Raw genomic sequence first — 121,896 nt, forward strand, 5'->3', positions numbered from 1 at the left:
GTGCTTGTCCCACAATGCGCCTATTAGGGTTGATCCGCTTTCGAAAAGGGATTATAAATCCAGAACCTTATGATTAAGCTCATCAATTTTGGAATGCGAATCATTTCCAATGACACACAATGATCACGTTGTCACATTAAGTTCGGAATGTTAATAAATAGTTTTATAGCCTATTTATTGATGCAGAATGATGGATATCCTGGATTCACCAGTATACTGACGCTCCTCTTCTGCTGCTCTTCCTCTTAGGCATAGCGCTGCCGCAGGCATCTGCTAATGATCCTGAAAGTTACTTCGCTGCTCCCTCCGGGGAGAATGATGAGGCCCAGTCCAGCGTTAAAGAGTTGCCCAGAGTGCTTCTCGATCCAAACGCGTGTCCTTTCATTTTAGTCCTGTCACCTTGGGAATCCGTTTTCTACTTACCTCTCTAAGGGTGAAGTGTATGGCATGGTAGTCGCTGAATGTAAAAGCATCACTGACCTTCCAGTTGCACCTTCTTATTAGTGCGCTGCTTACGAAGGTCATTTATTTTTTCCACCATTTATTTTAGCCCGGACGGAACCTTCGCTGGATGTCTTAATGTCCTGAGGAGCCATCTCCGTCGACCACAGAGCCGCTTCCTTAAAGCAACTTGCCAGCCGTCCGTTTCCTGACATACTCGTATACGGTTCCTGTATCTGCTCGTTTCTGACCGCCTGCCTAAGCAGCGACTGTGCCGCCTCGCAATGGTTAAGGTTGAGCTGGATGCATATCATCAGTTTTCCTTTGTGAGAGGGCGCTCCAAAATATCGGACATTTCCCACTTCCAGCTATGTACGTGTCCCGCTTCCTACCCGGCGTTGCTACAGAACGCGAACTTTGGTTCCTCTGCGCAGTTTTTTCCTCTGCGCAGCTTACTGCTGGGTGGTCTTATTATTGCGCAGCTTTTCGCGAAAGCCGCCTCTCCATCTGAATTGTGAGTTGTTAAATTGCTCATTTTAATGCCCAACTCAGGAGTTGTCCTCAGGTGTCGCTTTCTTGTTTTTTTGAAGGGGATGACTTTCGGGTTGTAAAGAAAGGTTGCAATTAGCTATTTCCCTGCTTTCCCGCAGAGATATCCCCCAGCCCTGTCAGTCGCCCCTTACAACAAACCAGAGCTTGTCCCGGTAGTATTCTAGGCTCCCGCTACCGTGCGGGACTTGTATAAGGGGTTAGGGGTCTAGGATTTTTGGGATGCTTAGTGGAAGTTTTCCTGGAAGTCGTCGTGGTTGGTGAGCTGTTTCTACCTGTATGAGGAAATAAAAGGAAATAAGGGCGCTTTTGGTAGCGCAGTGGTCCTGACTTGACCAAAAACAAACTTCCATCTTCGTTGCCTCACACTGTCAGGGCTGCATTAACCAACAGCTGGCAGTGCAGTGCACTTTTTGTGGGTGGCCACGCTCGTGTCTGTTCCTGAGAAAATATCTCGCGGAAGCCAAAAGAGCTGCAAAGAAAGTGACTGATAGAAAATGTTTTCTCTTCGACTTTTGCCTTTATTTTCCAAAAAGATTGGAAAATCTATTTCCAAGATTTTTTATCCAAAAAGCCACATTAATTGCAGTTTTCGTACGTATACAATTTTTCATGGTATATTAGCTTTTTATTATAGTTCTTCGCTTAGAATAAAAAATAAAGTACATTTGTAATATATGTTTTGGACAGATTAGTACTATGTTACGAAAAAAAATATTAGAACATTTTGAGAACCCCTATATAAGCGATCCGTCTTCCGTATTTAATACCAGTATTCATCCCAAGCTTATGTAGCTCATATATCTGCCACAATATTTTATTTAAAACCTGTTAATTTTTTTCTTCTAGAGTCTATTTTTTATAAAAAATTAATACACGCATTGTCGTCAAAACCTAACTGGCAGTTTATTTTTTCGCATTGAAACGCTTGGGATTTGATGTAAATAATACTTTGCATATATAAATTAAAACTAGAATGCCCTTTGTGGACATTCGATAAAATACCTTAAGTTTGAAAATAAAATCAATAAATTTGTCCCAAACCTCTAATATGGACGAAAATTGCGGTTTAATTAAACAGCGGTTACAAATAAGAAGATTTGAGATTACAAAACTAGAATATATTAATAGTTTTAGAAATAGTATAATCAGCTTAATGGATTATTATACTTTTTGCCAAAAAATGTGAATATTTTTTACAAAAGTCATGTGAATTAGGTGCCCTTTTCTGTATGGAACACAAATTTTAAACAGCATATACCGGCTATATATATTCAGATAAAATAAGAAAGCCAGTAAAATTTAGCTTAGAACAAAATGTATTACAGTTTCGGGAAAAGAATGCAATACCATTTGCAAATCGCGCTAATTCAATATCTAAAAAGTGTTATCATATTCTTAGTTACATGCGATATCAAGCCAAAGCTCAGTGAAGCATGGAAGAAGCGAATTCAAAAAGACAAGAGCCCTCCGATAAAAATATGCGCGGAATAAAATATAAGCCAGTCCAAGACCCTCCAATTAATAAATATCCCGACGCTGAAGTTTCTACTGCGATTCCTATCTATGAAAATATATCAGGCAATTTTAATTGGCACATTTATAAGTTATGTTAGGGATATTTAGGGATAGATGCCCGATACCAGACAAAGCAGACAGCCACAGCAGAAATCTCAACTTCCTGCTGGGGCTGACGGCAGGACCAGGTATGTCGAAAAATTCTAAAGTATATATTTATACCAATCCGGGAAAATTGTGTTTAGTGGAGGGTTAACTTATGCGATCCTACCACTTGGGCGGAGGCAAGGGCATTTCCTTCTCGGCGTGGTACAGGGTTCGGTGAGACTCCACATACTCACTCCTCATCTGAGTCTGGGCGAGCACATGTTCTCCTTGCCTCGGCGAGGTGACTTCCAATTGCGTAGGAGCACGTGCCTGTAAAGAAAAGGCTATATAATATATTTCTCTTAAAAGTATATGTGAGGAGACTATACCTGTAAAGCACGGCGGGCACGAGGAGTGCCCTCACGCGAGGACACCTCCAGGACGTCGGGGGCGGTCCAGTGCTCGGTGAACTCGCTGGCGGAACGTGCCAGAGAAGGGTGGCTGAGCGAGCGGTGGAAGGAGCGCCGGTCCTCATCATCATAGTACGGCATGGGGTAATAGGAGCTTGCATCGCTCACGTTGTCCGGATGGTCCACATTCGGACGGCCAAAATCCACAGTCACCTCTGACATAGAACGGAAGTCATTGTGATCGGTCTGGTAAGAAGTGCGTGAGCTGCGTCGCGAGCGCTGCAAATTGAAAGCTCCCTGGATGCCTGGTCCGGCTGTAAATCCCATACTTGGGTCGTTTCGAATGGTTCGCACACTGGAACCGCCATCGCTGTCGTATTCGTAGAGCGTGGGTAGAGAGCTTCGACGGGAGCGCGTGTCCCACGGTTGTGGCTGGGACTTTTTGCCGCGCCGCGGAGCTCTCATTTCCACATCGGGATCGTCGTCTCCGGGAGGGGCGAGAATGCGGATGATTACGTCCCAAGTCTGCGGCTCGAAAATGCGCTCGTATCGCGTATCTTGTCGAATGCGTTCGAAGTCCTCGCGAACCACCGCCTCTGTGAGCATTGTACGCAAGGACGACTGGGTTGTGATGATCTCCTTCCACTTCGCACGGTCATCGTAGCTGAGGTTCCGCACTGAACTAGCATCGTCAGTGTCCTCTACCAGCTCTGGCTCCTCTAATATGCGAATAAGAACGTCCCAGTTGGGTACATCCTTGTCTTGTGGCGGCACCTCGATCGGCTTCATGTTACCTACCAGCTCTGGACTAGTCAGTTTCACTTTGTTATCATAAATCTGAACTGGAGGCTCCATTTCCGGCACAGTCAGCTCGCTGCGCTCCATTTTAGGTGTAAGGGTCATTCCAGAGGCACTGGAGATGTCTGAAAAGTTCTCCCATTGCTGCTGCTCGCGCTCAGTAGGATACTTCCTCACACGGACATCGAATTTGGGGTCCACTGGTGGGGGCGGTAAAGGAGCCCTGGGTTTGTTCTTGTACTCAGTCACGCGTCGCTTGTGGCTCTCTATGTCTTCAATTGTCTTCTTCTCGGTGACCGTTCGCAAGTAGACGTCGTCCACGGTGTGAGAGGTAACTGGTGCCGCTACAGGACCAGCAGGCACGTACTCGTCCTCGTAGTAGTGCATCTGGTCAATGGCCACATCGGGTGCCTCAGAAGACATGTTGGTGACCTCGCTGGGTGCGGGACCATCGGTAAAGTCCGACCAAGTCTCCGGACGACCGTCGACCACTTCATGGTGTGTGCGTGTGTAAACAGAGAACTTAGGTTCGGCGACGACCAAAGGAGGTGCTTGTGGAGCAGGGTGCAATTCAGGCACATATGAGAACTGCGAGTGCATTGAATCAACTTGGGGTGGCAGTGAGTCCATGGTCAAAACACTCTCTCGATCCTCATAGGCCTCCATTATGGTTGACAGGTTGTTTCGATCCGGCAACATGGTTGCAACGCTCTCCGTATCCGAAGTAACTGGCGAGGGTGGAGGTGGCGACTTTTTAACACGCACCAGAACATCGAATTTGGGCGAAGCAGTGGCGACTGCCTCCAGAACTGGTGCGGCATACCGAGTGGTCGATGTCGTGGTAATCAAAGCGTTAGCAGCCGGCATTTCCTGGGCAGGTGCATAGTGGTCGCTGTAAATGCTGGAGGTCTCCTGGACAAAAGCACGATTCTCGAAGCTACCGGCTGAGCTAAAGGGCAGGGAACGGGTGTCGATCTCTTCAATCTCCGAATGAGACTCGCTGGGGTAGTCCGACGGGATGAGTGCCCCTTCGCTACCAGAAGAGCTGTACACCGCTTGCAAGGCAGCATGAGCGCGAGGAATTTTCACGCCCTCGAAGGCGCTGATATTGCCGAAGCTGCTGCCGCTTAGTTTGGTGATTTCGGAACCACTTCCCATGCTCATGGGCAAGCGACGCACTATGGGAATGGGTCGAGTGCGCAGGCAGTAGTAGGAGACAGCCAAACCCAGAAGCAGCAATGTAAGGAACATAATGGCGCAGATGATCATCAGGATCTGGATACTTTTAAGCGGAGGCTGTAGTACCGACCCGGTGGCAATGGGATTAAGGCTGTGGGTGAGATTTGGGTGAAAACAATAGATCTATTCCTAAAGATAATACCACATACATGGGCGCTGGGAGCGCTGGTGGCAGTGATGGCACTGGCGGGGGGTATCGGCACACGATCGTTATAATTTCATCTCCGTCCATCTCCAAGTTTGCATGAAAGCGCACGATAATATTGTTTGTAAACACACGGGTGGGGTTCTACGAAACTTGGAATTATGGATCAGGATGCTATGATGGAGGAAATTGATACTCACCTGAATAGTGCCGCACCCTTTTAGCGGCAGTTCGAGGCGATAGCTAAGGGCTCCTTTCCCGCTCACTCGACAAGCACTGCTGCGATCGTAGTCAGCCTGTATGATGCCATGAAACGCATCGTTGAACTTCAGATCAACCTGGGAAAACCCGTATGTTATTGTTGTGGTCGACGGAACGGAGAAGTGACTTACCTGCATGGAGCCGGCGGCACAGTTGAGAGCGGCCTTGGTGCGGTTGAGGAAAATGAGAGGGCTGATGTCGTCTAGCTTGGTCACCTGAAAAGGATGAAGACATGAAACAAATTGCTTATTGCTCGTGCGCTCCCAGATTCCCACCCACATTTATATTTCTACTGTGGCATTGTATCTTGTTCCCATCAGCCATTTGTATATTAACATATTATCTGAGCTACTCGGTTTCTTCACGGGTGCACTTCCGAATGCTTTCCGTGCTTTTTGTTACCCAGAGCCACAGAGATGTTACAATCCCATAAAAAATGTGTCCCACGGTATTGTTTAAACGCAACTAAAGCAAGATTTTGACATGAATAGCTACCTATTTCGTAGAGAAAAGCATTGCATGACCAGGGATTGTCTTTTGAGCTTCTCTAATGCTAGTACTTGTGAATTTTTAATAAAAAATAGGATAAAACCATTGAATACTGGAAGACCACAATATCCATATGAAGTACGTTGCATTATATACTCGTTTCATCTTTATGGATTTGCTTTACCTTGCCGTCCAGTGTGGCCTCCTCTGGCAAGCCATTAGAGGTATAGTTGCCGCTGTCACCATGCTGCACGTAATTGGACTGACCCATCGCCAGGCCACTGAAAATCAGCAGCAGGAACCCGGAAACCATGACCCGCTGGCCACTACCGGCCAAAAAAAGCTTCGAGTCCGTGTTCATTTCGCAACGTGGGGGGCTGTAATAGATGTGTAGATATTTTTACTTTTTATTTATTAACGTTATTTGTTTAACACTTAATGCAACTCACTATTTTTGATAATCTGAAAATTCGAATAAAGAATCATAAAGGCCCCTTTAACTAAACCAAAAAAAATTGCACCATGACATCATGGAATAGGATTTCATAACTTAATATACATATTAAGATATTTTGTCTATAACGAGGGTTGGGTCCCAATTCTTCCCTATATTGTTACTTTTCCCTATATTGTTTTAATTATAGAAACAGACGTTTGCATTGGCTTTGCCTAAGGTTGGAAGTGATCAATGCTGAAATGGTTCAGCTGCCGTTTCACCTGTGCGACTGCGTTATTCAGGTAATAGCAATACCAAACAGAGTTAAACTGATCCATTGGGCCTGCGAAATCGATTTTCTGCTGACATTGCAGCTGGTTTATTGGCCATATATATAGATGTATATAAAACAATTGTGAGAACAATGTTATGAGTACAAAATAAAAGTTTGTTTTGCTCTATTTTATTAAAGAAACAATTTTTTATCATAACATAACTATAGATAATCATAATTATAATTGAAAGGTATTATCATTTCGATCGGGTCATTTTCGATCGTTCAGTTGTATGACAGCTATAAGATATAGTCGGCTGATCCTTATGAAATTTGGAATGTCGTATTATTTTATCAAAAGTAGCTCTCATATAAAATTTGACTTTCTTACTCTAAAAACATCAAAGTTATACCATTTCCGATCAATCAGTTATATGGCAGCTATAGGATATAGTTGGCCGATCCGTTCCGACTTATATACTGCGTGCAAAGGAATGAAGGGTGTGTGCAAAGTTTCAAGACGATAGCTTCAAAACTGAGAGACTAGTTCGCGTAGAAACGGACAGACAGACGGACAGACGGACATGCTCATATCAACTCATGAGGTGATCCTGATCAAGAATATATATAATATAATATTTAATAGAAAGAATATTCGAGAAATTCGGTTTATCCGTATAATAAATATATATTATTATTCATATTCGCTAAAAACTGTGTAAGTTATTTGATTTGTAACTATATAATAGCTTTCCTATAACTTAACAAAAATAAATTGATAAAAAGAGGATCAATATTTTTGTTTATTTTTTTTTTTTTTTTTTTTTTTTTACGTTATATTTTGTAGAAATTATTAATGGCTATCTGGCAAAAACCTGACATCTGAACAAAATAGCTCCAAGGCTATGAAAACAGATCTCTCTCTACCCAATGACTATTACAACTGTCGTCATCTGCCCTGTAAGGTTTATTGATAAATACATTTCAAATAAAACGGGTATTGCAAATTTATTAAATAATTGCGCATGTATCCATCCGAATCCAGGTATGGATGCATTTTCCAAAGTCGTCTTTGCATAAGCAATCCAAATCCACAATCAAACTTCGGCAGTATCGATTTTCGCAGATCAATTAAGTCGAGACTCCTACGTATGTTTGCCATATTTGTCAGACGATCGCCTTGAAACGAATCCCCCGGATTTACTGTTTGGCGACTACACAAAGCCAACTCAACTTAAGCAAAAGCCAAGTCACCAGTGAAGGCTTTGCTGGCTTTGTGGTTAAAATTCTGCTCGACCTAAGTTTACCATTTTTCGACAAACAAGTTTTTGCCAAGCCAACGCCAACGGCAGATACATTACCTACACAGCTTAAGATACAGATACAGGCACAGATACAAATACATATACAGATGGTGATGCAAAATCACAACGCACGTAGGAAAGCCGTTTAGACACGGCCGCGAAAAGGTAACTGGCAGCTGAGCTCGCTTAAGAATTCTGGCTTTTATTCAATTTTTATACATATGTACATATAGAAGCCCATTTGCGGTATCAGTCTTATGAGTCACGTATCAGGCTAACATAAGGTTTGTTGGCGAAAAATTTCCATCAACGCCAAATGAAAAAAATTAGTTTCTTTTGATTAAAACTTAGTCTACTCATAGTCACTTAACAATAATCATAGTCTAATAATAAATACATATGAAGCAAAAAACATTTATCTAAAGTCAAATTGAATCTGACTACCATTGTTTATATATTGTTTTCTGAATCTGAAGCTAGCGGATTGGAACATCACCTACACCCTTTCTTTTATTTTAGATTATTTTATCACAAGTATTGTAAAATATAATGATGATTTTAAACTAACATTTAATAGTTTTATTCTAAAGAGTCTAATTCTAATTCGATAAAATTCTAAAGAGTCTGGAATACATCAAATGCAGATTTGGTTCCTCAGTTAAAAAAAAATCGTACCAAGTCCTAACCAATATATTGAACTAATAGTTTATGGTTATGTCAACGGTTTACATCAAGAGTTTAAAACAAGACTTATTTCAAAGGAAAACGTTTTTTGTCTGAGTAATATGGCTGTTTTAATCGTTATCAGATATATTTGATTAGCTTGTATGTTGTACTATTTTTGATTGACTTTTACTTAAAAAAATTTTAAGAATTTTTTTAAATTCAAAACATGTTAAATAACTATTTTTGTAAGAATATTTATTAAGCTATATTCTTATTTTTATATATATACCCTTGCAGAGGGTATTATAATTTTGGTCAAAGGTGTGCAACGCAGTGAAGGAGACATTTCCGACCCTACAAAGTATATATATTCTTGATCAGGATCACCTCCTGAGTTGATATAAGCATGTCCGTCTGTCTGTTTCTACGCAAACTAGTCTCTCAGTTTTAAGGCTATCGCCTTGAAACTTTGCACACTTTCCTTCTTTCCTTTGCACGCAGTATATAAGTCGGAACGGCCCGGATTGGTCGACTATATCCTATAGCTGCCATATAACTGATTGATCGGAAATGGTATAACTTTGGTGTTTTTAAAGTTAGAGAGCTAAAATTTTACAAGAAAGCTATTTTTGGCAAAATAATACGACATGCCAAATTTCATTAGGATCCGAATCCTATAGCTGCCATATAACTGAACGATCGAAAATGACCCAACATCGTGTTTTTGAAGATAGAAACTTAGATAGCTGAAACTTAGTACATATTCAATTTTTGGTCAGTTGATCCAACCTACAAATTTTCATTAGGATCGGCCGACTGTATCCTATAGATGCCATATAACTGAACGATCGGAAATGGTATTTGGTAGAAATACCAACTTTGGTATTTTTGAAGATAAAAGCTTGGGACTTTTTTTTAGATATTTCATTATAATTAATTGGTTTTATTATGATATTCTCATAAGGATCGGCCGACTATATCCGATGTTTGCGATATATATCCGGTTTTAACTGCAAGGGTATATCAACTTCGGCTCCGCCCGAAGTTAGCTTTCCTTTCTTTTTTTATTTGAGTTTGGGAAGTCATTTTGGATTATTTAAGATTAAAAATCTTGTTTTTTCAATATTTTTCTTTTGGAGCGCGACTACTTTTACATAAGAAATAACAGCTAAAATAATAATAATAAAAATTTATTGATCATTACAGAAGGTTATAAGTATTATAATCGGAATGCAAAAAGCCAGATGGCAAAGCCTTGTTTATACGCATATGGCACATGAACCCATTAATATGGTTTGTAATTCCTGAAGTATAGAAAAAATATTCAAGTTTTTTTCATATTTCATTAAGGGACACCTCATCAGTTCGTGGTTGGCTGTCGAATTAATCCATAATTCTGCCAATAAAACTAAAAAAAAGATTCCATATCGAAAGCTTTATAGATATTTTAATGTGTAATCCTTTTACACTTTAGATAAAATCAAAATTTGAGCCGGCATTATCTTTTGCGGGAAAAACAAACACCATTCGAGTTGTAAGAGTAACATGGGCCATGCCAATTAACGCAAGAGTATAAAATATTTGGCTTTATTTAAGAGAGCTCGTCTCACAGGTTATGTCTATATAAATTCCTAAATGTACATTAATACCTACAAACATATGTACATACATAGATGCATGTATATATTCGAGTAATTGCCCACACAGACCCACACAACAAAGTTTGTTTTCAGTAGATGAGCATGTGTTGTCGCTCAGCTTGGTTGAAGCAAAACTGGTATTTTACCTTGTTGCTCATTTTTTTCGCTTCCCCGAACGACCGGACCACTGAGCGAGCGACCTCCGCCCACTCCCGTCGCGTCTCAATGCCCACCACTTCACTTGAAACCACACCACTCCATTCCGGAGAGCTAAGCTTTGTGAAGTGATTACGCGATGCCAATGCATCTATTAGTTGACGAAAAAGAGCCCTCTTTGTGACTCACACACAGACATTGCCAGCTCTAGTGCGCAGGTTACGAGAACTCGGGCTACGCATGCGCTGAAAAGCGGTTTTAATCGCTTTTTTTTTTTTTGGGAAGCTGGTGTGCGTCAGCTAGAAAGAGGCGGAGCGACATTCCACCTCGACAGCCAACGCCTTTACTACTTTATCCACTTGTATCTGCTCTATAGGAAGCTTATTAACTAAATAGAATAAGCTCTGAGACCGTAAATTCTATACGAACACCGTCTCATAATATATTGGGATATTTAAAGAGGAAATAACCCAATATTTTTTAAATAACCCAAGAGTTAAAGACAATATCCCGCTTCAAAGTTTTGCATACTTACATATAATCCCGTAATTCCATATCTACACATTAAATACCTTTATATTAAAATGAAGATTTTTTTTCGTCATTTAGAACGACTTTTGACATTTATCAATCTTATCTTAAAAATCGAATGGAAAAGTACAAAAACGTAGAAAATTAGGGTATATTCATTTGTATATATATACTATATCTGTATTATACAAACATGTAAATATTACATATTGGAAAATAAAACCATTTTCACTTTTTATACCCTTGCAGAGGGTATTATAATTTTGTCCAAAAGTGTGCAACGCAGTGAAGGAGACATCTCCGACCCTATAAAGTATATATATTCTTGATCAGGATCACCTGCTGAGTTGATATGAGCATGTCCGTCTGTCCGTCTGTCTGTCTGTCTGTTTCTACGCGAACTAGTCTCTCATTTTTAAAGCTATCGACTTGAAACTTTGCACACACCCTTCTTTCCTTTGCACGCAGTATATAAGTCGGACCGGAATCGGCCGACTATATCCTATAGCTGCCATATATGTTTGATCTGATTGAACTGATTGATCGGAAATGGTATAACTTCGGTGTTTTCAAATTTGACAAATTTCAAATTCAAATTTGAGTTCAAATTTGACATGAGCGCTATTTTTGGCAAAATAATACGACATGCCAAAATGTGTTATTGATATATTTGAATACATTTTATAAAATATATATTTTATATATTTTATACATGTACAGCCGATGATTAGGAGACTTAAATCTAAACTCAATTACATGGAAACATCTACTCACTTAAGGAAACTAAAGTCATTTGAGAAATATAAAATATTTAGATATACAGCTGTAGACAATTTAAATATTTCCGATATTATTAAATTCTGTGTTCAATTTATTAAATTTTCAACAATAGTGGTTTTGGGAATAATTTTTAATAGATATACATATGTATGTAAGTTACATATATATGTATGTAAGTTAAATATGTATATACATGATGATATTTGGTATGATATTTAGTGCTATTATTTTCTAAACCACCATGAAACCAGTAATGCTTGTGTGTTTTTGAAGCCGGATTGCACCCTCTGAAAACATCTACATCTTTTTTTAATAATATCAGGTCAATGGGGTATTAAATTATGACCTAATACTTTGCAAGGTATTGTTATTATCAGCAGAAACTTTCAATAAAATTGGAAATGTACATACAGTCAGCACAGAAATTATTCGGACACCCGTTAACATACATTTTTTTAAATTAATAATTCGAAAGCAAAAGTAAAGCATAGCATAAAAAACGCACGTATTTTTCTAGATCGAAGTATTTCTAAGTAAATTTCCAAAAAAAAAACGCCGATTACCTTTGTATTCACAAAGAAAACAGATAATCTTGAAGACGTACGAATAATTTTTTTGCCGAATTTTAAGCTCTTGTTTTGCTTTTCTTTTTTTATTTATATACACAACAAAAATAATTAAATTTTTATTTAATAATATGTTATTAATAATTAGTTTTTAACAGAAAAAAATAAAAACAGTGCCAAAAATTTCATTTTTTCCCAGAAATAAGCCTTTATATAAGTATATTTCGGTGTCCGAATAATTTCTTTGCTGACTGTATGTCACATCAAAATTCATCAAAAAATTTTTAAAATCCAAGATAAATATAGTGACTATGCATTTGAGCATTAATTAGGTAACTTTGTGGTAATTTATTTTTGAGTGCATAAAGGCCAACCCAAAAAACGCGGCCACCAAAAAATGATGAGATCACTCTGGGATCAGACTTATTGAGACACTCGGCGCAACTTAAACTTCCTCGAAATCAATCGAATGCCACTTTCTCAGGCAAGAATCAGATCATTATTGCCTGATGTCGCGAGAAAGCGATTCTATTGTGTGGGACCATCTATTCTCTTACAGAGGGTCGGCAGTCGGATCTATTGAAGATACACCTCCCCTCGGAAACAAGTCATCAAGAAACAAGTCATCAGTATTTATACCACGTAGAATGTATGTCTCAGAGTATTTCAGAAGTCTTGCGAATTCCAGGAAGATAAATTCGATCTTTGGCGATGATTAATGGTATCCAAAAACGTTAAAAAGCTGGAAGTGCCACATGCAAGCTAATTAGATTCATCACGTTGTTTAGTTTTCTTTCGTCACTACTTTATTATTTTATATTTTGTAGCACACAAAAAAAAAACAGTTTAAATAGCAAACAAAAACAACATCCATTTATGAAGGTTGCTCCACTTTTCGTCGATAAATACGCTATGGGGCAATAACAACAAAACAAAAACTTAAAAAAAGTAAGACTTATCTTAAAAAGCCTTAATTCTTGTGAGGTTCTTTTGGTTCAAATTCTCAAAATCCGAGTTGAAAGTATTCCACAGTTATTGTAAAAAAAAACCATTAAAATATACATATGCATTTATGCTAAAACGTAAATAATCTTTTATACTCTTTTTAAAGTCCCACTCCGATGTTTTTTGTATTTAGTTGAAGATGTAATTTTCCGAATATTTACGAAACTTTACTGGACTCGCGTTGCCAACACTCTGTGCCCGGGCGCGTTTTTGAGTATTACCAGCTATCGACTGAGGAGACGACCCCGATGTTGCTAGCCTCAGACCTGGCTTGGCCAAGTCCCCCGATCCCACCGACCTGGCAACACAGCTTTTGGCCAAGTCCCAGCTGAGTACATGCACTTATCAAGCCACTCTCTCCGCTGGATAAATCGCTCTCGCGATGCAGAGTTGTCGAGCTGGCCATTTCTGTTATGAATTATCTAATTTTAACAATAACACACTAACGTAAATCTAATATTTGCATTATTTCGGTGTTATTAATGACATAATATTACATATGTTTATATAGTAAACTTTACGTACCTCATAATCCTCAACTCCTTGATATATACTTATTATACTTCTTGATATCAATGTATTTATACGTAGTGTATACAGTATAAAGTGCGGTATTCTGAATTAGTTTGAATAATAATATGTTGGAAAAAAAATGTTAATTTAAAAAGTGAAAAATATAAAATGTATTTGTTTATGAACCGAGATTAATTTTCCCAATTCGTACAAGTCAAGGTTATTTTGGTTACAAATGTTCGTAGATATGTTTTGTGTTGGGCTTATATCTTATTTTTATGAAATAATCGCGGACATTAATAATCCCGAAAACTATTATTATACTAAAGATTTATTAATAGTGTGTCCTACTAATGTTTTTAGTTCTATAGGAGCTTAGGAATCGCCCACAAGTGTAAATGCAATAAAAACTCAAAATTGCGACTTGAAGGTCAGTGAGAAATAATTTGCAAAAAACCGCAATGTAGTTGAACAAAATTATGTAAATTAAAAGGCCAACAAGTTAGAAAAAAAATAGAAGCATTTATAAAAATTTGGTGGAAGTAAAATTTTTAACATAAAGAGGGTGGCAACTCAGCTCCCATTTCCATCATCCCAACCCCTTCTTTGTATATCTATATTATTTCTGGGTTCTCGCTCTTTATTTTGTGCCCCTCTCTTATTCTCTTTATCCATCCCCATGATGCAGGCCCAGCGATGCGCGACGAATTCACTAAGGCGGAGAACAGGCGGTGGCTTAAGCCGCGCTGACCCTCAAGTATGTACGTAGAAGCATGTACATATTTATGTATATATATATATGTATATGCATGTATGTATATGTAATCGTGCATATGGTTTAAGCCAAGTTAAGCGAAGAGAAGAACAAGCCGCACGATCGGTATCTGCCACCTCTCGCACTGTTGGCAAACCTGTTATGTGGGTTGTTGCTTGCTTAATTGTTTTTGGGCAAGCTTGTATTTTTTTAGCCAAGTCAAAAGAGCAGGAGAGCAGAAAGCTGGGAAGAGCTTACATAAATCATTTAAACAAGAGGTTGACCCTTGGCCGAAAGAGATTTTTGCACAGCCTTGCACAGGGCATCGTGATTTGGCCCAAAATTGTGAAGCTCAGCTAAGGACACACTTAAACTTTGTCACTTTCAATAATATGTATACATGTACATGTATGTATGTATGTATACATATATAAAGTATACTTTCAACCATCCGCCCGCTATTCCTAATAAATCACGTACATATACATACATTTTATTTTTATTTATAAACATACATTTTATTTATTCGGAAGCTATAAATTAAGAAAATTTTTGCTCGAATGTTTCGTTCAAACTTTGTGAAATAATTCTATTCCAAGTGAAAACCTTAAAGTGGAATTGTCATAAGAACATTATTAGATGGCGCCCGAAAAAAAACTCGACCTGTTTAAACTTTAAAGGAACGAAAACAATTATAATTTTCAATTACTTTGTTTTTAGTTATTTCCTAACACCGTTATTAAATGAAAACCGTAATAAAAACAACAAAAAGTAAAATGGGAGTCTTTCTAGCTTATTACATCTTGATTTTAGAAGTCGAGTCTGAAGTTTGTGGAAAAATTGTGGCCGTCGATTATAAATACATAGTTTTTACCTCATTATTTCCATTCAACCATAAGACTTAGGAAAATATTATAGAAGTCTTTGAGAAATTAAAAAAAAAACAAGAAAGCAAAGCTAACTTCGGGCGGAGCCGAAGTTGATATACCCTTGCAGTTAAAACCGTATAAATATCGCAAACATCGGATATAGTTTGCCGATCCTTATGATTACATCATAATAAAACCAATTTATTACAATAAAAAATCTAAAAAAAAGTTCCAAGCTTCTATCTTCAAAAATACGAAAGTTGATATTTCTACCAAGTACCATTTACGATCGTTCAGTTATATGGCAGCTATAGGATATAGTTGGCCGATCCTAATGAAATTTGGTAGGTTGGATCAACTGGCCAAAAATAGAATCTGTATTAAGCTTTCTATCTTCAAAAACACGAAAGTTGGGTCTTTTCCGATCGTTCAGTTATATGGCAGCTATAAGATATAGTCGGCCGATCCTTTTGAAATTTGGCATGTCGTAATGTTTTGCCAAAAATAGCTCTAGTGTCAAATTTAAACTCTCTAACTCTAAAAACACCAAAGTTATACCTTTTCCGATCAATCAGTTATATGGCAGCTATAGGATATAGTCGGCCGATCCGGGCCGTTCCGACTTATATACTGTGTGCAAAGGGAAGAAGGGTGTGTGCAAAGTTTCAAGTCGATAGCTTCAAAACTGAGAGACTAGTTTGCGTAGAAACAGACAGACGGACAGACGGTCAGACGGACAGACGGACAGACGGACATGCTCATATCAACTCAGGAGGTGATCCTGATCAAGAATATATATACTTTATAGGGTCGGAAATGTCTCCTTCACTGCGTTGCACACTTTTGGACAAAATTATAATACCCTCTGCAAGGGTATAAAAAAACAAATTGTAATAGTAGATATAGGATATAATTGATATATGTACATACGTGTGTATTTGTACATGTAAAATGTACATACATAAATAAAGAGTTAAATAATCGAAATCGATTTTCCTGCCGAATTTTCTTATAGAGTCATGTGTAGTAATGCTGATCATGAATTTATATACCTTGGGGTCCATTTTACCGCGTTGCACACTATAAGTAGATATAATTTTTATATCTACCTATTTAATGTGTCTAAATCGTATAATATTATCTAATGTACCTAATGTATAATATTGAAAACTGCTGCATTGTGTTTTAAAATTCATAACTACCTCCAAAAGTTTGAATTTAAATCGATTTAGACTCCAAAACTTCACGGAGCTTTCATTTTTGCTTGAATAGCGTTTTTTTTTATATACGTAGAACTTAACCCTTGTGAGCTCCATCTGTATGTAAAGTGATGTGAGATGTGGCGCCATTTGTTGAATGGGATGCAACCGATATGTTTATTATTAAAGTTTTAAAATTATGTTTGAACACGTTAGTGGAGAAATTTAATTCATGGCAATATTTTTTTAAAGCTCTCGACATGAAACTTTGCACACACCCTTCTTTCCTTTGCACGCAGTATATAAGTCAGAACGACCGGGATCGGCCGACTATATCCTATAGCTGTCATATAACTGATTGATCGGAAATGGAATAACTTTGACATGAGAGCTATTTTTGGCAAAACATTACGACATACCAAATTTTATAAGGATCGGCCGACTATATCCTATAGCTGCCATTTAACTGAACGATCGGAAATGACCCAACTTTCGTGTTTTTTTCGTGAAGATAGAAAGCTGGAACTTTCTACAGATTATATTTTTGGTCAGTTAATCCGACCTACCAAATTTTATAACGACCGGCTGACTATATCTTATAGCTGCCATTTAACTGAACGATCGGAAATGGGTTTTGGTAGATATATCAACTTTGGTATTTTTGAAGATAGAAGTTTTGGACTTTTTTTTAGATTTTATATTATAATAAATTTGGTTATATTATCATATTCTCATAAGGATCGGCCAACTATATCCGATTTTTGCGATATATATCCGGTTTTAGCTGCAAGGGTATATAAACTTCGGCTCCCCCCAAAGTTAGCTTTTCTTTCTTGTTTTTTTTTAATTTTTTATACAAATTAAGCAAAAAAGCATGAGATAAGTCTTACAAAATAGGCTAGTTTACTATAAAAGCCATTGAGAATCGATATAGTGCTTAAGATTACAGAGATCGGTCTTTCACTAATCTTACAGAAAACAGATTCACAATAAAGGTTTCGATGTTTCCTCCTTAAAATATGAATTTCTTCAAAAGCGCATAAAAGTGCACTTTCTAATTTCACTCATATGAATAAAATCAAAATCAATTTATTTTAAAAATTTTTATTTTGTTCATTAATCTTTCACTTTTATCGTTTTTAAAACAGCACTCAAAAACTAAAATTGCAAGCTCAAGTATGTAAGCGTCAACATCAACAATGTTTTCAACAGCACTAAAAGTGCACTGATCTAAAGCAGTGGTCGGCAGGGCCCTATTCCAGGGGCAAAGGAAATTTCTCTGCCCGAGCTCTGCAGTACATACAGTTTAACTAAAATTTGATTTCATAACTTATATGTAATATATATAATATAATAAACAATATATGACGGCTTATGGCTTGCCAGGTTCTCACGAACTCTTAGAACGTAAGCATTCCCACCCTCGCAAGCTTGAGTAAGATATAAACAAATTTCCCCTATCTGACCGCCAACTGCAAAAACAATAAACATCCAAATTGATCACGCCACCGAGGCTCCCCGTTTTGGGAGAGTCGGAATGAGGACGAAGAAAATGAATGTATTAGCTTATAACTCCAACATTTAATAAAGTTACGTTTCTTATATCGCAACTGGTACTGTGTTGTTAATTTACACAGTATAAATGTACGAAACGTCATTCTCGCAGCCTACTTTCTGCTGTTCGTTACTAATCCTTATGCATTAAAATCATATCAATGTATTGATCAGTGCCGACCACTGATCTAAAGTTTTTATTTATATTTTTTTATACTTTTTTTTAAATAATTTCTTTTTAATTACATTTGTTCTTTGATAAAAAAAGTATAAATGGCACGATTTATTTATAAGAAGTAATAAATTTTTAAATATACATTAGCTAAGCCGGGTAAGCTTTGGAAACCTGCCAAAGTGATTTTAAAATAATATTTGCTACTTGGAAGGGTGACAAAAAAAGCGGTAGCACAAACTACGCAATGCGGGATAATAAGGGATGTAAAAGGCATTTCAACAAAAATTACTCATACATAGTGAGTGAATCATGGCAGATGCATATGTTTCAATATATCAAAAACCATAAAAAAGGTCCTTTTTCTATTCCATCCTTTTACTTCCTGATGCTCTTATTTTTAACCTCTGACATTCGCATCTAATACATCTCATTTTCATGCACCACATTTTCTTTAAGCCTCTAATTTTGTACATTTTAAAAACCACTGCCATATTATATATTATAATTAATTTTAACCGTCAAAATATTGGAAACACTGGGTAAACCCATAAGTATGATTTTTGATTTGTAAAGTAGTAAAATAGTAAAGTAATATAAGGAACGAAAACAAATGCAAAGCAATATATAAAGATTAAAAAAAATTCATTCTATCAGACTCATTTCAGGTGATCTTGCAATAGATAGTATGGGAGACATCGGCTGGCATGTAGAAAATGAGCCACCCTTCTCGTTAATATGCCTATACCTATGCGTAAAATGCATATTCGAAACTATTTTAAATCACTAAGGACTTCTTCCAGGCTTACCGAGCTTAGCCCTTTTAAGCAAATAGGGAGACCAAGATTGACTCGGTAATGAGAGTTCCCTTAGTGAAGATAACAAAATTGGTTTTGATGGGTGTCTGGAGGATACCGGCTCTGCTACCAATCGTCGTCGACGTCATTGGAGATATGAAGTAGAAAGGAAGTCTGGAAACCCTGTAGCTTGCGTCGGCAGTTCCTACTCAGCGGATTGTTGCGCAAGTCTACGGAAACCAAACTGTCACTAGCTATACCATCGTCGGTGTCGATCTCTGCATGGAAAAGAATTGTTAAATTACTAAAATGCACACGAACTAGCGACTCCTACCCAGGATGGCGTTATTCTTGGCATCCAGACTAGTAAGGCTCGGCAGCTTCCAAACCACCTGCGGCAAAACAATAAACGAGTTGTGGGATATGTTGAGCCTAGCTAGTGCGCTCAGGCTGGCAAATTCATCCGGTAATCTCGTCAGCTTATTTTCTGAGAGGTTGAGATCTGGACATATAATTTAAAATTAATAGATCACACTGACTTTGGATACAAAGAAACCAACCTGTGATGGCGCTAAACTTCATAGAGAACTTGGGCATGACACTCTTGAGAACATTGCCACTCAGGTCGCAGGTTTTTAATTGTGTATTTCTCATCAGGTGGTACACTGCATCTGGTATTTGCACTAGCTCGCATTTGGACAAATCTGGATTGAAATCGGAAAATACAATTTTTTTAAGCCACTAATTCAACTAAAATACTTTTTTTATAATATACATACATACATACATATGTCAGAATTAATTTAGTGTAATTTCTCATACGCATAAATTGAAAAATATAGGATTTCTATGTTGAACATAAGAGACATTTCTCCTGGTCAATAAATTCGAATATTTTTGTAGTACTTGACTTTTAGTTTGGTGAAATAAATCCCAAAAAATTGAAGTAAAAAAAAAAAATATTTTTAAAATTAAGCTTTAAGTTTTCTGAATTTTACCTTAACATTATAAGTTAGTTTAACCAAGCCAAATCTTAAGTATGTGCACCTAATTTTGTTTTTAAGTACACCGTGTAGTCACTATTACGAGGTGAAAAATCATATATGTATTTCTGCGAAAATGTACAATACCATACATGTACATATGTATAAATATACTATACATATAAATGTATTTTTTATATACATATATAGTATGTATGTAAATATGTTCAAACGTTTCGATTAACAATTTCCATTTTTTTTTACTATGGAAATAAAAGCAACTTGATACATATTACATATTTGTTTAATTATTTTGGTTCTATGTGTAATATTTACCCAAGTTGCCCTCTTCTGCAGCATTTTCGCACCTCTGAATAACCTTTACCACCAAGTGCGCCATCGAGTTTCTCTAATCCTAAATTTCGCACAGCTGATCGCAAAAGATTTTGCCAACCTCCTCTTCCTAACACATCTAACAGTTGGTCAACACTAGGGTTGCTGACAATATATGAAAATATCTACATACATATACATCGATATTCAAAACTGAGCACGTAACCAAACCGGACTATACATCAGTATGTATTTCCAAAATTTCTCAACAAAGGGAGAACAAGGTTTCACCTCACACGCCGTTTATGCAGTGCCAAAACCCGAATTGTTTAAAAATTTTTCGAAGTCCATTAAATCATTTTTTTTTCAAACTGTAATTGTTGCTATTTAGGTTCGTCGATATTTGTGATAAAAAAAATCACAATCTTTTTAGCATAAACCATTTTAGCATCGGTCACAGTTGCGGTAATAAAATCATTTTTTTTTAAATAAAAATTTAAATACTACATATCCATGTCGGTAATAAAATAATTTTTTTTTAATAAAAATTTAAATGATACATATCCATTATAATATCACTGTCATAATATATGTTATAGTTTCCTTTAATAAGTCCCTATTCTTTTTATAAATTATAGTCTACAACTAAAAACAATACATTTTTCGATAGCTTTTCTTGTAATCGATAAATAAATATAGAGTGCGCGAAATTAAAACTTTTCTTTTCGATTTGAAAAAGTACCATGAATAAACAAATATGAATATGTTATACATACATAGATTGAAGAGCACAGATTCACAGATACAATTTTTCAGCGTTAAAAACTCGGAAATTTTGTGTGACGCAATAACTTATATATTTTTTTTTGTTGAACATTGTCGAAATAAATACGTAAATAACTGTTTCTCAAATTGGTTACAACTTATATAAAATAAAATGATCTCGCTGTTTGGCAATATGTGATATATAAACTTGAAATCATGAAAGTTATCTTTCTTTGTTCGAATTGAAAGCGACGCACTGGCAATGCAATTCCGCGACGCATTATGAATGAGGGGGTGGTCAACAGAGAAAGAGAGAGAAAGCGAGGCGTGGGGTGGCGGATAATCAAATCATAGGGCAGTACGCAATAGCCAAAATGGGTTCTTCCCATACTACGTACTACGACTTGGCTATGAGATTTGTTTGAGAAACTGATTCGTTGGCAATGATGGGGTGATGGAATGCTTACCCAAATTGTGGTTTTCCTTAGCGTCCTCGCATCTCTGTACCACACGGATGACCCCTTGACCTGCTATAGGGGGAAAGGTGTATGTGCCGCCGATACGGGCAATGTGCGCCGGAATGGGCCGGTCGTTTGTGTTTCCCTCATCTGTGTCGGACCTGGCACCGTCTGGCCCCCCGGAGCTGGCGTTGTTTCTGTTACCATTATTATCATTGGGATCGTTGTTGCCGCCGCCACTGTCGCCGTTTGTGTTAGGCGGGATGTTTGTGATATCATTGCCAAAAGGCCGCATTTCTGATTTCTTGGTTTTCTTTCCGCGCACTGCTTTTCCAGATTCAAATTAACCACGGAGCTCACTGATAGAATCACTCAAAAAAATATCGATAACTATTGCTTGCGTAAGCCTTTCCAGTTAAGTTCGAACTACGGTATAATATTTTCCGTTACTCCACAACCAACTGATCGTGGCTCTCCTGCGGATTGTAATATTAAAAATGCTTTTTACTTTCGGTTTTTATAGCACGGAAGAAGAAAGAAAAACTGCGCATAACAAAACAAATGAAAAATAAAATGGCACGAAAAACAAAAATATAATACACAAATTGGCAGTACGCGCGAAATGCCAGAAGACCGATACTCTACTCTATGTTTAGCTTGAATATTGATAGTTTTAAATAAATCTAAGTTTAATGACTTCTTTTTAAATTGAGACTTTTATAAATGGAGAATATACGGCGGATAGAGTTTATATTGCAATAAAAAAATTCACTTAGGTGAAAAAATTGTATGAAAAGTGATAACAATTTTTTAGTTTTTATTCGGGACGATTAACTCGATTTGAAAACCAATTATTGAATACCGTTTTTTTATATTTCATACTATCCTCAGTAATAAGACAGAATAAGTATGAATAAGTGACATGTTATAAAAAAAATTTTTAAATAAATATATTAAAGTATCAAATCGTTGACTTCTATTTCAAAAATCACCGTAGTTTCTACTATGTACAAAAGCTTTTTGATAAGAACGGCAAGGATTGCTTTCCTCTGACAGAAATTCTAGGCATTGGGCGTACCGAGTATTGGATCGTGGAAACGGCACTCGTAGAGTATCACTGAACGAACCAAAACGTCTTGTCATCGGAAGAGCAATAGCCTCCGATATAAACAGTCTATCTTTCTCTTGCCATTCTGTCTACGTATTCTGTCAAAATGTAAAAGTTCAATGCAAAAAGAGAGCCCCCAAGAGAGAGCTGGAGACTTATCACTCGGAATCGGTCTATACAATCGAAGGTCCAATACAAGAAATATCTGTTTGGAAACGTACACATGTATGTACATATATATGTGCATTATCGACTTTTACGCATCTCCCATTCGGATACCGGAATCTCTATTGTTTTCAGTGGAAACAAATAAAAATAATTTTATTATTTTGGGGACATTGGAGGCGCCAATACCATGGTTTTACGTAATATTTAACCTCTGGATATATAGAAATTACAATACGTTTTTGAAATTATAACCAATATACGCTTTTTATGTTTTTATTTTTACATTTCAGTAACAATCAATGGGTATTAGAATTTTAACATTTTTAATTAGGCTAGATATTGTCTTTTAAAAGACGAAGCCTCAAATAGATAAGCCAAACTTTAAGTTTTTAATTAGTCTTTTTGCAAAATTTTAATATAATTCGATGTCCGTGAATTTTTGTTTTCCAGCAGGCGTAGAAGATGTATAAATTTGTTAATATGGCTCTAAAAGTCCAAAATATTTGGGAAAAAAAGTTTTAATTGGGGAAACTCCCGATTTTTATATAGAAAAGAACAAACCTGAACAAATATGGTAAAATAATCTTCTAACAAGAATAATCAAAAATGGAATTTTTGTTTTGTATGGGAACGGACTCAAAACTGATTTATGGCGCTATTTCCGATTAAATTAAGTGAAATGTATATACATATGTATAAGACAAAAGAAAGAAAATACATACATATGTATATGCTTGTAAGTAAAAATTTTCCACCAATTAATGAAAAATAGGTACGATTTCAATATAAAAAAATGACACCTTTAAAGGTAATTATCATTCTGCTTTAAAGCTTTTCATTTAACTTTGCAAGTTCGATCGAAGCTTTTTACATGGCTTGATGTTCGGCCTTATAAGAAGTACGTTATCTACATTTCAAGTAAAGATACACAGCCATGAGCATTTACTGTAAGAAATATCTTTCTTTATGTATGTAAGTTACGAATAATAACCCGGGAATATTATACATATGTATGTATGTACATAAAATCAATTTTATAATTTTTTTAAATTTTTAAATATAGATATATATGTTTTGTATTCATTTTTGATAACAATAAACAAGTTTTAAGAATATTTCTCGGCTTATTGCAAAACCTTTTAAAAATAGTTTTATAAAGTCAAATGTTTGAAATAGTGTAGTGTAAATACTGCGCTTTTAGGTGAACATATTCACTTGTTCTTTTTTTCAAAAGTATTAAATTTTTATGTCCTTACTAACTCTTCCTAGCTTAATATATTACAATTAGCTTAATATTTACTAATTATTCGTTTCTCGAGCGCCCCTCGGTCGTCTGGGCCTCCGAGCTTTATGATGAATACAGAAATGCTAGATGATGATCTAGTTGATGCACAAGCCATTTCAAATTCTGAAAGACCACGAAAAAAAAAAAAAGAGTCAACTTACTCATATTGCTCACTTGCTCATTGCTCAGATGTTCACTGGTTGTTCAGTGCATTACCAAGCCAATAAGCACTGCATCTCAACGACTTTTCAAAAATAGATTATGTTACATATTTAATTTTCAAACTTACCGATATTTCTACATTTTAATTTGTCGCATCACTTTTGCTCCCTCATTGGGCATTTAAAAATAGTTAAATAAAATGAAGGCATGGATAATTGAATTTTCAAAAAAATTTAATATGCTACAACCAATGAAATCATTATTATTATTAAAATTTAACATGGTGCACAAAAAGAGTATCTAAGCACAAATGAACAAGGGAGCAAGTGAACAAAAATGAGCAAGTGAACAATATAGAACAAAAAGGAAGGAACATATTCGCTCGCTCAGTTGAGTGAACAACTCTTTTTTGTTCACTCACTCATAAGCTACCAAACACTAGTTAGAAAGGCTCCTGAAAACTTTGACTTTTGTTAAATGATTCAAATGATTTACTGAATGATTTTAAATGATTTTGAAATTGATATAGACATGTTTGAGATTTAACGCTTTTATTGGTCAAAACGATTTTAAAAGACTATGTAAATATAGATTTGTAATGTACCCCGTATCTTATATGTACATTTTTTCAACTGACAAAGCGTTTACTTTGATAGGAACAAACGAGTAAATATTTAAATAAGTAAAAACCGCTAAAGTCGAGTGTTTCGACTGTTATGTACGCGGTACTCGAGGATAGTGTGCCAAATTCGCTTTCTTCCGCGTTCTAATGGTTGTCTTCTTTGGAACTTATAAACTAAAATTATTTCTGACACATAAGCAGATACTTTTCTTAAAACAGATAGACGGACATATGTATTTTAAATATGACTGATAATTTAAAAGTACTTAGTTTCTCAGTACTTAGTTTCACCCAGGAATATTACCTAAGAATACTTGGCTAAAAAATACTTTTGCGTGAGTATTCCACAACACGGATTTAAAATGGCCATAAATTTACATTTCCAGTCTACAGTCTACTTAAAAATAATAAAAATGTGAATACACCTAGTTCGTCAGTGCCTGTGGATAAGCCTATGGCGGGACCCCATCCTGGGCACGTTGCAGCCCCGTACACAGGTATAGCATAATAATACTGAGTGCCTGGACTCTGTCATCAGAACTTTTCTCTATATTGGGCGCGGACTTCCATGGCGACGTCTCTGTGGTCTTTTCCGCATTATTCATCATGGTGAAACCCTCAGTCTCCGTGTCCAGCGCTACCCTTATTTTGCTCAGCTGGAAAAAATGCATCTAAACTTTATCCAACAAAAATGTAGAATTTTTTTTACCAGTTCGTTGATCTTGGCTACACGTTCATCTGATGGGGAGGTCGCATACAATTGCTTGCTAGATGTCTTGGCTAAGTTCATTAGATCCTCGTTTTGAGTGTGTCGGATGATCGGTTCTGTAATGTCCATGACTTGATCAAAGTTTAAGAGAGTACATTCAGATGGAAGAGCCTCTAGGTACTGGGTAACCCTCTCAAAAGGGTTCTGGTCCTCAACCATCGATGATTTCCTAAATTTTTAAGTGAAATCGCGTTAAGAATTGGTCAGGCTAATTGAAAAAAAAAATTACCGCGAGGGCGTATGTTGGGGACTCGGGGGGAGGCTCCTTGAGTTAATTTGAAGGCCTCCACTGCCCGTCAGTGAAGACACTATGCCTGGAATGTCAAGGTTGCTTGCCTGCCTTTTGATTCCCTGCGCCAGCATCCCCGTCAGACTCGACCTATGCAAGTCCATGCGTGTCGCACATTGGACCTGTGCTTGTTCTCCGGCCGCCCCTTCTACGGCTGTATCGTCTATGACGGAACTGGATCGATCATCGAGAACTTCTAAGTTATCCGCTTGAGTGATGGTAAACTCCGGCTTGGTAACAACAGATGGAGCTACAGCTGGCATCGAAGCTGGTACCGATCCAGAGCAGTCCACCGGGCCACAGACTGTGGCGTTCTGGCACTTCGCTATGCACTTTTTGTGGCAGCACATGGAACACTCTTGGCACTGCATCGCGTCCTTTAGCCAGATCTTCTTGCCACAAAAGTCACATTGGGTGGCTCGATGGAAATGAGTTCTCACAAAGTTGTGTGCTCGAGGGATAACCATAGCAGAAGTCGACCCCCAGACAGCTGTTGTGTCGGACATGGAACTAGCTGATTTCATGCTCATGGTTTCCGATAAGTGGATTTCTAGCCCGCCCTGGTCTCCGCTTGTCGATATGTTTCTAAAAAAGTAAGGAATTTGGAAACAATTTATAGTTTGTTTATGATTTTATGCCTTACCTAGTCGGGGAGGGAGATTTGGATCCGCCCACTATAACGTTGGGGTTCCCTATCCAAGAGAAACCGAAAAGAATGTCCCCAAAACAAAGGTTTGGGTTGAATCCGGACTGATTGGATAGAGTATGCATTTTGCTGTTAAAGATCAAATTTATTAACCGTCTAGGAAAAGGTTCTAGACCAGTGGTGGGCAAAACTAACACATGTTTAAAATTTGAGTGTGTGCGTAGCAGAGAAAAACAATGAGAGCAAAGAATTCACTGAGCGAAAAAAACGTTTTTTTTTATTTCATTTTTCGTTAATTCAAAAGTTTAAATGGGCACTAAAATTGAGTATTATATTTTAAAAACAGCTTTGCTAGCAACATTTCTTAAACAAATGAAAAACTACGCTTCCCTATTTATATTCTCTATTTCTATTTATTCTATATTTATATTCATGAAGAAAACTTTTTCCAACCCAATTTCTGAAAAAATTTTTCTAAGTGGAAAAATTTTGATTTTTAGTTTGGGCTGTCAAAAGAATCAAAATGAGAGCAAGTGAGAGAGCTTCTAAAAAAAATTTGAGAGTGCTCACACTGTCAGTGTGCCGGCAGCGCTGCGGCAGAATTTCCTACCCTATACTCGCTATGTAAAATGAGAGTTTGCCCACCACTGTTCTAGACTAATGTATATTAAAGATAATATTATCCTCCATAACTTACGCAGCCTGCAGAGTAGCTGGGTTGAGAGCTATTTGTCGGAGGCACTGGTTTAGGCTCGTTTCCGAGCACTCTACAAGGACCTGGCTAATCGGGACATTGTTGTAGCCCAACAATATGCTTTCACCGGCGCACTTGGAAAATACACAGACGTTGAGGAAACGGCTATTATTATCCAACTGGAAGCTGCACGTGTCGTCCATCTGGATCAATGGACTAAAGGGGCAGTCAATAGTCGAATGCTGATAAAAGTAATTGACTTCCTCGCCTATTTGTTCCGGCTCCTCCGCTTTGTTTCTTTCCCTATCTTTCTCCTTTTCTTTATCCCTTTCTCTATCCTTTTCTTTGTCGCCACTTTCACGGCTCATGGTTTTCTTAATGGCTTTGGCAATGAGGTTAGACTTCTTCGGAGAGCTCGTAGGAGTACTACCAAGTCCGGATTTAAATGTCAAGCACCTGGGAACCAGCTCAGTAGATCCGAGTTCGATGGTGTCGGACTTCGGAGGGTTGGGGAGGGGTAAATCACACAGATCGTCGTATCTGTCCAGGTCCTCAAGCACTGCATCATTACGGATAATGCCTGAAATAATCCGTTCTATGCGCAGACTGAAGACGGTAGCCTGTAAGGTCTTGACCACCTTGGCAATCTGTTGGATCGTCGTCACGGGCTTTCCCTCGATGGCTACTAGGACGTCCCCAGCCTGCAGGTTGGATTTGCAGGCAGGTGTGTTTGGTAATACCGATTCAATGTGTATTGCCTGGCTTGCGTTCTGTTTAAAGACAATGCCAATCTGCTGATTTTTCGCCTTATGTATAAACACATCCATCGAAATGAGAACGTGACGACTGTCGTGCTGGTTAGCCTCAATCAAGGGCACTGGGGCCAAGGTCAGGGTGCAGTATGTGTCGCCCATCTCGGGGCAGGATATAAGGCGCGATAGCTCAACCACCCGGACGGTCAGCAGCCCGTTTGGCTGGATGTCGCAGTCACTGGACTCGTCCTCGGCGGTCCAGTGAAAGAACGGCTTGTACCGCAGCTTATAGTTTGGCAGAGTGTGTTTCCTGCGCACCGCTTTTCGAATCTGATTGGAGATAAGGTTGGTGATGTTCGACTGCATCTGCCGTCCCTGGTATTTGGACTCAATATCGAGGATCAGTTCTGGGTCACCCAAGAAGCTTAAGGACCAATGCGTGTAAGGTTTCCTTGTGAACTGCAGACGCGCCATGCCGGACAGTTGTTTAACTAGAAAAATAAATCATTTTCATACAACTCTGTTTAATGTAACAGATAGTAAAATATAAAAAAATATAGAAATATGTAAAATAAAGAAATATATACAACCAAAGTGTTAACAAACACGTCATAAAATAGGTTAAAACATAATATTTACGTCACACACACGTCTAATAAATCTTTAAATAGTTGATATTCTGACTAGATTATTTTATAAATAAATTTATAAAATAAACAAAAAATGAAAAGGTCGTTTCAAAACATTGCACACCCTTCTTTTCTTTGCACGCAGTATGTAAGTCTAAACGGCCGGGATCGGCCGACTATATCCTATAACAGCCACATACCTGGTCGGAAATTTAGAGAATTCATATTTTGTACGACTGCTATTTTTAAATACGCAAAATAATACGACTACCTTAATATAAAAAGGATCGGCCAACTATATCCTATAGCTGCCATATAACTGAACGATTGGAAATGACCCAACTCTTGTGTTAAAGATAGAATGATCCGACCTATAAAATTTCATAACGATCAGCCGACTATATCTTATAGCTGCCATATAACAGAACGATCGGAAATGGTATTTGGTAAAAATACCAACATTTTTATTTTTGAAGATAGAAGCTTGGGAATTCGTCTATTATTATGATATTCTCGGCCATGATATAGGATCGGCCAACTATATCCGATTTTTTTGATACATTTCCGGTTTTAACTGTACATATATCAACTTCGGCTCAGCCCAAAGTTAGCTTTCCTTTCTTGTTATCTATACTTTTTTGTAGCTAGTTTTAGGAATAAGAATGAATTGAATAATTTCATTTAAACGTTTAAAATGCGAATTGTCCCAATACACAAAATTTAAAGTTATTTGGTTTCCAAACTAAACTCCTATGACCTACCTTTCAACATAATAGAACCCTTTTTGCCCAGGACCATGTCGGCATCGATGGAAGTGGAAAAGTTTCCCACATAATTTATATCCAATAGCAGGTCTAAGTTCTCAATACGATTCTCCCCTTTGTCCAGCTCAACGTTCTGAACAGAAAGGGATTTGATGTCTGGAAACTGGTCTCCCAACTCGAGCTCCTTGATCTAAAAGGACACAGGTTTTTAGATCCTGGCTTTAACATTTGAGACTTTAATTACTGTAAGCTTGTCAAGAAGCTTTCCCGTAGTCGTTTTTGTTATTAACTCGTCCAGTTCGATCGACAGTTTCCGGTAGAACCACTTGCGCACCCGGTTAGAGTTTCTGAACTCATGAAAGAGGAACTGCATTACAAAGTTAAGCGATATGAGGGCCGAAGCTCCTTCCAGAGTGTTCTGCCGATTTTCGCACCCATTGCCGGGCCCAGGGCTGATATTGGGCAGTCCCTTCAGCTTTCGTGCTGTTTGCTTAATGTTCTTCAAGAACAAAAAATTAGATACTGAAAGTTTAAGTAAAGGAGTGTGTACCTACCAGTGGCAACGAGTATTTGGCATTCATCTGCTTCTGCTCCTCGGTTTCGTCGGGAAGGTTAGAGAATTTAATGAAAAGCAAGTACTGCAGAAGAATCATTAGTACCCCGCCAATAAGCAGGAAGGTCAAGCACAGCAGTAGTATATTCGAAATTGGTATCTCCATTATGGATAGCTAGTGCATAAGGCAATTTTAATCTCCTAATTGTGTGGGACTCTGTGGGGAATGGTGCAAGTCGCCTTATGCCCAGTGGTACCGGGGACTAGACGCTGATGTCAGCTTTCTCAATTACGTACATAGCTAATGTTGCAATTATCGGGATAAAAGAGCTATTTTCTAGTGCTAACTTATCATCGAGATGGAGTGTCCCTTAATGCTGCAGTTCTGGATCTAGAAAGCCGACATTGCCAACGACAATTGTTGCAGCTACTGAACAAACGCCCTAAAATCAATATGTACTCACAGTGCCAGTTGTTTCTCACATGCCAGTCATCCATCATTGCGCATGTCCCCCAGTCAGCTGGCTTCTTTTCAGGGGTTGAACTATTGTCGTGAACTGTAGGGCTACACTACCATCCCTGCTACCATCCCTGCCCCTTCTGGCCTTGCTAGGGCTCCCCGTCGAAAAACACACCACCAATACCCAGTCCAGTTCTCTTAATAGGTCACTCCTGTGGTACTACCCCGAGTGGTACTACTTACGAGTGGTACTACCCCCCCTCTGGGCATTGAACAGTACCTTTAATATTCTCTGTTTATAGAGACATACATATGTATATGCGTTATTATATTTATGCGACTGACATTAAAATCTATGAAATTAAATTAAGTAATTTATTTGCATTTCTACTCAACTTATTTGGGGTGTTGTGGACAATCTTTCAAACTTGTAATGCCAAGTTATTTGTCATAAACTATTATTGTAAATGCCACTCTAATTTGAAGTTTAGGTTTTCAGGCCGACATCAAGGTATTAAAATTTAATGAAAAATTTAAATTAAATTATTGACAAATTAATTATTGTCAGAAAATATTTTAAAGAAAAGTTTTTGAAGATTTTGTCACGCGCTCAATAAATGAAAGTTCTCTTTATTAAAATAAAATGCATTTCCAAAAAGAAAAATGTATTGTTTATGTGCCTTGTGGCACACTGGATTACTTTTAGTAATCCAAAACATCCAAAAACCAAAATCCAAAAACGCATCGGGGTATAATATAGTAAAATTATTTTTCATTAAAGAAAAATAGTTATTTACAAATAAAAAAAGATGTTAAATATGGTACAATCTTTGAGGGCTTTAAGATTAAAGGTATACGGTTTTTAAAAAATAAATATTAATTCGGAAGTGAAACAAATGTATTTAATTTTTCTGTCTTTCAATGTTTTTTTATTATTATGTAATTCCTTTACTTTACGTAAAATAAGAAAGTATTAATAGTTTTATTAACAAATTTGTTGAAGGCAGGTATTTATGTTATTATATATGTGTGTATGTATGTATTTCTTGTACATAAATTACAAGTCATCTTTATAGTTACATACATATATAGTTTAATTAACTCTAGCGTCTCTTAATAATTAATTAAACTGTGTACATTACCTCGTATATCTAGATTAAGATACAATATTAATATTAATATTTACTTATAGGTCCTATCATGTATATATATATATATATATATATTTATGTCTACGCATTATTATTACACTTTAGCTGTACCTGTTAGTTTTTATTCATTATGTCACCTTGAATCTAGACGATTTGTAAAAAAAAGTATAGCTACTTAAGTATCTTTAGCGACCATTCAAGCCAGACAGTAAGCAGGAAAAATAGCTAACTTATGGCTCAAGTTCAGACCAATTTCAAGTTTATAAGCCACATGTAACACGTGAGAATGAACACTGGGAAGAGGACCTTCTGAAGCCAGTCCCGACTTTCCTGAACCTCGAGTGATTGCGGATCATCAACACGGGTCCCACCTCTACCCCTCGGACCTTGCTGGGACTAGGAGTAGGAGCATCTGGAGGATTGGGAAATTGGTTTGGTGTGAGAAAGTAACGCAGAACCTGGAAGAACAATCGAAGTCGAACAATCGACGCAGCATTGTCATATAAATATTTGTGTATAGGATACTTTGTTTTTGGCATCTAGTCTGGTAGATGGAGGGACGTGGTTTACAATTTGAACAGCCTATTGCCTTCTGGCCCGACTTTTTCTTCCTGAAGCACAAGGACCTCATCCCGACGATGCTTCTGTTCCTATTGAAGTCGAGACCTCTGCAATTTTGCCCAAAAAATTTGGTAAATCGGTTAGGGGCAAAGTATAATATCTTCAAATTTTCCATTTTCTAACTAAATATATATATTACCCTCTACTTTGATGACGATTTCACTAAAACTTTTGATAATGATATATTAGTAAAGTATAACGGGGGTCAATTATCCCTTTTTGATGAGCTACTTTGTATTAAGTGGACTTATTACATAAACAATAAACTAACTAAACGATTCCCATAAAGGCATCAGTAGCAATTAGCCTCGTAATTAGCAATTAACCTGCTCCCATTGGGAATTTTTAGTGATATTTTTGAGGATTTGGACTTGAATAAAAATAGCCCAATAGTTTTTCGTCAAGTACAACTTTAGAAAAAAAAAACCACACGACTTTTTCTATTCCATCATGAAAATAATTTGTCATAATCCGTAAGATATTAGCATACAGTCAGAAAGAGAGCTGGCTTTGGCAGATTCTAGAGTTTGTATACCCTTGCATCTAATTTTTATGAAATACGTACTTATCTTATTAAAGCTGTTGGATATTTGATGAATAACATCGCTTTTTAAGAAGCTGTAAATTGTGAAAATTTGAAAACACTAGAAGTAAATTTTTGAAGATTAATTAATAGATTAATTTAATAAAAAAATTTATAAGAAGTGTAAAAGTAGCCCTTGAACCATTGTCTAGGGAGCTATGTACATATAATCTAATATACATAGTTTTCCGATTAACATAATGGGAAGTAATAATAAGAAGTTACGAATAAAAAATGTATTGGGGCCATCGAAATTACCGATAAGGCTGAATGTACAAACTCCATTGGAACCCGAAGCTAACTTTCCTCTCCTCTCTTGTTCAAATGTGTTCTTTCCCACTCTAAAATGCTATTCACATGTGGAATCTTAAATAAATTCCGAGTTTAAATTTACGTAACTTAGCCGTATTTAGTTCACTTAACTTATGGATTCATTTGTTTAAATTACAATATTTGTGCGCTCTTCGATATCCCCATTAAAGATGTACGATTTGTCTATTTATAGCCTAATTGGTTTTGATTCGGGATGTGACTAAACATTTCTCTGGTTTCGTTTATTTTGGGTGCCTGATCCTGCGTACATGTATGATTTGAAAATGTTATTATCTATTTTGATACCCACTCACATCCACTGGACCCTCGCAATTGTATATCCTTCCAGGCATTTGTAGTATGAATAGATGCCAAATCAGTCGCAGGTCTAATTGATTTGGGATAAAATTATTTCAGATCGGACCACTTTATCCCAAAGCCGCAAAAAACTTGATCAGAACAAAGCAAATATATTTAACTTATTGGAAAAATTGCAAGGCTATAAAGCTTCGGTTCCGTCCGAAGGACAAACCTTCCCCACTGGCTCTGTGTGATCTAGTTAAGGCATTCGTAAAATTCAAGAAGTACAAAAACTAGCTTAAAGCGTAATTTTTACAACACTTTTACTTTGATAAAGCATTTAAAGATCAAAGAAGTGGATATAGCACTTTGAATTCGATTTATGATGATTCATGGATTCACTGCTTTTTATCACTATGGCCTGTACAGTCATATGGAGTGGATGAGGCAAATATTTAACTATGTTTTGTACACTTTACACAGATGGGTATGCGGGTTGCAGTAAGGAATGCTATTTAAATTTATGAGAGTAATATAAAGTTGTATATCTTATTAATTTTGGAGTTGTATTAATCAAATTAGTCCATCCGGTCTGTTCGGACGTACACGAATTAATTATAACCCTTATGGGATCAAAATGCGCTCACTTGCTAATCAATAAATATTTGGTATCGGGTTCGTTTGGTAGAAGGTATATATAAGTATATTCATAGTTGTAAGTAAATACATTTCTTCCAAAAATTTGATTCCTACATAAAGGTGGTATGTACACAGAATGAATATATAATTTTCCTTTTACATGTACATAATTGAATTACCAACTTTAAATACAAACAAGACAAAAACTCTTGCAGGTTAAAGATAAATCGAGCTATACTCTAGATATCTTAAAATTTATGCGTGTACCTACAATATTTTTCTCTCGTTTATACTTCGAAGAGTTGTTTATCGTTATCCGTCATGTAATGACAATGTGTACTCTACCCCTATTCCTATTTATAGTCCTTATCCATATCCATGCTTTTCAATAGCCCACACTCTCAGACCCCATTCACTTAATATTAGGCTAGGCTAGGACATGTGGGAGATCTATTGGTATCTGGTTCCCCTAAAGCGTATGGTACGAACACTGCAGGTAGTGCGGTTCTACTCGCTGCTTTGGGATAGTATGATCCGGTTGGTGATACTTATGAAGTGCTCCCTTTTCTAGTCTAACATTGTCTATCTCGTAATTATAAGTAATTTCTGTATCTGAATAAATCTTTTTAATAGCTACAGGGGACGTTATGTTAATGGGTACGCCTAATATCATTGCTTCATTTTCGTTCGTGTTATTCATTGGTTTTGCTGTGTTTAATTTATTTCTGCCTTTTCCTATTAACTTTTTATTGAATTCGATATCAATATCAGAATGAGGCGATGCTACTCTTGTTTCTGGCAACGAGTATGCCATTGCTAAGGGTTCGAGTCCATTCCATTCAAATTTCTGTGGTATTTCGTGGTGCTGAAGCTTCTGGTGCAGCTGTATTAGCTGATTTTTCGATTTCTGTTGTTGCGATTGCGGTTGTCGATTCGGGTTAAATGCCTGTACGTTTTTTCTAGCCAATATCCTTTTTGAAGAAGATATTGCAGGTGCTGATGTCGTTGCGTTTAAGTTTGTATTGGCGTGACGCAAATGCATGGGATGCTGGTAAATTTGAGGTGCGGGACGCGGACTGTGATGTCTGTATCCGTGCTTTATCGTATCAAAATTGTGATCTAAATTCGGTGCTGAAATTGATGAGCAAATGGCCTGATGCTATACCCAGATCTGATCCTTTCGATAACGCGATCGCAATCAAAGCCTTTGCTAGCACCAATCCTCCTCATCCGAATCGGAGTGTCGAGTATTTAGTCCGGTCTTTGGCTTAAAACCATTAAGGACTGGAGATGGCAGTACACGACCTGTTCGGCCCATAGCCAGTGCCTGTTCAAACGACAGCGGGGCTATGTATTCCAGTCTAATGAGAGGAACGCATTAGGACTTTTTTTTGAACCTTTTATATTTATCATGTCACTTACCTTTCTCTTTCTACTTCCCGTTCGCGATCCCTCTCGCGCTCGTACAACTCGCGCTCCCGATCCCGGTACTCGTAGCGCAGGTCGTACTCGTGGATCCGGTCTCTGTCCCGGTCCCTGTCTCTGTCCCTAAGGCGCTCTCGGTCACGCTCACGGTCTCTACTGCTATAGTACACGTCTCTTGGATCCCTTAGAAGATCGCGGTGGTGCGGCAACGAATGAACACTGTGGGGTGTCGAGTGGTGCGTCTGGAAGCAAAAATAGAGGATTATAGAGGGTCCTTGCTGGTTCAAGCCTACCATGACGGTACTTACATGCGTGGGACTTGCATTCAGCTTTGGGAAGTTAATATTGGTTGGCTTGAGCTGTAAAGTAGATGGCTTGCTCGGAGTAGGTGGTAGCCGCCGTCCGATGCCGGCTCGACGGGATGCCAGTGTGGGATAGCTGTGCTGCACGTGGGTTCCACCTGTGGGAACACAAAGTATTGGGTTAGGACTGGGTCACTGCCTCTAAACTGAATAGGAAGTGGCGCAATGTTTCAACAATTTTAAGTAGTATACGAAACAAACTTCTGGCCAAGAATCGGGTTTTATCCACCGAACAAACATTATAGATTGCAAATTGACCAAGGAAGTTTTTTGATTCGGTTACTTGAACAGGATTCTTAGCCTCTTTATACACAGCACTGCTTCTAATGGGACATGCATTATTATATGTACATGGCCGTAACATGTCCCATTTAAAACCCATTAGCCTATGACGTAATGGAACCGAAAAACATTTAATCTATCTACCTTTAGCAACGTGACATTTCAAATGCATTGAATCGGCAAAATACTGAATAGTAACAATAGTGATTGCATTTATAAGGTACTGTGTATATTAATAATTTATCCGGTGATTGAAAGAGTGTTTGTTTATATTTAACTAGTAAGTGACATGCATGACTGTTTAGTTTTAATATATATATCTATAACACGACTGTGAACCTTCGGAAACATAATATTTAGATTTGGATAGACTTCGATATTTTTTTAAAGAAAGTTTTATTCACAGCCGTGGTATAGTGAGTTTATGGGATAACAAAACGAATAAAACCAGGATGAACGAAAGGTGCTAATGTCAAGACGCACGTACATGGAAGGAGAGGTCATGTCAATTTGGAAAAATATCAAACCGCGGAAACCCAGAACTGCATCTCAAATTATTTTTCAAAGTAATTGCACCACTTAAACCGTATAGAAACCTACAACAAATGTATTAAACAAATTTGTCGGTTTATTTCGAGTATTACAGGCAGGCTACAGTGCTTTACTATTACTGAGTTTTAATAACCCAAATTCACTGTGAATTCAACCGAGTTTCACACCTTTTTTGTTTGCGGCCGAATGGTAGAGTGTTGCGCTAAAGGTTTCACACACATCGATTCCTTTAGATTCCCCTCCTCGCATAAACAGCTTTTTACTTCAATTAATAAACAAAAATCACATTTTTTGAAACCTTTTTCAATTCAATCGATTAAAATTGAAATCTGTCACACACGAAACACCAACTAAAAACAAAAATAAGGCATTTCCAGGAAAAAATGCCTTTTTACATAACCAAAAGCTTAATTGGCAAACTAATAATGCTCTTCAATAGTCATACCTTAATGCGTAATCTATATTTACACCCTACAAGTTTTTCAAAAAACCTTCCTGTACTGGCGGTACAGAGTTTCGCGATTTGTGGAAGTGGAAGGAAGCGTGGCAATTTTTAAAAAAACTTGAACTGCGCGGGCTTTGTAGGAATCTCCATGCTATAGCTCTATCTCTTAACATATAATCTCTGAGATCGACGTCTTCATACGGACAAACGGACATGGCTATATCGACTCGGCTGTTGATGCTGATCAATAATATACATATATACTTTATGATTCATACTTTTTGAATAGATGTACTTTATGGGGTCGAAGATGATTCCTTCTCTATGTTACTTACATTCACACGGGTATAATATACCCATGAGCTCTACGTTTTTTTCGCTCAGTAAATGCTCTGCTCTCATTGTTTTTTTGCTGTGCATACACTCAAATTTTAAACATGTGTGCGTTTTGCCACTTTTTTAGAGATGGAGTGTTGGGATTTTTTGCTAAATAATACGGCATTCCAAAATTTCACTAGGATCGGTCGACTACATCCAGCCGGAGCCAACGTTAGCTTTACTTTCTTGTTATACCCTTGCAGAGGGTATTATAATTTTGTCCAAAAGTGTGCAACGCAGTGAAGGAGACATTTCCGACCCTATAAAGTATATATATTCTTGATCAGGATCACCTCCTGAGTTGATATAAGCATGTCCGTCTGTCCTTCTGTCTGTTTCTACACAAACTAGTCTCTCAGTTTTAAAGCTATCGACTTGAAACTTTGCACCTACCCTTCTTTTCTGTGCACGCAGTATATAAGTCGGAACGGCCGGGACCGGCCGACTATATGCTATAGCTGCCATATAACTGATTGATCGGAAATGCTGTAACTTTGTTGTTTTTGAATTAGAGAGTTTGGATTGCATGAGTGCTATTTTTGGCATAATATATGTACGATAACAATACGACCTACCAAATTTCATAAGGTTCGGTTAACTATATACTATAGCTGTCATATAACTGAACGATCGGAAATGACCCAACTTTTGTGTTTTTGAAGATAGAAAGCTGGAACTTAGTACAGATTATATTTTTGGTCATTTAATCCGACCTACTAAATTTATCAACAATCGGCCGACTATATCTTATACATGCCATATAACTGAACGATCGGAAATGGTTTTTGGTAGAAGTACCATCTTTGGTATTTTTGAAGATAGAGCTTGGGTTTTATTACTATTAGATTTTAAATGAGGATGGGTAATATGAAATCGAACATGGGAGCACGTTACTGCCTGGAGCCTGCCTGGCTGATTTCCTGTACAAATTAAGTTTGAAATAAAGATTCTTGGTCAGTAGTTTAGACTATGATGGTCAAAGGTCCTTAAAGGTTAATCTTATATACTCTATGTATGTATGTACAATAGTAGTTTATGTACCATAGTAGCAGTTCTCATCATTTTGAACAGTACAATTTATATATTTTAAGGATTAATTTTATTGATTCTTGAGCTTGACCTATTGATTATTATTATATTTCATAAACGTATCTTGCATACATTGTATTCTGTTGATAGATAATACTTAATGTGAAAGAGTTTTATAAACTTTTAAATTTTTTTACAGTATTGTTATAAAATTCATATTAGTTAAAGTATTAGTATTAGTATTAATATTAGGTTAAGCGGCTCTGTCACTCTGGAAAAATTACTTAACTCGGTATCTGAAGAATACTGATCAAAAAATCAGGGACTGTAACGGTTATAATTAAAAAAGCAAAAAATTACAAAATAAAAGTTATTTCTAAATTTTTACAAAAAAAATTGATTTTTAATAATTAAAATTAATTTTAATAATAAAAAATTAGTAATAATTTTTATGTATCAATTTTTATATAAAAATTACGCAATAACTTTTATTTTCAATTTTTATTGGATAAATTGGAAAATAAAAATTATTCGATAACTTTTATTTTAACAAGAAAGGAAAGCTAACTTAGGGCGGAGCCGAAGTTTATATACCCTTGCAGTTAAAACCGTATATATATCGCAAACATCGGATATAGTTGGCTGATCCTTATGGGAATAGGAATATATAATCCAATTTATTACAATACAAAATCTAAAAAAAGTCCCAAACTTCAATCTTCAAAAATACGAAAGTTAATATTTCTACCAAATACCATTTCCGATCGTTCAGTTATATGGCAGCTATAGGATATAGTCGGCCGATCCTAATGAAATTTGGTAGGTTGGACCAACTGACCAAAAATAGAATCTGTTTTAAATTCCAGCTTTCTTTCTTCAAAAACACGAAGCATTTCCGATCGTTCAGTTACATGGCAGCTATAGGATATAGTCGGTCGATTCTTATAAAATTTGGCATGACGTAATGTTTTGCCAAAAATAGCTCTCATGTCAAATTTAAACTCTCTAACTCTAAAAACACCAAAGTTATACCATTTCCGATCTATCAGTTATATGGCAGCTATAGGATATAGTCGGCCAATCCTTATGAAATTTGGTAGGTTGGATCAACTGACCAAAAATAGAATCTGTATTAAATTCCAGCTTTCTATTTTAAAAAACACGAAAGTTGGATCATTTCCGATCGTTCAGTTATATGGCAGCTATAGGATATAGTCGGTCAATCCTTATGAAATTTGGCACGTCGTATTATTTTGCCTAAAATAGCTTTCATGTCAAATTTGAACTCTCTAACTCTAAAAACACCAAAGTTATACCATTTCCGATCAATCAGTTATATGGCAGCTATAGGATATAGTCGACCGATCCCGGTCGTTCCGACTTATATACTGCGTGCAAAGGAAAGAAGGGTGTGTGCAAAGTTTCAAGTCGATAGCTTTAAGACTGAGAGACTAGTTCGCGTAGAAACAGACAGACAGACAGACGGACAAACGGACAGAAGGACAGACGGACATGCTCATATCAACTCAGGAGGTGATCCTGATCAAGAATATGTATACTTTATAGGGTCGGAGATGTCTCTGCGTTGCACACTTTTGGACAAAATTATAATACCCTCTGCAAGGGTATAAAAATAAAGTGTCCCAATATTTATTTCGACCAGGTATTGTTGCGACGATTGAGAAAGAGTAGTTCATTAAATTATTAATCATTCAAATGAATTGAAATATTACTAATTTTTTATTATTAAAATTAATTTTAATAATTAAAAATCCTTTTTTTTTCATAAGAATTGAAAAAAAAATTAATTGTGTTTTTGAATTCGCCATGAAAATTTAACTTATGACAATTTTTTCCAATTTTTTTGGAGATTGTTTTGGGATTTAATTTTTTTAAACTCATAATCATTATTTACGGTCCCTGCAAAAAATTATAAAGGATATATGGTTAAAGCTTTGATATTTTTAATATACACAAACACAGAATATATATTAAAAAAAAATTAAAAACCTGATAAGTTACGCTCCCCAAGAGAATTACTCGTCAAAAGACTCAGGCGCTCTAAGCTGTTTTGTTTCTTTTTGTTTGGATAAAAAGCAATCCAGTGTAGAATATCCCTTTTGGTAAATCCCTCGCCAAAACCTTGACTGTATTAGTATTCTATCTACCATTACGAAAATCATTTAATTTTACAGAGACTCCGTTTCGGTGTATTTGTCAAAGTATGAGGATGAATGTCTGTACATACTAGTACAAGATGTGATTATAATATAAGTAGGTGGAACGAGAATAGCATCTAGAGAAATGAAAATAATGAACGCTGCTAGATTAACAGAGTACGACTACAGATAATTGAATATTTATTTCGATGTGACGATCGGAGATCTGAATGATTTGAACAGCTGTGTGAGATGTATGAGAAACTATTCAATTATTTGAAGCTTATGATGGACTGATAACTGATTGATTGATTGATTGATAACTGATTGAACGTCGGGCATGACAATACATAAACATATTCGGCAACTTGGTGCGAATACGAAATTGATGCGAGTAAGCATGTCTGATCTGATGTCTGTATTTAGAAGTTGAAATGGTTGAATAAATTTGTGTAGAAAGAAGTACTAGCATATATAGAAAACAATTTGAGTTTAATTTGAGTTGATTTGATTTTAAGAGTTTTTGCGTTGATCTTTTTGGGCTTTAGATAAAAAAAATGCTAAAAATGTACCCATATTAATCCCATAACCAAGTCTGTCTCGTTCACGCATCTCCTGAAGTCGAGCGGGACTCGGCGATCGTGACCTTTGACATAGACTGGTTGTCCCATATGTGGGATAAGGCAGTTGAGTGCGTTTACTGCGAGACAAATGACCACCGTAACGAGAAGGCGACGGCGAACGGGCTGGACTTGTCGATGCTGACCATGAACCTAAATCGTACATACAACAACAATAATAAAAAAGTAATAATTAAGGATGTCGGGGCAAAACAGTTTACATATTTTATGTTTGCAATATTGTATATAGAATTCGTTTTCTCTTGGCTTTGCGGTTGAGTTGGAAATAAATCAAAAGAATCGAACTCAAAAACCAAACTAATTATTATTGGAATATATATTAATACTGAAATAGTTCATTTATGACTATGGGTTTTTAGACATAAATATCTGAATCTCACTAGAACTACAAAATAGATTAAAAAACCCCTGGCACTGCCAAGTTCCTGGTTATGACGTGCTCATCGATAATCCGAAAAATTCAAAATGACATGGAATGCGGACAAACTAATTTGGATAAGACATGAAAGGGTTGAGGGTTCGGCACAACCAGCACACATAAAAGGAATGTTTTTTTATTCAAATTATTTTAATCCAAGAAATACCTCTGGGATACCGCGGATGGCTGTTGCCATGCCTAGGATGACGAGTCTCCTTGACCATCTCTACGACATTAGATACGGTATCGGAGAACCCGATATCATGATGTATGTATTGATGGCCACGCCTTCGAGGGCTCGGCGATCTGGCGAGCGGAGAGCCGTTATGCCTGTAAGTAATTTTTGAAATGAGCCTGAGCCCGGGGCTAGAATCATTGGCATTACCTTAAACTCGGCGATTGTCGATGACCATTCATGTAGGAATGTCCAGGGTGTAAATGGCTAGCATCGGCACCTGTGAGCGATTCCTGCGAGGGATGCCGCGACGCGTCTTGGAGCTCCAGCATCTAGTCAAAAAAGTTTGAAAAACCAATTTCTATATAAATTTTTTCAACATGAATGCTACCATTCGAAATCAGTCCAAACATTTTTGGTTTAATTATTGGTTGGGTTGACAGGTAGCGGATCAAAAAGGTGATTTTTAATTTGAAATTCCTCTTGACCGATTTCTCATGGATTCATTCATTGAACTATTTCTTATAGGTATATCTTCTCACATATGTGTTTAATAGGTACTACAAATGGCCCATACCCCATACAGGAGCGAGTATAAATGAATGTGGCTAGGTATACAAAGCTACAAAATAAATATACATTGAGACATGTATGTTTACTTTGCGATAAGATTTGTTGTACGGGAGGGGTTATACGGTATATTAATCAAATAAAAGCAAATTTTACTGCACTGCAACAAAATAAATATTCAAATGCGAACTTAATTATACTAGATTGAAGAATTAAAAGGTTCTCAATGCATGATTATATTGTATAAAATATTGTTTAAGCCTATTATGGGTCATATAACATTTAAACAATTCCAAACACTACTTTGGCGTACATATATACTATAAATATTTACTGTTAAGTAGCTTAGCTTTTGGATATTTGTTTTTCGTGTGTTTCATATTTTTTTTTTAAATATATATTCACTTCAGACTTTTGTTTTTACTTGTAAACTCTTTTTGAATTTCAAGAAGTGCCAATTGTTCGATACCCTTTGGAATTTTGTCCTATATTTGTATACAAAAAAAACCAAATGGATAACTTAAAGTACATCAAAATAAATATTACGCGATCATTGGTGTATAAATAGGTGAAGATGGTGCTACTTTCTACAAAAATTACAATGGTACAAAGTTAAGCAGGCGGTTTATTAATAAAGCACTAGGTTCTTAAAGCAAAACAATAGTATGGTTACAATTTCTATGCTAGGCATATTTTCAATGAATTTTATTTATTTACAGACATGCAAGACGTGAGCAATCGTATTCTGATAAAAGTATGGTGTATTCTTGGGTGGAAGTCAGGTCCTGTATCACTGTTCAATTGATTTGGAACTTACCTACTACGAAAAAGTGACTAAATACCCAATGTCCACGCAGTTCAAGTTTGTTTCAAAAGTTTGCCACGCCACCTCCCACACCCAAAAATCTCGAATTTCTGTAGCGCCAGTACAAAAAGGTTTTTTTGAAAACTTTTTTATGCCAAACTATTTCTACGTAAGGACGATAATAAATAAACTGGATCGCTTGCATAGTCGGGTTAGAAGAGTGATGGTATGGGGTGCCATACCCCATTACGGCAACTGAAAACTCCAGTGTTTAACCATAAACCTGAATGCAGACAATTACAATTGCGTTTTAAATAGCGCAATTACGTTTTTAAAAACTTTTTTGGGAATCCGAAATGGCATTTCCAACACGACAATGCTTAAATTCATACAGTCCGGTCCATGAAACTTTGGGTTCAGAAGGAAATCGTCAGTGTCCTGCAGTGGACGCGAAGTGTATTTCCAGCAAAGATCACAATTTTCGTAACTCCATGTAGTTCGATTAAGTCGAGTCATAGTGGAAATATGTTGCAGGAGTGTTTGTCTATGAAAACATAGCGCTTGAAATCAAAAGTCAAACTTAATTCAGTTAAGATTTTTGAGCAGTAATCTGCGTAATATTTTTGCCAAAATAGAGTTTTTATTTAATTCTATGGAAAGAAACTCTAGTTAAGCTACTGTTGGTGTTGGTAAAACTTATAACTCCGTTGAAGTTCAAGATTTCCTATATTTACTTGTGTTACTGTACACATTTGTGAAGGTAAAAAGAGTTAGAACCGCCAACTGAGTAAGCTGGTATGAACTCGGGTAACGATAGAAATGATCGGCTTTTTAGGGACGTATTTATGAGTCTCTGTGATCTGTGAATGAAGGATTGAGTCCGAGCGGACCCAACCATGAATGAATGAATTGATATGTGCCGGTCGAAGATGCGGGATTGTGAGTGCTAACCATACACCGCTGTTGAGATGTGGGTTCAAAAATTACGAGTTTTCATTACTAGTTTTACGTTAGTTTTTGCAAGTGAGGGCCTGACCAACTAATTTGTGTTGAGTATCGCAAGCTCAAGGGTTCCCAAGAGACAAACACTACAAGGCATGTAGCCGCTTAAAGGTCGAGGAAGTTGGGATCCCGAAGGAAATAGGAAATCGGTTAAAAGCCACAGTTGCCTTCTAAGTCAGCAAAGAGCCTGTTGAATCCGACAGAATGGTTTGAGAATCGCTTGGAAAGGATCAGGATCAGGAAGGCCGGACCGGTACATACTTGTATATCGGACCTCTTTTCTTTTTGTCGACAGTTTGTTACGACTCTAAGAGTTTGCTCACCAAACAACCGCCTCTACGTACATAGGAGTACATGTACATGTGTGTGGAGAACGATCAACGATCAAATTACAACATTAAGTACGAGTACTAAGGCAAGATTGGCGTTTCTAACGCTTTCAAAAATTGCTATGCAACATTTAGGTACGAGTATATATTGAACAATTAAGTTAACGCAAAGTGGAGACTTATAGTAGGCTTGATTCGAAGTACGTCCTGGACTCTCTTAATCTACGATTATAATATCTGTGTGTATCTACGCAAAGTGTACTTCCAGATACTTATCTAGAACTTTCAAGAAGATGGCCAGCACGTACTCCCATCATATACTTATAGTGAGTATATATTCAAAAGTACTAGTGTTTTACTTCATTAATTGGTTTGCGAACAACATTTATATCGGAAACGGATTATGGACACAAAGAGTATTCACATATATTTATATAATACATGATTAATTATTCTGATGTATTGGAGTCTTCGATAATTTAATTTTGGTTTACCGCTTGGAGTTTATCAAACTTATTCACCTTTTTGTTTCTGAAATATTTGAAAATTAGAAGAAAAACAATTTACTTATGTCAATGTTGAATGTACAAAAGCTGAAAATTCTGTTAGTATTGATAATTGATTGTTTTTGTGTCAGGTAAAATTTTAATTGTTTCTTTTTTTCTGTGTTTTTTGTGTATATTGTAATGCTTAAACAAAAACTTTCTAATCTTTTAAGACCTACGTACATTTATGAATTTATGTATGTATGAATGTAATGTTCAAATGGAGAAATAGACGAATATTTTTTTTTATGGGATCGCAAAAGATCAACACATATTTACCATGCTAATAAAAAACAGGAAAAGAAAGCCAACTTCGGGCGGAGCCGAAGTTGATATACCCTTGCAGTTAAAACCGGATATATTTCGAAAAAATCGGATATAGTTGTCCGATCCTTATGAGAATATCATAATATAACCAATTTATAAAAAATAATGGTCAAACAGAGTATCAAGCTTCTACCTTCAAAAATACAAAAGTTGTTATTTTTACCAAAAACCATTTCCGGTCGATCAGTTATATGGCAGCAATAGGATATAGTCAGCCGATCCTTATAAAATTTAGTATGTTGGGTTAACTGACAAAAAATTTAATCTGTACTAAGTTTCAGCTTTCTTTCTTCAAAAACACGAAAGTTGGGTCATTTCCGTTCATTCAGTTATATGGCAGCTATAGAATATAGTCGGCCGATCCTTACGAAATTTAGCATGCCAATTTAGCATTATTTTGCCAAAAATAGCTCTCATGTTAAATTTGAACTCTCTAACTTTAAAAACACTGAAGTTATACCATTTCCAATCAATGAGTTATATGGCAGCTATAGGATATAGTCGGGTGATCCCGGTCGCTCTGACTTATATACTGCGTGCAAAGGAAAGAAGGGTGTGTGCAAAGTTTGAAGACGATAACTTTAAAACTGAGAGACTAGTTTGCGGAGAAACAGACAGACGGACAGACGGACATGCTTATATCAACTCAGGAGGTGATCCTGATCAAAAATATATATACTGTATAGGGTCGGAGATGTCTCCTTCACTGCGTTGCACACTTTTGGACAAAATTATTATACCCTCTGCAAGGGTATAAAAAGGGGTTAAGCTCTGAAAGTAAGACGGAATATGCATTCAAATCGAATATAATTCTGTTTATTTGTAATATTAGGTAAGACCCTATTTCAACGTAATAAATAGGGATTTGGTGTGGGAGTTTTCGGAGAAATCGATATCATTGAATTTTTGAGTTATATATGTAGCTATAACTTTAATTGTAGCTATTAGCTTATATTGCTTATAATATTGATTTAGTATATAAATCCAAACTGAGGGAAGCTCTTGCCTATTCGCCATCGAATTCCTGAAATTAGTAATGAGCGATAGTCGATATGCGATGGACGATTACTGATTGTCTGATTAATGATAATAATGAGTGAAGGCGAATGCGATGCGATAAGAGTGCTGATGGTTTTTTGTTTGTGAATATAGTACTCTGGCAATAGTACTTGGCACTTTACGGAATATAGTTTAGAGGAAGCAGTTTAAATTACCTAACTGATCGCTTTCTGATCGTACTCCGCCGTGCTAGTGTTGCCAAACTGTTGTGTTCTGCATCACCATTTAGGTGGTGGTGGTGCGTGCTGGCTAACAAATGTGTCTGTGAGTTGGCGGCTCCTTCCCCATTCGGCTCGAAACTTATGGAACCCTGACGCGATCCTCCTTTGTCAAGGGCGGCCATGTCGAGGAGGCAGTTAAAAAATGACTGTTTCTACGGATTGCACGGATTCGGCGTTGATAGTAGACAGTTGAAAAGTGCATTGGATTTGATTTGCATTGATATTGAAGTGCCATTGAAGTTCCGTTCCGTTTAGTTCCGTTTTTGATGTCGTTTGGTTTGTTTCGTTTTTGTGTTCGTTTTCATGAATATTAATTTTGTTTTTTTTGTTTCGTTGTAATATATTTTTAGTTTTATTGTAGAATGCAGTTTTTTGTTCAGATATTTTGTTCAATTCAATTGGTTTGTTTAATTGGGTGAAAAGTGAATATTCATGTGGTAACATTGCAACGCATTATGATTGGTTATTAATTTTATTTTTCATAAGCATTAAATATGAAATGTAAGAATTGATAAAGAATTAGAAATCAAAAGAAGATTCAAATAATAATCAAAAGTATTTAAGATATTACATATATGTACATATGCATAATATTGGGTATATACATATGTACGCACAAATTTATTTATAATAGGGAAAGTAGCATTTGCTTAATTCCTTAATATGCTTTTATATATATTAGAGAATATATAGTATGGTAGATTATAGCAATTTCGTATGTGTTAAGCTCTACGCGGAACGTGTCTGTATTATATAAGTATTACATAAGAGGTAGAAAATGTATTGGATGCTTTCGCATTAGATGTAAAAAATAGCTTAAAAGAGATTCTTGCTTGATATGGTTAGCATGCGCAAACAATTTACAACTCACTATGGTTTGGAGAAAATCTAATAATTAGCGCTATAAGAATTATTTATTAAAGTTATTTGTATTGTTATTACTAGTACGTGTGCCAATTTATAGAAATGTGGACAAAACATGTGATTTTGAATCGGATCGAATTGTACTGACCACAAAATAAATGAAATCAAATCTTTAAAAGTACGGAAGATAAAATAACGTCACCTAATTTAAATGATGGAATTGTACTAATATTTAATAACTCCTAGTAGATATGCTATATGTTTTTCCCAAATTTTTTCTCTACATGCGCTTGCTTTCCTTTTTTAAGCATGCCGAATCAGCTGGCAGTTTAATTTAAGTTTTAAAAACTAAATTGCAAATTATAATTAGTTAAAAAAATAAATATAGGACATGTGCCTAATCATACTACATCCGTCTGGACTTTTCCAAAAATTGTATTTAGGAGGTTTATTTCACGTCCATCTTATAGCTAAACGACTCTAAGAGTTTTTCATATACAAAAAAGGACTCATTTAAGGTTTTTAGATTATATTTTGGTGCAACAGTCGTTCCAAAAATCAGTGCTGTGTAAAAAAATACTAAAAATGTCAGGTTTTAGAAAGCGTAATACGAGAAATATGAGCTAACTCTGGGCATTTGAAATTGCTGGAGTCTTTCTTTCATGCATAAACTATAAGATATATTTCATGAACTAGACTTTTTTCATAACACGTTATCCTATTGTATATTAAGATTGATCTATCCTGAAAAATGTAAAAGTTACAAAGTTCTAAAAGTTGTAACAGTTCTTTTCCAAATTTCTTAATAGTACATATCTGACAATCAATTTTAGTTTCTTTTTTAATATGCATAGCTCGAACCGTGTTAGTATTTAGCTAACAATATTAAATTAATTGTACAATATCAAATGGGTTATAATTATCTGTATTATCTATTGTAATAAAAATTTTGTTTATGCCAAAAGTTAACTTTTAGTTATCGACCTTTATTAGATTTAATTAGATTTTTAAGGTTACTAGATTGTGTCCATGTATCGATTCATTGTACTAAATTTTAATTTAGCATTGCTCGATGAGATGAAGAAGCCTAGCTAAGATCGTGTTTTAAGACATTATCTGGTAACCACACCGATACAAATTAATTAAGGTTTATAGGGATTACGGTACCGCTTATTTTTCGATTTTTTTTAGCATAAGCAGTGTTAAGTGTAAATAGGCAAATTATTAAACTAGGGAAAAAATATTTTTATCGCTAACATCACACCAGTTGTTATAGTCTTCCAGTTACCACGTAAAGGATTGGTTTAACATTGTATGGTAATTTGACATATAACATTTGTGTGAGTTAAAGGTCAGTGATCTGTTGTGAGTTGTGATACACGCAATGTTGTCTAGGCTTGAATGTTAAGAATCGACGATAGAAGCAAGGCAAATTGGAGACGATATTTCATGATCAGCATACTCGCAAGTGGTGGGCTAGTGGGTGTTTTGTAGAAACATGGCAAAGGCACTGTTTTAGGTGTTCGTCTACGAATTTTATTATATAGATATGCGTATATTAAGATTATAGAGGGCTGCACTTGTGGGTGTCAGGCTTATGCTGGATTCCTATCACGGAATTCCTAGGGGAGTATGTACACATGCCTCTAGCCGAGATGGTGGTAACTTATACAAGAGTAGTGTACGGCAAAACATTTGAAAAACCAGGAGCTTCAAAAGGCGAAAGCAAAATAAAGCGAAAGAGATAAATGGGTATATACATATTTAAGAATATTATATACCGGCTCCTCGATTGCGGTCGGGCTATAAATTCGCTCGTCATCGTCTTCCTGCTTCTTCCGCTACCATTGGCAATTTATGTAAGTATTGTGTTTATATGTATATTTATTAATTTGATTAATTGTTTTTAATAGTAAAATACGAATTGTTAATGGCCAGTTTGTGTATTGTGCACAGAAACAAGATGACAGATAAAAACTATGATTAATCGTTGTGCACATAATCAGATTGACAGGTAATATTTTTACCCATCTGGATGTGTTTGGTTTGAAGCCTTTGGTTTGAATGCTTTATTAAGGCTGCAGTTCGTTGTAGTAGATCAAACAATCTATATTGTGCAAACTCAAATGGCAAACTTCAATACTTTGAACAATGTTTGTGTATATTTCGATTTTTTGATTTGTTTATATTGTATGTTTATCTTTTTTCAAATCTACTTATAACGAAATGAATCGTTAACTCGAGAATCAAACATATAATTAGTCAAAGCTAAGTATTACTAATAAACACTCGACTTCTACGGTACTGTACGTTACTGCACTGGACAACTTTGTAAATTACTGGACGTAAGATTACTTTTTTTAAATTGGGGATGCCACGTTTTCCACCATTTCCACTATTCGTATATTGTACAATTTTCCACTATTATATATTCAATATTCCGATTTAGGATTTAGAAAATGATGCATCCCTCGGAGCTGCCCATAATTTTCTTTACTTTCAAATGCAACGAATAAGGAATGAATTCAATCTATTTTCGATTAAGTTATGGGCAGCTTTAATCTCACATGTTCTATCTATTTGGATATATGGATATATCATGTCTTATCTTAGTTAATTGTTCCACATACAAAAGAATCATGTATGTGCGCAACATATATGTATTGTAAATACAAAAAACGTAATAAACATGAGGTTGCATATAAATTTAATTATATACCTCCTTCCAGTTCTGCATAGTATTCGTTATTTCGATTTATAAATTTTCATTGTGTGTTTTTTTTCATTTTTAAATAGAGTTTATTATAAATTGTATGAGAAGAGAAATCATAATATCACATATTTATTTCAAGTTATTTAAATGTTAAAGAATATTTTGTAGTGTTGTGGAGTTGGTAAGGGACTTAATCTACCAACAATGAAAATTATCTCATTTCTTGTTTAATATATGTCTGCTTATCCAGTTGATCAATAGCACTTAAAATTATTGTCTAATTGATAAATGAAAATGGTAAATTTTGGAATTATCAAATTAAAAATAAAGCAAAATAAAGATCTGTAACTCTGCCTGCATGGAATCCTATCTTTACGCTACCCCTAATGGTGGCTTTGGGAATCCTACTCTGAATAAGTCTGACTGACATATATATTGGGTCTTCTGGGTCTTAAGACTCATCTTCGGCTCTACGTAAATAGAGTAGAACGGTAGACTGTGTGGGTAAAAAGTGGAGGGCAGGGACAACTTACCGGCATTCCCGAGTCAATCTGGCCAAACCGCGTACTTCGCCATGACTCCAAAATGAGGAAGCCTGCGTAGATTTTACCGACCGAGAGTTTCCCCTTGTTCAGCTGGTCAGTAGGCGGCACCAGCAGGTTTAGCATTTTCTTCGCCTGCAGGGGCCATATGTTAGTGATGGTTTCCCTGAGTTCCATGTCCGCCTGGTCCATCTCCTCAGCTGCGCACGTAAAGAGATTAGGTTAGTTTAGAGAAGCATCAGTGGAAAAGACATTAAGAAAGGTGGAGGGAAATAGGAAACCTACGCGCTCGCATTTTTATGCTAAGATTCTCCCGAATCAAAGCGAACAACGTTGTGGTGAACTGGACTCTCAACTCATCGTCTAGAGGCATGTTCATACGTATTAGCTTTTTATAAGCCAGGCGGTTGGGACACTTGTTTCCAAATCCCAATGGAGGGTCCATGTTTTTCAGCATATCGTACATTTCCGTGTAGTGTATTTTCCCTCTATTTTTCCAAGTACACAGTATAAATTAGTGGAGTGATAGTTGTGTCGGCAACTCAATATATAAACTGTGTTCATTTTCGGCCCGGCCGAAGACATCCCTTATCAATCCCGGGTCAGCTCGTTGCCGTTGACCATCGAGTATGAATCAAATACGATCAAATAATAATCATTTAATATAAGGTCAAGTCCAGGCTTACAGGCTTGACCGAATGACACAGAGCGATGGGAATGAAAAGATTTCGTCTATCTTATACAACAGAATGGGTTTCTTTACATTAAATCAACCCACTTCATTGTACGAAATAGAGTTTAAAAAAAGTCTCGAATAATTATTCTCTTAATAATTATAATTAATTTTTTATAAGCGTTTCATAAGATGTGTATATATTAAACAGATAATTACGTCGCATTTGGATCATATTCCGCCCATATGCGCACAAATTCGTCTAAGTGATGGGCACCCAGTATGCTAGAGTCCCGCGTCAGATAATCAAAGTTATCCATGATGACGGCCACGAAAAGATTGAGCATCAAGAAGGAGCAAAAGAATATAAACGATACGAAGTAGGCGTAGGCCAGGGTGGATCCGCAGTACTCCCCAGGACGTTTCTCGGCGTCCTCGTCGCAGGCCTTTCCCTTTAGGCAGGCCAACATGATGTTCGGCCAAGCCTCGCCGGTCGCGCATCTTTGGTTAATTATGTATGGTGTGGAGTAATTAGAAAGAGATGTATAATCAGTATATAAACCGAGCCTCATTACAAAGTAGGTCTATTTTTAAATACTAGCTTTAAGTGTGATCAAATGTGATTGTGAATTTATGAGTTTTCTAGTCAATTCTACACTCTAAGCTATAGTCTATGTATGTACAATTAGAAACCGTTCTAATGTGTCAACAAGGGTAGTTATTTTTGAATGGGTTTATGGATTTCAGTGGTGACGTAAAATGGCATATAAATTATGAATCCTAAACAGAGAAAAATTGTTGTCTATTTTTATACTTCTTTTAAAATATTTGACTTATTTTTGCTTTACAGAACATTAAAGCCATAAACTTACAAAAAAAAAATCACTATGATGATATTTTGGCTTGACAACTATTTGCAAAAATTATCCAATTATTTAATGACAGATAACTTAAATTTTCTTTCAAAGTTAACCTCCATAATGAGTAAACCAAGGTAATAATTATTGCTTAACCAGACGAAAACAAATTCCAAAATCACCCCTAGCACATAGGGCAGTATAAATGAATTGTAATGGGATGGTCGACCACATATTAAATTACATACAGATACTAATACATCAACTGGTTCTAATTATATATTTATTCTTGTTTATAAGTGGATACGTAAGTCAATATAATTTCAGGCCCTAGAATATATAACTACTACATTGATACATAAATATGTATGTTTGCATATATGTAAATCCCTATGGGGAGGTTCATTCTTACTCAGCAACCTTCTATTTTCCATATATCATTAATTTAATAATATAAAAAGAATAATAGTTTATTTATATTATAAAAATAAATGTAAGAAGTTCCCCATTTATCGATTTTTTAACAATAGCATAAACTGACATTAATACTAAAATACAATTAAACTGTCATTTAAATCTCAACGAAAAGTGCAAACTTCGGCAAACCAAGCTTGTCCCAAGAATTATACATTTTTTGGTATAGTGCTACAAGTTTTTACATATATTATATATGTTTACGTATACATATGCCAGTTTTTTTTAATAGTGATAACTAGAACTCAAACTACTTACGCAGATACGAAAAAAAACTTTGAATTTTAAACCAAACATATGTATGCACGATTATGTAAGCTTGCATTTATTGGAGTCTAGTTAATTTAAAAGTGCTTGTAGACTTTCATATAAGCATTTCCCACCGTAGGGTTACCATAAAATGAATCGACTTTCAATCGAATTGACGCGATGATCTGTTTGGAAGAACCTCGAAAAATTAAATCTAAATAATAATATACGCTATCTGTTATAACTGACGTCTATTTAATTATACTATAACTTATTGATATATAGATTGATGTATTCTCTAAACACGAGCTCGTGTTGAATTTTTGACTATAGAAATTTCTGAGAGTTCTTGCCAGTCTGGGAGCTAGTCCCCCGTGAATCGCAAACTAATGTTATTTTATGTTATGTTTAGTAGTCGCGAACTCGAAAAAATCTATTTAAGATAGTTTTTAAGATAAAGAATGATATTTTAACATCTAGTTCTTATCGAAACTTGTTTTTGGCTAGTAACAGTAAAAATGCAAGTGGCTGAAGAAGTCTAAGGAATAGATTTGTTGTGTTACGTACCTGAATAGCAACATGACGCCTTGAATAAATGATTGGAAGTTGTTGTGCCTAGTAATGGAATTTTCCACTGTACCTAGTTTGATATTTCCGAACACCTATGCACGATTTAAGCATTGGTAAAGAATGTAATGATAATTTGTTTAGTTCAATTCGGCAAATTCATCAACTGGAAATTTTACAAATTGATAACCACACCAAAAATATTTCCAACTCCACGTAGACTTTCTTATGACTATTTGAACTGCAACTGCAATTCGGCGGTCATTCGCCTCTAAGACCTTAGTATCCTGACACAGGTGTAAATCCATGACGAGCAGGAAATGAACTTTATGCAGCAACTTTATTATTCTTATAGAGCGACGAAAACCCCTTAGCATTTACAGTAGAACCTTCTTCAAACTATGTACGTGTGAAAAGTATCTTGCAATCTTACAATACATTTAGAATCTAGTATCTTTGATTATGGATCTCATACATTATCCATCCCAATTGCACTACTTTTCACTTTATTCTAAATGTATAATCGAAACTAAGACTTTAATCAAATTTTTGTATATAAATACCAAATTCTATAGCATTCTCACGTGCAACACGATCAAACAAATTATTTAAATAGCAATTGATTTGTAAATATCTAAACACTGCTATCTCATTTTCGACAGAATTTTTATTATTATTCGCGTAATATCCGGTTCGCGTAAAAATAGACAGAAGGACGGACGGACATCCTCATATGAACACCGAAGGTGATCCTGATCAAGAATAAATATGGTATACTTTATAGGTATACCTTATATATATTAATTCAGATATATTTTAACTATAGAAAGAGTTTGGTAGCCAAATCCTATATCCTATATCCCTAAACTCTATCTCTTATAGTCTCTGAGATCCAAGCGTTTATACGGACATACGGAAAAATCTATATACACTCGTTTGTTCATTGCTGATCAAGAAAATGAATATATACTTTATGGGGTCGGAAATGATTCCTTCTCTACGAATACCGGGTATAAAAATAAAATTCTTGGGAGAATCGATCTTTGACAGTATTATATTACTCATCAATTTTTTTCAGATACAATAAAAACAAATTATATTAAAATATATTAAGATTAAAGATTTTCTTCGAATTGACTGAAAACTACAAACTTGAACTATAACTGGTTTCAACTGGTAGCTCTTTTCTATGTTGTAGCACTTACCATACAGCATATGCTGTAGTTAACATAATTTTAATAAATCGTGTCTCTGTCTCTAACCTCCTTTTGACAAAAAATGTTAAGTGGGAGTCCAAGAACGTTTCGACATCGTTTAACTATTTTTAAAGTGCAAAAAGATTTTTTTTATTTGGAAATCTAGGGAATAGCTTCGTCTGCTTTTTAAAAGTTGTTTAGGTATGAGTTATGCAGAGTTTTATTTTATTTAGCTTGCATTGTAGCAATGTTGGGTGATTAAGCATTTTGTTTAGTTGACTACTGATTTTGTTAGAGCCCTTCTGTTAACCAACTAACCATATTAACGCAAAATCAAATATAAATAGTAATACTCAGTACTCAATACTCAGTAATAAATAGTAAATAGTTTACACTAGAACTTGCATATATGTATGTATTTACATGAAATAAAAATTGGTTATAGAAAAACTACTTCCAATATGGATCATTTATGTAATAATTGAGTCGAAAATACTAAACTATAAGGGAAAGTGATTAATTACAAAATGCATATGAGACATCCGAACTCAACTTCAAACGTACATAGAAGGATGCTTCGATCTTTTTACTGCAAACATTTATAAGACTCAAACAGATACTGGATGACTGAGGCGATCGACGGCGGATTCGATGAGTTGTAGTCGGATCCTCTATCGATCGTTAGAGATATTCATGAGAGATATTTACGAAATATATATTCTTGCGCGAAATCGAAAGCACACGTATGTAAATAAAATTTTTCTTTCCGGTTTTAGACTCTACATTCAATATAATGCCGGTAATTACTAGATATACAATAAATAGGTTACGGATCTCGTTTACCGGAAAAGCAGCATTATTCCACCAGAGAAGGACTGGAAGTTATTGTGACGGTTCAACTGAGTGTCCGGATCATACTTTATGTTGCCGAAAACCTTTTGGTTTGATGTAAACATTATAATTGGTTTGAATTGGCATTAATTTAATCCAATACTCGTGATGCTACGGAACTTTTGATCATATATCGATCGACTACCAAAACTAATCAATAGACTCTATTCTAATAACTTCACACAAACCCATTAATTTTAGGCTTGACCCCAATGAATATCAGACCCCCCATACATATGACTTCCTAGCATCTTGAGTCCAGTCTACTTTCTGGGTATACGGGGTACGGATTCGACATCCGGGACTTACCTGCATGCCAATAATAGCGTATATAAAAAACAGCATAGCTATAAGCAAACAGACATATGGAAGTGCTTTAAATGATTGTACAAATGTCCACAGGAGGATGCGTATTGTATATCCTTGACGCAGTAGTTTGATAAGACGCGCCGCACGAAACAAACGTAGGAAGCCGACGTTGATTGAGTTCGACTGTAAAATATTATTGGCCAAAGGAACAAAGGAGTAAAAATAAAAGAGAGAGAGAGAACAGAACAGATAAAGAGACTGGAATTAGAATGGTTGAAGGTGGTGTATGCGTCGCTCTCTCGAGGAGCTCGATATCGTCGTCATCGATCTACACTACACTTCCAATCTATGCTAACGGTTAATAGTTATCGTTAAAATCGTTCCGTTAGTAGGAGTACTTTAGAAGTTGTTAGTGCAGAAGTATACTGTTTGTTGGTGTCAATAGTAGGTATTCGTATAAGTACTCTTAGTTGATATTTATAGACATAAGTACTGATGTTAGTATTAGTTATGTTGGGTTAGTAGGTTAATTGTAAGTTAAAGTGGTTAAGGTACAGGTAAATACGTATTAGCGAAAACAGATTCAATTCGAGGTTGTAAAAATCTTTGGATTAAGTCATTACAACTAAGTAGTTGAATCAATTCGCTATAAAGAAAAAATGATACTTAAGTACGATCCAAAAGACATTATATCCATAAAAATGTAGTATAGACAATTCATATAAAAATGGTATTTTTCAATGAAAGTTTATGATTAAATAAGGTTTGTCTCAAATTTTACATAAATTGCAACTAGTGGAAAATTTTTGATCGTGTTTACTCCAAAATGTAAGCAACATCTATTTAAGTAGCATTCTTTCGGTGAATATCAATTACCTGTTTAAGCGTTCGTGTCGTTAAGTGTATCAGTTTTGCTGTTTGTGAGATTCCTATAGGACTATTGTATGCCTAAGCAACGTCTGGGTTCTAAGTTCTGGCTAATTTTGCTGTGCGTTGCATTTTTGTGTCTCTTGCTAATACTCCCATATTAATGTGACACGTGCAGAGCTTAAGTATGTACATTTGTAATAGTAATATTTTTCTATGTAGTGTGTGCAGTTTAATTTTTGAGCTGGATTTGTATAAAGGGTTGAAATTTTGCAATTTTTCTAACTCCCTAGGTGCTAAGACCTTTTCAGCTGATTAATCCTCAAGTTGGTTTCATTGTTCTACCTCATAAAGATTGTAATTTTTGGGAGTAAGTAACTTGGTTGAAAATTTCAACCCTATATGGGGTGTATTTCGGTCACAGGTAGAGGTGTCGAAGTTGTCGTACAGTTGTAGTAGGAGTACTGGGGGATGTGTAGACGTTGTTTATAGGATAAAGTAAGCTGTTCGTCATTGATAATAGAGGCTTTGGCCAAAATATCTTACACATCATCTGTTGCATAAAACACAAAGCATCACGGATATGCGAGTGCAGACCTTGGGACTAAGTTCCGCCGGCAAGCACCCGTACACCCGGACGGCAGGTGCCAGATTCCGGCACGGCAACTTTCGGGCCGCATACCGCCTCGCCGTGGCCTCCGCTTGGCGCGTTCAAAGAAGAGGAGTTACATAAATATGTATATACTACTGGTGATGTTTATGATGCAAATATAAGTAAATATAATATTTTTTGGGATATGGAAACAAATTGAACTCTTCTACGGAGACTAGAGCTAATGACAGAAGAACATTAAGATTGACACAAAGCTCCTACGCTTCACAAGACTGGCGTAGAACACGTCGCTGAAGAGAAAACATATTCGCATAAAGGTTTGTGGCAGAAGTTACCAACTTTTCGATCGAAAAATATTTACAGAGGCAATAGGTCCCAAGAGATAAGAAAGGGGATTTTCTGGCTTAACTAAGTGATCAGTGGGTTCTGTGGGGATCGCGGGTAATAAACAGATGCTCGATGCCGCATTCTAGGATGTTTAATAAATCACAGGATTATATTCTTACATCGATTTGAATATACAGAATTTAAAAATGCACATCTATATATGTATAAACCTAGGTTAAAAGTTTAAGATACCAAAAGTTGACTTGGATTTCTACTTTGAATCAATGTAAAAAGATTTTATCTACATATGATGTTCACAAACCAATACAAATCGAAGCAATCTGCTTAAGTAATTGAACATGAAAACTATTGTTGGAATTAACTATAAATAGGGTAATTGGTCGAATATATGTATAGGGACTGTTGTGTTGTTTTGGTACTGTTTCTGTTAAAATTGTTACTGTTGTTTGTTCGTTAGTTGAATTTCAAAAATGAAAAGTTGTTAGAATATATTCGTTTACTTACATCCTGGTGGATAGTCAGATACCATTTTCAAAATTAATTTTGGATTTGTTTTGAAACAAATCAATGTTCACAAAACTCATAAGCCGCATTGAGAATGATAAGTTTATTGTTATTAGACGATACATGTAATTTTTCGATCATTTTTGTAGATGTTGTTATTTAAGGTAGTAGCAGTAGTGGTAGGTGTTGTTTGGTAGGTGCCAAACAATTATTTGGCATTTTATTTTCAGATTTCAAATATTCAGATACATTTCAAATCGTCGCAATGAATACGAAGGGAAACATGATTTTGGTTCTCAATTGGTTTTCATTTAGTTTAGTTTGATTTAAGTTCATTTGTATTTGTATTCATACGTATAGATATTTGACGTTCGATCACAGGTCGGTTTTGGTCAAATTCGAAAGGCGGCGTTTTTAATAAAGATTGTGTCGTTTGGCAAAGATAATTTGTTTTAGAAAAGTAAAGAAACGAAAAGTAGAATTGAAAATTAGTAGCATAAATTTGATTGTATAGATGTATGTAGGTAGCTTCTATCTGGTAATATCCTAAAGCGGTATTAATATAAATATCGTACAAGTCTCAATTTTATTCTAAATCGTGTATATGAGTATTCGTGTGACTGCATTAAGTTTTTTTTTTCTTAATTGCATCTTATTTGGACGTACTTAGGTAGATTATATCACTCCGTAAGTTTCTAAGTCGGTATGGTTTCTATTCGGCTGATTGCCTGGGGAAGGTTTGATTCTACAAGTACACATTACTTGCATGTTTTCGCCGGGGTATATTCAAAATTAGAAGGGTCGCAACATAAATACTTCAGAACTTAAAAGTGTGTAATGGAAGGGCACTCGAGGAAATGAAATTGAAAGGCGGGCGAAATTTACCTCACGATCACAAAAACCAGAAGTGGACAAGCCTTTACATGGACCTGGAGCCTAGTTACATGGAACTTGGAAACCTGAAGAGGTAACCTTAAATCTTAGACAGTGTCGCTGGTCGACCAAAGCATTGAAACTCAATCAGCCAATTAGCCATTCAAAGAATTGGTAGTGCATTTAAGAAGCCAAAGCTAACAGAATTAAGTAACTCTAAGTGCTCTTTGCTCAAATTTAAAATTTTGAGCAAACTTACATAAATTTATTATCTCTGTGGAATGTATCGTTGAGTGTGAATGTAAAATTGCATGCAGCCAATTTACGTCTAGCCCACTGGGTCACTACTTAGTTGCAAACATGAAATTGAAAGATGTGAGCATCGCAAAACTGAGTGTTAGGCAGAAAAAGCTGGTGGTGGTGATGGGTAAGGGGTTAAGTTGGTTTCATGTAAAAAAGGGAAGAAATATTCGAAAATATTCAAAATTTATTCAGTGTCCTAAGTAGATATATGTATTCGATAACTACGACAGACTGCTAAAATGTTGTCCATAGAGTAAAGTTGCAGGAATGATGAAAACAGATTGGGTTTGGGTTGGGTCTCAAAAGAGAGAAGCAGAAAAAGGCTGAAGTCATGCTCTTGAGTCGGCTTCACGAGGTGATAAAGCTCAAATCGATAGTTGCACATAGAAAGGATTTAAAGACTGATTAATCATTATGTACTTCACTTGTTGGGCCATATTCGATAGTGATAGGGCCTATTGCAGATTGTGCCGGAGACGACTACTTACAGTTACCGATAACCCTCGAACGCTTCACAGAATAACCACCTATCCGACACCCGAAGGCGAGTTAGTAAAGATGATGATGACGTTGCCTTCGATCTTGGTTTCGGATTATTAGTTTATGCACCGAATATGATATTATTGAAGCACTATACCATCTCAATCTTTTTTTGTGTTTTTGTGTTTTTCATGGGAGTGGTATAACTAGTGGAGATGAGTCGCAATGAGTATGCAAATTTTGGTGGTAACATTTTCAGTTTTACAGTCTATGTGGGATTTTTATCCAGGTAATTCATGCGCAAATTAAACGAAAGGAAATTCTTAAGCACGAAAGTGAATAAAAGAAACAGACAGTATCGTACGCGGTACCATTTTGTTTAAATTAAAAAAACGGTAATATTCGAGTTGCTTAAAAGGTAAGCCAATTTTAAAGCATTTATGTGTGCAATCCCATAAAACTATTTTAAAAAGTCATCTTTTATGCATTATATAGCCTAACGTTTAACGTTATTTTCATTTATTAAGTTTGATTTCAATAAAAGTAAAACCCCAGTAAAAAGTTAAATATTCGCCATACATACACACGCGCTTTTAGCGCTTAGCGTTTTTTATAACGACGTAAAACCCATCTTGGCATAACTTTGCACAATAAACAGTCGGGAAAAAGAGGTGATCGAATATATATACAATAAGATAAGGTGAAACAGAGAAAGACACGCTAGGATGTAAAAATCGCAATATTATATTCTAAATAATAGTAATCCGATAAGGAAGATTTAAGAGTGACAATGCAAATGAGTTACCTAATTGTGATACTCAGAACTAATAAAATTGAGTTAATTTTGATATATTTATGTTAAAAGATAAAACAGATTGTATAATAAAATCGAATAAAAATCATAAAAGTAAAAAAAATAGAGAGATTGGATTAAATAAGCTTGGAAGCAATAATTTTGCGGCTTAAGTAGTTTAAGAATCTAAGCTCACTGAGTCGTAAACATCGACAAGTTCGATAACTGTAAAATCCGTGTAGATCGTGTTTTGTACTTACATCGTGCTGCTGGTTGTGTCGATTGGTTGTACATGTTGTAATCGATGTAGTTGGAGATGATAGAACGTCCACACATAAATGGGCGCGGGCCGCATATGTGTGTGTACGTAAATTTATGCGAATTTGATGCATGTGTATATGTGTGTGCACACGTATGTAATTGTTGGGCCACACACCGTTGCAGTTGCAGGATATACACATGCATGAGGTTGGATTGACGAGATTAAGATGAGAGATTTAGTGATGGACAATTCATCATATAGGGTCAATTGATTTTTTTTTTCGATTTGGATTCAGTTTTGATTCAGATTCATATTCCAGTTCAAATAGATTCAGATAGGTGTTCAGATAATTTCGTTTTCGGATGGTGATTCGAATTGATAATCATTTTTGGTCATTTTGCATATAATTGATTCAATTTTGTAAGTGATTGGTTTAATGAGTTTTATATTATGTATTTTATACAAAATCATTGGTGATATGGTGGCAGTGGTGATGGTTTTTGTGAATCGGTTTTGTTAAGGGGGGTGGTGGAGGTGAGCGAAAAGACATTTTTTTGAGTTTGTTGGACATTCATTGTGTTTTGTATTAAAATTACATATGTATGTAAATGTGAATTTTTTATTATTTTTTTTTTATTTTGTGTGTATTTTCGTTGATTTTGTTTGATTCCCGGATCGACCAATTACAAAAGAAACGTTGGGTTCGCATATATGAACGATACATATAGAAGTCATACGGAATCGTATAAAGATTGAAGTGTATTATATAAGTTGACACATTTGTTCAGATTTGTGCATGGGTTGTCGTTTATTTTTGTTATCGTGTGGGGAAATATTATTGCGTGAGTAATTGTTATACATTTTAAATATTAATTTGTTTCATCGATATATTTATTTGATTCGGATTGGGTTTTCCCGATTTTGAAACCACATTCGGTTTTTGGTTTTCGTACATAAATAAATATGGAAAAGGAAATCAAAAAAGAAATATGATTATTAATTTCTGCATTTTGATATATTTCATTTAATTGTTTTGTTTGTTTTAAAAAAATTGTCGATACCAGAAAAAGAAAATTAAAAATATGTTTTATTATGCATAGCAATACGATTGGTAACAGATGTAATGTACAGATGTGAATGTAAACCGTTTTACGATATGCTGACTCCTAAGCATTTTATAGATTACAAAATAAGGTACACGCTAAATATTGTTCCTTTAGTGATTTCAAGTTGATATGATTTAAACCTGACCTTATAAAACTCTTTGAATTAAAATTCTCATTGAATTAATCTTAAAAGAACTCATTGAACTAATCTTTGAAATTAAAAAAAAACTGATACCTTTTTTGAAAAATTAAAAATGAAAGAAATACCAGTTTTCCTTACTTAATTAGCATTCGTTTTAAACATGTTTTAATCTTAAATAAATTGTCATGTGCAAATAACTTCGGTTTTAGTTATTTTAAAATATGAATGCCATACAGATCGAGTCCGTAACGATTTTTATATTGGTACTTATAAATATTTGCTTCTTTGTGTTTTATTTTGTTTAGATTCGTGAGTTTGTGTATTAAAGTTATGGTGTTTTTATATCAGCAAAATAAAAAGGTTAGATAAAATTGGTTTTTTTTTTGTAAAAATATATTTTATGCCTTGCATAACAACCTACAGAAATCGAACACAACAAAAATGTTTGCTCTGATTATGGTAAAAGCAATCAAATAATTACCCCAAATTCCATCCATAAGGCGTCGACAATGCTGCCAAGGACTGTGATCAGATCAAATATGTTCCAGGGATCCTTGAAGAAGTTCTACAAAGTGATTCAATTAAATCATATTGTTAAAAATTTTACAGATACTTTACTTAGGACATAGTTTTTTTGATTCTTTAAATCCTATAATTTCCTATTTGGATATAAATGAATTAAAGTGATTAAAAATAATAATATTCAAAGTCAATGTAACGTCAATTTTATCAGAACATAAAAAGTTTCGTCAAGTCGGCAAATTAGAATAAGATTAAACAAAACAAGAAAGGACGGTTATAGTCGAGTTTTCCGACTACATTATACCCGGTACTTAACTCTTCCACCCACAATTTAACTAACCTTTAAAGTTTTGACATAAACGGTATGGATTCTCAGCAACAATTTTTTTTGGCAAACTTTTGTGCTTGGGCAAAAAAAAAAACAACGGCTGCCCCTTACGACTTCTACGTCACTAGTACCGATTCAATAGGGAAGCAGAAATCTCTAAAAATTTTCCAAAAACATAAACGAACTGAACGTACTCTACGAGTACCGGGTATAAAAAGTCTTGTAGCAACACAATCTCCTCATCCCAGCCTACCATCCATTGCTGGCTATGTGAAAACGTCGTACTGCCTCAGTTTCGGATGGCATTTCCCGTAGGTCTGGCTTACATTATTGTTATGATTATTGTCGTGCTGTCCAAGACGAAATGAGGTCGTTCATAAGACAGACAAAGAATAGATTTAAAGATTTTATCACTGGTTTTCGTAAAATCAATGACCAGCTCTGTGCGCTTGACACTCAGTTTAGCGGTCTTCAGCTGCTAAATGAGTCCCCTAAGCGTAAGAAATCCGCTGTTTGGGAACCGCCTCAGCCGACATTAAGGCAGCCTCTCATATCTCTGGCCCCCCAACGGCCTAAAACTGAAAACAATTCACCGTCCGAACTTCTCAGGGAAAATGAGCAATTGTCTGATATCCGTTAAGATGATAACACAGGTCCTAGTGAATGAAACCCCCGTTAAACCCCCCGTAACCACCCAAGAAGGTATTCCACAGTCCGGCCCACCGGTACTGAATGGCGCTACAGTCCTCGTACCTGCGACACCAAAACCCTTACAGATGATTCCTCCATCGAAACACATATTTGTTTCTCGGCTCGCCCCTGATACTTCAGAGATTGATATCTTGGCTTACATCAAAGCCAAAACAAAAGCCGATATGAAAATGGAGGACATAGCTAAACATAAATATAATTATATAAGGCGCACGCCTTCTTTCAAAATTCGTTTGCTCGCGCGGATGTTCAAGACGATTTGTTCACATAGTTTTTGGCCAGAGAACCTTTTTGTCCAAGAACATCAGCCTAGAACTGTAAAGAAAAAAGTTTTAAAACCAGTAAAACTTCCCCATATCAAAACCACGGACCAACCTTCCACCTTTTCTTCGTCCACAAACCCAAAAAACTAATATCGTCACTAATACTAGGGGGCTACGTAGCAAACTCCCTAAACTATATTCTGATAGTTCTTTCTTTGCATCCCTTATTATAGCCATTACAGAAACTTGGCTAAGGCCGGAGATCTTTACGCACCATGACTTCACCGCTGGCATGTTTGACATGTCCGTAAGTCTAACCATGTTAGAAATTCGTTGGGTCGGCTTTTAGACTTATGTTTTGTATCTGATCCTGATGGTACCACTATCTCCAGAGCTTTCCACCTTTCAACCCCAGAGGATCCATATCACCCCACGCTGGAGGTCTCAATCGAAACCATTCTTGGTATCGATCAGATGTCTCCATTCGTGGCAAAAAAGATTCGCCCGTAAAGCTGATTTTCATAAACTTAATAGCCTTATCGATACATATGATTGGTCCGATATTCTGGCATGCACCGATGTTAATGTCACCTTAGAAAAATTTTACTGTACTTTAAATACATTTGTTGACAGGAATGTTACAGGAATTATATTCGCCGCTGCCGGACACAATTTACTCAGGATCAAAAGCAGTTTTATAAATTTGTAAACACTAAGCGTAAACAAGTATCTTTTTCACCTCTGCTTACGTTTGAAAATTCATCCTCGACCTCTGATCAGGCCATTGCCGATCTGTTCGCAGAATTTTTTCAAACAACTTATTCTCCGCCTAAATTGACAGATCAGCCTTACGCATATAACATTCAATAAGCTAATCTTATTTCTGTCCGTTTTTCTCCGAGAATAGCTTATTATCTGATCTTCTAAAGCTTAAACCCATTTATTCGCCAGGCCCCGATGGAGTACCAGGTTGTGTGCTAAAATACTGTGCCAGGGCTCTGTACAAACCTTTTCTTAGACTTTTCAACTTATCTTTGGAAACCTCGAGAGGGCTTTCGAATGGGATGTCAAACAGATGTTATTTACACAGAATTCAGCAAACCATTTGATTCAGTTAATCACTCACTCTTGTTAAGTAACTGAATATGCTATGATTTTCTACAGACTTCTAACTTTCTAACGTGGATCTCCAGCTACTTAGATGGAAGAACACAAAGAGTTTTATAAAGGAAGTCATCTTGGCCCGTTATTATTTACTTCTTTCATAAAGACTTGCGCTTTGCTTTAACGAACTCTTTAGTTCTTATGTATTCAGATGATGTAAAGCTTTGTCTTCAGTACAAATCCATCTCTGCCCAATGCAGTCTTCAGTCTTCAGCATTTACTAACACGCCTAAATTGTAACATTCCTAATAGAAGGACTAAAAATATCAGTCCTCTATTCCTTAGCCATTGTAGTTCGGCATTTTAGGGTCTTATGCTTGAACTACAATGGTCTCTACTCTATAACATCTCTTTCCTGTTCTTCAAATTTAAAATATAGAATTTTAAATTTCCTTACTAACTCCTGTTAGCTTAATAAATTACAAATAGCTTAACATATACTAATAAACCGTTTCTCGAGCGCCCTTCGATCATCTGGGCCTGTAAGCTTTATGAAAAAAAACAAGAAAGAAAAGCTAACTTCGGGCGGAGCCGAAGTTTATATACCCTTGCAGTTAAAACCGGATATATATCGCAAACATCGGATATAGTTGGCCGATCCTTATGATTACATCATATTAAAACTAATTAACTAAAATAAAAAATCTAAAAAAAGTCCCAAACTTCTATCTTCAAAAATACGAAAGTTGTTATTTTTACCAAGTACCATTTCCGATCGTTCAGTTATATGGCAGCTATAGGATATAGTCGGCCGATCCTAATGAAATTTGGTAGGTTGGATCAACTGGCCAAAACTATAATCTGTATTAAGTTTCAACTTTCTATCTTCAAAAACACGAAAGTTGGGTCATTTCCGATCGTTCAGTTATATGGCAGCCATAAGATATAGTCGGCCGATCCTTATGAAATTTGACATGTCTTAATGGTTTGCCAAAAATAGCTCTCGTGAACTTGAACTCTCTAACTCTAAAAACACCAAAGTTATAGCATTTCCGATCAATCAGTTATATGGCAGCTATAGGATATATTTGGCCGATCCGGGCCGTTCCGACTTATATACTGCGTGCAAAGAAAAGAAGGGTGTGTGCAAAGTTTCAAGACGATAGCTTCAAAACTGAGAGACTAGTTCGCGTAGAAACAGACAGACAGACGGACAGACGGACAGACGGACATGCTCATATCAACTCAGGAGGTGATCCTGATCAAGAATATATCAAGACTTTATAGGGTCGGAGATGTCTCCTTCACTGCGTTGCACACTTTTGACCAAAATTATAATACCCTCTGCAAGGGTATAAAAATTTAACAAAGACTAAAAATATTTAATGAGCTATTTAGCTTTTTGTTGTCATTACTTCTAAAGTACTACTTTGGTACCAAATCAAATTCTATAAATATTCAAGAGCGATATACGTAAATTTTTATACCCTTAGGATTTTTTTTTTTTGCATCTCTGTATGTACTTGTATTGTTTTTACTTGTTTTCTCAATGATGAATGAAGCTCATATAAACCAATTTTACTCACCTTGACGCCGAATCCAATAATTTTTAGCACAGTTTCTACACTGAACATTCCAGTAAATCCCATGTTTATGTACTTTAGCGACTTTTCGTACATGTCTCCTTGATTATGATACTGTAGAGATTTTAAATTTGTTGAAAATGTATATACGCTCATTTGTGTTAAATAAAGCCAAAGGGCACCGATTCCGTTCATGAACAAAAATTTTTTTTTTTACTAGAAAATCTCATGTTGGAAAAATATTAATTTGGACGTGTAAGGAAAACATGTATGCAAGAAAGATTAAAAATTACAAGCTTTAATCTTTAGATTCGTATAACCGACTGAATTATTATTTTACAATATAAATGGCTTGTCACATTTTCAAAATTCAAATTAATACCAAACAAACGCGATCGTAATATTACCGGTAAGATTCAATACATTGACGCATTTCCGCAAAAGTATCGTAGGTTGAAAAATCCAATTTTACGGGAGAAGCTTTTTTTTTATTTAATCTCTTACAGACAATAAGTAAAATCAAAAGATGTTTAAGCGATTAGAAACATTTGTTATTGTATTTCTTTATTTTTGTGCGTTTGAAATATTTCCTTGCAAAAAATTTGTATGGACATACGATATTGAAAAGCGTGCAGATTGAAAAGCACTGTAACATACGATAGAATTGAAACTTAATTTTTATCGGAACTATAGGGTTTTCAGTTATAATATTTCACAGGGTAGTTAGACATTAGATGCCTAACAATTTTGCATTAAAATCTCAATTTCGAAAAAAAGCGACTTACGATACTTTCACGGAAATTCCTCGACAGGTTTATGTATGTACATATTAAATTACTAGCCATTAAAAAATATCTTTAAATTTAAAAGATCCCTTTAGAATCAGATATAAACCTATTTGGGCTTAATAAGGGTACCCAAGATACCTCAGCAAAACCAAACATTGTCTTATTTGTAGAAAAGATTCCCCTTCATAAAATTTACCTTCATCATCAGTAAGAGGGTATTAAATACGATCAGCATCATAATAAAGTACTCAAAAGGCGTTGACACGACAATGCGCCAAACTTTATACTTGAAGGTGTTTCGATTTTTGGGCATATATCGCTCAAGGGGTCGCGCGCCGATTGTAAAGTCAATGCAGGATTTCTAAAGGGAAATACATTTTTATTAAATTTAATGTCAAATTATTGATGAATTGTTACACAATTAAGTAAATATCAGCCAAACGCCAACTTTAGGGTATAACTTTAACAATATGTAGCATATTACATCTATGTATAGGCCATGGCATTTTTTTGCTTAGTCAGTATGAAACATCTCGTCGGAAAAAAAATACATGAAATTTTTTTTGGATGTATATTAACTTAAACAAATAATCTGTTACGTAAATTTAATACATGCCAAATTCTACAAATATTGCACATAAATTTGATTGTAGGTTTACGCAAAAAAATAAAATTTGGAAATCCTAAACCAAAACTGATAAGAAAATGAAACCTTGACACACATTTCTTACTAAGGTTTTAAATCAGTGGTCGGTACTGAATACATTGATATAATTTTAAAGAATTAATATTAGTAACAAATAGCAGAAAGAAGGCTGAGAGCATGACGTTTCATACGTTTATACTGTATGTGTGCGGCAGAGCTCGGGAAGAGACATCTCCTATGTCCCTGGAATACACCCCTGCCGACCACTGTTTTAAATTCCTCTGCGGCGAATGTTAAAAAATACTTACTTAGAATTGTCTCTGTTTATTGTATACAAAGTTGAAGGGACTATACGATATCGATCGTTAAATATTCCCACTACAATCAGGAAACATTTAAGGAATATCGCATAAATATAATACATCTCTACTTTCCGGTAAATGTTCACTATTTATATAAATAAAATGAGTATAACTAATATGAATACATATAAAAAGGAGCCTTGCGCTTCTGAGCCGAGAGCGCAACTTTTGAGGTTGGATTGGAGTTTGATTGGGGCTCTAAAACTGCCGCTTGGGTAATACATACAGGAATATTAGAGGTATGTAAATAGGTTCTATCTATGGGAGGTGTTAGATGGAAGAAGTGGGGTGAACCAAACTCAAAGAAGACACTCAAAGGAGCATACCCATTAAAATATACTAGTATAGTACATAAATAGATTTGAATTTGAAGTTAGTTCAACAATTATATATTCTATGAACGACATCTGTACTCGGTGTACTAGGTGTACATTGTTTTCATGTAAATTGTTTTGTTGAGTTTTTTTTGTTCGGAATGTTGTTATGTAGGTAATTATGTTTGCCGCAAATATTTACGAATTAGTGACATATACGTGCATTCTAATAGGTAATATTTCATTTTTCAAGAGGTTTCAGTTTTTTGGTTTTGTTTCGGTTGATTCTTTTGATTTTTACATTTATAACTAACATTACAACACACGAAACACACACATATAAGCAGATTTAAAGAGAGACAAATAGACAGATAGTAGATGGAGATTTGGACTCGCAAAACATTAACTCTTAACGGGTTTAATAGGTCTGGCTCACCTGATTTTTGTCAATTTCACCGTCTTGTAGCTCGGCTTCGCCTTGCTCTTGAAACGTAATAATAATCAAGGCCACGAATATGTTGACGAAGAAGAATGGAAACACAATAAAATACACAATATAAAATATGGACATTTCGATCCGGAAATTTTGGATTGGACCCCTATCTTCATAAGTGGCAGCCATAGAGTGTTGCAAGACTCTATTCGTTGAATTTTGTTGAATCGGTGTTTGTGGATTTTGAGTATCGGTTACGATTTCGGTTTCAGTTTTGATTAAAGTTTCGGTTTGGGTTTCGATTTCAATTTTTGATTTGGATGGACGATGGACGAGGTTGTAAAGGTAAGGGTTGAGAAAAAAACATGCAAAAAAATTGGATTAGTTATTTCCTTGATCTAGATTCTTATCTGCCCCGAAAATCAGACAGAGCTGCAGAGCGACAGATTAGATTAGAAATAGGCAGTGAATTTAAAGTGTAATAATTTTAGAAACAACAAGTGGGCTTACTGTGGCCATCCCTCGCCGGTTTGGACGGCGAACAGGGTCAGCATCGCGGCGGCAACGTTATCGTAGTGAAAGGCTCGTGGTTTCCACACTCTCAGCTCCTGTTTTGGCAGCAATTCGTCCTCCTCGTACTTAAAGTATGAGCCCCTTTTGGAGTGCATTTAGTGAGGTTGTTTCATTTGTCGGGGTTTAAAAGTTTATTTTATAGGTGGCGGTTTTTTGTGTTTAAGTTTTGTTTATTGATTAAAAACTTTATTAGAGACTCGGCAGGAAAACATACAAAAATAAAGGTTGCACACAATACACTACGGTAGCGAAAGTAAAAACACAAAATCTCAACTTAATAGAAAAGGCATCCAAACAAAGGTCCGATAAACACATGAGGTAAGATGGTAAAATGAATTGAATCTGGAGTAGAGACTGGAGTATAAAGCCGAAAGTGAAATATATAAAAAAGATAGATCGCTGATGGTGCATAAAAAAGATTAAAGCCCCTTTCATTTCAATATTCGCATGTTTCTGGTTCCTGGGTTGAGGTTAGTAATTTAATATGTAAATGCGAGGTTGTGTTGAAAAGGTGACTTTTCCTGTTCACTCTGCTGCATTAAACCTTTACGAGTAGGAATTGGTCCTTGAGATATACTCTAGCTTAGCTCAGCCCAAATAAACACTCGATGCGGTCTGACATAAAAGGCGTACAAAAAAGAAATGCTCGAAAACCATGTTTAACGATAAGAAGTGGCTACAACATCAAGTTGATTAAGTTGGCTCTGACCCCGAGAGTGACCTTGGCTGTGTGGTTCAGTGGTTGGGTGTGTCGGCCCTTTGTCGGTTCGGTGATGTGTAACAAAGCAGCTGCGCTCAAGCGAATGGTTCTACATATATGTTGTTCTTGCGGATTCCAAATAGCGTGAAAAGGCACTAGCGATGCAGCGAGTGCGTTCTACGAATTGGAATTAGATAATTATTATGGAAGGTAAACTCAGAGATCTTCTATGGTAAAGGATCCAATCTTTGTAATTTTGCGACAGCAGTCGCTTCATCGCTTAGCTTGTGCTTTGAAAGAAATAACACGTTCAGTTGAACTCTTGTGGGCTTTAGATGTACGTGTACATATGTATTTTAGAGTTTCTTTTTAAATTTTTTGGAGTTTTATTGGTTTTATTTTGGCAGATCGTCGACGATAGTAATTGCATGCGAAGGTCAAACGATACTCTGTGTTATAACGGAACAACAACCGAGTGCACCGCAAGTATCTGGCTTTTTCACTTTTTTCATCTATATCGGCGGATAGTCGCAAGTGCGATCAGCTATTGAATGATTGTAATAAAGTACTAGAACTCTAGTAAACACAAATTACATGAAAAAAAATCGTCATCTACAGACAATCCTACAATGAATGTTTCTAACTCTAGCATTATGCCTGGTCTCGACGGGCAATACGAATACACGGGCAGTTCCTAATTTGGCATAGGAAAAACTTCGGAAACTTTGGAGATATTCTGGTATGTACAGATGATAGCTAAATGATTTTGACGAAATTAAAATGGATCGGGATCTACAAAGAACTGTGACAGTTGTCTTCAATTTTTGGGTAATAGTTCTCTGGGACATCTAACCTATGAGTTTCGCTGTCCCATATATTCCTAGCTTGCTTATTAAGAAATCTTCTGGTAGTAATATGGACTCTTTGGTATTTGATTAATACCCAATTTGAAATAAACGAAGCATACATAGGCTAACCGCGGGGGTTCCTTCTCAAAGTTATTAAATTTAATTCAATACGCCTAAACAGCTTATTTTTTTTTTAATAAAACAATTAGATGAAATAAAACGTAAATGGAATGGTTAAGTCAGGTGGAGACTGGAAGCTTTAGTTTAGCATTCTTTGTAGGCGCATTCTCTATTTTCTAATTCCTTTTTTAGTGATTAATTACCCGGAATTTTAATATTGATTTATCGTTATTTTTTTCTTTTTTTTATTGTTTTTGGTGCCCGTTTAGTCGCGTGACTGTTGGTAAGACAAGTCAGGCAAAAAAAACTGAGCGGGAAACTATAAAATGCTACTCTTACATTCTGTTAAATCAGTGCACCTTTTTTGTTTTTAGTAAACTCAAAAATAAAAAAAAGAGGAAACCAAAGGAACCAAACAATTGTGGAAAAAGTTTGATTAACAAAAGGATCACATTAATTACGCGACTGAAATCGTATATCCTATAGCTACTCATCAAGGCCACTTATATTCACAAACTTTGTATACTTTGTATAGTATTTACACTTTGCTCCGAAATAACCTTTCCATGATTTCTCCTTCCCATATTAGGGTCACTCCAGTAACAAAATTCTTTCAAGTTTAAGGGCTACAACATGACGAAACAATCCTCTTTCTTATATGTATATATACATATGTATATATAGTATAGGTAATATTAAAATGGGTATTCGTATTTGGATATGTATGAAAAACTAGTTGGTACTGTACAACTAAACATCAATGTACTGGGAGGTAGGGGCTGGGTGATCAGTTGTAGCGCCTTAGATACACAGGTTATATAACACATATATGTATGTACATGGAAGAGCTCGACGACTTCACTGAGGAAGTGCGAGAAATTTGAGTGGGTGATGTGATCTTATCGTTCTAGCGCTACTAGCTACGCAATGTACGTATGTGTCTAAATATTTGGCGTTACTGGAGCCGAGGCAGAAAGAATTCCGTATTTTTAATTAAAAAGTAAGACAGATAGAAAAGGAAGAGAGATAGAGTCATAGAGAGCGTGTGTTTTAGAGAGATCGGGAAAGCTAGAGCGCGATAGTGTAACGCGACTATACAAATATAGGAGGTAGGTGATCGACTTGGCAAATTAAGAAACCTAAAATATGAGGCTACTGAGTCGACCCCTATTTAAAAATGATCCCAATACCGAGACGTTACAACATAAGTACATATGTATATGTGGTCTAGTTATTTATCATTTGGGATCAAGATTAATAAGTAGTACGAATAGGTAACGGAAACGGTTACGGTTACGGTTGCGGTTACGGTTACGGTTAAGGTTACGGTTACGGAATAAGACAATAAAAAACAAAAATAGCGAAAAAACAATTGAAAGTTGAATAGAATAAAACGTTACTTACTGGCACTCTGCGGAAGTATGTTTACTTTCGTCCGTACAATAAAAAAATTTCCCATTGAACAATTGTACTCCAATAACAGAAAATATAAATTGAAACAATATGTACACGATTAGAATGTTAACAACATTTTTCAATGAGTTCACGACGCAATCGAAGACGGCTTTCAATTTTGGAACACGTTTAATAGTCTTTAATGGACGCAGTACACGCAATACTCGAAGTGATTTAATTGTCGATAAATTTTGTCCAGCGCTGCTACCGCTCATATCGAAACCGAAACTAACAGCAGCGCATATAACGACCACAGCATCCATAATATTCCAGAATTCTCTTAAATAGCTTCCCGGGTGCAGGATCACACCCAAGTCTACAATTTTCAGCAACATTTCTATGGTAAATACGCCGGTAAATGCATAATCAAAGTAATTTAATATTTTGTTTCGCCTTGAGTTCTCTCGAACGGGATCTTCGGCTGCTAATGCTATAGATGACATTGATATGACGACCATAATAAAGAAATCAAAATATGGCAAATTAACAACCCAATGGGCGCCGCGTCGTATGCTGTATAAGTCGGGGATTTTCATCGTATATCGGTATCGAATATGTGTTGACGAATAGGTAATTGGGTGGTTTCGATGATTCGTTGGACATGTTTTTTTATATTTTTTACATTTCCGATTAAATCAAATTCGGTCGCAGTTCGATAATTTTCATTTGATTTGTGAAATTTTTGATAAAATTTAAGATCGGGATTTTTGTTCGGATTGGGTATTTGGTATTTTGGCGGGATTCCGGAATTTTTGGAATCCGTTTACGTTTTATGTAATTTGTTGTTATTTTTGATGAACCGTTTGAATATTTTAATTTTTGTTAATTGGTGTTCCAATTGGCAGTTCGTTATTTTTAAGATCGTATATATTTATTTTTATTATTTATAATTATAAATCAATACGTTGATTTGTTTTTCGTTCATTTTTCGAAAATGTTTATGAGTTTTGCATGATTTAGCATGTTTGCCGTTTTTCGTGGTGATTTTTTTTTCATGATTGGTTTTTGATTTTGATTAATGGTTAATGATTGAAGTCGCAAGAGTTAATACATACAACATACATACAAACATATTTTGTTTCGATTTAATCAATAATTTATTTGTTGATTGTGTGCAACATAAAATTTTATGATTTCCGAAAAAGACAAAGGATAAAAGGAAAAAAGTATTAGGAACAGTTAGTGATTTCATTATTATCATGATTATTATTATGGATGATATTAACTAATATTGGCAACTACACGCGTTCACTAAACCCTAATTAAGGTTAGAGTCGGTCACCAGCCAGGACCTCAGCCAGAACTCAGGATGGGGCCTGAAAAAAACTCAATTATCTTACATCTAAAATGAGCCTTACATAAGCGATTACAGAGAGCGTTAATGATATCATGGAATTGTGAGTTGGTTAGTTAAATTGAATATTTACGGATTGGTTGGAGAAAGTATGAACATTGATGAGTATGGCAGCATTGGCTTGGGACCTTCAGTCACTTCCTCCTCCTCCTTCTTCTCCTCTTCCTTGCGCTTGTTTTTGGCCTTGGTAGTGGCGATGGTACCGTCGCCGTTGTCTACGTGGACACCGTCACCCTGGAGCGCCTCCATCTCTTTTTCAAGCTCCTGCAGCTGTTTCTCTTTATCCTCTTCGACTTGTTCCTCTTCGGCTGCTGTTAGTTCTTGGGCATTCGCCAAATTGTCAACGGCGATAGCCAAGAACACATTCAATAGCGTGTAATTTCCGAAGAGTACCAAAACGATAAAATATCTGTCGGAAGAGCATCAAGAATACCAAAGCCAATCAGATGGAAAACTCTGTACTCAGTACGATCTATGTGGGTTGTATCATTAGCTCCACGCACCACCCCGATGGTATGAGGCTGCGAAAGATAAGCTTGTAATTGTAAGTTTGCAGGGCTATAAGTATTATTTGCTAGGACTAGACTTAATCTGGGAAAACTACGATGCTACCGTGGGTAACTAGCCTTCGAAAGACTCGTGAGAGTATTGAAGTTTGCAAGCGCAAACCATGAAGTCGCTGTAAATAGAAATGACAGTGAAAAAGCAAAGAAATTTTAAATGGGGCTTAGAATACTATGTTCGAGGGACAACTGTCTACACTTACGGATTGCTAGGCTCGATGGATGATGAGTTCTTCTTTTGCGAGTTTTCGAGACTTGGGCTTGCAGAATTTCTCTATCTTCTCATAAAAAATTCTTCAAGCTCATAAGTCTGATTGACCAAAATATGAATGCTCTTGGTCGCAGTCGATTGCATACATTAATGGTTCGACGTTCAATGAGTTTCGAAGTTCGCTTAATTATAATATAAGTAGGTTTTTGGTGTTCTTTTTCTTACGTTTGAGGGGGAAAGGGAAGGCTATCACTGACAACTGAAGGAAAGTATAAAAAAGCAGGATATCTCAATTGCATACTAAGAGTCGGAAACACAGTTAGCTGGGAACTCATACGCTTTCACTGAGGCTCCAATTAGCAAACAATGTGCATGATACATATAGAGTGGAATGAGACTAACTAAAAACTAACACTTACATAGAGTAAATCATTCCTTTTTGGGCACCACCTTGCGATATGATGCCTTGGTACATAACCTCGTTCCAATCTTCGCCGGTAAGGATTTGGAAAACGGTCAACAGTGCTATCGGGAATGTGTTAAAATTGGTTTCGGGCGTCCCTCCGGGCAAGTTAAACTGGCCGCCAAACAACTGCATGCCAAGTAGAGCAAAGATAAGTATGAACAAGAAGAGCAGAAACAACAACGAGATAATGGATCTCATTGAGTTCAGCAGGGAGATGACTAGATTGCGCAGCGACGACCAGTACTTGGTTACTTTAAAGATGCGCAGAAGACGCAGGGCACGCAGGACAGACAGTCCGAAGGAACCGCCTTTGACCTCGGACCATATAACCTCGAATATCGAACCACTAATGACAACGCAATCAAAACGGTTAAATGATGACTCAAAGTAGATTCGGGGTCCCAGAGCGTACATCTTGATAAACATCTCCGACATGAACAAACCGAGGAAAATGAACTCCGCATAGTCTGTAATAAAAAGGATCATCCAGTGACTCTCAATCACCAGTATTTAGGAACTTACATAGAAACTCCGTCAGAAACGATGGCTGGCCGTAGTGCTCGACTGCGACGCACACGGTATTCAGGAAGACAAGGACGATCACGAACCAGTAGAACCATTGTGTTTTGACCGTATGCCGGATCCAAAAGCGAAATCTCTTTTCCGCCCGCCAGAATCCGGTGCAGCTGCCTTGGGGTTTCGACCGAGTTTTCAAATAACCTATGAGGGGAGTAAAGAGAATAGAAATTCTTGTCAGTTTTCTTCCGAGCAATCTGTGGAATCTTATCCTAAAGAGAAACACGGCCAATGTTTTGTGCACTTCTGATTTATGCGGCACAGTGCGTTTCGAAACCTCATACTTTAAAACTCCGAGACAAAACTGAAGTAGGGTTGCCAGCTTAGGTATTTTTTCTAGCCAGATTTGGCTATTTTGCATGACCTTAAACTGGAAAGCACTCAATTTTGCAAGAGCCTGTTATTTGACAGGTTGGCTATTTCACATAAATAATTTTATATTCTTTAGCTATTTTAAATAATTTTATATAATTTATTGCCAGTCGACATTAAAGTTTAATGCTCTAATGTATAAAGACGCTAAAGGAAACAATTCTTTTAACGATTTGGCTTCATTTTCAATGAAAGTTTACCATTGTCAAATGCAATGGTTGAACCAGTTTTTAGCCAGGTGAACCTGGTAAAGTCAAAACTCATAAATATAATGCAAATGAGCACACTACGTTCTATTTTAGACATAACGCATGCATTCAATAATTTTAAAGCAAATTCATACATTTTTTTTAGATATGGATTGCAACGATTTGGATTTTTATTAAAAATTAACAGCTATTTTAATTTACTATTTTTGAAGAAATCTAGCTATATTTTTATACCCTTGCAGAGGGTATTATAATTTTGTCCAAAAGTGTGCAACGCAGTGAAGGAGACATCGCCGACCCTATAAAGTATACATATTCATGATCAGGATCACCTCCTGAGTTGATATGAGCATGTCCGTCTGTCCGTCTGTCTGTCTGTTTCTACGCGAACTAGTCTCTCAGTTTTAAAGCTATCGACTTGAAACTTTGCACACACCCTTCTTTCCTTTGCAAGCAGTATATAAGTCGGAACGGCCGGAATCGGCCGACTATATCCTATAGCTGTCATATAACTGATTGATCGGAAATGGTATAACTTCGGTGTTTTTAGAGTTAGACAGTTCAAATTTTACATGAGCGCTATCTTTGGCAAAATAATACGACATGCCAAATTCCGTAAGGATTGACCGACTATATCCTATAGCTGCCATATAACTGAACGATTGGAAATTACCCATCTTTCGTGTTTTTGAAGATAGTAAGCTGGAACTTGGTACAGATTATATTTTTGGTCAGTTGATCCAACCTACCAAATTTCGTAACGATCGGCCGACTATATCTTAAAGATGCCATATAACTGAACGATCGGAAATGGTTTTTGGTAGAAATACCAACTTTGGTATGTTTGAAGATAGAAGTTTGGGACTTTTTTTTAGATTTTGTGTTGTAAAAAATTGGATTATATATTCATTTGACATGAGAGCTATTTTTGGCAAAATAATACGACATGCAAAATTTTGTAAGGATCGGCCAACTATATCCGATGTTTGCGATATATATCCGGTTTTAACTGCAAGGGTATATCAACTTCGGCTCCGCCCGAAGTTAGCTTTCCTTTCTTGTTTTTGCTTTAAATGACAAGAGTTGGCAAGACTCAACTGAAGACAGAAACAGTCACTTCTTAAGTTTCATCCAAGCGTTTCTGCAAGCATTTTTGGTAATCTGCGTCGGGTTTACAAATATGATTACATTATTAATTTTTATTAATTACATTATTCGTTCGAAACGCTCTGTGGTTTAATGACACAAACGTACTTACAACGTGAAGGAGGTCTTTAAACATTGATCATATAATTCATAATAAATTGATACAAATTTATCAATAGAACGCATTTTGTTGTGAGTTTCATTAATTTAAATTGGTTTATTTCTTATATGCTTTATTAAGGTACTCCTGTACAAAATGCGATTTTACTGACATTATGTCGGATTGTAGGACACTAATTTGCTAAAATTTTGGTTTGTGGCTTAGCTTGCTCTACCATGATAATTCTCAAACTACATTTATATGAAAACTGCGAGTACAGGTGAATGGGCCAATAGTAATGGTTTCTCTAGCACTTTTGTCTTTGACGTTTATTTTCTTATCCCTATTACTTATTTTTTTACGACAGTGAGTTGATTAAACTGCAATTGAACGGCACTGTGTTCAAAAAATAAAAATAATTTCTGTCGTTTTCAGAAATAAAAACTTCCTACAACTTTTTATCCTCATAAGCTCTTCATCAACCATCTACTTCCTTTAAAATAATTGAGTCTAGGCTGAAACTAAGGAATTTTAAATGAAGGTACTGTGTGAGTTATGAAGTGAGAGTTATATGGACAGATTTTCGGTTTGAAAAAAAAAAAGTAATTTACTTACACATTTTGAACATATGCAATGTGAGATAATCAATTTCGGTTTGTGGACAGATCAAATAAGTTTAAATGAAGAAATATTTTCAAATTATTGCATAAAAGTCATTTTTCAAATTAATTTAAAATGCTTAACCAAAAGTTCACGACTATGTTAAAAGGTTATAAATCATTTATCGTGAAAATAAAGTTGACGAAAGCCATAAAGTTTTATATTTAAAAAATGACAATGTGTTTTTTCAGGATGCTTCTTAATTCATATTTAAGAACGATTTAAAGTCATTTGAGCGTACATTGTCTAGTCTGGTAGACAATGTCTAGCCTGGCTTGGTCTGGTCGAGATTTGACAAAAATAATTAATATTTTAGAAAATTCTGGTTTATACAGTCGTTGGAGTTTAAAAAGATCTTTGTAAAATTCTGATCTTTGTAAGTTTTTTCTAAAAAAAAGTTGTTACCATTTTGCATATCTTTCTCACCATCGTCGCCATAATCTTCCTCGGCCTCCTCTTCCTCTGTGTCTGTAGACTTGGACTTTCCTAAACTTTTGAGCTTTTTCCGCTTGGCAGCATTGCGTCTTCGAGCTGAAATAGGAAAGAATTTACATTTAACATTGATAACATTGACATTTGCTTAGTCAAAAAGTATGGTGGACAAAAATAATTTGAAAAATTCGTAAAAACTCACCTTCCATAATGTGCATTTTTTCTTCTTCTGTGGTTCGCTCTTCTGCTAGTATTACCTCCTCTGCAATAACATAAAGGTTCATGGATTGGTAGATGTTCGCCATAAGCAAAATTAGAATTATCGCCAAAAAGATATACAATACGGTATAAGAAATATATATCTTTATACAAAAAATGTTACATCTATATATGTATGTTTGGGGCATTTACTTTAACTTTATTCTTGGCATTTTACACTTTGAAGCTGTGTACTATTAGGAGAGGGATGTTCAGAAAAGGCCCAAGGTGCTGGCTCTTTAAATATTACAAAAATTAAAATGTGTTTTTATAATTATATTTGCATGTGACAACAAGATTCAACAAGACAAATGTAACTCGTAATGGATGGTTAATATCGATGAGAAAAGGCAAGGAAGATGTGATTTTTTATACTATTTCTATAAGTGATCATTAAGTATACGCTTCTTTAACATGCTTTAACCTTGAGTTCGATCTTATGAAAAATTGCAACAGCAAATACTGATCGATAAATTATAACACATTAATGAGCTTGGGCCAAATAATTTTTCATCGTAAAAATCTAGAAGTTTTGGAAAAAATAGATCAGACCAGATCAGATTAGGCTTTCGACTTTCGTTTACGATAGCCATAAAATAGAGAGATTTCATTACAAATATTTACTGCCTTCGTTCTCCGAGAGGAGACGCGATCGATTCCTTTTATAACTTAAAAGGCCAGGACAATGATCAAGACTCGATAGATATGAAAGCTATTTTGTGTGGTGTTTTTGTCTATTTATGAATGTTTCCGTTTGTGATTAGTGTTTGAAATTTGTGTGCGTGAAAGTGAATGTACTGTATTAAATGTATTAGTATTATTAGGAAGTATAAAGATAGATATAAAAACAAGATAAAGGGTAAATACTATACCAGCTTTACAAATCCATTCAACATAGCCGTTTAACTCTCTTTCTAGTTGCTGCTGCCTTCTAAGTTTAAGAAACTCTTGTCTATTTTCTACTTTTTCTCGTTCTTTTGCGAATTCACTACAAAAAATATTCAAATAGAATGTGATAACCCCAAAACAGGATTGATTGATAGGTTGGTTGGTAAAACAAATAAATATTTTTCAGTAGCGCAGTATACTTTTATCATCGTTTTGTACGAGTGTGATTAACTTAGCAGAATCGAATAATACCACAAAATAAGGGCAAATTTTTTAAATTAAGAACTGGTCGGTTAGTTTTTTAAAACACAAAAAACTAGCAAACAGAACAAACGAAAATTATTCAAGGGAAATATAATAAGAGTAATGTATATCTGGCGACAGAGAGATAGCCTCCTGGAGTGACCTTATTTGAGTAAGGTTCGGGGAAGCGATTTGGTGAGACTATATGTATGTGCATTCGAGCATATCATGTATGTATAAGATGATATAGTTGGAGACAGCGAGTAGAAGTAGTACGCATGGCGTGATACACTGGCCATGCCCCCGGGGATCCAGTCACACATACTCCGGGCACAAATCAGGGATAATGATGACGGTGATGGGAGTATAGCTGGCTAATCCGCGGAAGGGACAGAACATTGTTGTTGGGTTGGTGCACTGGTGTCAAAATGTATGGGAGCATTAGGAGCCGACGTCTTTTCTAGCCAGAAGTAACAGCAAGACATAATAATTGGTAGTAAAAAATATATTTTGGTTGGCTAATCGTATTTTGTATTTATTTTTGGTTGGTTAGGCTTATTTAGTTTGATGGAGGAGCTTAGTTTATCGCTATAGTAGAAAAAGGTAAAAATTGGATACAGTTTGGGTTTAGAAAAATGCAGAAAATATATAGGCGCTGCAAAATACTTGGGAACTCTTTATTTGGTTGGGTTGCATTGGGTTTATAACAGCGTTTCGCAGGACCGTTTCGCAATTGAAGGACCGAAACTAATTATATCTATTAACAATAACTCTTTTTATAGCTTGGGACATTGCTCGTGTTTTAGTATATAGTAACTAATGGTAATCAAACAACTTATGTGGTATATTATTGGAAGATGTTTTCGGTTTCGGTTTAAATAGGTGATTCTTTTTTTATTTGTTAAAGTGAGCTCGTTCGGAATAGGGAGTAATATTAAGACTAATCTTAAGAACTGTTTTGACTTTTAATGACTGGCGGTCCACGGTGTGGGCCTTTCGGGTTGATTATGGTTGTTTATTTAGTTTCACTTAGATTTAGATCTATTTGTATAAACCTGCTTGTGTGATCCAGTCAAGGTACGAAACCATTGCTGTCTGAAACATGGCCCGAAATCGGCATTTCTGAAACTCCATGCGTCGCTCGACACGGTTTCGTTCGTTCGAAAACTCTCTGAATTCGGAAATACGATAGTATATTACGTAAATAAAATTTTCGATTAAATGACAAACTATAAACATAATTATAAACTAAAACCAAAATGTTTTAACATACATGCATACATATGCTTAAGACATTTCGCAGATTGAATCTTAATGATTAGTTGATATCCGACCACTGGATACCACTGGATTTGAAATCATCGATTAGTGGGACATAAATATATGTATGCAGTATCAGAAAACCAGATTTAGATAAAAATTAACCAAAATCATAAGGAGTACGAGCGTGAACTGGTGTACAAGTCTTCAAACCGCTGCTGCTGTACTTACCCACTCAAGACACCAAGAACTAGGTTGAGCATAAAAAATGAGCCTATAACTATAAGAGGCACGAAATATATCCAATTAAATGTTGAACCTAGTGCGTCGTTGGTCTGCAAGAGAAACCCGGAACGGGAATATATAAATTATAGAAAGAGATTCCATAGAAAGCCTTGTGATCACCACTTACCCAATAGAGTATTGATGTCCAGCCCTCCATGGTGATGCATTGGAACACCGTTAACATGGCGAATCCAATGTTGTCGAAACTCGTAATGCCCTGGTTTGGTCCGTCCCACTTCTCGAGACACATGCTAGTGGTGTTGTTGCAAACAAAGCCACCTGCCTTCTCCGTACCGTTGTCTGTGTTGCAGGGCGTCTCTGATTCGCCCTCCTTCACTAGTTTGTCTACGTGGGTAGGGAAAGTATTAACGGGGTGACGGGCATTACAATTGATGGGCATTCAAATACTATAACTTACTTGGATCTTCTAAGCTATAACAAGTCTTATGCAGTGCGCCCGAATAAAACTCGAGTCCAATGATTGCAAATATTACGATTGCAAACAACACCAAGAGACCGATTTGCAATAAAGGTGCCATCGCCTTGATAATAGATTTTAAAACTACTTGTAAACCTATTTTTGGTAATCATCAATCATCAGATCCATTCCGTGACGTAATTTGGGTGAGTGATTCAAGGAGATTAGATGTTGGATTAGTAAGTGAAATTTTGATGGCTCTGCACATATTTATGGCACGGTTGTCGTGGAAAGTTGCTAGGATCCATGACAATCATGCGCAGCAAACCAATCATTATATACGATTACGTTTAAAACAATACAAAAACTAAGTAAAGCGATGGCCAAAATGAATGATCTCGTTTTTGAGCCACACATTTCGCCCATTTCACTTCTCGACTAAGTAAATAAATAGAAACCATAAACCATAAATGAGGAGACTTTCGCGTCGAAACGACATGACAACAAGTAGAAAAATTAAATATAAATGAGGAACTACTCACTAGGAATTCCAGACACTAATTTTAGGGGCCGTAGCACACGAATGGCTCTAAGTGTTCTTAGGTCTACCTCGGGCCCTATTTGTGGGTACTGTGTCATGAATCTGTTTTTGCAGACGTTAAGCGATTAAAATGTATTTAAATATTGATTAGCAATACTCAAATAATACCATTAATCACAATTATAGTTAGAAATGTTAATGTTAATGCAATAATAAATACAAAAATATATGATTATGTACAACGAAAAACTTTAAATTGTGCATATTTAATTGAATTTCACAATGGAAAGCAAATAGCAAATAAAATAAAGTTTTTTAACTGAAGTTTGAATAATCCATTAACGTTTAAGGGCGATTATTCATATATTTCGCACACACAATGGGATACCCAAGCGAAAACGTAAAATAGTTTAGATCTGCTCTCATGGGTTCTGGATATAGTATTGTTAAGAGCAAATATAATCTATTCACCAACTAGAATTTTCTAGATATAAGAGGATGTTTGAAGAAAAGATACTTATATGATACAAATTTCGATTCGAAATTCTAGTTTTGCGAGACCTTTAAAGAGAATTCTGCCATATTATATTTTTTCTTAGTATAAAATAATTTTAAAAATTTCGGACAAATAATACAAATTATTTATAAAATTGTACTTAATTGAATGGTCTAAGTTCAAACTAATTAAATTTGTTATAATCTATCGGATCCAATGAGTCTAAATATAACCTTCGAAGTATCATTTTGTTAACCATACAGGCCTCCAACCTATTGAATTCGGCATTAAGTCCAGGGACTTAGGGGCGTACCTAAGGTAGCTGCTGCAAAGGAATTCAATAAATGTAATCGCCTCCAATTCTTCGGACTCTATTCACATAATTTTTATACCTTTGCAGAGGGTATTATAATTTTGGTCAAAAGTGTGCAACGCAGTGAAAAAGACATCTCCAACCCTATAAAGTATATATATTCATGATCAGGATCACCTCCTGAGTTGATATGAGCATGTCCGTCTGTCTGTCCGTCTGTCTGTCTGTTTCTACGCGAACTAGTCTCTCAGTTTTAAAGCTATCGACTTGAAACTTTGCACACACCTTTCTTTCCTTTGCACGCAGTATATAAGTCGGAACGACCGGGATCGGCCGACTATATCCTATAGCTGCCATATAACTGATTGATCGGAAATTGAATAACTTTGGTGTTTTTAGATTAGAGAGTTCAAATTTGACTATTTTTGGCAAAATAATACGACATGCCAAATTTTATAAGGATCGGCCGACTATATCCTATAGCTGCCATGTAACTGAACGATCGGAATTGACCCAACTTTTGTGTTTTTGAAGATAGAAAGCTGGAACTTTCTACAGATTATATTTTTGGTCAGTTAATCCGACCTACCAAATTTTATAACGACCGGCTGACTATATCTTATAGCTGCCATTTAACTGAACGATCGGAAATTTGTTTTGGTAGAAATACCAACTTTGGTATTTTTGAAGATAGAAGTTTGGGACTTTTTTTTAGATTTTATATTATAATAAATTTGGTTATATTATCATATTCTCATAAGGATCGGCCAACTATATCCGATGTTTGCGATATACATGTATCCGGTTTTAGCTGCAAGGGTATATAAACTTCGGCTCCGCCCAAAGTTAGCTTTTCTTTCTTGTTTAAATTTCTGTTGTATATAAGACTAAAACTACTGAATGCTTGACCACTACATATTAGAATGCTACATATTAGAATTTCATTAAATTTGTTAAGGGGTTAGACATATTTACTTTTATTTAATGCGTTATAATGTATTCGTTTTTTGAGTTAAATTCATTCTTTATTATACAACTAAAAATATTGAAAAGTCCATTCTCCTCGTCACCTAACCCCTTAGATACTGACTTAAAATAAGATTAAACTATGACACATTTGTCACATCCTTCATTAAAAACTAAACTTCTAGTTAGTGTGAGACGAGTAAATGTTGGTGTGTCTGCTTCACAATAAATGTATTTTTAAAACGTGGAAAAAACAGTATTATATTTTATTAAATGTTACAATAGCATCCTACTGATGCGCTCTATGTTTAAATGAAATTAAAAATTACTGTGAAATCATACTCTTACATGTTTTTGAAAATACAGAAATTTCTACAAGAAAATATATCTGTAATGGTTAAAAATTATTCTAGTACGCGTTCACTCCGTATTATAGCTTCCTAATCAGTTTCTAACTATGCCATTTTATATAATTGAAATGAGAAGCACATTTAAGGATAAATATGTAGTTTCTAGTTTAATATCTGATCTGGCATAGTGTCTTTTAGAAATAACTAATGTCTTACTTGGAATTCGGGATACAAGCTTCAATGGACGTAATACACGAAAAGACCGCAACATACGCAGGTCAACATCAATATTGGCCTCAGCAAATATCGTCATGGCTCTGTTATCGGATCACGGTTTTTGGGAAGCCATTTATAATACAGGAAATGGTTATTAATAAAGTTAAATATGCTTCTTAGTTTTAACCAAAGCTTTTCTGCCAGCCCTTCTGGTAAGATAGGTCGGATGCTACATCAATCTGTGTAGCTTTTTTCTTAAAGTTTACTCTGATAAAGTGGCGCTTAAAATATTATATTCTGTTATTATGCATTATTATCTTAATCTTACAATAAATAGTAATGTCTCCAATGATTGAGAATCATGGATTTATAAAAATCTGAATTTACATGTGAGTGTGTATTTAGATTTAAGCTTGCATTGCGTGCTTAAATTAATAGAAATGTAATTAAAAACGAAAATGTGCATTTAAACAATATTTTAAAATAAGGAAATATATTATTTACCCCGTCACTACAACGAAAAAATCCATGATGTTCCAAATATTCCTGAGATAGGAGTGTTTATGCAGAACAAGCCCTAAGGCGAGGATCTTGAGCGATGCTTCTACACAGAAAATGCATAAAAAATAGGCCTCCGTTTTTTCCTATCGTTTCAAGATACAGGCAGAGACACAATCGGATAAGATACAGTCGGCAAGAATCCAGGGAGGAAACTTTGTCAAGGTCTTACCAATTTTTGAGCCAACACTGTCTTGTCGCCCCCGGGCAAGTGCTCCTCCAGTGCCAACACAACACAGTTGGCTATGATTGTCAATAACACAGCGTATTCAAAGGGCGGCCATTCTATGATGAATCGTGTGTACTTCCTAATTGGGTTATCCTCAGTAAGGATAAATAACGACGTCGGACCACCACCTGGTGGGTTCTCCTCTTTTTTTGGGCCACCCATTCTATCAGCTAAGCGATGGGCTCCCTTTCGACCCAAGTGCCCCCCGCCTGTTGAGTCCTGTTGATGCTCTGCTAGCACTACTTCCTGAGCCGCTTCCAACCTGAATAGAAGATGGGAAATGGGTTAACAAAAATTTGTCAATAAATGCATATGCCACAATGACATTAAATGATATCAATATTTTTGTTGAAAATGCTTGGTCCGTTTATGCACAGCAATCGATTTAACTTTAATTACATAAAATTATCAATGTATAAATTTTTAAATAAAATAGAAAGAACATAATTTCTCAGATTCTTTTTTACATATTTTTATTCGATGTTTGCAGGGCTATATGCCAGGAGCATAGGAAAATTCTCTGCTCAAGCTCTGCCGCTCACACACAGTAAAAAAAGTATGAAACGTCATGTTCGCAGCCTACTTTCTGCTGTTCGTAACTAATATTAATGCATGAAAAATTATATCAATGTATTGGCGTGCCGACCACTGCACTTTAGGAAATTTGACCCCTTTTTTTGGCCAAAAATCATTTGTTAAAAGTTAAAGAATTCAAATAACTTTAACTGCATATAGATAAATTTTTAGTTGCATACCAGACATTTTCATAGATGGCGCCACTGCGAAGAAATCAGCTTTTAAAAACAGCTGTTGAAGTTAACGCTTACATGAGCTTGGCATTTTAGATTTCAAGTGATATTTTAAAAACGCAATAAGTGAAAAATTAATAAACAAAACAAAATTTTTTAAATGAATACTTTTCAATAAGAATAAGAACCACTATTATGTGTAGGAAATGTGAAATGTCCAAAAAACTTGTTTTGTCCTTTTAATAGAGTGAAAATGTAACGATTTTTTAGAATTAAATCTCATTTTTAAAAAGAGATTTAAACTAAGTCCAGCCGAGTCCATCAATGAAACACATTCTATATTGTAGATTGTTTAATTGCCTTTATATGAGTAAAATAAGAAAGTGCGTTTTTATGCGCTTTGAGGAATTTCATATTTTAAGGAGGCAACCTCGAAACCTTTATTGCAGTGGTCGGCACGGCCCTATCCCGAGGGCATAGAAAATTTCTCTGCCCGATCTCTGCCACACACATACAGTTTAAATGTGTGAAACGTCATGCTCACAGCCTACTTTCTGCTATTCGTTACTAATACTAATGCGTTAAAATCATATCAATGTATTGGAGTGCCGACCACTGCTTTAATGTGTGTCTGTTTGCTGTTAGACTAAAGCAGGGCTGCCCCGCCCCATTGCTCTCGTTGCTCCTTTGTTGGAATTGCTCTTTCATATGTTTTGCTCTTTCGAAAAAAATTTTTCGTGTTTTCCCTATTCTCCTCAATCGTGCCGAATGCATTTTGTTGTTGGATTGCCGAAAACTGTTCACTGGAAAAAATTCATTTTTGTTTTTGTATCGACCAAAATGGTCGACTTGAAGCGATGAATTTCTTCTTCGCAGAACATTTTTTTAAGTAAAAACTATGCATTCATTAGCATTGTATAATTGTTCAAGCATTGAACACTATTTTATGTACAAATTCTTAAGTTAGAGTTTCAAGGGATCGGACCCATGAAATAAGAGACAAACAGCATGGTCTAAAACCGATCCCCTGCAGCCTAACACAAACACATACATAAGTGGTGCACTTATCACACTTGAGAAAGGGTCGTATAGCATGTCAGCGTGCAGTGTGTTGATAAGTAGTTTTAAATAGATTTAAGATTTTCATGTATCCTACTTATAAGAGAATTGTAGAGAATAAAAACAGTTTCCAAAAGGAACTCATTGGAGTAAGACCTATTTATTTAGGGCTCCTCTTAATAATAATAAGCTGTTGTAAAAAATAGAGGGCCTATTTATAATTGCTATAATAAAATGTATTTTTTATTATAATGATATTTATTTGAAAACCCTTTTAAATGTTACTATAATTTTATTTTTCAGTGCATCGACATGAAAAAAATGGTGTAAGTGTATTGGTGATTTTTTGCACTGGTATTGGAGTTTTCTCTGCCGTATGCTGAGCTTGGGCACCCCTGGACTAAAGCAAAACCGATTTAAATTAAAAAAATGTTTCTTCTTCAAAATAAGACTATGGCTTTATATCAGAGGTCGGCACGGCCCTATCTCGGGGGCTTAGGAAATTTCTCTGCCCGAGCTCTTCCACACACACACAGTATACATGTGTGAAACGTCATGCACACAGCCTACTTTCTGCTATTCGTTACTAACACTAATGCGGTAAAATCATATCAATGTATTGGGGTGCCGATCCACTATAGGAAATTTGACCACTTTTTATGGCCAAAAATAATATCTCAAGAACGAAACAAAATATTTAAGTTCTGATTTTTGATTTGAGTTCACATGGTCAATAGATTTAAAATTTAAAAAAAATGTGGGCGTGGCACCGCCCACTTTTTAAGAAACACATTCTAACTCAAAAACTATGCAAGATATTTAAATTTTGATTTTTGATTTGAGTTTATATGGTCAAAAGAACTCCGAAAAGAAAAAATTGTGGGCGTGGCACCGCCCCCTATTTAAAAATAACATGCTAACTGTTCGGTTTTGCACTAGTCTCACAGCTAACAGATTTACATTCAAGGTATTGAGGTTGCCTACTTAAATTATGAATTTCTTCGAAAGTGCATAAAAGGGCATATTCATATTTCACTCATTTGAAGAAAATTAAACAATCTACAACATGGACTAAATTACATTGTCCGACTCGGCCAGACTTGGTTTAAATCTCTTTTTAAAAATGTGATTTTTTTCTAAAAATTTCTTTTGCTAGACTACTTACATTTTCACTTTATTAAAAAGACAACACAAGTTTTTTGGACACTTCACATATACGAACACATAATACAAACCACATTGAAAAGTATTCATTTCAAAACTTTTGATTTTGTCCATAAAATTTTCAGTATTCGCGTTTTTAAAATGGCACCAAAAAATCGTAAACTCTAAGCTCATGTAAATGTTAACATCAACAGCTGTTTTTAACAGCTGATTTCTTCGCAGTGGCGCCATCTATGAAAATTTCTGGTATGCAACATTAAAAATTAATCTATTGTGAATGATATGCAGTTAAAATTATTTTAATCTTTTAACTTTCAAAAAATGGTTTTTGGCCAGAAAAAGTGGTCAAATTTCCTATAGTGCGATCCCTGCTTTATATAACACTATAAAAAAAAAACAAATTTAAATAGCTTGCTTAGTTTTTGAGTTAGCATGTGATTTTTAAAAAGGGTGGGGTGCCACGCCCATATTGAGTTTAAATCTGAGTTCTTTTGAACATATAAACTCAATCTAAATCTAGAATCTAAATATCTGGCTTAGATAGATTGTGTTTCTTAAAAAGTGGGCGGTGGCCCGCCCACAATTTTTTTTAAATCTTAAATCTATTGACCATGTGAACTCAACACAAAAACAAGACAGGAAAGCTAACTTCGGGCGGAGCCGAAGTTAATATACCCTTGCAGTTAAAACCGGATATATATCGCAAACTTCGGGTGTAGTGGGCCGGTCCTTATGAGAATATCATAATAAAATCAATTAATTACAATAAAATATCCAAAAAAAAAAGTCCCAAGCTTCTATCTTCAAAAATACCAATGTTGGTATTTCTACCAAAAAGAATTTCCAATCGTTCAGTTATATGGAATCTACAAGATATAGTCCGATCGTTATGAAATTTGGTAGGTCGGATCAACTGACCAAAAATATAATCTGTACTAAGTTCCAGCTTTCTATCTTCAAAAACAAGAAAGTTAGGTGATTTCCGATTTTTCAGTAATATGGCAGCTATAGGATATAGTCGGCCGATCCTTATGAAATTTGGTAGGTTGGATCAACTGGCCAAAAATATCTTTACTAAGTTCTAGCTTTCTATCTTCAAAAACACAAGAGTTGGGTCATTTCCGATCGTTCAGTTATATGGCAGCTATAGGATATAGTCGGCCGATCCCGGTCGTTCCGACTTATATACTGCGTGCTAAGAAAAGAGTGCAAAGTTGATAGCTTTAAAACTGAGAGACTAGTTTGCGTAGAAACAGACGGACAGACAGACAGACGGACAGACGGACATGCTCATATCAACTCAGGAGGTGATCTTGATCAAGAATATATATACTTTTTAGGGTCGAAGATCTCTCCTTCACTGCGTTTCACACTTTTGACCAAAATTATAATACCCTTTGCAAGGGTATAACCAGAACTAAAATATTTTTTTTCTTAAGGTATTAATGTTAGCCAGAAAAAGTGGTCATATTTTCTATAGTGCACTGCTTTAGATTCTTAAGCTTAGACCTGAAAAACAAGTCTTAAACTCCCTTTTATTCCCTACAGTCTTAGTTTTATCACATATGGTGGAAATAGTGTTTATGTGTTATATTTTAGTATTTACCAAAAGCATACAACCACGACAACATGTTCTCTTATATGAGTATATAATATTATAATGCTTTGCGGCATTTCTACCATTAGAAAAAAATTTAAAATATATCTATATCAGTGGTCGGCACCCCAATACATTGATACGATTTTAACGCATTAGTGTTAGTAACGAATAGCAGAAAATAGGCTGTGTGCAAGTTATCCAACCCCTAAATACAGGCCACATATGGCTTTTATAAACAATATTTTCAATCTCTGCATTTGCCTTTGGCTTGATCTTTGGCTCAATTATCCAACCCATAAATCCAGGCCACTTATGGCTTTCCACTTATGAATTTTATAAACAATATTTTCAAACTCTGCATTTGCCTTCGGCTTTGTCTTTGGCTCTGAGGCGCGATCTCGGTTCCCCATAAACAAATCAAAATCAAAAGTAAACATCAGCTTCCCTCCGAAGCCCAATCAATTACGCCTTTTGCGTTTCAAGTACCCACCAAATTGCATCGATCAGCTTAATCGAATTTCACAATAAGATGCGACAGTTTCATCTTAAGCCTCTAATCTAAACACAACTGATGGCCGAGGTTCTTTGGATCAGATTTAGAATTAAGAAGTCAGTCCTATTTTGACCGAGACCGCGAACGGTTGCCAAAAGTATTTAAGAAAAAACCAAAAGTGTCTTGTAATTTTTGCGTTTAATAAATAAAGGTTTAACACCAAGTTGTGAAATCAAAAAATAAAATTTTCATTTTTTTAATTCACCGAACTACAAACAATTTAACTTGCATGGCGTTTCACACATTTATACTGTGTGTGTGTGGCAGAGCTCGGGCAGAGAAATTTCCTATGCCCTTGGGATAGGGCCGCGCCGACCACTTTTTCATATTATAAAATGTGTCTAAAAAGCCTAAAAGTATGCCACATTTCTTTGAAAGCATTTTTGTTCCAAGTAAAGAATAGTACTGAGTTGACGAAAATCCGCTGTCCAACGAGTGACAGCTGTCAAACTCCATATAAAAAAAACGGTGTAAAAAAGGGAAGAAGAAGAAATTTTTGCCTTCTAGATTTTGCGGGTACTGAGTTGACGAAAATTTTTGTTATCGATTTTAATGGTGTTGCCGGATCAAAAAAAATAAACAGCTGATCGGGGAGTTAATAGATATAATTGCATTTATTTCTATAGGTGTGACATGGAGGGTCAATTGATCAAACAAAAAAATAGTCGGCCCGAAACATTTTCGACGCGCCAGGACAAATTAAAATTAATTTCTGCGGTCAAGACGAAGCCCATAATATGGGATTTGACCCACAAGGGGCTTTTAATGCCACAAAATGGCATTGAAATGATTTGTGATTGATTTTGATTTTGACCCAGTTTTCTATTTTTTTATTCAGCTCCTTAGCGGCGACAAAACACCAACATCCAATCGTTTTGAATTCATTTTTGCTTATTTGCTTTTTGTTTACAAACAACAGCTGTTCAGTATTACCTTATTTCTTCATTGTTTTGGTCACACTACCTCGGCAGCCGAATAAAGTGCAAAATCGCTATCAGAATTTCAACAGCGGATTTTCGTCAACTCAATACTATGCTTTACATCCGATCTGATCGTCCACTCTCGGCTACAGAGTGCTTCAGAGAGCCTAAATTCTTTACACGCTATTACAGTGGTCTGCATTCCGTCAAAAAAGAAGTCAAAAATGAGTCTTACTTGCACAGCAAAAAAATGTGAATTTGGTGGAACCATCACGGGTGACTCATACCTGTCTTTTTGGCTCTGCAATAACTGCTCACATATTAAATGCGCTGGAGGAGGACACAATGGACGGATAAGTGACCTTATCAACAAGAAAATTGGCCTAACATGGTCTTGCATCGCTTGTAGAGAAATTGAGTCAGAGATGCAGACTTTTATGAAACAGACGAGAAATGGTTTCCTAGACGTCCGCAAGCAATTCTCGGCCCTTAATGAGCAATTCCTCGCTCTTGAAACTCAATTCCTTGGTCTAAGTTGTTAAGCGAATCCCCCAGAACGACAAAAACCTGCTGACTGCTAAATTACTGAAAACCCCTACATCCCATGCTGTACAAGTCGATGAATTTTCAACACCAAACATTTTACCGTCGCCTATTTGTCTACCTACCTATGCTGTTCCAGTACCAAGGGACTTGATGAGCCTTCCTTCAGGGCATTCTAATATTTATCCCTTGCAAGAAGCGATCAGCGTACCGAGTACAAATCTCGAGCCACCTCTCATCTTGGAGCCTCCATCGTTGGACATCGTTGGACAACCTACCCTCTGCTCTAGCTGTGATGTCTCCGAGGCCTCTGGTTGGTGTGGCGCCTGAAGTTAGATCTTCTGGAATTACGCTGAGGGCGGTTGCTCCTCGTAAGGCCATTTTTGTCTCTCGGCTTATGCCGGATGCTACTGTTGATGATGTCAGGAGTCACCTGTTAAACCATCTTAAGGTAGCTCCTAATGAAATAGCTGTTTTCAAGTTTAACTTTAAGCATAAGCGTTCAATTTCTTCTTTTAAAATAGTTCTACCTGATTCCTACCTTGAAAAAGCACTTGATCCTGTAGCTTGGCCTGAGCACAGTATCATTCATGAATTCCTAGCAAAAGACGCTCAGAATTCTAGCGCTGCAGAAACTGCTTCAAAAAACTGAATAACATAGTATTTTTATAGCCAATAGTATAGCCAATTTTTTACAAAGAGTGCTTCTTTTGATTTTGATGCTATCGTGCTTACTGAAACTTGCCTTAACTCCTCTGTCTCCGATTATGAAATTCTTGTTTCCAAATTCATAATGTTTCGATTTGATCGTTCAACTTTTGCAGGTGGTGTCCTCATTGCCGTTAGTTATGAGTACCCTTCTGAAATTATTCCTTTCCCGAACAAGTTCGGAATTGAGTTCATTGCGGTGAAAATTTTAACTGGCTCGTCTCATATTTTCCTGACCTGTTCCTACATTCCTCCCATGGCTGAAGATATTGTGTACTTTCACCATCTTGATGCCATTAGGTCTGTTTTTTCGTTGGTCAAGGACCGTGATTTAATCCTAATCATGGGAGATTTCAACCTTCCCATCATTTCCTGCATCCCATCTGAGGTAGACAATTCCTTGCTTTCTAGTTGTCATAATGACTTTATCGATGGCTTAACTGATCTTGCCCTGCTCCAAATTAATCCAATTCATAACACCCTTGGCAGATTTCTAGACCTTATTTTTTCCAATGTGTCATCCTCTGTGACAGTCATTCGGTCCCCGCCGCTATCGCTTCCTGAAGACTTTCACCATCCTACACTATTAGCATAGGTGTTAATTGATGTGCCTCACAATGATGCTTGCTTTATTGTTAAACCTCGTTTCAAATGCTTCAGAAAGACTGATTTTATAGCCCTTCGGAATCATTTAGCTGATATCGATTGAAATGTTCTTTCATCTATAAAAACAATTGAAGCAGCTACGGATTCGTTTCACGAAATAATTCATAATGCCTTGAACATATTTGTTCAGGAAGTCCCAGTATCATTGTCTACAAAACCACCTTGGTATAATAAACACCTTTCTCGTCTTAAGAACAGGAAATCCAGAGCTTACAAAAAGTTTCTTAAGTCAGGATCGATGTGCCATCAGTCAAACTTTCTTTATGTTCGCAACCAGTTTATTATTCTCAACGATCAACTTTATAAGCAGTATATCAGGAATTTTAAGGTAAACTTTCGTAATGACCCAAGCTCCTTCTACTCTTTTGTCAATATGAAACGTAAATCAAATCTTTTTCCTCCTTCCCTATCATATAAAAATATTTCACATTCTTCTGAGCAAGGTATTGCTAATCTCTTTGCGTCATTTTTTCAAACCACCTATTCGTCCGATTCATATAACCACAATTCTTCTTATCCTTATAAATTACCATATATAAACAACATTTACTTTTCAAAATTTCGAATTAAGGATCTGTTCGAAGCTCTTTCAAAAATAGATATATCATTCTCTGCTGGTCCTGACAATGTTCATAGCTGTGTTCTAAGGTACTGTTCTGATATCCTTTGCTATCCTCTCACTATCTTATTCAACTTATCCTTGGAGCTGGCATGTCTTCCCAAGAGATGGAATGAATCTTTTATTATTCCGTTTCATAAGAAAGGCTCTAAAGCACTTATTGAGAACTACCGGGGGATTGCTAAGCTATCTGCGATTCCCAAACTGCTTGAGAAACTGGTTACTTTCCAACTGCAACATTTTTGTAAAAGCATTATTTCCACTTCACAGCATGGTTTTGTCAAGCATCGCTCTACCACAACTAAGCTTCTTAAATTCACTTCGTTTATCCACAGAGGTTTTCTGAGCCGCATTACGAGCTAACATATGTATTAAACCTTTTAATAGACGGAAACAATAACAGCCCTTTTAGGAACTTAAATATTTATATACATATTTATATATTTTTAGTTTACTTTTTTTTTACTTTTTCAGATAATAAAGTGAAAGACCCGCGCCAAGCATAGCTAGATAAATAAGGATTGACCCTATTACACACCTTTACACGCATTACAATATACCCTTAAAATACCGGGTACAAAAATGATAGAAAAGATTAGGAAAGAACTTAAATCCTATACCAGTGAGACCTTAACAACCTCTTCTTGTGGTGCTCAAACAATCTACTTTTGCTTAACTGCTCTAAGTGTAAGGTTATGACGTTCAATCGCAGTGTGTCCCACATCGTTTCGTACTCTCTTGGGAATAACGTCTTAGATCGTGTTTCCCTATTTAACGATCTTGGAGTCATTTTTGACAATAAGGTTGTCCTTTAACGACCACATATCACTAACAGTTAATAAAGCCAGAGGTGTGCTAGCTTTCATCAAACGTTGGTCTAAAGAATTTTATGATCCTTTCACAACTAAAACTCTATACGTATCGTTGGTTCGTCCTATCTTGGAATACTGTTCTAGCGTTTGGAGTCCGCAATACTTTGTTCACCAAAGAAGGATTGAATCTGTCCAAAAGCAGTTTCTGCTATTTGCGTTAAAAAGCTTAAACTGGGATACTGCCACTTCCCTCCCGTCGTATAATTGCCGGTTAAAACTACTAAACCTACCTCCTTTAAAAGAGTGCCTTACTTGTGCTGGGGTTATGCTACTTCATGTGCTTATTCTTGGACAGGTTGACTCACAAGTACTTCTTGAAAAATTAATGTTTTCTGTTCCTAATAGAGTAACTAGATCCTTTCGACCCCTTTGGTTACCGATTTCTAGGTCTAATTTTGCGGAACACGATCCACTTCGCGATATTTGTAAAAATTATACCTCATTGTCCCATTTATTATCCCCTGAACTATCCCTAGATGTAATTAAATCCAAAATTATGGAATATCTTTTAACTTAATTTATCCTTACTCTTAGTTTTAGTTATGGTAATCTAGAAATAACAGATCATTGTTAATAATAACTAATAAATCAAATAAAAAAAGTGTTTGATTGATTGTCTAGTCTTTCAAGTCTTTCGTGAGTTATAGCGTCGCAATCATGGAACAAAATAAAGAGAAAATACGGCATATTTTAGAGTACTACTACGATAAAGGCAAAAATGCATCTCAAGCCGCCAATAAAATTTTTGCAGTTTATGGACCCGATACAGTTTCCATTTCCACCGCACAACGATGATTTAAACGTTTTGGTTCTGGTGTAGAGGTGGTCGAAGATGCGCCACGCTCCGGAAAGCCTGTCGTCGAGAATTGCGATCAAATCGCTGAATTGGTCGAAAGAGAACGGCATAGTAGCAGCCGTAGCATCGGTCAAGAGCTGGGCATGAGTCATCAAACCGTTATAAACTATTTAAAGAAGCTTGGAGTCACTAAGAAGCACGATGTATGGGTGCCACACGAATTGACGCAAAAAAAACATCTTTGACCGTATCTACGCATGCGAATCGCTTCTAAATCGCAACAAAATCGACCCGTTTTTGAAGAGTATGGTGACTGGAGATGAAAAGTGGGTCACTTACGATAACGTGAAGCGGCCCAGACGGTGGCCAAGCCTGGATTGACGGCCAAAAAGGTTTTTCTGAGTGTTTGGTGGGCAGGGAATAATCTACAATGAGCTGCTCCCCTATGGCCAAACGCTCAATTCGGACCTTTACTGCCAACAACTGGACCGCTTAAAGACAGCACTCATGCAGAAGAAGCCATATTTTTCAGCTCCGGGAGCTCGGATGGGAGGTTCTTTTGCATCCACCGTTTAGTCCGGACCTAGCACCAAGTGATTACCACCTGTTTCTGTCTGTGGCGAACGCGCTTGGTATTCTGAAGTTGGCCACAAGAGAGTCCTGTGAAAATTAGCTCTCCGAGTTTTTTGCCAATAGCTTTATGAGAGGGGCATTATAAAGTTGGCATCTCGTTGGGAACGCGTCATCGAATAAAACGGCGCATCTTTGACTTGAATCGCATTATTGTAGCCAATTTTATGAACAATTGAAAATTCAATAAAAATACCGCAAGACTTTTTTGACAACCTAATATACAGATAAGTTTAGAACTGAGTAAATTTTGTACAGAAATTATAAAGTCATCTGGTGGCAAAACAACGTTTGCCGGGTCAGCTAATATGACTATATATGAGAAAATCGGCCCTGGAGCCCGAGCCAAAGGATCACCTAAAAACGATTTCACCTCGCTTTAGTCTCAAAAAAGTATCACCTCGGTTAGTCTCTCGCCTTCTTCAAAACTCCGGGTATGCGGGGAAACAGCCGCGAGTCACCCTCTTCTATACAGGACTAACGAAACTCATGTTCAGCAAACTGATTTTACCACCATTCCTTCATTTATCCCCTCACCTATTTCTTGAGATTCGATTACGAGCTAACATATGTATTAAACTTTTTAATAGACGGAAACAATAACAGCCCTTTTAGGAACTTAAATATTTATATACATATTTATATATTTATACCCTTGCAGAGGGTATTATAATTTTGTCCAAAAGTGTGCAACGCAGTGAAGGAGACATCTCCGACCCTATAAAGTATATATATTCTTGATCAGGATCACCTCCTGAGTTGATATGAGCATGTCCGTCTGTCCGTCTGTCTGTTTCTACGCAAACTAGTCTCTCAGTTTTAAAGCTATCGTCTTGAAACTTTGCACACACCCTTCTTTCTTTTGCACGCAGTATATAAGTCGGAACGGCCCGGATCGGCCGACTATATCCTATAGCTGCCATATAACTGATTGATCGGAAATGGTATAACTTTGGTGTTTTAAGAGTTAGAGAGTTCAAATGCCAAATTTCATAAGGATCGGCCGACTATATCCTATAGCTGCTATATAACTGAACGATCGGAAATGACCCAACTTTCGTGTTTTTGAAGATAGAAAGGTGGAATTTAGTACAGATTCTATTTTTGGTCAGTTGATCCAACCTACCAAATTTCATTAGGATCGGCCGACTATATCCTATAGCTGCCATATAACTGAACGATCGGAAATGACCCAACTTTTGTGTTATTGAAGATAGAAGTTTGGGACATTTTTAGGTTTGGTTTTTGTATTATAATAAATTGGGTTATATTATCATATTCTCATAAGGATCAGCCAACTATATCCGATGTTTGCGATATATATCCGGTTTTAACTGCAAGGGTATATAAACTTCGGCCCCGCCCGAAGTTAGCTTTCCTTTCTTGTTTTAGTTTACTTTTTTTTAACTTTTTCAGATAATAAAGTGAAAGACCCGCGCCAAGCATAGCTAGATAAATAAGGATTGACCCTATTACACACCTTTACACGCATAACAATATACCCTTAAAATACCGGGTACAAAAATGATAGAAAAGATTAGGAAAGAATTTAAATCCTATACCAGTGAGACCTTATTTCTTGAACCCCTATTTCACTTATCGGTTATTACATAAATTTCATATTAAACAAGAAAGGGCGGCTATAGTCGAGTTTACCGACTATAATATACCCGGTACTCATCTCTTCCACCCACACAAACTTTAAGGCTTTAGATTTTAACTGTATGGATCATAAACAACACATTTTTGTTGCATACTTTTGCTCTTGGGCAAAAAAATAATAACCGATTTAGTAGGGAAGCAGACTAAAAAGTCTATAACTCCTCTAAAAACTATACAGTTTGGCATCAAATATTTTCCAAAAACAATAACGAACTGGCGCTAATACCAGATTTCTGTTTTAGAGGCGGGAGTCGGCGTGGAAAAATTTTGACACAAACTTGATCTCCGCGAACATCATTCGATACTAAGTTCCAAATCTGATAGTTCTATCTATTATAGTGTTAGAAATCCACGCGTTTAAAATTTTAGCCCGTTCGTATGGGAAAAGATCTCCTCCAAATCAGCCTATTCGGACCATCAGATGAGATAATAAATATTCACATAGCAGAAAAAGTAATTATACTATAACTATATAACTATGATATATAAACTATATTATAAAAATACTATTTAGGTTCAATTATACGGTTTTAAATTGCTTTTTTTCAGAGGCTACTTTTAATAACCCAAAAAAATGTACACGCATATATAAAACAAGAAAGGAAAGCTTGCACCCTTGCATTTAAAACCGGATATATATCGCAAGCATCGGATATAGTTGGTCGGTCCTTATGAGAATATCATAATAGAACCAATTTATTACAACCAGGGACCATAAATAATGATCATTGTTATGATTATTTTAAAAATCACAAAATAATGATTATTTCCTGAGCGAAAAAATAAAAATCAGAAATAATCATTATTCTATGATTGAACAAAAAAAATCAGATAACAATCATTATTCTATGATCGAAAAATAAAAATCACAAAATAATCATTATTCTATGAACGGATTTCCTCAAATTGTTGATTTTTTTTTAAACATACATTTATCAATACACAAAACATACATATGTAAATTTAAATGTGATTTGTTTTTTCATCGATTTTTTAGAAAAAAATCATTACTTTTCAACATGTTTTAGATTTGGCCTTTTCTAATTATTCCAAAATTTCGGTTCCTATTTTACAGTTCAACTGCAATGCAAATGCAAGGGTATACTAACTTTAGCGAGCCAAATGTAGCTTCCTTTAGTTTAGGTTTAAAACAAAAATGTATAATAATTCCATTGTTAGTATTGAGACTATTGATTGTTGGGACTATGACAATCGAAAACATTAAGTCGATTTTTTACAGCTCTACGGCAGAGGTCGGCACGGCCCTATCTCGGGGGCATAGGAAATTTCTCTGCCCGAGCTCTGCCACACACACACAGTATAAATGTGTGAAACGTCATGCTCACAGCCTACTTTCTGCTATTCGTTACTAACACTAATGCGGTAAAATCATATCAATGTATTGGGGTGCCGACTGCTCTACGGGGAACTACATCGAATATTCACTACATACAGTGTTGGAAAAAAATAATAGAAACCAAATGGATATATTTATCTATCACAGGTATTATCTTAAATTTTTTAATAAAAAAATGGTTTTAGGTAATATTTAGTGGTACAGCCATTATATTTTATAACTGCAATGCACTGACGATGCATAGAATTCAGCAGATTGGCGCAAATCGAGAGATTAATGCCATACCACTCGGATTGCATTTTCTGCCACAATTCTTCCTTATTTTTGGGCTTAAAGCCTCCAAGTCGTTTTTTTAGTACACCCCACAAGTGCTCAATCGGGTTCAAGTCCGGTGATTCAAGTCCCACTTTAACGGCATTTCTTCGTCGGCGAATGGCCGCATATCATTCTTGAGTACATCAAGGTATTGTGGAGCACACATTTTGTCATTAATACGGAGTATCGGACCCACTCCAGAGGAGGAGAAGCATCATCATAGCATGATATTTCCTCCACCATGCTTAATCGGTTTTTTGTAAGATTCGGTTTGAAATCTGTAGTTTTTTGGCGTCTCACTTATGCTCTAATCAAGTTGGTTAGATTTTTTTTGACATTCCAAAAAAAATTTTTTTACCAAAATTTTGAAAAAAATGTTTTAATTGTAGAGGGTAGAGCGTATTATAATTTTATCCAAAAGTGTGCAACGCAGTGAAGGAGACATCTCCGATCCTATAAAGTATATATATTCTTGATCAGGATCACCTCCTGAGTTGATATGAGCATGTCAGTCTGTCTGTCTGTTTCTACGCGAACTAGTCTCTCAGTTTTAAAGCTATCGTCTTGAAACTTTGCACACACCCTTCTTTCCTTTGCACGCAGTATATAAGTCAGAACGGCCTGGATCGGCCGACTATATCCTATAGCTGCCATATAACTGAACGATCGGAAATGACCCAACTTTCGTGTTTTTGAAGGTAGAAAGCTGGAGCTTAGTACAGATTATATTTTTGGTTAATCCGACCTACCAAATTTCATATCGATCGGTCGACTATATCTTATAGCTGCCATATAACTGAACGATCGGAAATGGTTTTTGGTAGAAATACCAACTTTGGTATTTTTGAAGAAAGAAATTTGGGACTATATCCTATATTTGCAATATATATCCGGTTTTAACTGCAAGGGTATATAAACTTCCGCTCCGCCCGAAGTTAGCTTTCCTTTCTTGTTATACCCTTGCAGAGGGTATTATAATTTTGTCCAAAAGTGTGCAACGCAGTGAAGGAGACATCTCCGACCCTATAAAGTATATATATTCTTGATCAGGATCACCTCCTGAGTTGATATGAGCATGTCCGTCTGTCCGTCTGTCTGTCCGTTTCTACGCGAACTAGTCTCTCAGTTTTGAAGCTATCGTCTTGAAACTTTGCACACACCCTTCTTTCCTTTGCACGCAGTATATAAGTCGGAACGGCCCGGATCGGCCGACTATATCCTATAGCTGCCATATAACTGATTGATCGGAAATGGTATAACTTTGGTGTTTTTAGAGTTAGAGAATTTGACACGCCCGAAGTTAGCTTTCCTTTCTTGTTTATAATATCTTTATATAAAACACGTGGTCTCTCACAAAATTGCGAATTGCCGCCACAAATAAAGGCGAAAACGACTCAAAAAGGAAAGCAGAATAAAGTTTCGGTTTCTCTCAGTTTTGAAGCTATCGACTTGAAATTTTGTACACACCCTTCTTTCCTTTGCACGCGGTAAATAAATCGGGACAGCCGAGAACGCCCAACTATATCCTATAGCTGCCATATAGCTGATTGATCGGAAATGTTATAAGTTCTGTGTTTTTAAAGCTAGAGAGTTCGAATTTTGTATAAATGCTATTTTTGGCAAAACAATGCGTCCTATTCAATTTCATCCGCCGACTATTTCTTTTAGCTGCCATATAACTGAACCATCGGAAATGGTACAAAAAAATGGTATTTGGAACACCAACATTGGTGTTCTTGAAAATAGAAATTTGTAACTTCTTTTTATTTCGTATTCTAATGAATTGATTATATTATTATATTATCAAAAGGATCGGCCAATTATATCCTATGTTTGCGATATATATCTGCTTTTAACTGCAATGGTATATTAACTTCGGCTCCGCCCAAAGTTAGCTTTCCTTTCTTGTTTTTTCGTTTCGTTATGTATTGAAATTAGATCGTTATGCATAAAAAAATAAGATAAAAAATGTTTAAAAAAATGTTACGCTTTTACAGTAGAACTCTTATTTTGATACTATTTTTTACGTTAATACGTTAACTCATTTATTATATATTTTTAGTTGGAAATGAGTATCGAAGCTGAGGCACAAACTGATCACACATATAGAAACGGAAAGATTCAAAATAATAACACCTACCGTCACTATTTCCAATTTCTGATACTTTTGTAACGACCGCTCGGCCATAATTATCTTACACAAGGTGAACCGCAATACGCATTGGTCGGGAGTGACACGCCGTCCGCATGGCACGACAGCGGCAACTGGACATTTATTTCGGGAGCCCAATTATACCAGGTCACTGCTACTATAGTATTCTACGGTGTTGGCAGTGGGAGACAGGAGCTGCTCCTTTCGGAGGATTTGGAAGTGGCCTCGCCGCGTTTAATTTTGCCTCCGCTCGCGCACTCACACACTTTGCTCGAAGTCGATATTTTTAATTAATTTATCTTTCTTTTTCATGTATTCTCGGCGCTATGAGTTGACTTTAATTTTCTTTCATATAATAATTATCGTAGCATTACTGTATTTTGGATCTTGAAAACATAATTAGCACAAAAATTATAACGTACCTAATTCATGTACATATGTTATGACATTTATTTAAATCACGGTTTTTTTGCTCATTTTTGCGCGGCGCTCTTTAGACGGACTAAAACATAAAAACATATATGTATATACATACATGTATACATATACATGCATGTATATGTATATATGTACATGTGTATGTAAGGATGTGTATGTATGAATAGACCAGATTTTACGGGTAATTAGAAATAAAACGGGGCTAATAACCATATTATGGGAAGCACCCTACTGTTTTTCATTCAATAATCATGATAATGTCGGGTCAATCCGGTTCATGACCTTTTGAAAAAATATTTACGCATATGCCCATGTATTGAAAAGCATATATATGTACATATGTACATATGTACGAGAACAAGTATTAGGCAAAGTTAGTTCTAAAGTGTTTTTATACTTGCGACATATGCACTCATGTATTTGTATGCTTTGGGATCAGTTAAGATGGATGTACATGTGAATGTTTTTGGTTTATTGGTATAACATTCCGTTACTGAAACACGGCATGAATGAAAAAGTTAGGGGATGGAATTGAAAGAGGCTGGCGCTCTGCCAAGCACAGTAAAAAGCAGCCGAAAAAGCTTTGCGCCCGTCGTGGTGAGTTGTGGAACGGTGAAATTTCGAAGTCTATGGATACTCTCTTTTTCTTTCTTTCCTTCTCTCTCTCTCTCCTTGCACGTTCGGAGTGAATTTAAAACGGTAAAAACGGTAATGTTTACCTTTTCTCGTATGAGGGACAGATAATGCGAGAGTAGGGCCAGTAGAAATTGTGGAGTTATGTATATACATATTTAAGAAATTTTAGTTACCGCTTATTTCTGACCCCATCGCCAACCCAACAGTAGAGGCGCTTGCTATTTTTTGTAACCGGCTGTAAACCGTAACCGGTTTAAAAAATGGGTACATTACATCGATAACGATAACACTCAAAACCGTATCCTACAACCTCTGTTAGCTCCCGAAAATCACTTGGCATTATCTTTTACATGAGGCAGAAGTGTAATCCTCACACTTGGAGGGCTCATTGTTCTTGTGATGTCACCACACAATGATTTCTGACTTTTTGATGACCATGCTTTTATGTTAATGGTGCTTAGGTTATACATATATGTACATATGTACATTGTATAATTTTGGCATAGCTTTCGGCGTTTATTAGGTGAAAAACGAACCAACTAGTCAAAGGCCAAAAATAAATAGCGAAAATGACACCATCTCCAGAAGTCTCTTTACGTTGTCTCTCATGCAAATCGCTCCGTCTCCCTCAGTTTCGTTTTCGGCCTTTTACTATGTCTATCTCTTTTACATCCATTACACGTGTTTAAAAAAAAATGTTGCCTACATTTGTGAGCTGGTATCGGTGTACCATGTAATGACATGCTGGTGCATGTAATGAACCAATTGGTTAATTTGCACTGGAATGTTGTACTCTTTTAGTCAAATAGTGGCTAGATATTGACCGAGTTTTTATCAAGGTTCCGAAACGTCATGGTTAATGGGATTTGCGGGTTCTGTTACGCTCAGAAATCCGTCTGCAAGTGCGGACAACTCAATTTTCACTTACACGAAGCATTGAAGAAGAGCATAACATTTATGTTCGTATTTGAATTCAGATTCAAATGTTATTCTTGTGTAAGTAAGCTACATACGACTTTTAAATGTTTGTAGGGTAAAGAAAACACATACATACATGTGTACCTTACATGAATATACATATGTATGCAAGTGTATGTTATTGGCCTATTGAAATATTTTTTAACTTACACACCATACTGTGCGCGGAATTTATAGGCGTGTGTGCGTGTATGGTGGGCTCTGCAGCCGTTATACGATTCATTCACCTTCCTGCGCGTGTAAACCCAACTAAACATGGTCTCAATGCCGCATTGCTTATACCCTAACCGTCACAACACCCTTACCCTACTCCGTTAACCATACGTATGGTGTATGGTTACCGTAAACCGACAACCGTCCACGGTTCTCCTAAAAACCGACGCACCATTGCGCCCGTTGTGCTACCGACCCGCTGACCCAATCCCAGCTCACGCACACACACACCAAATAGCTTTTGTGGCGTATTCGTATGTACATATGTATGTATATGCGTGCAAGAGTGTGTTAGAGCGCTGTGGTGATTTACATTTTGTTTAGTTTTATTTTTTTATTTTTTATTTTTTTTTCTTAAAACCGAACGTCAAATGAACAATTTACACTTGCACTGGTACTATGTTGTACATAAATTTTTTTGAACGGCCAAGTAAATGGTGTAAGGAAATAAATCTCGACAAGACGAAATTGAAGATTTTAATGGTGCACATTCCGGATACGTGAATTTTATTTGGCCAACATTGTACTGGTCGCCATTGTCGCCGTTTCACTCAGAACGAATTTTTTAGGGGACTACGTTTTTCACCAGGCGACCCGATTTCGATGCCACATAGCAGAAGCTCAGGACTTTTCAAATGTCGAATTTTCACAGCACTGTCTCACCACGCGTGTGTTCGCAAACCTTGAACATTCATAAATGCCAAAATTGGTCACTAATTTGCTTCTTTCAGCACTAAATTTTTCAAAATTTAGGAAAAATAAAAAACAAAAACCGCTTGTGCGAAAGCTCATAACGAATTTGTCTCACCAGTTGGACAAGACTTTAACTCGGTGACTTTGTATCACACATTACCACATCGGTTCACACAGACAGGAGGCCATACGCCGGAGCAGAGAACGGCGAGACTTTGGCAGCAGGCAGCAGCCCTGCGCTCTACGTCCGCCCGAAAGCTTCCATTGAAAGTTTTAGCTCACGAGTTCGCTGAGGCAGTAGGACGAAAAAAATTCGCTTTTTAACCCCATCAAAAATTGTCAGAAGCTTGAGCAGCAAGCTCCAGGAAGGAAAATTTTAATATGTATGTGTATGCTTCTGTACAAAAAAATTTTCCTCTTACAGGATCTTGCTGCTTCTTGTTATAAACAAACAAATTTAAACAATAAACGGACCATTACTGTAAGGTTTTACTTGTCTGAAACGCTGAGACATGAGCTTTTAGTTTTAACATTTCCATCGTTATTTTGGCTTATCGATGCGTACTAAAGCGATAGGTGGAACCACATCGTAGTTCGATATTCATTGTATAAATAATATTATCAAAAATAAAATATTAGTGCCAAAATAGGCAGTAATATTATTTTTAGGTCAAAATAATATTAGTCCGCATTTGGGCTATCGAAAAACTTGTACTTGTACTCTCGTAGTCTAACGAGACTTAGGAAGCAATATAAATTTTTCTTCAAAACCTTATTTATAGTAGATGTTGACAATACCTTAACTTTTGGGATAACACAAGAAACTTTTCAGAAAAAGACAAAATTTAAAAAATATACCACAGCCTAAATTACTTTTTTTTTTTTTAATTTTTAAACGATTATTATAAAGTAATATTAAAAAAATTTTTTAAAAAGTATTTTTAAATTTTTCTTTTATATAATACAAGTATTTATTTGAACCGCCTTTGTTAAATATAGCCACTTTTTGCATCTTTCTCCAGTAATTAAGGCTCAAGGACCTCTAAAAATTTTTACAAAGTTTAATCTTAATGGGTGGTTTTATTTATAGGGCTAATCTCTTCACACCATAAGATCGCAATTGGGTTGAGATTAAGTGACTGGCTACGATTCCATAACCTTGATTCGGTTGTCGGTAAACCTCTCTTTGGCCAAAAAACTGCTGTGCTTCAGTTCTTCATCCTTTTAAAACGTCCAAAAAAGATTCATGTCCTTCAAAAAATTTTTGCTTTAAATTTTTGAGTAAATGTGATGCTCAGTGATGATTTTGACCCAAAAAATGGTTGAATCAATTTGGATGAAAAAGTTTTTGAATGTTTGTTTTGGGAAAAATTATACTAGATTATTATACTAAAAATTATATTATAAATTATTCTTTTAGCTCACGAGTCCGCTGAAGCAGTAGGACTATAAAAGTTTGCTTTTTAACCCCATTACAAATTGCCAGAAGCTTGAGCAGCAAGCTCCAGGGAGGGAAATTTAAAAATGTACGTGTTTGCTTCTGTACAAAAAAATGTTCCTCTTACAGGAGCTTGCTGCTTCTTGTTATAAAAAACAAATTTAAAGAATAAACGGACCATTACTATTAGGTTTTACTTGTCTGAAACGCTGCACGTCCTTAAATATTTTAGACATGAGCTTTCAGTTTTACCATTTCCATCGTTATTTTGTCTTATCGATGCGTACTAAAGCGATAGGTGGAACCCCATTCTAGTTCGATATTCATTGTATATACAGCTGCGGTCAAAATATTATTAGTGCGTATTTAAAAAAACATGTACTTGTAGCTTTGTACGAAACTTAGGAAACAATATACATTTTTCTTCGAAACCTTATTTATCATAGATGTTGACAATACCTGAACTTTTGGGATAATACAAGAAACTTTTCAGAAAAAAAACAAAATTTGAATTTCACAAAAAAACAATCGATCAAAAAAATAGTAGTGAAAATTTCCAAAATATACCACAGCCTAAATTAATATTGAAAAAATTTTTTAAAAAGTATTTATAAATTTTTTTTTTTATATAATACAAGTATTTATTTGAACCGCCTTTGTTAAATATAGCCACTTTTTGCATCTTTCGCCAGTAATTAAGGCTCAAGGACCTCTACAAATTTTTGCAAAGTTGAATTTTAATGGGTGGTTTTATTTCTAGGGCTAATCTCTTCACACCATAAGATCGCAATTGGGTTGAGATTAAGTGACTGTGGCTACGATTCCATAATCTTGATTCGGTTGTCGGTAAACCTCTCTTTGGCCAAAAAACTGGTGTGCTTCAGTTCTGTTCTTCATTCTTTTAAAACGTCCAAAAAAGATTCATGTCCTCTAAAAAACACGGAAGTATCACTTCGCTTAAAATTTTTTAGTAAATGTGACGCTCAGTGATAATTTTGACCCAAAAAATGGTTGAACATAATAGTAAAAAAAAACTCGGACACATTAATTTGGACGAAAAGTGTTTGAATGTTGTTTTGGGAAAAATTATACTAGGTATCTCTTTCAACAACATACTGCTACATACATACATACAAGTCCCGCCAAAAAAAAAAAATTTTGGAATCATACTACCTCAGGATGTTCCTCCATCTTTTCAACGGCTAGTTCGAATATTCGTTGCTGAACGTGAAGTGCTTGACCCAGTGTTTTTTTTGTTAGATAATCTCTTTTCCAGGAATTATTTTCTCTAAGTCGTCTTCCTACTGTTCCCAAACTTGAATTTCTTGTTAATTTTTTGAAAAAAACCTTTTTACAGTTGGTTTTAAAGCAGTGGTCGGCACGGCCCTGTCCCGAGGGCATAGGAAATTTCTCTGCCCGAGCTCTGCCACACACACACACAGTATAAATGTGTGAAACGTCATGCTCACAGCCTACATTCTGCTATTCGTTACTAACACTAATGCGTTAAAATCATATCAATGTATTGGGGTGCCGACCACTGTTTTAAAGTAAAAGGAGCAGTGGCGGATTTAAGGAAAAAGGCCCATGGAACATGAAAAAAGGAACAATGAACTCATTGTTCGTTCGGCACTGGCAGTGCTGACGGGAACGGTCAAGAATAAAAGCAATAAACTGCAGCACTCCGGGAAACTGCTGATCCAATTTTTTTCAACGATGAAGTTCAAATATTGCAATGGACTATGCTTGGTAAAATCTTGTTCTTGTGAGAAATATATATCCGCAAAACTGATTAACTCATACTTCAAGGCAGTTGTAAAAAAAGTTGGATATTTCTCCATCAAATTGCTCACATTTTTTTCGAATTCTTTTTCTTCCATGTTTTTGAAGGATTCAGGTTTGAGAAATCCGAAAAGTGAGTTTATCTCATCAAAACCTTTGGCCCTTTCTTGTAATTCACTGCACATTCTGTCCAGAACTTCAATAGCTCCCGCTATTGCTCTGTTTTCGATCGGCTCTAAAGCATAGCAGAGAGCACAAAATCAAAACGGCAAAATCACAAAATCTGCTCTGTAGCACTGAACGTCGGAGCACGGAGCAATAGCAATAGCAAGAAAATGCGCGACACTCTATTTGTAGTTGTAGCATTAGCACAAGCATCGACAGCGAGATGAGAGCAGAGCCAAAGAAAATAATATTGTGCTCTCGTAGCAACTGCATAGTCGGAAGCACATCTAAAAATCTGGCCAAAGAAATTATAGCTATTTTGGAGAAGTAAAACATCCGATTGAATCAAATTATTTCAATTACATCAGACAATGGAGCTAACATGATTAAAACGACAAAAATATTATCACAAAGTTATATTTCTGATATTGATTTTGAAGGCACAGAGGAAGTAGATAAAAACATTGACTACACTAAAAAAATTGAGAATTATGAGGCCTCAGATATAATATATATATGATAATAATATACAAATATGCCTGTGTGCAGCACATACTGCACAACTTTGCGCACTTGATGTTTGAAAGCTATTTACTTCAATGTCGCAACATGACGAAATACATTCGTAAGCCATTAAATGGTTATCGTAAGGCATTTGAGTTTCGTAAACTGAAATTGCCTCAATTGGATGGTCCCACAAGGATCGACCGATTGAACAAAGCAAAGGACGTATTGAGTGACATTGAAGCAATCGAAAATAAAACGGATCATGAAAATTTCGACGCTACCTCTAAGTTGTGGGAGTTTGTAGAAAACTACACTTGCATTATGAATCCACTGCAAAAAACCATTGTAAAGTTTCAAGAAGAGCAGTTGCACTACGGAAATTTCTATGCTTTATAGCTCATGTAAATTGACTAAAAACCAAATTTTACAATCACGATCAGATAGCGATGATTCGATTAGTTTTAAAATTGGCCAAACTCTCATTAAAAGCATAGAAACGCGAACGGAAAAACTTGTATCGAATGTGGGTTTTGATGCATGCTTATACCTAGACCCGAGATTTCAACAAATTCTTTCCTCGACTCAGAAGAAAAAATGCTATACAATTTTTAAAAGTTTGTGGGGAAAAATTAAAGCAATCAACCCAAAACTTAATACCTCAACGACTTCAGCTAATTCTATGAGTATTGAAGAAGGGTTGGAAAATAATGAGTTCGACTTGTTAGCTATTTGGGAGCTACGGTATCGCCATCCGATGAATGCAGGGATGTTTTTGCAAAAATCGAAACCTTAAAACTCCCTTATATGAAAGCAAATGTTAATGTGTTGAACTTTTGGAGAGAAAGAAAGGCGATTGATCCTGAACTAAATGCACTAAGCAAAGTTTGCTTTGCCATTCCGCCAACACAAGTAAGAATTATTGTTTATGCTTCAAGATATATGCTAATAACGTTTTATTTTATTTAGGTCACAATAGAACGCGCATTTTCATCGTTAAAACTTATATCGGCCGACAATCGGAATAGGTTAAATATTCTTATAATTTGAAATTAATTATTTTCTTTGGCTCTGCTCTCATCTCGCTGTCGATGCTTGTGCTATTGCTACAACTACAAATAGCGTGTCGCGCATTTTCTTGCTATTGCTATTGCTCCGTGCTCCGACTTTCAGTGCTACAGAGCAGAGCCGAGAGCAGCCGTTTTGATTTTGTACTCTCTGCTATGCTACAGAGCAATATTTTTACTTAAATTGCTGCTATGTAGCAGCAAATGCAAACGCTGCACTATGGGCAAAAAGTCAGAAATTCGTGCATAAAGTCTAATTTTAAAGCTAGATGCTTCAAATTTGGCATAAGGTAAAATGGTAATGTAGAATTTCGGATTTTTTTATTTTTTTAATTAGGCCACTCCTTCAACCTCCTCTCCCACAACCAATAAAAAACCAAAGATTTTTAAGGTTATGTTGTAAAATTTTATTTATGATATTATTAATTTTATTTAGATATGTCTCTTTTTCTTCTTCATCTAGTATTATATATGTATAAATTTTCATCAGATTCGTCGCTAGAGTCCGAATCCACATTTTCCATTTTGAGAAATTATTTTGCTGTTTGGAACAGAAGGAGGTTTTAGAAGATTTTTTACTTCTGGCGGAAGATTTTTTTTTTTAAATTTCTTTTGCCTTTCGCTTAAACATATGCTGGATATTAATGGGTCAGACGAATCCATAGCTCTATAAAAAACATCTGCCATGTTGTTTAATCGGCTATTCTTTCGAGCATGAGATTTCCGGTCGCTTTTATAAAACTTATTTCTTGCTTCTGAAGCATTCTCTCCTAAGCATCCCACCGAAACTAAGGAGGAGTTCATTATTTGCCAGCCATGAACAAGTATTTTATGGACCGTGGGTGACATTGGATACCAAGGATATTTGTTTATGTATAACAGAAATGTATTTTCACAAAAAACCTTAAATTTCTCAACATCAACAGAATGCTCGCATGAAATTTTTACCAAAATTACGTAGAAATTGTATGATATTCTAATCGAAGCTTGTAATTGTTGAAAACATTCCATAATCCGAAAATGCTCTTCTAGCTGTATTTCCATCATTACTATTCCCATTTCCATTTTGTTTAGGAATGCTTATATGTAGACCCATTTTTGTCCACATCATTTCACGAATATCTTTTTTCCGAGACATAAATTCGATTTTGTCAGCCTGTTTAATGTGCCACTTTTGAATATTAAGCCTATAGGATACGTTCAACACGAATTCTAAAAATCGAAGCCAGGCAATGCAATGGGCTTGCACCATATTTTAGAGTCTCATGTCTTGGCTTAAAACATTCGGAATGGAAATCTGTGGTTTTTAGCTTTGTGGGATTGACACCACATATTGGACAGCACTAAGTTGATGACGTACCAGTTAAAGCGTTTAGTACTTTACCATCAATAAGAGTCATTTGAGTTTTATATGTAATGACAATTTCCTTGCCTTCCTTTCTATATATAAAGCCCCCTAGACCGGCGACTTGCACATCCAAACATTCTTTTTCTTGAAGAATTTTTTCATGGCTTTCTTTTACATACTCAATTTTAATTGGCCTGCAGAATCTTACAGATTGTGGTGCTCTGTTATTCCAAATAATTTTTTGATTTGCATCTATCAGCTGTAGAGGTATCATTGTGGTCACAAATAGGGATAGATCTAGGGAAGCAGGCTCTTCTGATTGAAACTTCTGCTTATATAAACTTTGACCTGTAGATCCATCGAATCCGTAGGTTGCTACTAAAGTGCAATATGATATGTCATCCATTTGAGATATAACATCTTTAAGCATAACCAATAATCTTTCTGATGTATGGTCCAAAATATTTTGCATTGAAACTTGGGCAAGACTTTCCGAAATTTCTATTTGAGATGGTCTGCAAATTGTTTTGACTTGTTGAAGTGATGAATATGGGGGGAAAATTTCGCAGCCGCGAACTTTATTAACATGATGAATGTTGATATACTGCTGTTTAGTAAGTCCATTTTCCAACAAAAATGCCAATGCTTCATCAGGGGTAAGTGGAATAATCGTCTGAGATTTCAAAGTTCCAGTCGCGTTGCCTGTCTGTTGTTCTCTGACACCTTTTAATGCATCAAGCAAATCATCCTCTCTAGCCCTCTGCGCTGAAACAAAAGCCGCATGTAATAAGTGATCTGTTGAATCTATTTCTGATGAAAGATCGTTTGCTAATTTTCGTTTCAAACGTATTCCAGCCTGTTCATTATTTAGTTTTGGCCTTCCCATTTTAGAAGGAGATGGATCCGTAAGCTGTTGCTCAATGGTTATAATAATTGTCTGCGAAAGCCATGCTGAGTGCTGAACCTTAAATCTAGACAACATTCGGTTGCATTTAGGCAAATATTTTTTGATGTGTGATATGAATGAGTTCGTTTTTTCCTCGATTTCGTTATCCTGTGACTTTGTGACATCATCCACATTACATTTTTCTAAAATCCACTTCTTTAAGGCAGAGGCGTCGCGTCCATTGCTCTCCCAAATCTCCAGCAATGTTAAACGGCGAAACTCATATTCGGCTGCAACATGTCATTTTTTCGAAAAGGGACAAAAACGGGCAAAGAAAATTATTAACGCCTTAATCTATATAGTTTTAAGACGAACATACCAGTTTTAGTTGCTCGCCGGAGCGCGCAGTAAAAAAGTTACACTCCACAGAACACAGCTGCAATTGTTAAATTTTAGTTATAAAGATACACCAACAACAATTGAACAGACACAACAAAACACATAGAACATCTATAAACTACCGCGCAAAGTTTAATCTACATACCTGTACGATTATTTTCCATATTTACAAATTGTTTTTACTTTCACGACAAAGCCACAACATAGATGCAATGCTTACAAATTTTCACGGTTCCATTTTGAGAAATCAAGCTAGCAATCAATCAGCTGACTTTGTTTGTGCGGGAAATTTATATCGCAGCATTTAAAAATTTGTTGGAAACAGTTTTATTTTATCCAAAGTATGCTTAATTGGAAAATTCATTATATTTTGCATATTAAAAATATAACAACTTTAACTTTATGCACAAATTTCTGACTTTTTGTCCATAGTGCGCAGCTTCAAAGTACCCAATGCGATGTTTCGTTGCCTTATCCAGAGAACTGTCCTCTGCTTTCTCGCCTGGCATTTTTATACCCTTGCAGAGGGTATTATAATTTTGTCCAAAAGTGTGCAACGCAGTGAAGGAGAAATCTCCGACCCTATAAAGTATATATATTCTTTATCAGGATCACCTCCTGAGTTGATATGAGCATGTCCGTCTGTCCGTCTGACCGTCTGTCCGTCTGTCTGTTTCTACGCAAACTAGTCTCTCAGTTTTAAAGCTATCGACTTGAAACTTTGCACACACCCTTCTTTCCTTTGCACGCAGTATATAAGTCGAAACGGACGGGATCGGCCGACTGTATCCTTTAGCTGCCATATAACTGATTGATCGGAAATGGTATAACTTTGGTGTTTTTAGAGTTAGAGAGTTCAAATTTGACATGAGAGCTATTTTTGGCAACACATTACGACATGCCAAAGGATCAGCCGACTATATCTTATAGCTGCCATATAACTGAACGATCGGAAATGACCCAACTTTCGTGTTTTTGAAGATAGAAAGCTTGGAACTTGGTACAGATTATATTTTTGGTCAGTTAATCCGACCTACGAAATTTCATTAGGGTCGGCCGACTATATCCTATAGCTGCCATGTAACTGAACGATCGGAAATGGTATTTGGTAGAAATATCAACTTTCGTATTTTTGAAGATAGAAGCTTGGAACTTTTTTTTAGATTTTTTATTATAATTAATTGGTTTTATTATGATGTAATTATAAGGATCGGCCAACTATATCTGATGTTTGCGATATATATCCGGTTTTAACTGCAAGGGTATATCAACTTCGGCTCCGCCCGAAGTTAGCTTTGCTTTCTTGTTTTCGTTCGTCGTTGTCTAATGATCGGAAAATCCGGATTCTTCCATCCCATCTTCTCCCATTGACATTTAGCTTTCGAAACGAAAGAATCATTTTTGGTCTCCTCACGCAAGTTTTGCATTACATTTTCGAGACAATTTTGGGCCATCAAAAGATCAACTTCTTTTTTCTGTAATTGTACTTCAACAATGTCAATGAATGATAGGACTTATTGCCACCATGTCAGGTTTAGTAAAAATAGCCAATTGATCGCCGACAGTAGAGAATTTGCGTCCATTATATCTTCTCCAGTAGCCTTTTCTCTCGATGTTTCTCGTTCTAAACAGTTGACAATACAGTCAAGATTTTGGATAATTGCTTCTACTGCTTTCAGCCGTGCAGACCAACGAGTATCACTCAAGCCTTTGATGTGGAGTATTTCTTTCTGTGACAGCGCTTCGCTTTCGATATCTTCCAATGGCACAACACACTCATCACCTTGAGTCTCTCTTCGACAGTCAAAGTTGGTCTCAAAAAGTTCTAGTTTCAATTCTTCCAGAAGTTGGATGCCGAAAGATTTTGTATTTGGAGACAGATTTTTGCTTTCTTGCAATCGTAATTAAATAACCGTAAAGGAACCATAAGGAATGGTCGCAATCGGTTTTTTTGGGCCTACGTCGTTAGCTCAGGCTTTTCCCTTTCGACCCTTTTCCCTTTTTTCAACAAAAAATTAAAAAAAAAAGAAATCGAGGGTGTAACTATCAGCAAGAGGGGCCCTGAAAGCCTTTCGTCGGGGGGGCGGGGGCCCAGTGGGCAAGCGCGCCTTTGCCCACCTGTTAAATCCGCCACTGAATAGGAGACATAATTAAAAAACCACAAAACATTTATTATTTTTTTTTAAACACTGATGCTAACGCATATATGTAGATATATACATCTGTATTCTATACATCTGTACATCTATTGCCAATGAAGTCATATGTATAATTATTATAATTATACTATAATACATTAAATATTTGGCGCAAAAAAAAAGCTCCTAAGTTGCAAGGAAGAGGATATAAATTTGAATACAGTTACTTAAAGGTTGCACAAGCAAAGTATTTTTCCAAGGTATTAGATAAATTAATACAAACTAAATTAAAAAATTGTATATGGGCAATTCTCCAGAAAGGTCAACCCCAGCCAAAAAATTCAAAGTTCATAAAAGTATGTTTTTTTCGCATATTTGTGCAATGCATTTATTAAATGTAACTTATGTAAGCCAATTTTATGTTTATTCATAACACATTTTGAAATATTTCAATGCAAAGTAGACCAAGTGCGAAAGTTCTGCTTTGGGCGTTTCTAATGCTCGTTTTGTTTTGAATAATTTTCTTAAAGAGAGTCATTGAGCATTGATATTCGCTTTTCTAAATCTCCATTTATATTCAAAGAATATGAAAAATATGTAAAACAAATGATGCGATAAGGGCGAATTTCTTATGAGCTTATTTGTCTTTACGAATGTCGCGTTCGGCAGTGAAAAAGAATATTTTTTATCAGTGCATCCAAGGTTTTTGTCAATATCGTGCCCAAACGTAGCTTTTGGCGCTAAACAAATTAAAAAAAAAATTTGGTTCCATATAAGCAGCAATTCGAGTTTGAAACTTTTTTAAAGTTTGTCGCGTGCGACGTTGTAAGTCAAAAATTTAAGTTTTTTTTTTTGTTTAAGCATAGTACTGAGTTGACGAAAATCCGCTGTCCAACGAGTGACAGCTGTCAAACTCCATATAAAAAAAAACGGTGAAAAAAGGAAAGAAGAAGAAATTTTTGCCTTCTAGATTTTACTGAGTTGACGAAAATTTTTGTTATCGATTTTTATCGTGTTGCCGGATCAAAAAAAATAAACAGCTGCTCTCGAGGAGTTGAAAGAAATATTTCAATTTATTTTTATAGGTGTGACATGGAGGGTCAATTGACAAAACAAAAAAATAGTCGGCCCGAAAAATTTTCGGCGCGCGAGGATAAGTTGAAATTAATTAGTGCGGTCAAGACGAAGCCCATAATATGGGATTTGACCCACAAGGGGCATTTTAATTCCATAAAATTGCATTGAAATGATTTGTGATTGATTTTGATTTTGATTTTGACCCAGTTTTCTATTTCTTAATCAGCTCCTTAGCGGCGAAATACATAAACAAAACACCAACATCCAATCGTTTTGGATTCATTTTTGCTTATTTGTTTTTTGTTTACAAACAACAGCTGTTCAGTATTACCTTATTTCTTCATTTTTTTGGTCACACTAGCTCGGTAGTTGAATAAAGTGCAAAATTGCTATCAGAATTTCAACAGCGGATTTTCGTCAACTCAATACTATGCTTTAATATATTTTATTCATATACCAGTTTTAGAGTGAACGAATGCAGGAAACGAAAAAATCATATCCAACTGCAAACGTTGGCGAGAAAATATAAAACAAGAAAGGAAAGCTAACTTCGGGCGGAGCCGAAGTTAATATACCCTTGCAGTTAAAACCGGATATATATCGCAAACATCGGATATAGTTGGCTGATCCTTATGGGAATATGAATATATAATCCAATTTATTACAATACAAAATCTAAAAAAAGTCCCAAACTTCTATCTTCAAACATAACAAAGTTGGTATATCTACCAAAAACCATTTCCGATCGTTAAGTTATATGGCAGCTATAAGATATAGTCAGCCGATCATTATAAACTTTGGTAGGTCAGATAAACTGACCAAAAATATAATCTGTACCAAGTTCCAGCTTTCTATCTTCAAAAACACGAAAGTTGGGTCATTTCCGATCGTTCAGTTATATGGTAGCTAAAAGAAATAGTCGGCCGATCCGAGCCGTTCCGACTTATATACTGCGTGCAAAGGAAAGAAGGGTGTGTGCAAATTTTCAAGTCGATAGCTTTAAAACTTAGAGACTAGTTAGTAGAAACAGACGGACTAGAGACTAGAGATAGACTAGAGACTAGACTAGTAGAAACAGACAGACGGACAGACATACGGACAGACGTACATGCTCATATCAACTCAGGAGGTGATCCTGATCAAGAATATATATACTTTATAGGGTCGGAGATGTCTCCTTCACTGCGTTGCACACTTTTGACCAAAATTATAATACCCTCTGCAAGGGTATAAAAAGATAAACAAAAATTATTGAATTTATTGAAGATATTTTGTTAAGTTTGAAATTGATGTAAGAAATAAAAAAAAAATATTGAATTCATTAAAAATAATTTAAATAAATCCTTTGGACTTCTTATTAATTAAAAATAAACAAAAACAACATAAAAAGTATAATACAAGAAAATGTAAATACAAGAAAGGAAAGTTAACTTCGGGCGGAGCCGAAGTTGATATACCCTTGCAGTTAAAACCGGATATATATCGCAAATATCGGATAGAGTTGGCCGATCCTTATGATTAGATCATAATAAAACCAATTTACTAAAATAAAAAATCTAAAAAAAGTCCCAAGCTTCTATCTTCAAATATACGAAAGTTGATCAAAGTACTATTTCCGATCGTTCAGTTATATGGCAGCTATAGGATATAGTCGGCCGATCCTAATGAAATTTTGTAGGTTGGATTAACTAATCAAAAATATAATCTGTACTAAGTTTCAGCTTTTAATCTTCATAAACACGAAAGTTGGGTCATTTTCGATCGTTCAGTTATATGAAGGGGTGTGCAGAAGGGTGTGTGCAAAGTTTCAAGACGATAGCTTAAAAACTGAGAGACTAGTTCGCGTAGAAACGGACAGACAGACAGACAGACAGACAGACGGACAGACGGACATGCTTATATCAACTCAGTAGGTGATCCTGATCAAGAATATATATACTTTATAGGGTCGGAGATGTCTCCTTCACTGCGTTGCACACTTTTGACCAAAATTATAATACCCTCTGCAAGGGTATAAAAAACTATTCAATATTTTTAAGTCAAACGAAATGCATTATTAAGAACAATCAATACTTAACATTTTAAATATAATTGCATTACAATTTTACATCACGTTTTGCAGATATCAGTCCTTGAGCTGGTTTTCGAAAAAGTTACTTCTGTCTGTGTCGCGTGCGAATGCCTCACATTTTTGTGATTATCTTGATGATAAACAATTGCCCAAAATCTATCTTAGCACAGATTTTAGTGCCAACCAAGAGCTTTAAGATTCGCATTTAGAAAAAAAAAAAAACGATGCCCCTTTTTTTTAGTTTGATTGCGTACAAATGTCGCGATCGACATCAGAGAATTGCCCATATGTAATAAACTTTCACACTAGAAGTCTGCAGGAATACATTTTTATTGCCACTGACAGTGTGAGCACTCTCAAATTTTTGTTTGAAGCCCTCTCATTTGCTCTTATTCAAAAGTTTTCTCCATAGAAAATATAGATAGGAAAGGTAAAGAACTTTGATTTCATTTGGTAAAGAACTTTTGCTAGCAAAGCTTTCTTTAAAATAAAATACACTATTTTAGTGCCCATTCCAACTTTTGACTTAACGAGAAATAAAATAAAAAACTACGTTTTTTTCGCTCAGTGAATGCTCTGCTCTCATTGTTTTTCTCTGCTACACATACACTCAAATTTTAAACATGTGTGCGTTTTGCCCTCCACTGATTTAACTATACTTTTTTTGTGTGTGCCGCTTGTTCGACGGAGTCTAAAAGGACATTTAGACGAGCTTCCGCCTTCCGACGCTTTCTTGACAAGCTGACAAGCTTTCTTGACAAGCTGACAATCTTTCTTGACAAGCAGTCATCATCCCAAACTCTGATCTCACTTGAACTTTTTTCTATTGAATTTATTTTTATATAAAATAATACCGATTTAAAATCGATTTATTCGATGTTTTTTAGAATTGAATTGAAAAGAATCGATTCTCCAAAAGTAGGATCATTGACATAATATATACATATAATGTATGTATATGTATATCAATGTTGCTCATCCCATTGCTCTCGCTCTCATTTGTTTTTGCAAATGCTCATGCATACGGAGTTGTGTATGACTGCTCACGCCATAAGGTTCCGCTGCTTCGTTGGTCCCAGCATAGGCAAAGCGCCATTACAATAACAATTTTTCGTGTTTTCCCTATTTTTCTCAATCGTGCTAATCCGAATGAATTTTGTTGTTGGAGTGCCGAAAACTTTTCACTGCAAGATATTCATTCTTGTTTCTGTTTCTTCCAAAATAGTCGATACGCTGAAGCGATAAATCTTTGCAGAACTTTTTTTTTTTAAGTAAGAATATCTGCATTATTTGTCATAGTATAATAATAAGCTGTTGTAAAATGGAGGGGGTCTTTTAATGGCTATAATAAAATGTATTTTTTATTATATTGATTTTTTGTAGCCCCTTGTGAATGTTACTATAATTTTATTTTTCAGTGAAACCACATGGATCGGGAAAAAAAATCCTCCTACCAAAGTATTGGTCATTTTTTGCATTGGTATGGGAGTTTGCTCCCGTATGCAGAGCTTGGTCAACTCTGATGTACATATATATTTATGTATATTTATACCCTTGCAGAGGTTATTATGATTTTGGTCAAAAGTGTGCAACGCAGTGAAAGAGACATATCCGACCCTATAAAGTATATATATTCATGATCAGGATCACCACCTGAGTTGATATGAGCATGTCCGTCTGTCTGTCCGTCTATCTGTCTGTTTCTACGCGAACTAGTCTCTCAGTTTTAAAGCTATCGTCTTGAAACTTTGCACACACCCTTCTTTCCTTTGCACGCAGTATATAAGTCGGAACGGCCCGGATCGGCCGACTATATCCTATAGCTGCCATTTAACTGCCAATTGTGTCAATTGTGTCAAATTTGACACAAGAGCTATTTTTGGCAAAATATTTCGACATGCCAAATTTTGTATGGTTCGGTCGACTATATCCTATAGCTGCCATACAACTGAACTATCGAAAATGACCCAACTTTCGTCTTTTTGAAGATAGAAAGCTGAAACTTAGTACATATTCTATTTTTGGTCAGTTGATCCAACCTACCAAATTTAATCTATATAGGACTATAGGACTATAGGACTATATCCTATAGATGCCATATAACTAAACGATCGGAAATGGTTTTTGGTAGAAATACCAACTTTGGTATTGTTAAAGATAGAAGTTTGGGACTTGTTTTAAATTTTGTATTATAATAAATTGGGTTATATTATCATATTCTCATAAGGATCGGCCAACTATATCCGATGTTTGCGATATGTATCCGGTTTTAACTGCAAGGGTATATCAACTTCGGCTCCGCCCGAAGTTAGCTTTCCTTTCTTGTTTTTATTTGAGTATTTCAAGAAGATTAAAGAAACATTTTATAATTTAAATATACATATGTATGTACATACTCACATTATATCGCCCAAAGTATATCCTGTCTGGACAAGTCCAAAGATTTCTTGTCCGTGTTCAGGAGCCTGTACAACCCGTCGGCGCTTGTTAGACGCCTGAGGTCCATAGTAGGCAGTCCGGCGATTTACGCCATCACCGATAATGGCAATATTGTCTTCCATGATGTTTATATTACTGCTAGTCAACCGCGCCATCGGAGAGGAGTTGCGTCGGCGACGAGCGCCTACTCCTCCCAGCATCCTGTCACAGGAAGTCGAAGTGAAGTTTCCAAACACGATGTTGTAGAGCTTTCGACGTGGACATAATTATACCCGGCACTCGTAGAGTAAAAGGGTATATTTTAGACCTGTAAATGTTTGTAACATAGAGAAGGAACCTTCTCCGATCCCATAAAGTATATACACTTGATCAACATCAACAGCCGAGTCGATATTGCCATGTCCGTATGAACGCGTAGACCTTAGAGACAGTAAGAAATTGAGCTATAGGATTTGGCACGGAGACTCCTATAATACCCACGCAGATCAAGTTTGTGTCAAAGTTTTGCCCCGCTCACTCCCGCCCCCGAAAAATAAATGTGGTGTTAGTGCCAGTTCGTTAATGTTTTAGGAAAATGTTTTAATGCGAAACTGTTCTAATGGCTAAACTACACCTACAAATCAAAAAGCAAAATCGGATAACTTTTAAAGGAGTTATAAACTTTTTAGTTCGCTTCCTTACTAAATCGTTAGTATGGCCGTGGGTTTGTTGTTGTTCTTTTCCCCAAGCGCAAAAGTATCCAACAAAAATTTGTTGCTGAGAATCCATGCCGTTAAAGTTCAAGCTTTAAAGGTTACTTTAATTTTGGGTCGAAGAGATGAGTACCGGGTATAATATAGTCGGGAAACTC

The 121,896-nt window shown here is 36.0% G+C and overlaps 4 protein-coding genes across 25 annotated transcripts; all 4 read right to left on the bottom strand.

Annotated features, from left to right (window-relative positions):
- Positions 1–1,593: 1,593 nt before the first annotated feature.
- On the bottom strand, positions 1,594–13,840 carry pot (papillote). 5 transcript variants are annotated; one of them, XM_017231910.3, is made up of 7 exons: positions 13,821–13,840; positions 6,122–6,314; positions 5,580–5,663; positions 5,388–5,525; positions 5,192–5,331; positions 2,985–5,133; positions 1,594–2,925 (listed from the first exon to the last, which is right to left on the bottom strand). In XM_017231910.3, the coding sequence occupies exons 1-7, from the start codon at positions 13,823–13,825 to the stop codon at positions 2,776–2,778; spliced, it is 2,859 nt and encodes a 952-aa protein (XP_017087399.2). In that variant the 5' UTR covers positions 13,826–13,840; the 3' UTR covers positions 1,594–2,775. The 5 variants fall into 5 exon arrangements, with proteins under 5 accessions (XP_017087399.2, XP_017087397.2, XP_017087400.2 ...); XM_017231908.3 differs by lacking the exon at positions 13,821–13,840 and adding an exon at positions 13,517–13,716; XM_017231911.3 differs by lacking the exon at positions 13,821–13,840 and adding an exon at positions 13,391–13,562.
- A 4,499-nt stretch (positions 13,841–18,339) lies between these two features.
- Sclp (leucine rich repeat containing protein 20 sclp) lies at positions 18,340–22,212 on the bottom strand. Of its 3 annotated transcripts, none has more exons than XM_017231902.3 (4): positions 21,702–22,212; positions 19,714–19,857; positions 19,488–19,655; positions 18,340–19,431 (listed from the first exon to the last, which is right to left on the bottom strand). In XM_017231902.3, exons 1-4 carry the CDS (start codon positions 21,985–21,987, stop codon positions 19,280–19,282), a joined length of 750 nt encoding a protein of 249 aa, XP_017087391.2. In that variant the 5' UTR covers positions 21,988–22,212; the 3' UTR covers positions 18,340–19,279. The 3 variants fall into 3 exon arrangements, with proteins under 3 accessions (XP_017087391.2, XP_017087392.2, XP_017087393.2); XM_017231903.3 differs by lacking the exon at positions 21,702–22,212 and adding an exon at positions 20,473–20,639; XM_017231904.3 differs by lacking the exon at positions 21,702–22,212 and adding an exon at positions 20,505–20,627.
- A 2,737-nt stretch (positions 22,213–24,949) lies between these two features.
- Pdzd8 (PDZ domain containing 8) lies at positions 24,950–30,929 on the bottom strand. Of its 2 annotated transcripts, none has more exons than XM_070276277.1 (9): positions 30,598–30,929; positions 30,135–30,167; positions 29,825–30,079; positions 29,578–29,770; positions 27,439–28,678; positions 26,739–26,870; positions 26,036–26,680; positions 25,747–25,975; positions 24,950–25,693 (listed from the first exon to the last, which is right to left on the bottom strand). In XM_070276277.1, the coding sequence occupies exons 2-9, from the start codon at positions 30,159–30,161 to the stop codon at positions 25,490–25,492; spliced, it is 2,925 nt and encodes a 974-aa protein (XP_070132378.1). In that variant the 5' UTR covers positions 30,162–30,167; positions 30,598–30,929; the 3' UTR covers positions 24,950–25,489. The 2 variants fall into 2 exon arrangements, with proteins under 2 accessions (XP_070132378.1, XP_017087403.2); XM_017231914.3 differs by having other exon boundaries at positions 30,135–30,524.
- Positions 30,930–34,756: 3,827 nt separating this feature from the next.
- cac (calcium voltage-gated channel subunit cacophony) lies at positions 34,757–121,309 on the bottom strand. Of its 15 annotated transcripts, XM_070276400.1 has the most exons (33): positions 121,008–121,303; positions 86,353–86,671; positions 86,127–86,266; positions 83,283–83,383; positions 82,741–82,896; positions 82,450–82,667; positions 82,269–82,372; positions 81,833–81,948; positions 79,591–79,650; positions 79,383–79,487; positions 76,416–76,613; positions 75,847–76,360; positions 74,727–75,062; positions 73,249–73,812; positions 70,114–70,257; positions 69,607–69,808; positions 68,045–68,209; positions 67,064–67,174; positions 63,031–63,114; positions 61,300–61,305; positions 56,259–56,441; positions 53,863–53,957; positions 51,935–52,216; positions 51,328–51,530; positions 51,034–51,242; positions 46,858–47,075; positions 45,266–45,302; positions 42,276–42,397; positions 42,057–42,220; positions 41,404–41,604; positions 35,933–36,084; positions 35,622–35,866; positions 34,757–35,560 (listed from the first exon to the last, which is right to left on the bottom strand). In XM_070276400.1, the coding sequence occupies exons 1-33, from the start codon at positions 121,244–121,246 to the stop codon at positions 35,410–35,412; spliced, it is 6,144 nt and encodes a 2,047-aa protein (XP_070132501.1). In that variant the 5' UTR covers positions 121,247–121,303; the 3' UTR covers positions 34,757–35,409. The 15 variants fall into 15 exon arrangements, with proteins under 15 accessions (XP_070132501.1, XP_070132491.1, XP_070132490.1 ...); XM_070276390.1 differs by lacking the exons at positions 53,863–53,957; positions 61,300–61,305; positions 81,833–81,948 and adding exons at positions 55,902–55,993; positions 80,519–80,634; XM_070276389.1 differs by lacking the exons at positions 61,300–61,305; positions 81,833–81,948; positions 83,283–83,383 and adding exons at positions 80,519–80,634; positions 85,623–85,723.
- Positions 121,310–121,896: the final 587 nt, after the last annotated feature.

This window comes from Drosophila bipectinata, chromosome XR, assembly GCF_030179905.1.
Source record: "Drosophila bipectinata strain 14024-0381.07 chromosome XR, DbipHiC1v2, whole genome shotgun sequence".
In the NCBI taxonomy this organism is placed as follows: Eukaryota; Metazoa; Arthropoda; class Insecta; order Diptera; family Drosophilidae; genus Drosophila; species Drosophila bipectinata.

Bases quoted from the DNA above. Each gene is read 5' to 3' on its own strand.
- cac (XM_070276400.1), bottom strand. From the start codon at position 121,246: ATGCTGGGAGGAGTAGGCGCTCGTCGCCGACGCAACTCCTCTCCGATG. The intron at 83,384-86,126 runs GTAAATAATATA...CTGCAAAAACAG, and splicing joins TTTTTCGTTGTAGTGACGGG to ATTCATGACACAGTACCCAC. The intron at 42,221-42,275 runs GTAATGCCAATG...AATTACTTACAG, and splicing joins CGACAATCGCCGAGTTTAAG to GCATAACGGCTCTCCGCTCG.
- pot (XM_017231908.3), bottom strand. From the start codon at position 13,701: ATGGCCAGCTCGACAACTCTGCATCGCGAGAGCGATTTATCCAGCGGA. The intron at 5,526-5,579 runs GTAAGTCACTTC...GGGTTTTCCCAG, and splicing joins GTGCCGCCGGCTCCATGCAG to GTTGATCTGAAGTTCAACGA. The intron at 5,332-5,387 runs GTGAGTATCAAT...CAAGTTTCGTAG, and splicing joins AAGGGTGCGGCACTATTCAG to AACCCCACCCGTGTGTTTAC.
- Pdzd8 (XM_017231914.3), bottom strand. From the start codon at position 30,299: ATGGAGATACCAATTTCGAATATACTACTGCTGTGCTTGACCTTCCTG. The intron at 30,080-30,134 runs GTAGGTACACAC...TTGTTCTTGAAG, and splicing joins CCAAATACTCGTTGCCACTG to AACATTAAGCAAACAGCACG. The intron at 26,681-26,738 runs GTAAGGCATAAA...TTACTTTTTTAG, and splicing joins AAATCTCCCTCCCCGACTAG to AAACATATCGACAAGCGGAG.
- Sclp (XM_017231902.3), bottom strand. From the start codon at position 21,987: ATGCGGCCTTTTGGCAATGATATCACAAACATCCCGCCTAACACAAAC. The intron at 19,858-21,701 runs GTAAGCATTCCA...ATTTCAATCCAG, and splicing joins TAAGGAAAACCACAATTTGG to ATTTGTCCAAATGCGAGCTA. The intron at 19,656-19,713 runs GTTGGTTTCTTT...TTATATGTCCAG, and splicing joins GAAGTTTAGCGCCATCACAG to ATCTCAACCTCTCAGAAAAT.